The sequence below is a fragment of the Rhyacophila brunnea genome, unplaced genomic scaffold (assembly GCF_057557595.1).
Source record: "Rhyacophila brunnea isolate RB1 unplaced genomic scaffold, BYU_Rbru_1.0 scaffold_3, whole genome shotgun sequence".
NCBI lineage: Eukaryota > Metazoa > Arthropoda > Insecta > Trichoptera > Rhyacophilidae > Rhyacophila > Rhyacophila brunnea.
Genome location: NW_028232965.1, coordinates 6,180,755 through 6,310,006, shown reverse-complemented (window position 1 = coordinate 6,310,006; position 129,252 = coordinate 6,180,755). Strand labels below are relative to the sequence as shown.

General features: G+C 31.4%; 2 protein-coding genes across 2 annotated transcripts in view; one reads left to right on the top strand and one right to left on the bottom strand.

Annotated features, from left to right (window-relative positions):
• Positions 1 to 24,858: 24,858 nt before the first annotated feature.
• Positions 24,859 to 104,968, top strand: LOC147067790 (uncharacterized). The gene is made up of 5 exons (XM_085952580.1): positions 24,859 to 25,289; positions 29,818 to 29,877; positions 96,584 to 96,749; positions 101,702 to 101,823; positions 102,614 to 104,968. The coding sequence occupies exons 2-5, from the start codon at positions 29,845 to 29,847 to the stop codon at positions 103,580 to 103,582; spliced, it is 1,290 nt and encodes a 429-aa protein (XP_085808706.1). The 5' UTR covers positions 24,859 to 25,289; positions 29,818 to 29,844; the 3' UTR covers positions 103,583 to 104,968.
• A 13,668-nt stretch (positions 104,969 to 118,636) lies between these two features.
• Positions 118,637 to 129,252, bottom strand: part of dib (Cytochrome P450 302a1, mitochondrial) — a 16,981-nt gene continuing 6,365 nt past the window's right edge. The window contains exons 3-8 of the mRNA XM_085952210.1: positions 128,341 to 128,540; positions 126,524 to 126,725; positions 123,372 to 123,546; positions 121,690 to 121,938; positions 120,252 to 120,458; positions 118,637 to 119,264 (exon numbers count right to left, since the gene is read on the bottom strand). Coding sequence (XP_085808336.1) covers positions 119,148 to 119,264; positions 120,252 to 120,458; positions 121,690 to 121,938; positions 123,372 to 123,546; positions 126,524 to 126,725; positions 128,341 to 128,540 — 1,150 coding nt within the window. The 3' untranslated portion in view covers positions 118,637 to 119,147. The remainder of the gene's footprint in view (positions 119,265 to 120,251; positions 120,459 to 121,689; positions 121,939 to 123,371; positions 123,547 to 126,523; positions 126,726 to 128,340; positions 128,541 to 129,252) is intronic.

Here is a 129,252-nt window from a genome sequence, read left to right as displayed (position 1 = left end):
AACAAAATGCAAAGTACATCATTGAAATGTCTATGTCTTTAGGGAGCGCAGTTACTAGTCTTGCACCCCTCGCTAATTGTGCCTGATAGGCTTGACTCGAGGAAACAGTCCTGATCCAGAATAAGTTATGGCTGCGACCACGTAGGTAATTGACATAAATTGATATAAATTTAAATTCTTTAGGACGCCAAGATTAAAAACCATTCCTCGCGATAGCAGGCAAAAATGTTTCAAGAGCAGACGTGACCTACGAGATTAAAGAGAGTGAAAGGTGAGCATGCCTTGTAGAAAGGCAGTTGGAAAGTATTCGTTTGACGAATTATTAAAAGGACAATAGTTACATGTCAGGGGGGACATGCTCGTCGAAGGTCAAAATTGAGTTTTTATTGTATTTTCAAACCATGATCCTGGACACTCCTTAAACGTTATAGATAATTTATTTATATAATTTTGAAGCCTTATTATCTTTTATAGTTATTTTAAACATTTGATGACTGCATAAAGTGTTTTTGTTACATAAAATAGTATTCTTTTAAACCTCTCGCTCTAATGTTTTAGAATATAGTCATATTTCGGTACATAACTGTGCAGTGGTGTTAAGATTTTTTACATTTATTAATTTTTAAACGCATTTATAAAACCATTAGTATAATTTATTACGAGATAATTTTTGTAAAATATTCACGATAAAAAATTATATTGATAATCTCTGTGATCCCAAATTTGACAAGAATTAGGCATTTTATTATTCAAAAAATCGGCAAGATTAACACATATGAAGATGATTCTAAAAATACTTATTATAAGCTATGTCTTTGACCATTCAAGTGTGATAAACATCTTATGAATAATGATTGCTTTATAATAATTATTGACCTAAGAATAAGGTAGTGTTTTTTTGAAATACGCCATTTCTTTTGTCATTCCCTAGTGGTTAAGCTACAACATATGGCCGTAGCCATAAATTGACAAACTATAATTAAAGTAGGGAGTAAAATTATGTTAACGCGCGTGTTTGAACATGGGAACATGGGATCACAGAGATTATCAATATAATTTTTTATCGTGAATATTTTACAAAAATTATCTCGTAATAAATTATGCTAATAGTTTTATAAATGCGTTTAAAAATTAATAAACGTAAAAAATCTTAACACCACTGCACAGTTATGTACCGAAATATGACTATATTCTAAAACATTAGAGCAAGAGGTTTAAAAGAATACTATTTTATGTAACAAAAATACTTTATGCAGTCATCAAATGTTTAAAATAACTATAAAGGATAATAAGGCTTCAAAATTATATAAATAGATTATCTACAACGTTTAAGGAGTGTCCAGGATCATGGTTTGAAAATACAACAAAAACTCAATTTTGACCTTCGACGAGCATGTCCCCCCTTATAAAGACATCGAAGAAATTTCTTCTGGACGCACTCTAAAATAAGCTTGTAGGAAACTTCATACGGACTCCAGATAATAATATACCCATATTCAAGAATACTACGCACTAACGAGGCGTCTTAGAGTGTGCGTATGACATTTGGATTCTTGAATGGTTTGGATTGTCGCATGATGAATCCTAGAAGCTTACTTGCACGTAGAGCTGTAAGGTTTATACGCGAGTGAAAAGATAACGAAAAGTCAAAAACTATACCAAGATCTTTTGCCTCAGATTGGAAAGATAAATCATTCGTAGAGGAAGAACACATTCTTCTGGCATTGCGGCCACGACGCAATTACCATTTGACGCATTTGAAAGTAACGACACCAACACCTAAATGAGCCGCCTATATTGCTAAAAGAATCTGACACCATTATACTTTAAAATTGGAAAACATATATTAATACTACACATAATTATTGAATCGAAGATATCCAGGTACCAGGTAAATGGTAAAAAATGTTATACTCAACATAATATTTTATCATAATTTAAATAATAGAGGGAGTCGTGCTACTCATATCTCTATATCTGAACTAATAAAAATAGCTTAAAAATCAGAATTAAAACCAAATTCCTTCGTTATAACTTCCGGGGGAAAATAAATTCAAATTATTTTGTAATAATAATGTGTGCACTGAATTGAATAAATAAATATTAGGCAGGTACATAATATTAATTTTATACCTAATAATAAAATTATTACACAGTATTTTTATTGCATTCACAATTATTGGATAATTATCACAAGATAACAATAGTATATAATATAGCATAATATTTATTACCCCACGATGGCCGAGCGGTTATTATTTATTTATTTAGAAAAAGGGTATTATGACATTACAGCGATTGGCGAATGCGCCATAATACATAATAAATACAAATTATAATAATGACTTAATTACAAATAACAACCAATATAACAAGAAAGTAGAAAAGAAAGTATGCGCTTATGTAGATATGAAAGTAAATTGATAAATACAATAAAAATATAAATTTAACCTATTTAACATGTCCACAAACATGATATAGTAAGTTAATAAAAAATAAATAAACCTTTATAGTGCCATCAAATAAGTTAATCGCACGATACACACCATCATGAAACATCACATCCGTCCTGCGTCGGGGTATCATGAAGACCGTAGAGTAGAGGTGAGTTGGAAATACTGTCACCAGTTTGTGTACTCAAGTTTCGGATGAAACTACCCATACTAAGTATTTGTGGCCCAATAAACTTATTCCAAAAAACTTGTGATGATACCACCGTGAGTTGCTGTTGTGTGCACTCACCAGTTGGTAGACTTTCAACACTAATGACATTAAATGCGCACGAACGAAATAGCACTTGAATATAGGTATATTTTAATTTATTAGTCTATTGCGTTCGAATGTATGAATAATAATAGGTCATAAATTTTGTGTCGCAGCACAGTGGTGAAATGACGCACAGGCATAGACTTGTTATATACCGCTCAAAACATGTTAAAAATTTAAAAAAAAATCACTGTTATTCTTTTTTGTTAACAATAATATTGTAACCTAACAGAAAAACAACTCATAAAGTTAAAATTTTATAATAAATGGGACTTTTCGACAAGCGGAGCTCAGCGTATTTTTAGCGATTATATTGAAGCCGATACACAGTCTGAGTTCCCTGAGTTTATAATACTAATAATATGGAGTTGGTTTTAGTTTCAGTTGAGTATGAAACTTTTGTCGCATACGCACGCCAAACGATCTATACAGTATTTCAAATACTAGTAAGTATTTTGGAACAAGTTTATATACTAAGTATTTTTTTATACTGGTAGTAAGTATACTTAGTCTTCAAAATCGACCAGTTTTTCCATCTCTACCGTAGAGTTACGAGTGATATTGGTGGGAACATGAAAATTAAAATTTTCCAGTATATACACGGATTGTAAATGAACCCACGAAGAAGTAAAAAGAAATACTCTAAAAGAGCAATCACTCTTCGGGTAGACAGGGACAGGTTATCGTGTTGGCTTATAATGTCCTGGATCTCGGGTTCGAATCTAGGGTCTAAAAAATTCACATGTTGTTTTGCAATATATATATATAAATGTCGTAAGAAAACAAAAATATGTTAATACAATATCCACTTTGTAGAGGCCATCTGATATTCTTAGGATTGGACATGAAAAAAAATATAAGAAAATCCCCGAGGGCGTTAAGGGGGGGACATGCTCAGCGTAGGTCAAAATGGAGCTTTTGTTCTATTTTCAAAGCATGATCCTGGACATACCTTAAACGTTGTAGATAATATATTTATATAATTTTGAAGCCTTATTATCTTTTATATTTATTTTAAACATTTAATGACTGCATAAAGTATTTTTATTACATAAAATAGTATTCTTTTAAACCTCTCGCTCTAATGTTTTAGAATATAGTCATATCTCAGTACATAAATGTGCAGTGGTGTTAAGATTTTTTACATTTATTATTTTTTAAACGCATTTATAAAACCATGAGTATAATTTATATCGACATTATTATAGTGAAATATTTACGATAAAAAATTATATTGATAATCTCTGTGATCCCAAATTTGACAAGAATTAGGCATTTTATTATTCAAAAATGGGCAAGATTAACACATTTGAAGATAATTCTAAAGACAATAATTATAAGCTATGTTTTTGACCATTCAAGTGTGATAAACACCCTACGAATAATGATTGCTTTAAAATAATTATTGACCTAATAATAAGGTAGTGTTTTTTTTAAATACGCCATTTCTTTTGGCATTCCCCAGTGGTTAAGCTACAACATACGGCCGTAGCCATAAATTGACAAATTATAATTGAAATAGGGAGTAAAATGATGTTAACGCGCGTGTTTGAACATGTACCGTTTAAAAAAAAGGCGGTTAGGTACATTGTTGTACCTTAAATATGACGTTTTTTGACAATATCTTATCTTTAGAAGATACATACTATGGGCGTCCACATCCACAAAGAGGAGGTTTGTAATAACAGATTTTTATTTTTACGAGAAATGGATGTTTGCCACTTGCTCAACCCAGTAGGTTTATACTTTGACTCCAAACACACATTGATAATACAATATTTTCCAGACCCAGGATTCGAACCTGGGACCCAAAAAATTATAATCCGACGAGAAATACATAATATTAAGTTAGTGTAATAATACCTATAATTTTTTGATACAACACCATCTTTTTATTATGTAAAGAAATATATAACACTGCATATTATGATTATAATGTTATAGTGTTTGTATGTTATTATTTGTAAAATATAATATTATATTGTTCGTGATTAGAGTAGAAAATAAACCAATTTCATCAATGTAACTAGTCATGATAATATTTAAATCTGCAGATGAAACCCAGAAATTAAAATTTTGCAAAAATAATTTACTAATTTATTTGACTTATTAGGAATTTACTTACGACTTACTGATGACACCAGGTCAAGGTTTTAAAAATGTAAATCCTTGTTATTTTTGTCAAAAAAGGAACAATAAAAGTAAATTTATATTTTTAACGACATCTGTGTTATAGCCTTGTTTATTCTAAGAAATATTATTGCAAATAAAACAGCGCCATCTCTTAATAATTACATTTATTTGCACTGTGGACCGCACTTTGTATCAATATAGTAATAGTAAAAATATACCATTGACAGAATTAAATTGTTTATAAATAATGGAGGTGTCGCCCATACTACAATTAATTTAAAATTACTAAACATGAACATTTTAGTAATATAAACTAGGTTAGGTACTTATGTACGTAAATTATTACCCGATGTCTAACTGCGGACAAGTTTGGTTGCCGGAGACGTAATGTATACACTCGATGACAATATGTTACCGCGATCTATGTAGTAAAGTCATTTAATTAATGATGGGAAATATGAATAACAAAATACTTACTTATGAGCATTAATTGTATTTTATATCTTCTTGATCCATGTTCATCCACATGCCGCAAAACGACCTCTATACTAATTAGAAAAAACTACTATATAGGTTTCTCCCATCCCACCCACTCAATTATGACTTGGAGATATACTAACTATGTACTTATATATTTCCAATCTTTCACAGAATAGGCAATAACCCTACAAGAAGTTAAGTTAGTAAATGTAATTTTCGGTACCCGTACTTGTAAAGCTCACCATACGAATAAGCGACTTATCATTACACATTTTATTAACTATATTCTTAAATTAGATGATTGTACGAACATTTACCAATAACGATCATATTCTTCTGGTCGATGTTAACCGCAATCGACAACTCGTGTGCGTTCGCTATACGTATATGGATAGCACGTTGTGCCACCAGGACATCCTGTCACTTGCCAATTTTCTTTCGTTTTCCTGGAGTATGCTAGTATCCCGAAGCTGCGCCGAATATATCCTGCGGATAATCATTAATGGCCTTCCAAGATGCCGAAAGCCAGTTAACATACCTATACGCCATAAGGCTCTAAACATTTGAAATTATGCGATAGTAAACAGTATTTTTGATGTGAATCGATATACTATAATTTAATGAGGGAAATGCGTTGCTATAATTTATGCAAATATGTAGGTATCTTTTGAGCATTTAATGCCTATTATATTAAGCGAAACGCTGTATTATCCTGTTCAATTACAAACGTTGACTACCTAGCTGGTTTGAATTGAATACTAGCTCTATAATTAATCAGTATACAACATTCAATCAGATACACGATGTAAAATAAATTTTCAGCTTTCAAATAAGTACTTTAATGCATAAAGTATGTTTCCAAAATATTTTTGATCTACAATGAAGCATTTTATACCTTGTGTACTAGGTATTAAGTTTTGAATAAAAAGTATAATGAAAACAGAATATTGTAATCAGCCATGATTTCAGAAATAAATAATTTAATAGTAAGTTATACGAGTAGATTGTAGACAATAAATTGCACATTATTTTCAAACTTACTTACTCATACTTATCATTAGACGTATTTTGAAAGTCTGATCAATAATTTATAGGTATAATATAAAGATTATTAATAATATTTTTTTATAGGTATACATTCGTAAGTGGCGGTATTAATATTAGGACTGTGCTAAAAGCAAAGTTAGTAAACATATAAAAGTTGACAAATGCTTTTAAAGAAATTTGCACAATCTTTTTCGTATATTTATATAGTAAGATTGTGCCTGTTACATCATTAAAGCACATTAAATAATATTTACTGTTAAGTTCGTCGAACCGTGGACCTCAAATTCCTATAAAAGATGTCATAGGAACACCTCAGAAGACCTGATTCGCCAAATTTTCCCACTCCTGCTGTCCATATAAGGAAACGTTAACTGCATGATGACTCGGCATCATGTATAAATAAACTTCACCTCGAGAGCACTTATGTCTTTGATATAACTGTGAAAGGAGATCAAAATTTCTTTTGTTAATGCTGTTAAGTTATTTTAATACAGTCGTTTGAGAATATCACGAGTCAAAATAATTTATTGTTTCGATGTACATACCATTATTATTCTGACTACGATGTTAAGTAAATGTTTCAAAACAAAACAACTAAAATTCGACAATATCATATAATTTGAAATCAGACCAAGGATCCCAATCTTAATAAGAACTCACATTCATTGAAATCATTGTTTTATAATTTATATTTCAAAAAATGAAAATTCATGTTTGGGTTTCATGTAACTAAAAATTAATATATTATTGAAAATTGTTTTTTATGAATTATTTTTCCCATCATACGCATGGTATTTATCATGCAATTAATATGTTTTTTAATTACTAAAATACGTAGCTCATTAAAAATAAAAATAAATATTTCTGAAATTAAAATAATGGCAAATATTTTCACTTACGCTCACACTTACAGTCCCACGATGAACACGCAGCTTAAGCATCGGCCTATTGCGTCGTGGGTCTCAGGTTCTCCTGGATCTGACAAGAACACAATATATAGTTGTGTATGAGTCAAAGTATGGGCCTAATAGGTTGAGCGACTGACTGATATCCATTTATCGTAAAAACAAAATCTATTAATACAAACTCCACTCTGTGAAGGCCCATATGAGCTTATTAGGATCGGACATGGTCGAAAAAAAATTAAAAAAAAAATATAGACTGAAATTGAGCATTAAAATGTGTATCTTTAAAATACCATGTATGAAATACGATCATTTATCATAAAAAAGGTCTGTTAATTTAACTACCACATCGTGTAAGCTCATATGTTTTGCTCTGGAACGAACACGGTTAAAAAAATATTACTATTGGCCATATGGCGCGTACATTTTTTTCCATCGAAGTCTTCAAGTTAAAGAAAAATTGCATTCATATTATTATAACTAAATCTGCGCGTCACCCAAGGTGACATTTCATATCAGTTTGTGATACAAGTACCATAAGTTTGATTTGGTACATTTTAGTAAATGTCGTAGAATTACTACCTGACTTGTTAAAGTGGACATCTCGTTTTCTATAAATTTACTCTGACTACGAAATTAAGATCCAAAATTAAGATGGTCACTAATAATTTATAAAAAATAAATATTATAGTATCCATATTGGTTTACGTAGGCTTTAGGCTTTCAGAGGACTGGAGGTTTTCAAGATGTGCTCATATCGACATTCGATGTATACCTAATGAAGATTTACTGGGACTCTACTAAATGTGAAGGCAGAGAGCGGCCGAAGCACATGTAGAAAGAGAGTATATTCGATACGCAACCTTCATAATAGGTTCAATGTCTATACTGTTGCTGATAATATGATATGACTTCCCTGTGATAATGAGATATTGGTACCGCGATTCGATCGCAAAGCTTTGATGGGAGGACATCAAGAGAGGAAGACCTTTCCCATCACAAGCTTTTTGTGCCTACGTTTTGACTTGTCAAATTTCTCATTTATAATAATATTCTTTCATCGTTTTGGGTATTATCACTCGTAAAAATAACAAGGCGTAAATAATTATTACATAATAAAATTACTTTCTTTAATATTGTGACTAGTTTCTAATATTATCGAAGCATCGTAGAAAGTTTGTCCTTACATACCGTAAACTACACCATGTCTATATTAAAGCTGTTTCAAAAATCGCTACCACTTTATTGTAGTAGTCGTCGTGACACTGTGAAATAATGAAAGTAAACATATTTTTGTAAGCGACAATATAAATTATGATTTTCAGAATAAATCGTTCGGTGTGTTATTAGACATCAACGCTAGGACAAGCGAGAAACATATTCGTTCACTTGCTATTATAATACCTATTGTTTTTTTCGACGTGTGTAATCTATGAGCAGAAAAATTGATTTCTTAGGTTTTTTAATTTTCTAATATTTTAATAATCTCGTGTAAATACAATAAAATTTTGAGCAATAATATTTTTAACTATTTCTTATTATGCACAATATCATACTGTGTGACTACTTACACAGTAAAATAAGAAAATACAAACACTGAATTAATATAGTAAGGAAAAAGGTAATGTACGTAACAAATGGGTAGCTACTTCTTAAATGAGTATCTTTCAACTCATCAAATTAATTAATATGTTGTTATCATTAATTATCCCATAGTTTACTTAGTAAAATGTTGCTTGAAGAAGAAGTAACAGTTATGTTTTATTATCATCTCACAAATTAATGTGTAATTAATATGACAATATGTCACGCTTGTTAGCGGGTCGGTAGACATTGAGAACAATAAAGTTCTCACATAAATTGTATATTCATTCTTCGTAAAAACGTACTTGTCTTGAAGCGCAATTAAAAACCTATTTGTACCTTTTGCATACCTACAGATTATCAAATTGTTCATGTATTTATGAATGAACAAAGTATTGTGCTTAATTTGATTTTAAATTAACATGTGTTTTTTATGTCCAATGGTGAGTTTAGGAACTATGAGTCTAGAGGTACTGGCTGATTTTGAGGTCCCCTACAAAAAACCACAAAATCCAACAACTAAAACGTACCTAGTAAAGTACCTCTTCCCTAGCCAATTATTATTAAAGTTGACAGCGATGACATACAATAATATAAGCAATTTATGTTTTTGTATACAAGTAGGTACGTAGGTATATATTTGAGTGGTTATATTATAGGCCCTTTTGATTTTAGTTGCATGGATTTTGTTATCCTGTTGGTAATATTTTGTACTCAATTTATGAGATGTTTATTAATTTTATGGCTGGTTTGAACTGTTTTGGGGCCCTTTTTAAATCTTCCTACGAATAGATTGCGTTATTTGCGTCAAAAAAATTACAACACAGATTAATGATTACAATAGCTGCAAGTTATTTGACAGCGCGGATTATTTTTCAGTCTATTACCATAAGCATTTTGACACAATTCTACTCAGCCTATTAATTTCATATAACATTAAATGTATAGATAATGTCAATAATTATCTCTGAGACTTCAATCTGTTATGGATTTATGGTATTGTTTTATCAGTTGTACATTGACCATCATATGTAAATATACATATAACTGCCAGTGAAAGAATATACGGTTGCAATAATTATTGTACACAGTAAGACAGTTAAATAAACCAAACCATCGATATTTAGAATATTTAGATGAACAATCACAAGCATCGCGAAAATGCCAGTTTGGAGAAGTTATTTTTTTGTTATCTATATCAGAATATGAATCACGCGTACTAGCGCAGGCCAACCAAGGTCTTGGAAAGTTGCTTCTGAGACACTCTCAACGTTTTTTACCGTACGGCAGTAGTGAAGGGTGGAGGTAGGCTGTTTACTTATTTGTTTTCGTTGGACTAACACCCACGGTGGCCGCGCGGCATAAGCGTTGGACTATCACGCCGTGGGTCTCAGGTTCGAATCCTGGGTCTGGCAAGTACACATATTGTTTTTCAATTTGTATGTGAGTCAGGGTATGGACCTAATACGTTGAGCAAGTGGCTGACATCCATTGCTCGTAAAAAACAAAATCTGTTAATACAAACCTCTACTCTGTGGAGGCCGATATGATCCTATAAGGATCGGACATGGTCGGAAAAAAAAATACATATTACACATATTGTCGGTTCATTTTTTAAACTCATTAAATAATGTTCAAACCAAACTATAATAAATAAAAATATTAATATTTCTATAAATATCCAAAATTATATATGATTTAATGGCATAATTTTAGATATATTATTGACAGACGAGTATTTTTTACTATTATCTATTTTGGCTTGGTTTTTGCAAGGTTCAATTCAATTTTGAAAATTAACCAACACACAGCCATAAATCAAACCTTCCAAGAACGTCGATCCTGTGTTGCATACAAAGACCGCGCACATCTACCTAGCGACAGTCGCACGTAACCTTCAAAACGTATAGATATTTGGATGCAGCGATCGGCGAGCCGATATAGGAATGACCAATTCGCAGGTGTTTGTATGCGTCTTGGCGTCTTCGACTCGCAGCCCGAGAAGCATGCAACTTGTCGATTGCAACAGTAGATGTTTTTTCAAACTAAAATGTTGCATTTGACCAATTACGAGTTTTGATGTGAGAGCCAGCTAAGTATTTATGTTGGTAGGAATTTAATTGACGCAACGATGATTATCTAAAAGCTTTCTGATACATGCATCAATAGTTTATATTCCATCTTCGAATATGTAACTTTGTTTTTAAATAATGTTAATGTAGCTAGTAGTAATAGCTACCTGTAGTTACCTGTTTTAGAGTTTTTGTTCCGATTGACTTTATTAAAATAAATGTTAATAAAATAATAAAAAAAACATTCATTGTTTCATTGAAGAGTTAACTGTTTTTATATCTCTGAATTAAATTTATGTGATGTCTTTTGTCCCTGTTAAGCACGGCATTAAATGAAATAAAAACCATGGTCATTTTTTTCAATAAAATATAATTAAAAGACTTTTTTTACTAAAATTATTCAGGTGCATCCTTCAAACAACTTGTCATCAATAATATCTTTTGATTATGGCATGTCATTACAGCACGATAACAATTATTTGAGACTGACATTATTCATATAAGAGTTGTATGCACAATCGATAACAGAATTTGGCATAAATTACCGTGACGTTCATTCACGGATCATAATAAATAAACCTCGATAAGGAGAAAGGATGTTTAATAATATACGTTTTTACGGTGATTTAGTCATTATTCCAACCATTGCGACTTTAGACTGGCACTGGATACACATTAAAAAACAACAAGCATTTTTTGACCAGCCCTGTAATCTACGGTTTTGTAAATGTACACAGACAGCAGCTAATAACAGCCAGTAACAACAATCTTGTATACTCAATTACAATAAATGTATCTGATGTAGATGAAGACAACAAGCCAGTTGAAATTGAACAATAAACATTGGGCTTGTTGCATCAACAATAGTTTTGTATGTTTATTAAATTATTTCAACATAATTTTCATTTAAAAATTGTATTAAACAAAAATTACAAAAAAAATATTTAAGTTTTTTTGAATTTCCCATTTTTCCAACAATTTCCATATATTTTCTCCGGAAAAAAATGTTATATTAGATAACTTTCAAGAATTTTATTTATTTTACATTAAAGTGAAACTATATGTACTGAATATATAAAATTAACCATTAAAAACTAGTTTTAATGTAGTTTTATTGATAATTACAATATAACAGTACCTTCATTGATATATTCAATCAAAAAAATAATTGAAAACATTCACAATTAACAAAATACAAGCGTTCAAAACTTCAACAGCCCATAACTTTTTTGCTGCAGTTGTTCACTTAGAACCCTGTAGTTCTGGGGTCGCGAGCTGCTCTACTAACTAATCCAACGAGAGTGCTAACATAAGGTGTAACATAAGGGTAATAAGGCGTAAAAAAAAACATCTCCGTCGTTCGACAGTATTTAGGTAATCCACCACTCGCAAAGAATAGTACATAGGTACCTAAAGCTTAAATGTTCACGAAAAGACTATATTTTTTTCATCAAAACAGTGTTAAAGTAAGGCATATTGTAATTAATATGTACCTATAAAATAAACTTGAATTACAAAAACATTTTGGAAAAATTAAGAACATTATTCAAAATTGCTAATAATGATAATTCTTTAAGAAAAATTATCGTATAAAATAAATAATGATTGTAATATTTGGGTATATTGTGCTAATTCCAGTTTTGACCGATTTAAAAAAAAATAATAATATTACCGAGATACCTACTGTAGTGGTTTTCTAATTTTAATAGGTACCTACTATGCAAAACCTCTGTCATTTCAGGGTGTCAACATTAGTCACCTATTAGTCTAATGAAAATCGAGTATACAGGTGCATTTGCGAAAATCCTAAATCGTTTTGGGATTATATAAAATCATTAAGAAAGGATGGTGGAGTTGCCAATTCGGTGACTTGGAAGGGCGAAGAGGTGACTGGACATAGAATGGCAGAAGCATTTGCTGGTCATTTCAGGTCCGTCTACGCAAGTAGTATTCCGAATCTGGATGTCGCCTCAACGTCAAGAAAACGATCTTGCGGTGCCCAATCCGTTGACATCTTCCCGATTGATGAAGGTGACGTGTTTAGATTCATTAAAAAAAATTAAGAATATGCGCTCTTTGGGACCGGATAACGTCCCCACATTTTTTAAAGGGGTGTGTTGATTTTGTCAAAGGCCCACTTGGATATATATATATAATCTTACAATGGATACAGGTATCTTTCCGGAAATATGGAAGATGTCGAAGGTGACTCCAATTCATAAGAGTGGTCCAGAGTCGTCAGTAGAAAACTACAGGCCGGTAGCTGTTCTCTCTGCACCAGCAAAAGTTCTGGAGATGATCATGTACAGCATGATTTCTCCAAAAATTTCATTTCAGAGTCATTTATAATAAATGAACAGCATGGATTTAGAGCAGTCCGATCAACGGAAACCAACCTGATGGTATTCACTGATTATGTGTCGTCAGTACTAGATAGAGGCAGCCAGGTTGACTATTCTTACAATGATTTCTCGAAGGCATTTGACAGAGTCGATCACGATATTCTAATGGAAAAACTCCAACTTATTGGATTGTCGGATCTATTTTTGAAGCTATTCGGGAGTTATTTTAGGAACCGTCAATAATACGTTTCGTACGGCCTTTATCAGTCACAGACCTTTTACACATTTTCTGGTGTCCCCCAGGGCTCAAACTTAGGGCCATTGCTGTTCACGATTTTTATAAATGACATAGCATTGGTAATTAAAAAATGCTGTTTTTGTTGTTTGCTGATGACTTGAAACTCTTCATGGAAGTTATCACCTTGGACGATTGTTTTCAACTCCAACTTGATATAGATAATATATTAAATTGGGGCAGGCGTAACAAATGGACTTCAATATTGATAAATGCAATGTTTTATCGTTTACTAAAGCCTCACGAGTATTGTTTTTCCAGTACTCGATGCATGGCAGAGTTCTCTCGCGAATATCATCTGTAAGAGATCTTGGAATTACGTTTGACGGTAAACTGACGTTTAGTGGTCATATAGATACCATTTGTAAAAAGGCGCTAAAGATGTTGGGCTTTGTCTTGCGTACTTTCCGGGTCTTTTCGGATGTTACGGTACTAAAAATTCTCTATAACTCCTTAGTTGGAAGCAGACTTGAGAGTGGGTCTATCGTTTGGACCCCGCATCAGTTGAAGTACGGCCTTATGGTTGAGAGAGTCCAAAAGAAATTTTTAAGACTCCTTTACTTTCGGCTGTATGGATATTATCCGTGGCTCTATCAGTCTATCCGACTGATTTTCTCTTAGGGATGCTTACATACTGTAGCTTAAAATTTAGAAGGGATCTTTATTAAGCTACATATTTTTTCAGACTTATACGCGGCGTAAATGTGAACTCTGCCATTCTTGGTGGTGTTGGCTTGTGTGTCTCTGATAATTACCTTAGGAATCGAGGGCATCCGTTATTTGTTCTCCCTCGGTGCAGAACTAACCTACCATTAATAATGCCAATTGGGAGGGCAGTAACCATGTTTAATGAAATCGCTTCGGATATTGATATATTCCACTTACGTGAGGCTGAATTTAGGTGAACGTTGTTTTATAAGTTTTTTAAGATAGGGTCTATCAAAGTTCACTCTGTGTGCTTCCATCTACTTTTATTTTGTTATTTATTTTATTTATTTTCTTATTTTATTACTTATTCTCTGTATTTTTATTTTTAAAATTATTAACACTTAAACGCTTTGAATTTATAATTTGTTATGTTCATTATATGTAAAATAAATAAATTTGATTTGATTTTATTTGACTACTATATTGATTTATTTATTGAATTAAATTATAGAGAAAATGGGAAAATATGTAGGTAAAATCAAAAGTTCTCACTTATTAAATCTTCATACAACGTGATCGAATTACCAAAAAAACATTTTGCACATATTTTTTTTTATATAAACAAAACTAGTATATTATTATTTCAATATCGCTAAAGCGAACACATTGTTTATTGCAGTATTTCCCATAAAATATTATAAAATACCTCTTTAGATATGGCGTTGCGTATGTACAACGTCTTTTTTTTGTTCTGACCACATGCTTTTAAAAAATCTCTTCAATATTATGCTAATCAAACATTTTAATTTCAAATTCAGATATTAAGGTTTTTTGCATTAATGACGTCTATACATAATAAGAATAATTATTTTCCACATAATATCAGTTATAATATAGTTTCCTTTTAAATTTATCACGCATATCAATAGTCACGACTACTAGCTTCAGAAACATCGGTTTTGAGGATGGAATATTCATACGATTGCGTGTTCCGTTTTCATTCATTATTGTTAATTTAAAAAATAATATCTATATTGTATCTAATGCTTTATTATTATGTCATGCTGTCGTTTCAGTTATCAAACAATCCCAGGTATAATCGGTCAATAGGATACCAGAAAGGACACAGGTGGGCGAACTGGTCACCGACGCCCACTAACAACGACTTTAAAAATTATCAGTCTTCAACCCTTGCATAAAAAAAAATCCAAAAAAGGCAACGGCTGACTTTTCAGTTCACCGACTCACCAATTAGTTAATATTTGCCAATCAATTAAGCAGGGATGTAGTTCTTTACAGGTGACGCAATTTAAATATTTAACTAACTATTACTCAATCTATATTTTTTTAGGACGTAGCGTTTTGTCAGTCAGTTTTAGTTAACTTGAGGGGGCTAATCATACGTGAAAATTCAAACGGTCATTGCGTTATTATGATGTAAAAATAGATTGTTGAAAACCTTTACCTCGATTTTGTACTGACAAACAAAATTATGCCTACATCCGTTCCATATAAGTATTTGTAAGATTTAATCTGTATCTCAGTACCAATAATTTGTATGAAATCAGATATTAATAAAACTGAGTTAAATATTGATTTTGTACCAAGCTACACAGCAGAAAGTACATTAACTTCAAGAGCATGAAAAATCTTAAATTATGTTTTCCCAAAATATGTACTTACAATTTATTCACTGGTACTCAGGTATATATTAAATAGATAACGATCTTACTATTATTATTATACATCTTGTATAGACTTAAGTTAATTTTATGATTGGAGTTGGGGTTTTTGATAGATTTTTTGGGCTATGCAGAGGTACACCATTTAAATGAGTCATAATCTCTAATAATTATGATAATGTGTTTATTATTGAAATCCCTAATTTAAAATATTAGTGAAGCCAGAACGCGATCCCGGATATTTTTTCAAGACTTAGTGATCTAACAATATTTGTTATACATTTCGAATATAATAAAAATGTGAAAAGTGTAGTAATTTAATTTTAATTTTATATCGATAAATTAATACATATTCACGTTCCGTAAACCTTTGTAGATATAGTACGCAGGATGACGTTTGGTAAGACACAACTAACTCTTAAGTGGAAAAGTCAAAAATGTATAGCCTAATCATTGTCATCTTATCATAAAACTTTTGGTTACTATAGAATTGAAATTATTATTGTTTTATTCAATACTAAATACGTGCAAGATATATAACACACACATATATCATAGACGGAAACATAGCTTAAAAAGACACACATAAAAAGTGAAAGCTTGTTTCTCTACTTAAGAACATACGGGTTCTTTCCTTATGATAATGATAATAAAATGAATTTCCCGACTCGTTTTCTTCTGGGTATGGTATCAATGCAATCCTTGTCTACCCGAAGAGTGATTTTTCTTTTAAAGCATTTCTTTTTACTTCTTCGTGGGTTCATTTACAATCCATATATACTGGCAAATATTAATTTTCATGTTCCCACCAATATCACTCGTAGCTCCACGGTCTTCAAGATACCTCGTCGCAGGACAGATGTTATGTTTCATGATGCTGTGTATCCTGCAATTAGCTTATTTGATGGCACCATAAAGGTTGATTTGTTTTTTATTAACTATATAATGTTTTTGGACGTATTAAATAGGTTAAATTTATAATTGTATATATTATCATGTTTCTTTAATATTTACACATGCTGTCTTTTCTACTTTCTTGTTATATTAGTTGTTATTTGTAATTAAGATATTTTTATATATTTGTAATTATTATGTATTATGGCGCATTGGCCAATCGCTGTAATGCCATAATACTCGTTTTCTAAATAAATAAATCTGTTTGATATGAGTTTAAGTCCTACTTCATCCACCCTTTATTCTGGGATTTCTTTAATATGTATGTACGCTTCTGATGTTTTTAAAATCATGAACTACCGAATTATTGGAAAATGTGAATAAGGGGAGGTAAAATAGGTAATCATAAACTCTGGATAAAACCAGTTTACTTAAGGCGAAGTCTTCACTGAGCCCTTTTTTAAAGAGGCACCTAGCGGAAAAATACGAAGCTTGCAATTTGAGACATTTTTTTGATAATTTACAATTTCAACTGTATTAATGAATAAATATGTATCTGAAAACATTAAAAATAAAAATATTTTTAATTTTAAGTCAAAGACAAACTTACAATTGTAAAAAATGTAATAAAATGTGAATTTGTTCTATCGGTCCGCACCCTATTATTACATATATTTTATGGTCATATTTATTATTAAAATTTAGATTATTAAGTTTTCTAAGCATCACCTAAGCGATTTTTGACAAATTCATAGTTTTAATATTTTTTATATCTATTTTAAAAAACATCGATTTTTATAAAAAATATAAATGTGTATAACTTGAAATCCTTTTTCTTTATATCAAATTAATTATTTTTATAAATATAAATAAAATATTTATATTAATATAAATAAAAAGGATTTCAAGTGATACACATTTATATTTTTTATAAAAATCGATGTTTTTTAAAATAGATATAAAAAATATAAAAACTATGAATTTGTCAAAAATCGCTTAAGTGATGCTTAGAAAACTTAATTAACTAAATTTTAATAATAAATATGACTATAAAATATATGTAATAATAGGGTGCGGACCGATAGAATAAATTCACATTTTATTAATTTTTTTACAATTGTAAGTTTGTCTCTGACTTAAAATAAAAAATATTTTTTTTTTAATGTTTTGAGATACATATTTATTCATTAATACAGTTGAAATTGTAAATTATCAAAAAAATGTCTCAAATTGCAAGCTTCGTATTTTTCCGCTAGGTGCCTCTTTAAAAAAGGCTCAGTGAAGACTTCGCCTTAAGTTTGCGGATTCAAAATTTCATTTAATATTTATGTAGCTCATGACTAAATTTTTATAAAAGGTCAAATGAGTTAACTAATAAATAATGATAAAACTAAAACGAATCGACAGAACTAAATGGGGTACAGTTCGGTTATGAGGAATACAGCGGAAAATACATTTTGAAAATACCCGATATACTGGATTATTTGTTAGTTTGGGTTAGTTTAGGTTAGGTTAGGTTGGGTTAGGTTAGGTTAGGATTGTTTAGGTTAACCTAACAAATAATCTAGTATATCGGCTATTTCCAAAATGTGTTTGCCGCTGTATTCCTCATAACCAAACTGTACCCTAAATGGATTTTTGTAATAAAATATAAGGGGTTAGTAAATAAATAGTTTTTAAACTAGACTTCTGGATTATTTTGAAAGCATAATATTATAAATATATTATTATATTACTGTTTTTGTATTAATAAACTTGCATGCCTATTTTACTCCGTCATATATATAGAGTGGGCGAGGTACGCATTTAAAAGTTTAATAACTTACCATTGAACTTACAAATTTAGCTACCTACACCTTTAAATGTGTAAAAAATAACATCTCCAACTTTTTTATATTTATAAAATATTTAAATATCAATTAAAGTAACAACAGGCGGTCACACGAAGATTATAATATTAAGTACATATTATTTGGAATAATTCAATTGATAAGTGAAATTTAATTACATAACTTTTGTTTATTTATTTCGCTTTTTAATAGTAATTATGTTTGTAAATCTTTTTATTATTACCACAATAATAATTTCAAAAGATGAAATCAAAATAATTTTATAAAATAAATCTATTAGAACGTTGGAATCAGGACCAAGTCGATGTTCGTAATGTTTAAAAGATTTGTTTTGTTAATATTTTTAAATTATCGACGAGTACTACTTGAAAAAAGTCATTTTAAGCTTATGACGATCATGTATAAAATATATCCTTCGTCAATTATTGTATAATTAAGAAACATACTAAAACAATTAATATTGAAATGTTAGTTAGTTCAATGACAAGGAAACAATTAAATCTTTTTGAAGTCACTTAAATATTCTGAAATATACATTATGTATCCTTAAATATGTCAGTTTAATGTTTTTACTCCCACCTCCTATAGTTACTAAGAACATTTTGTAATACATATTTTTAATTATTCATAATGTTAATATTTTTTGTCGCTTTCCAATGAAAGGCATTTTCATTCAATTCTTCGAGTTTTATGATATCTAACGTTATTTCAAAAATGAGAAATTAGAAATAATGTTCTACATTTAGGTATCTATATCACCATTTATAATTCAGTCGGTCAATTTTTGGTGATGTTTTTGACTCAATCATATTATGACAAAATAACTCAGTGGGTATTTTTTTCGGGGATTGGACACAGGAAATAGAAAAAAAAATTATAAACACACATGGTCTGGATAGATAGATAGCTACTAATTGTATTATCATGTATATCACGCAACTACCATAATATAAACTTGGTCCTTGTACTTACTAATATATACCAAAATAGTTACGAATTATAAAAAAAAGAGTCCTGAAATTACTGATTTCATCCACGTTTAATATACGGTTTGGTATGATTGTCATAATCATTATAATGTGTTGATATTAGGATATTAATTTTATCTTCACTTTTTTGCCACTCGACAGAAAAACGACTAAAATAAATCAAATAATATAACGTTTCTATACTGATAAATTGCTAAACTTACACTGTATCCGCACTTCCAATAGCATATTATTTATGAATACAAACGACGTGAGTCAATAACAAAGTTCAATAAAACTGTGTGTTACGATTTAATCCCAAATAATGTGTACCTCTCCAAATTTTATAATATGATAATATCTTAACAGTAAAATATATTATAGGATTACTGGTTTAATTTTTTTTTAAATAAAGCTTTAAGTGTATTTAATGTTTTTATTATGTCGTTAAGTAATAATTCGTCAATCTTTCAAATGTATTGAAATATTTTTAAAACATTCTTGTAAATACTTTATGAAATAAGTATGTGTATCAAATAGTGCAATTTTTGAGTTTACGATCTCAAAATAAGTTTAATCAAGTGCATGAAACTGATTACTATAAAGTATTTTTTTATTTGTTATCAGTACCTATTAATACAAGTAATATAGAAATGTGATATTTTTATTGAATCTATCTAACAATGGCTATTTTAAATTTATTGGTCCGATTTTGAATGGATGACTAAATTTTTTTTTGCTGCATACCTAATCAATTTGAGCTTTAATGTGATTTACCTCAGAATTCCGTCTTAAAATCACACTTACGTACTTTGTATTCAATAAGCTGCATACAAACGTATAATAAATAGAATTTCAATGTATATGAGTCACCAAAACAATTCCTATTTCTGAAAAGAGTGTCCAAAAATTTATTAGACAAACCGGAAAAAACCGGGGTTTAAACTGTATGACTCGATGACTAATATTTCTTTCGTCTAGAGTTTTTTTATTTATTTATGTGTAATGTCCATTGTATTTTGTCAATAGTTCGTATTATTAGAAAAAGCATGGTTCATTTTATTATTAATGGTCATAATTTTTTATATGAATTATTTTAATTTTTTTTTCAATAATACTTAAATTTAATCATCATCATCAGCCTGAATCTATCCACTGCTGGATGAAGGCCTCTTCAAGTTGCTTCCACTTCTCTCGGTCCTGTGCATTGCGTTGCCACGTACTTCCGCAGAACTTTATCATTTCATCGATCCAGCGGCCTCTAGGTCTACCTTGTGGACGTTTTGTACTTCTTGGATACCACTGGATGACTAGATTTGTCCAACGATTGTCTCTTATTCGAGCTATGTGTCCAGCCCATCTCCATTTAAGGCTTTTAATAAACTCTATTACATCGCAAACCCTTGTCTGCTTCCTTATCCACTCATTCCTCTTTTTGTCCTTTCGCGTTATGCCCAGCATGCACCTCTCCATACCACGTTGTGCTACTCTAAGTTTCTGGATCTCTCTTTTACTTAGGGTCCATGTTTCACACGCATATGTCATCACGGGAAGCACACACTGGTTGAACACTTTGCGCTTTAGGCACAGTGGAAGGTCACTTTTGAAGACATTATTCAGGCGGCCAAAAGCACTCCAGCCTAGCTTTACTCTGCGAACAATTTCATCAAATATACATCCATCTATAGATACTTGTTGTCCCAGATAAATATAGCTTTTCACCTGTTCGAGCTGGGTGCCATTGATGAGGATCTCTTTTTGGCCTGCAAAGCAGTTGAACATGACTTTTGTCTTTGTTACATTTATTTTCAAACCTACTTTGTTGCTTACTTCAGCGAGTTCCTGCATTCTGCTTTGGAGGTCTTCTGAGTCTTGCGAGAAAATTACTATGTCATCGGCAAAGCGCAGATGACTCAGGTATTCTCCATTTATGGGGATCCCTTTGTCATTCCAGTCAAGTTGCCTGAATAAGTCTTCAAGGGTAGCTGTAAATAGTTTAGGTGAGATTGTATCACCTTGTCGGACTCCTTTGCTGATAGGAAATCTGCGCGATGGTTTATGGAGATTTACAGATGCTGTTGCGCTACTGTATATATTATTGAAAATATTTATATAGCGTCCAGGGATTCCTTGTTTTCTGAGTGCGTCGAGTATTGAACATTTCTTTATCGAATCAAACGCCTTCTCATAGTCTATAAAACCCATGCATAGTGGCAGTTTGTATTCCTGGTACCGCTCTATGATTTCTCTGACGACTTGGATATGGTCCATAGTGCTGTATCCTCCTCTAAATCTAGCTTGTTCTCTCGGTTGGTTCTCGTCTAGTACATTTTGCAGACGGTTTGAGAGAATTTTTGTAAACGTCTTGTAGAGAATAGGGAGTAGACTTATTGGGCGATAATTTGCTAGGTTTTCTCTGTCACCTTTTTTGTGAAGAATGACAATGCTGGCATTTTTCCATACGTCTGGGACATCCTCTTTGCATATGCAGGCTGTGAATAATTGTGCAAGTACTTCATTTGCATCCTTTCCTGCTTTTTTGAGGATATCTATCGTTAAACCGTCTTCCCCGGGGGCTTTCCCACTTTTCATGTAATTTAAAGCATGGGTTACTTCCCAGGATGTAATTTCGGGAGTATGGTCTTCCGAATTTCCATTTCTCTGAAGATCTAAGTCTATAGTCGTATTGTCAGTGTCATCACTGTAGAGATCGCTGTAGAACTCTTCAACTCGGCTTAACAAGTGTTCCCAATTTCTGACGATAGAACCATCTTTTGCTTTTAGTGCTGTGATTTGACGTTTTCCTATCGACAAGCATTGCTTGTTTTTGTTTAAACTTCTGCCTGCTTTCACAATTGCTTGTATGAGGTTTACATTGAATTTACGAAGGTCTTCTCTAATCTTCCTTCGGAGGGTTTTGCAAAGGGATGAAAACTCCATATCGTTTTGTGCCTGTCTATCGCTCTTGGTTTTCCTTCTCTGCTCCATAAGATTCAATGTTGCCTTCGAAAGCTTGGTGGAAGGTGTAAATTCTGAGCTTTTTACGCCTGTTTTTTCTGCACATTGTAGAATAATATTCGTTATATCCTCCGCGTTGGATAGGGAAACGGTTTCGTTCTCATCTAAGAAAGCCGATAGTGCATTTTTGAGTTCATTTTGGAATTCAGTATTGTTATGCAGGTATACGCGAGCATTTGACTTCTTTTGCAGTTTGGATCTTTCTGATTTGACGTTCAATCTTATCTTACATCTCACCATCCGGTGATCACTGCCGGTGTTAAACTGATTGATCACCTTACAGTTTAAAAATGTATATTTTCTGTCAGTGAGGATGTAATCGATTTCGCTGGTCCTTCCTGTCGGGCTTCTCCACGTCCATTTACGTGTAGGTTTATGTTGAAAAAAGGAATTCATGATGTGAAGATTGTTGGTTTCAGCAAACTCTACAAGCATGTCCCCTCTACCATCCCTTGAGCCGTGTCCGAAATGTCCGACCGCTACGTCATCTCTTTGGTATGATCCAATACGTGCATTGAAATCTCCCATTATGATGTTGAAGTGGCATTTACTTTTATTTTTCAAGGATGTTATTTCCTCGTAAAACTCTTCCACTTTTTCATCAGGATAGCTCTGTGTCGGAGCATATACTTGCAAAATCTGAACCCGGTACCTAGCATTGATTTTAAGAATCACGCTTGCGACCCTGTCAGAAATGCAGTTGAACTCGACTATGCGGTCCCTCCAGGCTTTGTTGACAACAAATCCAACACCGCTCGTGCGTCCTTCATCAGTTCCTTTGGAGTACAGCACATGTCCGCTTTGTAAAGTAATAATACTCTCACCTTTACGCCTTACTTCGCTGAGTCCGACAACATCCCAGTGGATATTCCGGAGCTCTTCTTGAAACTCTACAAGTTTGGCATCGCTGGACAATGTTCTTGCGTTATATGTAGCAATGGTCATCTGTTGGCAGCCTTTTCCGGGTCTCCGGGGATTATTAGCACCCTCTGCCTTCCTTCGCTGATCGCTGCCGTGATCAGTATCAGGTTGGCCTCCGGAGAATGAGGGCCGGGTTCTAGAAGTTTTTGTTTTCATATGAAGGTTTTGGACATAACACACCACGCTGTCCAGACGGGTTGGTGTGTGGTTTTTCTGTCTGGGTGATCCTTCCCGTAGCCAAAGGTCTCTCGTTTTAAGGCGCCAGAGTTTCGCCTTGCACCCTTCTCTATTAGCTACAGATATTATGTTGCGTTATACAGCACATTATCTGCATTGCCCGGGGGACGCCACGCGGAGGCTAGAGATAGGATTTGCTGACTTTCTTGGACAGTGGCGTCTCAACATTTTTTAGAAGTATACCTATTGGCATCAGTATACATCATTGAGGCCATAGTCAGCCTTTGCCCACCTTAAATTTAATACCTTACCAAAATAATATATTCTTACTTCTTACAGTATTTGCAATTTTTCTCTTTTCATTTTTTTTGCCTTCTACCGTAGAGGATAGGTATTACTTTGAGCAATATAAGTCATCAAAGCTTTAATAGTACAGTATCTGATTCCAAGACACCATTTTTTGTAATATGATGTACCTATTTCCACATCCACAAAGAGGGGATGCACGCGGTTAACAACGAGACCTGTATATTGGTTCAGAAATTTATCATTCTCTTCTATTCACTGTATATCTGGAGGGGATTTTTAAAATGTAGTCATTTAATAACACGATGTTTAGAAGTTGTGTTTTAGAGTACATACCGACACGGAATAATAATATGAAGTATTTTGAAAGCACATTCTTGTTTTATAGAACATCTAATATCATCATACAAATGCAATATAATTGCATCTTGTAACCAGCAGTTGTACAGTCAGGTTTCTTCCTCAACCGTCACATTCTTAACGATTGACACAAAAGGTTCACTTTCACTGTCTTCCGTGACAGTTTACTTGCAACGCAATTCTGCGTCACTCCGTTATCACTGGATTACGTATGAATTAGCGTATTTCTATGTTTAAATCAACCATTCTAATCGACGTCTCTGTAGAATTGTATCAAACCCTCTGCAGTTGGAGCATGCAATGAATCGAGATTGCCGTGGGAGTAATCTTTGTGAATCATTCGCTGTTACAGTTTTGGCGGGAATTTTATAACTCGGCTTTGGTATCAGATTGTCGCAAGTTTCATAATCAGTAAGCCGTCAGGCGTCGCAGACGCCGCGCGTATTTTTTAAACTCTCAGAGGAAAATTGCACACCGGATATACCAAACTAAACGCGCGAATTTTGACAGATAAAAGTATTTTCAAATATATGACGATTCGATTGTTTTGAGTTCTTTATTTGAATAGTATTTTAATTCTGTTTAGTTATGTGACGTTATTTAATATCCTTTGTGATATAAATGTAGTGTTTTAGGATTGAAGACGGCTAAATATATTTAACGAACTTTTCGAACGAACGATTTAATATTTTTTTCGTATAAATATATTGACTTGTGGCGATGGTATAACGATCGATAAAATTTCTTTTATTGATGCCTATGTATTTTATAACAATATAAAAGTAAAGAATCTTGAAAAAGTTGATCTGTTCAAGGAAGGTTGTACGCAGGTTTAAATAAGGTAAATAATTTTACTTGGATAAATATAATAAATGGAATATTCTATAACAATCCCCACCTACTAACAACATTTTGTTATATTATTATTATAAATAACTGCGATTAAAACACATAAAAAAAAATTAAAATATTTATAATAAAATAATAACCATAGAGTCAATAAATTACATAACCAGGTGCTGTAAAAACTTTAAAACTGCTAAATAATATAATTAGTTTTTTCATTTGATTGTGAAAAGCATATACATGGTTTTGTGATTTAAAATAATCTCAATAAATACAAAAAAGAAATAAAATAAATTATAAATTTAATTATATATAACAAAGTAAAATAAACAGATTGTAAACAATTTTAATTTCATTCCATTATATCTACGTGCATAATTTTAATTCGAATTTAATTAGGCATATAATTACTCCTATCTTAGTTTGACTTCATATCTATTACAAGTTACTCAAAGTATGATCCACAAAATACCTAAACTTCTATAAAATATTTCCAGAGATTTTATAATAGGTATTTTAATACAAACGACTAAATGAATTTTAAGTCTAATTAACTTAAATATTAATCTAAGGTCTGATTAATTTAATAATTAATTATTCGATTAAATATTTCTTTAATTAAATAAAACACAATTTTATGGTACTTATTCCACTTTATTAAATAAAATTCGTACCGGTTAGTCCTCTTCAAGGGGACATTATCATTTGATAATGTCCCCTTGAAGAGGACAAAACCGGTTCAAAATTTAATTAATAAAGTGAAATAAGTAAGTACTTAAAAATTGTGTTTTATTTAATTAAACAAATAATATAATGCAGTTCCTCCATGAATAAACAGTTAACACTATAAAAGACATTAATAATTGATGTTACCTAATCTAAATATTGTAGAGAAAAGGGTAGTTGTCTGGTTAAAATTATTTAACAAGTCGTAGGTATTATTATTAATCGATATACAAAAGTATGTATGTAAGCTCTACATACCTACAGAAGTTTTTAAAGGTAATAAGTCAATACCTACAAAATATATTATTCTAATTTCCTGGTACCTACTGCCCCTCATGTAAGTAAATATATGGTGTGGGACTTAATGTGTGCTAGTGAATTTAATTTTACGTAAAAATGGTATATTTTATCGTACACATTTATACAATTATCAACTAATTTGTAAACTAGTTAATATAATTTAGCTTTCTCACTACATGTACAAAACAACGATAGTAAATGCTACGAGCATTTGTTTTAAAGATCATGTACTTAAAAATTGAAGTATCCGACGTGACATATATAAACGTATGTATCAAAATGCCCTAAACGATTTTAATATATCTAAATTTATGACAGCTTCATAGCCAAAAAATTGAGAATGACTGGCCGTAAGCCCCGGGCAAATTTTTTGATATAAATATTATCCAATACTTATGTTATCTTGATTGATTTTAGTTAATGTCATAATTGTTCAATTATGGATGCAATAATAATATTGTGTAATAAGTATTAGGTTGGTATTAAATAATATATACCTACCTAAATATTATTTATTCAACTTAATGCACACACTCTCCTTATAAAATAATATAAACATATTTTTCCACTGGAAGTTATAATGAAAGCATTTTCTTTGAAAGCAGTTTTTTCTTTGATTTTGTATTTATTCTGTGGATTTTGTCAGTAATAAAGTAAAACAAGCATAGCAATTTTATTAACTTATATAATATATATTATATTATTAACCTATAACTATAATGAATAATACTTAATGTTTATGTATTAATATACCTCATTGAGCTAATTTTCGATCTTTAAAATGTTTTGTTATTTCTTTCAGTTTATAACAATGTGTTTGTAATAAAATGGTTTGTTGTAAAATGATTTTAATCTGGAAAAATTAAATTACCATAGAAAGGTACGATATTTTCTTTGATGACATAGTGAGAAAGCTTTCACCCATAATCAGTCAAGAGAGCTTAATTTAGTTTTTTTAATCCACCAGACCTATTTAAGAAAGTTACGAGCTTTTTATAGATTTCCTTACCAATTCCTTCCAGAACGTAAGGAAGCCTTCGGAGCCTTTATAATTATCCAGAAACCAAATTAACAGCATTTTAAGTCTTTCTTACCAAATACATTTTACAAATCTCTCACTTAGTTGTGATTTCGAACCAGCGGTCCGCGGAACCATGGGGCTCCGCGGGAATTCATAAAATCTTGACATGGTTTCCTGTAGCTTATTCTAAAACACTAAAACATTTTAAAGTTGTTGGTTAAATATTGTGCCATAGTTATTATTGAAGTAGTGAAAGTTTTAGATAGGAGGGACATTTTTGTAGCACTAATAAATGAAGGAATAATAAATACTTTTTTTTTGTACTTGATAGAAATACTGAATAAATATAGAATACTGAAATGTCATTTTGACATTTCATATTGATTTCCATAGTAAATCACATATATATTAATAATTTAGTTGCTAGGACCCCCTTAGCAACCAATAATAGTGTTTTACTTTTTTCCGAAATAACTTTCCATACAAAACGGAATTAACTGAAAATGAATTCAATTCTGCTTAAAAATGGCTAAAAGTATTAAAAAAATGCATTGTCATCGTGTTATAATATATATTAAAAATTTCAAATGTCTAGCTAGTCGGGAAGTTAGTTAAAATCGTCCAATACAAATCTTGGACAAACAAGAAAAAATTTGTACTCGACAAACAAGAATACGAGCTAATAAAAACGTGGTAAAATTAGGTGAGTATCTGTAAAGTTAACAGTATTGGATATCACAGCCTACTACGCACTGCTTCTTTTGTTTCTATCAAAGATTTTAAAATTTGCCGATTAACGTTACGGGTAATGCAAAGCATTGATGTCCCTTTTGCATTTTTTGTTTAGTACCTAATAGTACCTAGTACCTAGTAATGTAGAAGTACCTCTGGTCATATAAATATATCCGAAATGTAGACAATAAATGGTATAGGTACTTACTCTTTTAATATATTTTTTTCAACATAACATTGATAGTTGCTTCACTAATAATTATTAAAAATAGTAAAGTTTTCATGCACTACTTCGGAGCGGCAGATTTTAATAGGTCATAAAACTAAAGCACCTAATATATATTTCTAAATATAGTAAAAGGTGAGATTTGGAGTGTACTTTTCTTTCTGGACCAGTTCGTTTCACGAGATTTCACAAAATGCTTCAAGTGTTCTGCCATACAAAAATAGTTGAGAATCACTGCTCTATGGTGTATTTTTAATATCCGAAAAATTAGTATACGATTTTTAAAATAAAGGACAAAGTTGAGTTTTCAAAACAAAATATATCAATTGGACGCCACGCGTAAATAAATGTCTGTCCTCTTTATTGATAATTAATGGTCACAGACTAAACACCAGATTTTTTGAGCATATACTTAGGTAATATGAGAATTTTTAATTCATGTACAACAGTCATTATCGAGATATATGAAAAATTACAGGATATGTCAGAATGTTTGCGGTGTAAGTATAAGTATGTACACTTTGGTCATAGTATGATATTATGTGTCATTGTATTGTCAAAATATGACACTATTTAAAAACTATAAATTCAATACAAATTGCTAATATTCGTCATCCTACTGAAAGAAAAATCTTAACAATCGTTTAGCATAATATTTTTCCATGTTGCAATAATACATTTTCATTACCGTACAACAGACATGCACATAATTGGCGTATTAAAAACATTATGTGCCAAATAATTGCTTTGCATAAACCACGATGTCGCTAAAATGTATTAACAATGAATCATTAAAAGACTCTTCGACATTGAATGATATCTAAAATTACATCATGATTGGTTCCTCGTGAGATGATTGCACATTTACATTACGATTTACTGTGGGCCTACATGTGCCCACATATAACACCTACGGTCCTGCCAAGATTCTTTGAATTTCAATCGTTTCCTGGGCTTAATTTAACACTACAATTAATAAATCGATTCCTATATTTTATGCTTATAATGAAACTCCTTATTGTTACTAAATGCGAAGTCATTTTCAATAAAGATAAACTGAAGGATACTAATTTCATTTAATCCAAAGCAACATGGTCTCTTTCATGTATCGCAAAAAAGTACTTAGTAGTTTTTTTTTTCAAACAAACGTAACTTAATTAAACCGTGTTTGTATTTTATACAACTAATGATTTTCGAGTCGTAGATAACTAATAGAATATAATTTTATTATTTGGTTTCTAAATATTTTCAATTATTAATAGTAGCAACATTTACATTCCATTGTAATTTACTTAAGAGTACTTTGATAAGAGTTGTAATAATTATGCCAATTGTTTATTTTTCCATTGCAGGAAAAAATCAATTATAAAAATACACAATTCCTAGTTATTTTTGTCATGTTCATTCTAAGAAATTTTACATAAATTATTATTCATGTTAAACAATTTTTAGATTGGGTTAAAAGAATATCACATTTTACCCAAACAAAATTCACTTATTTTGATTATGTTTTTTTAGAATCATCAGCAGAGATCTTCATTAAAAATGCTGAGATTCCACTGTATTGGTGCATTATTGGTAAGTACAGTAATGTTATTTAACGATACGATATTGTTTTTGTATTTCATTTATCGCACTCCGGCAACACTCCGGCAACTTATTCCCATTTTTAAAAAACTACTTCCATTACCTAGTACAAAATATTGATTTTTACATTTTTTCATAAAATTCCAACCAATTTAGACTGTACCCAAAAAGAACTATGAAAACTTTTTGTATTATGATATTAATTGATTCTAAAATTATTTTAGCATGGTTGAATTAGTAATTTTAGAAAATAAATATCATATATTCTGACAACATTTTTTGATAATAAATAAAATGGCTGCTTTTTTGCATCACTTGTAATTTTATACAAATATTTATCTTAATAATGTATAAAAAAATTAAGGCTCGTAATCCCACAAACACACGCCGTTGTTTTATTTCAGTATGCGATGATAAATAAATCGCAGGGGCATAAATATACAAACCAAAATAACTTGCAGTGAATTTACTCATTAGTCTTAGTAACTTTTTAGCTACTTTCTTATTATTCTTTTCTTACTTAATTCATAAAAGAAAATTTAAGTGATGAAATAATTGTATTATTCATAAAAATCAGTTTTGACGATTTGCTTTACATATAAATTGCTACAGGCTCTCCAGACTTCAGATAATTATACTTACATATATTCTGAAGATGCTAAAAGGTGAAACCCAAGTATCTAAAAATCGATGACTCCGTAGTACAAATCTACAAATTTCCATCAATCAGTAGATAGTATAAATTAATAATCTTTGGTACCCATCAATTTAATATTTATCATATAATACAAATTAAGAGAAATTTACGACGATATTACGACTCTGCCATTCTTGGTAATATTGACTTGTGTGTCCCTGATAACTATCTTAGAAATCGGGAGCATCAGTTGTTTGTTCTCCCGAGGAGCAGAACTAACCTGCCATTGGTGATGCCAATTGGTAGAGCAATAACTCTGTTCAACCAAATTGCTTCGGATGTTGATATATTCCATCTACGTGAGAATGAGTATAGGTGGACGTTATTTTATAAATTCTTAAAATAGGGTCTGCTTAACTCATCCGGTGTACTTCCTTGTACCTATATACTTAATATTTTTTGTATTTACACATTTATACTATAGAATAACTTAATATTGCATAATTACAATATTACATAATACTTTTTTAATAATATTTATTTGTTTCTAAATGTCATGTTGTGAACGTCTTAAACTTATAATTTGTAATGTCCACAATATGTAAAATAAATTAAAATTGAAATTGATATAGTGGCATTTAAATACTATTTTAAGTTATTACCTAAATAGACATCCGTTACTTAATTTCTTTTCATTTTCGATTGTTATTGCTATAAAATATTTCATTGACCTTGAGTATTACAAAACTTTCGTTTCTAATGTAACACAACAGAAAGAAATTCTATTTTATTACGAAATCTGAAAGTTACTGAAGTAGATAGCTATTTTCAATTGAACAAAAAAAATCTACAATGATGACGCATCGCTTTGAAAACTTGAAAAGTATCAATATCGGCAACGTAATATGATAATTAGATGCAAGGAAGAAAGTTACATTTGATGATATCACGTCAGTGTTAAAAAATCGATATAAGGTCAAGTTGTGAAATTATTAAAGCACATCGAAGAATGTGGCATCGCTTTCGTTAGAGGCGTGACCGTTGAATTAACATTTTTAATCCTGCGTTGTTATTTTTAAATAAAAACGTCATCAAGTGGATCTCAAGTTTTCTAAGTCAATAACCGAAGCAAACTCACAACCGTGAACATTCACGATCAGTATGCGAATCCTCGATTTTAACCGACTAATTAATATTCACCTTGAGTTATAAATAAAATATTTTTTATAAATATTTATTAACCAAAATATGTATTTAAACCTACAAATAATGCAAATCGATTTATTTGTACGTATTTTCAATTTTGCATATCATATTCAGCTATTTCTATATATTCACTAATATAAACAACATATCGAGGGTTGAGAAACGACACCGCGTAAGTGACAAAATAACAACTTTACATGAGAGAGGAAAAAACTTGCCTGCACCCTATGTGTTTGATATTACAAATCCATTTTGTTGTCATCTATAGTGAATGTATGTGTGTAGTATGAAAATTACTTACATGCATCTGACAGGTAGCTGGCAGCAAACAAAATTATGCATTTACGAGTTACGATGGCTGCACGGCTTAAGCGTCGGCCTATTACGTCATGGGCCCTAGGTTCGAATCCTGGGTCTGGCACTTGTATACACAATGTTTTTCAATTTGTGTATGAGTCAGAGCAAGTGGCTGACATCCATTTCTCGTAAAAACAAAATCTCTTAATACTAACCTCTATAGGATCGTACAAGGAATGGGACGATTTGGCACCGCGAACTGGCCTCCGCCGATTGGCCTCCGGTAATTGGCCGCCGGTACAATCGGACGCCGGCCCAATTGGACGCCGACCCAATTCGACGCCGACCCAACTGGCCTCCGGGAGATTGGACGCCGTACAGTTGAATTAAATGCGCAAAGGAATAGACGTACGTTACGATTTGTTGGAGTAAATAAGCAAGTCAGTTTAATATGCTTCTATCTTCTCAGTAGGTGTACCTTATACATTTCGCGCTTGACACATTTTTAATATAGATTGAGAAAAATTATTATGCCTGATGATGTTTATTAAAAGAAAATTATTCTTCCCTCGCTAAAACTTAAAGATGCGCATAATCAATTAATTTATTGTCTATACATGGGTACTTATTTATATTTACAACAAATATTTAAAATAATGTTAGATGTTAGAATGAAAATTACATTATATTTCAGCGTTTTATCGACTTAATATTATAATAAAGCTTAAATATGTATATTATTATGCATAAATGCGTATTTTAAGATAGTATGAAATTACAAACAAAATATTAAGTAAGTTATCTGCTAAGTATAAATGTTTCAGTAGTTTGATTGATAAACTACTTAGGTACTGGATGCCGGATGAAATCCCGAAGGCCGAAATCCCGAATGCTGAAATCCCGAATGGCCGAAATCCCGAAAAATGAAAAAATACAAACATCAATAATTGCGCAATTTTTGCAAGAGAGACAAAAACCCATTTTTTGTGGAAATATAAAAAATGTAAAATACAAACATCAATAATTGCGCAATCGTGAGCGCAATTTTTGTAAGAGAGACAAATCCCATTTTTTCGGAAAATGGGTTTTTCTGATTGCGCAATTTTTTCAGGAGAGACCATTTTGTAGAACGAATGGATTTTGTGCATCTCACAAAAATTGCGCAATTCACGATTGCGCAATTATTGATGTTTGTATTTTACATTTTTTTTATATTTCCACAAAAAATGGGTTTTTGTGTCTCTTGCAAAAATTGCGCAATTATTGATGTTTGTATTTTTTCATTTTTCGGGATTTCGGCCATTCGGGATTTCAGCATTCGGGATTTCGGCCTTCGGGATTTCATCCGGCATCCAGTACCTAAGTAGTTTATCAATCAAACTACTGAAACATTTATACTTAGCAGATAACTTACTTAATATTTTGTTTGTAATTTCATACTATCTTAAAATACGCATTTATGCATAATAATATACATATTTAAGCTTTATTATAATATTAAGTCGATAAAACGCTGAAATATAATGTAATTTTCATTCTTACATCTAACATTATTTTAAATATTTGTTGTAAATATAAATAAGTACCCATGTATAGACAATAAATTAATTGATTATGCACATCTTTAAGTTTTAGCGAGGGAAGAATTATTTTCTTTTAATAAACATCATCAGGCATAATAATTTTTCTCAATCTATATTAAAAATGTGTCAAGCGCGAAATGTATAAGGTACACCTACTGAGAAGATAGAAGCATATTAAACTGACTTGCTTATTTACTCCAACAAATCGTAACGTACGTCTATTCCTTTGCGCATTTAATTCAACTGTACGGCGTCCAATCTCCCGGAGGCCAGTTGGGTCGGCGTCGAATTGGGTCGGCGTCCAATTGGGCCGGCGTCCGATTGTACCGGCGGCCAATTACCGGAGGCCAATCGGCGGAGGCCAGTTCGCGGTGCCAAATCGTCCTAGACCCGATCGTACATGGTCGATTAATAATAATAATAATTAGTTTTATAGTAGATACGAGATATCATTTTAAACGTTTTATAAGCTAAATATTTTTTAAAGAATGTTCAGCTTTCTTCGGTAGATGCCGATACTACCAATATATCCAATAGTGCAAAAAACGTATTTTAAACAAAATGTCATTTACGAGGTGTCGTTTCTTAAACCTCGATATTATTTTAACATTTATATCTCAGACTACAACTTTTCAAGTCTACATTATACTATTATTCATTAATCCATCGTCTATCTCACTCCAACATATTACAGTCTACGCCAATGCCAAAGATATTCCCCACAAACATTAATATATTTTTAAAACCTGACTAAATACATTTTTATTCAATAAATTTAATAAGGTTAAGTTATTAGTAGTTTAAATCATTTAAAATCCGTTAAATATTCCGTACAAGACTTATTTATTTTGTTATTGAGAAACGTTCCAGTTTTTAGTATAATGGGCAAAAGCTATTGCAAAAACAGTGTCACCTTGCATTTGATTCACTACGGCGTTTACCCAAGTGCCCAAAAACCTGCATTTATAATTATTAGCAATGCTTTATTTCAAACTATGTCATTGAGCCGAATATCATTATCCGCTAGTTTGTATTATAATTTGAAAGATTACAAAGAAATGACATAATTTAACTTAAATAATACACATTCTCTGGTAGGTAAGCGTAGTGTAAACACTGTTACGGATGTCTTCGTATAAAACACTAGGCTTATTGTTCCATATAATGGAAATTAACCATAGAATCCAAATGTATGCTTCACCACAAACACTATTGACAGAAACGTGACGTGTTTGCAAAATGTACTATAGCGAATGAAAACAATATTGCCACGTACTATTGTCATATTTAACACACAAGTAAAAGTAAAACTGCGTCAGGGCCCTAATCAGAAATCATTATAAGTAGATACATAATAAATCATTTTGATTACATCTACGGACTACTAAAATGTAACTTATAACAAATATACACCAAAAGTCAGGTAAATAATAATAGGTGCCGTAATTCCTGTATAGTAAACAGTTATTCAATCAGTATTATGTTGCATTGTTTTTGATATTACAAAGTTAGTTATTATTAATTATATAGTGGAACACCTCGCAGACGAAACCGATCCAGCGCATCTATTCTATACACAAGACTGCTATCTGAATGCTATATGAAAGACTGCTATCGAAATGCTGCAGTTTATAATATTTATATATTGAGGTAATAATACCTCAATATATAAATATTATAATTATAAAATTGCTACAAGAAGTAAGACATCTAAACTGTGACAACCGTCTATCACGCTCTAAAAGTTAATACAGGCAAGTGAGGGGCTGTCAAAATATGGCACTTTTGACAGTTTAGACGGTTTTATTGTAACAATTAACCGCCACAATAAATAAATATGAAAAACTACCGTCGATAGCCACATTGTGTATAGAATAGATCCACTGATGGTTATTATGTGTAATTGTGTACACGAACAGTATATTTCATTATAAAATGGCGAACGTCCGCGACTCCGTTCTCGTGATATGAATGGAAAAGTATAGTTGTTGTAGTATGAGAAATTATTTGTAAAATTGTCAATTAAATCAATGCTTTTAGACACATTATCACACTCGAACAAGCCCGCGCATTCGACAACGGTTGGATTTATATACGCCTCCTTCTATCCGCACTTTACCTCACTGCTTCATCGCTGCTATCAGTCCATTTTACTAGTTAAAGTTGCCAAAGTTTCATTAAATTTTATATTTAACTTTGAAACATATTAAGGTATCAAGATGAAATCATACTAATTATTATGTACCCTTAATATAGTTTATAAACTTGAAAACTGAAAAACTTGTATACTTACGTGCAGAATATCCAAAACGTAGATCATAAAGTCTATACCTACTTATTTAAAAATCACAGACACTTAATAGTATAAATTTAATTATTTTCTCTTAACATTATCATGAAGTATTAATGGTTTTTTCTCAGATTTTATACACATATTAACGCTTTCGCTTCTGAATAGCTAATGAGATTTTGATTGCCCCCTTTAAAATGCACGTTAATTACATCGATCGGCCGCCTGGTCATTACGCGCCGTGTGCGTCTTCCGCGTCCAAAGTATTAAATTTATGAATAATATTTTAGGTAAATTAACTATGTATAACCTACTTAATGCTTCAAATACACTCTATGACGATCGGTCATATATATGTCGAAAAACCTGTTTCTTATGTTGGTGTCCTGTGTCACAGGGTGTCACAGGGTGTAAATACGATGTCATAGCTGTCATACAATATGTATGTATAAATGTCGGAATGGCATAGATTTGATCATAGACACTAAAACGCTCTTAGCATATATGTGCCCGATCGTCATATAGTCTATTTGAACCATTACTAACTTCTACAAGTTAATTTAAAGCCTGTTGATATTCATAGACAATAAGATTGAAATACTTACTATAAAAAAAGAAACAGATCTTGAATATATTGTCATGTAGTGGTGTGGTGCAAATTCCATAAGAATGTGCGTGATAATTTAATTAAATATTAAAATACTGTAGACAATATTATGCATAATTGTATGCATAATACATGCAATCCACGTTAACCTTAATATTATATAATTTACAAAATATGCAGAAATACACAACTCTATCTTTCTGAATCATTTAAAAATGTGATGAAACACGATAATGAACTTTAAACCATTTTATTATTTGTCTACTGCTCTTTTACTATCCTTTTTCACACACTTTCATTTTTATCGCAGCTTAATAATCACAAGTGAACAGTTAAATACGCAAAAAAGATTCTTAGTTTTTTATACGATATTGTGTTTTGTTTTGCGTATTATAATTTCAAACATTTTTCTGTATACATTTACTTTTATACAAATTTATTACCAAACAACCCATGTATTTGTCATAATTTATTACTTAACGTAAAACTAAAATATATAACAGATGTTATATATAGGTAGTTTATTTAAAAATGACAAGCACAGAAAGTAAAATATTTTAATTTCTCCAAAATTACGAGTCAATTGCAATTCCAATGGAAAGTTTGCCGAATATATTTCACTATAATAATGTCATTTCACATATTAATAATATTAAAGGTACGGTGCATGTCGCACGGTGCGTGGTTTACGTATTAATAGAAGAATAATTAATGTTAGGTATATATCCGCGAATATCAAAAAACAAAATATGGGTATATGTATGGCTGTATTCTCAATTTAAAATGATAAATTTAACAATGATGTGCTTTTATGATATTAATATATTCTTCCAATAAGAAGAGATAGTAAGTACATAATAAAGACATAGTCTAAGGTTCAGAAGATATGTACCATATTTTTATTAAATAATCTACTTGTGACATTTAAAAGATAGAAAAAAACAATTTACGAACAGCCTGATTTAGTTTTTATTACGGTATAAAAATCACGCTTTTGAAATTGGTAGTTTACCTCTCGCATACATGAGATTACCAATATCAGTGTAGCTAAAAGGCGTATCCACTATCAATTTTATTTCAAGAGACCGGTCGGATGAAAAAAATGGGAAGGAATTCTGGAACGCTATTCTGAAGGTAAAATTTTCTTTTTAGCAAGGAGGGCTAAATAGATCTTGTCTGAAATTCAGCGGGGATTTTTTTTATAATGAATGATAACTAATCATATTATTAGGCTCTTCTGTGTCAAAAGCTTGCCAATCCTTTAAATATATTAAAAATAGTTCTGGCATTGCTATGAATTTTAATACAAAAAAAATCATATGAATCCCTTTAGGTATTGACTAAACTACTTGGATTCAATTAATAAACTGTTTGTTATTAAAATATTTTTTACAGGCCTAAAAACAAACGATCAGCTAGTTTTTTTTATTGAATGGATCATACTGATTTATTGTTTCATTACTACTTACAAGTAAATAGGCATTGTTTCAATTAAACACCACATTGTAATGGTGCGTTATCAAAAATTGTTATCATCGCATATTTAATAAAACCAGGAAACAGCTACCAATGGCCTTGTGTAAAGGTTGTGGGAATATTAATGTAGTAAGTTTGCAGTGTGATAATATCACTCGCTACCCTTCATATGCATTTATGTCATATTTTAAATTTCGACCACATTCGAAATCCAATTATTAACAGGCTGGCACTTCGTATTTAAAGGTTGATTGATTGGTCAAGTGTTAAACTGATTTTATGCTGTTAATATTTTCAATAATAAATTACACACTAGCTAATTATGAATACGTATTTTACAATTAAGCCGTTTGCCACTTTTTAATATTGTGATTATAAAAATTGAGCAACATCATCATCCCAATTATAAGATATATTATTTAATGAAAAGTGCAGTGCTTATGTAGTTTTACTAACGGTACATGATAGGAAGCATGGAACTAATACATTTTCTAAAATTATATTTCAAGTAATATTTTTTTATTTTTGTAAAATTCGATGTTTTTTTTAATTGAACATAAAACATAACTATGAACTATTCAAAAAAATTATTTAGTATATTATAAAGTATTAATTATTACTGTAAATTTTAAATTTAAATGATAAAAATACATAACCTTAAAATACCATGTACTAATAAAAATCAGATGTTCATTGAATGCATATTTTAAACGCTTTTTTGCATTCTTATTTTCTATTTGCATTTAAAAAATATTTATTTTTCTTTTTAAAGTTTTTAGGTTAGATGTAAATTATAAATACTTTTTAATGTAATTTATCATAAAATTTTAATACATGTTTCGTTACGTAGGAACACCCGTAATCTTTTAATGAAGATTAGAACTGCATAGATACTTGTATATAGAATTTTTTTTTTTAAATATTATTGATTAATTTTAATCAAACTAAAATATTTTTAGTAATTATTCGACTTTCAATAAATAAATTTTGACAGGTTTCATTCACCTTAGAGGGAAATTATCAACTGAATAATATTTATAAAACATTTATTATTTATTAATTACTTAATTATTTGTGTCGCCTTTTAAATTGCAGTTCCACCATGAAATTGACAGTTAACACAATAAAAGATTTTTTTTAATAGTAAATTCTACCTATTTTGATTGTAAAGCATTTTGAAGTATAGTATTGTAAATGTATAGACAACTTGCCAGCCAAAACTATATTTTGACAATATATAATGTCCATGAAACAATTACATCTCTATTAGTAGTGAGAGATGTTTTGAGTAAGTACGCTTATTTACGTGTATACTTAAATTCATAAGTACCAAAGTCACCTGTTTAAGTGAAATTTTCTAAATATATTTCCATATCGTATAATATTAATTACATAATAATATATTATAATTTATTAGTAGGCACCTATCGCTTATTAATTAGCGTACAAGCATATTGACTTTATAAGTACATGTCAATGGCATAACAACAAGAAATAATCTACAATGTGTTTCACATTTTATAGGATAAGATAAACACATCTTCCGGTTTTCTCGCGGTTCTGAAACCGCAAATTACTCATGTTAGTCGTTTGATACCGGGAATTCCATTTCCTATGTAGTAAAAATTAATTTCTAATAGTTAGTTGCTGGTTAGTTAATATAAACATACCAAATCATGCCTCACTGAATATTATGTATCTCAAAGTAAGTTAGTATGATTATTTTATAACTTCTATAATTTATCATCGTACACAATATATGTTTAGTTTTTTTAATTGGCTCTACAAATCGATGTGGATCTTGGCCACCTCACGAAGAAGTTTCGTAAAAGATGTTTGTTTTTTACGACACATGGATATCAACCACTTGTTCAACTTATTAAGACCATACTTTCATTCCAAACATACATTGAAAAAACAATATGCGATTTTCTAGATCCATGATTTAAGCCCGAGACCCACGAGAAGCCGATGCGATACCACTCGGTCATCGTGGGCTATACAATTTTTTGGTTAAAAAATATCAAATTAAAGATATTTATGTGTAATAATTAATAAACTATGTTTTATTTTAAATTGAATCACGTGATCAATACAATAATATAAACTGGCATCCATACGTAGATCTTTTTTGAATGTGTTAGACAGTAGTTATACAGTACTGAATGAATGAATGGCGATTTCCACCCCGGAAGTTTACAACATTGCTTTCCACCATTATCTCTCCCTTGATAACTAGTTAGAAACACCGCGAGTCTGAAGGTCATTGTCTACTTCGTTAAGCGTTTTGACGATTATCCATTGTTTCCATGTGTGCCACCCAATGGAGTCTTCCACACACTACATATTGTGTCTATTAATTTTTGCATCTTTCTTACAGTATGGGTCCATGTTCATATAAATATTTGTGCGCACCGTAGCACGGGAAAGTGCATAATGCAGAAAAACTACAAAAGAAACCACTAGACAAGGATGCAGAGAAAAGGATATGATGAAATACCAATTTGCTGGAAATTATGCGCAGCGATTTAGACAAATGCAATTATAAAGTAATACCCTATAATCACTAGATAGCTACAAAGTCGTCCTAAAACCTGCTGAATCGACAAATTAATCAATATTGGCGAATAATTAGGAGTCGATACAAGTATAAAGAGACAGAAAATGGCAGTTTAAATTGACAATAGCTTATAGTGATGATGATGGCTGTTGTACAATATAGATCCTTAATTTAATATTCGTCATTACTAATCTATTTTTGTAGTGGGTTCTTCTATGATCATCTTATTACTTAACAATATTACTCATCCGTTTAAGATTCAGAAATAAATGACAATGACGAAATAATTGTACAGGAAACATGACTTTGAAATGGGCGCCAGAATTGCCTTATAATTATGTAAATTTCAAATTATATGACTTATTGAAAAGAACATAATATTTTTTTAATATATATATATTACTTTAAAATAATGATTAATATTTTATTCCATTGAACTATTGAAAATTAGTGTACGTGCCCACTAGAATTTAATAAAATATTTATTTATGTATAAACAAAACATTGTGGATATAACAATAATCGGAATTCAGGACATTCACAATGGTTACATGTAAATTTTACGTAAAATATTTCACTGTGGCACTGTTCGCCATGAGATTTCTTATCGGAAAAAGATGATCGTATACCATACGATCTCCAATTTTATTAGATTCAATATGAACATTAATTTAATTTTCATAGCTGATTTTGCCAAAATTCATGAGTTCAAGAATGAAAACCTAACCTAATAAATAATCCAGTATATCGGTTATTTTTAAAATTTGTTTGCTGCTGGCTTCCTGTAAAGTGTAAACTGACAAGAACCGTGTTTTATTTAGAGATGAATTTTATATCAGTACTATACAACCCAAAGAGGTTAGACGGTCTTTAATATACGGCCATATATTTCCGATACAACATTTCACGGTGAAGTGTGATACGGTGAACTGCATACGTACAAGTTTCCGGAACCGGGTCACAGCATGAGATTTAAATTAAAAAATAGCTGATTCTAATCACACAAGTTAAATAAAAATACGTGTTACAGTGGCATAACAATGCATTTTCCTTGTTCTAACTTATTTTATTTATTATTAATTAGTTTTCAGTTAATTGAGTTTCAATATTGTATACAAATATATACGATATTTGTATATACAGTATTGAATTTTGGGCCTGCCAATAATTGATGTATGACAATCCCTACCTACCGATGAAAGATTAAAACTAGGCACATGTAATGGGAATGGGCTAAACATGATACTCAGCAGAAAAATTTAGTGGATAACTAGAGACATTTTGATGCAGGGTTTTAAATGTATGAGTGTCCTACAAAAATGAAATACGCATTATGCACGTGAAATAGTATGTGTAATACACCAATATCAAATGAGCGTCAATGCATAAACCGATAAAGTTATCGGTATTCGACGTATGACGTATTTTTGACACGTGTTTAAGTTTATCGCGGATTATTCCTAACTATAGATCGGTTATAATGCTACCTACTCCTTACCCGTTATGTATTTCAGTTCCAATTATTTCTGAGTTCCCTGATATTATAACCATTGGAATAAAACACACATAATATATTATAGTCGCACATGTCATACTTTTACCGTTAGTTATTTTTGTAAACGTTCGATTTTTTTTCAAACGCCTTCATGTCCGTTTAGTTACTAAAACTATTTCTAGAGGAATACATATTTCTGAGTCGTGTTTTCAGAAACGTTATATTTACATACAGATGGTCATTCACTCTTCTTGAGAAAATGTATCACGTAACTTACCGAGTCAACGCGATTTATTCGCTTCACAGTTGGTCCATAAAGACATTTAATTTACTAGCCAGGAGTATAAAACTATTATAACTTTACCATACAACTTTATTCTGTAGAACGTGAATATATTTAATAGATACAAATAAAATACTGAGATATTTAAGATTATGAAAAATAGGTCACGTTTTAACTTGTAATTACAACAGTATATTATGGAAAGTTCTACCACACTTGTTTAGTGCTTTGGTGCTTGGTATTATAGTGAGAGTAAATTGCGCAGATACCATTTATTTCAGTGCGCAAAACGTATGTGATCGTTTATCACGGCCAGTGTTTACATCGCTTCTATTGTATTGGTTTATCCTGCTCTGCCACCCTCTTTCTCTCTTACTTCTTACTCGCCGTATCTATAGAATATAATTTATTACATAGTAATAAATTATATAAATTAAAATAAAACATATATTATTATAGGTATGTAATATAACGTGTACAAAAAATGATTGGAATAAACTCTTGGTATTTAACGTTTAGTTGACAATTTAAAATTTTCAGTGAAATGTTGAAATCTAATTTGGAAATGCTTGATAAGGTAGACTAAACCGGCCATGATCAATTATGGATATGGATAAGATACTTCTTCTCATTTATAAAAAGGAATATTTCCGCGAATGAGGTTTACTATAATCATTAATATAATTTTAGAGGCAGCAATTATAAATAAAATAATAGAGTAAATCAGAACTAATCTCTCAAATTCTTCATACAAAGAAATTCGTCTTCTCATTAAGAAGCGTTTTTCATGTCTTTTTCTTGTTGGAGCATCAGTTTGTTTCTTATCACACGTAAAAACTTTTTAATGTTGAGTACTTCCAAAATAGTATTTTTTATTGTTGAATTAACGAGAACGTGATATGGATTTTTAAAAAATTTGGATAATTTAGGTTACTGACAAGTTAATTCATCTTATTTTATGAAATAATTCATTCGTTATGAGTTAACGAATTTAATATTATTATTATAACTTACCTATATATTTCAATATTTACTGAAATTTAAATATATGCAACACTTAGTATTTATGTTTTTATTGCCCACAATATAATAATATAATATTATGTTAGCTTTATTTTAACTAATTCTATTAATATTTACTATTTCAGTTATTATAATATTAGAACAAGTCTGGTAATGTATCAAATCTATCATATTGAAATTTTCACCTTCCATTAATTTATTCAGTTTTTTTTTTAAATAAGTAAGTAGGTATAATAATTATTTAAAAATAGTATTTTTTATAAAGCAAGTTGTTTAGCCAGTCGTAGTAAGTAGTTCAATATTTCATAGAAAAGAAAATCAATGACCTTAAATAAAATGAATTCGGCTTAAAATGATAAAGACCAATGATTAATTGGTCATTTCCAGAGACCAAATCTTGACCTTTCATTATACAATCACTTTCCCGTATGCAGCGGATTGAAATACACACAAAATTAAGTTATCTTGTATGATTTAGTACACGATAAAGTTTATTGATGAAATCTCATTCGGTTGCGTGGCTCTGTCAACCGGCTAAGTGGTTAGTTATTGAGTGAAAGTGCTCAGATCTGCGCGTGCGTCGTACCTCGTATCATGAGCATGGACGCAGCATACTTCTCCTGCCTGTAGCAATCCTCGACCGGTTCTGGCGAAAATCATCAGCGGCCGGTGGCCAAGAATTTAAGTGCAGCTGTGAGAAGATATTGACAATAAATGACCGAGTATCAAAACAACAAATCACATCTGATCGACTCTGCACGACTTAACGAGTTATAATGTTTTCAGTTAATGGCCTGGTGAAATTTAATACAATTCAGAAGCCTTAATCGACATTTACTATCAACTGGACTGTCATTAAAAATGATTGTGTAATTAGTGGTATGCTATGCAATCACTAATCAGTATGGTTTAATATTAGAAATTGTATTATATGTATTATGAACCAATACATTATTTTTAAAAAAATATTTTTTTTATTCTACGAATAATTCACAAGATTTAAGAATGGAACATTCTAATTATTGAATATACATAATTTTGAAAACACTTCTGAGAAAATATATTATAACCAATAGAAAAAAAACTTTTTGAAGTGAACCTGCATCTCTCGGGTATCGCGCCCATGCACATAGACCATTATGCTAAAGGCGTCATTACTTAATTGCGACAAATTTTAACTAATGGTTTTTAATACTCTCTGAAGCGCTTTCCAAATTGAGCTACTATTGGCGATCGACTTTTGTATTTTAAATAGTAGCCAATAGTAGCTCAATTTGGAAAGCGCTTCAGAAAGTATTAAAAGCTATTAGTTAAAATGTGTCGCAATTAAGTATGATGCCTGTAGCATAGTGGTCTATGTGCATGGGCACGATACCCGAGATATGCAGGTTCGATTCTTTTTTTTCAAAAATATTTCTTCTACTGGTATGATGATGAATGATATAATATATTTTCTCAGAAATGTTTTCAAAATTATGTATGTTCAATACATTATTCTTTTAATATCATTAATACTTAAGAAAACATCTAATAATATACCGGGTTCATTATTTTTGAATTGATGATTATATTAAATATGACCAATAAATAATATTCTTTTCATCGTTATCAAACATATATCGCACCATCGCAACTAAACTGCCACAATCCAAAAAACGTCAAACAGAGAAAATCAGTTTTGAAGTTTTTACCTTTCGCATTTTTGTACTGTGTTTTTGAAATATGTTTAGATATTGAATAAAGTTTTGACTTGAATTTGATGACTTAGAGATATGAAATTTTCGGTACATATACTATGAACGATAGACAGTGAAACGTAGTAATTAACTCAAAACACGTAATTTGGACTTGTAGCGGTTTAGTTGCGAGGGTGCGATATATTCATTCACTCGTATTTCGATAGGTGTTAGAAAGCAATAAAGAAATACACACAGAAACAAAACAACAGGAAATAACACAAAATCACATCATCAAGGAAGCACTGATAAAGGCTCATTTTATTTCAGCATATTAGCATAGTCTCATCTTAGTAGATGACAGAAAGTCCACCAAGGCACACATTTTTTATACTAATAGCACCTGTATACGTGCATGGATTTACTTGCACCAATAGTATGTATTTTAAACTATCGCGATAATAACTGTTTACACGTAAAAGTGCTGACTGTCTCGCCAATAAATATACATAGTATATATCACCATCATCATTAGCTTGAATCTATTCACTGCTGTATGAAGGCCTCTTCAGGCTGCTTCCACTTCTCTTGGTCCTGTGAATTCCTGAACTTTATCATTTCATCGATCCAGCGGCCTCTAGGTCTACCTTGAGGACGTTTTGTACTTCTTGGATACCACTGGATGACTAGATTTGTCCAACGATTATCTTTTCTTTGAGCTATGTGTCCAGCCCATCTCCATTTAAGGTTTTTAATAAACTCTATTACATCTCAAACCCTTGTCTGCAGCAGACAGTAGCAGAAGCAGACAAGTATGTATACGTGACCATATTTTGTATTTTATATTATAGTTGTTACACCCACGGTGGCAGCGCGGCTTAAGCATTGGACTATCAAGCCGTGGGTCTCAGGTTCGAATCCTGGGTGTGGCAAGTACACATTTTGTTTTTCAATTTGTGTGTGAGTCAGGGAGTCATGGACCTAATAGGTTGAGCAAGTGGCTGACATCCATTTCTCGTAAAAAAACAAAATCTGTTAATATAATCCTCCACTCTGTGGAGGCCCATACAATCCTATTAGGATCGGACATGGTCGGAAATTATAGTTGTTACACCATCGATGAAAGTAAATTAACAGTTTGTATTATTATTTAGTTGTACAATTTTATTACCCATCAGCCCTGATACGGAGACAAAAAAAAAACTGTTAATTTTCAAAAAAAGAAAACATCATCTGACATCAATGAGTAAAAAGTAGACCGATAATAATTATTACATTTTCTCTAATGAAGTGTGGGATTCACCGTTCCTTTACAATTATGAAGAATGTCTATTCGCTGAATACTATTTCATAATATTCAAAGATTATATTACACATACATTTTATGCAACATTAAATAACTGTGCATTTGAACCGTTTCCATAAATGCAAAGATTTTATTTTAATTATTATTATAACTGTGAATTTAACCCGGTTGATTGCAGTTTTATTGTTGTGAAGGTCGATACGATAGGCTCCAAATAATACGGTGATCAGTCTTGTGAAACTGAACTGTATACGTTTTGTCATTGTATTATCAATGTTTCTTGTGGCACTTGCCAAATAACTATTGACAAGGTCAATACATTGTGTACAACTACAATGAACTCGGTTACTCCATAGTATACTAGACAATCGGTTAAGTATTTATGTTTAAAATGAAAATTAAATCTTGTAGAGTGATTAACATGACTGTGGAAAGTGTAAGTAGGGGCCGTCAAAAATGTGTCGATATTTATATATTTATCGAGACGGTTTGACTGATACTTTAATACTTTTATTAGGAATGTAATATATATATATGGTTATTCTTTCAAATATATTATTTCTGATATAGTTCGTAACACTCATTCAGGGCAAACCTTAATAATTGCTATAGTAAATTTCTCCATTCCAAATCACCATTTTTGCTCTTAACTAAAGAATATTAACCTCCACGTAGTGTAGGTACCTACGTTACATTAGTATTTTTATAAGGAATGGCTGTATACCTATTGAGGTCACGCATTGGATAAAACACACAGTGAAAAAACAATATGCATTTTTTGTCAGCCGTGGAATCGATCTCGTGAGCCACAACTTTAGAGAAGCATGCTAATGCAATGCTATCAACCAAATCACGGTGGGCATTCTCTAGGTATAGAATAATAATATATACATTCGGTTTGGATACTATAATAAAACAAGATTTATTAAGTATGTACATAAACTTTTGATTTTTCTAGTTTTTTTAAGATATCGTTTGCTTTTACAGATTTACACATTAAACTATCGCGGTTTATTTTTCGTTATAATTTTGTGTAATCTTATCTTTTTGACCATATCAATATCCTCAGTTAGAGCATGTATAATATACATCCCACGGTGCCTCCAAGAATCTTTCTCGCTTGCAAGTCTTCTTGCATCTTGCATTCAAGTTATGGTAGCATCCCGTAGTTCCCCCGTATAATATACTCTGTGGGTAGTATTTAATGGCATTCAATATAATAATTAAAATATAATAAATGTTTTACGTAAGGTGAAAAGTATTGTGAATTAACTAAGCCATTAAATTAAAGTACGCATTTTATTTTATTAAAAAAAATGATGTTGAGAAAACACCCATTCCATCAATGATATTATTAAAAATGGTTCAAATGAATGAATAAGTACTTAGTATTGTATTTTAATTTGATATTCGTGATTATTTTACCCTTCGATTCTCGGTCAAATTATTTATATTATTTTACTAGAGCAGTATAACACTTTGGGCATTTTTACTTTTCCACTATGTACGAAAATCAATCATACAACTAAAGGTCAGTGGTGAAACATGTTGGCCCCTGATTAATAGCCACGATAGTATCTCAAATTTTACATATATTAAAAATTATAACTACCCAAGACATTGACTAAAATAAAAGTATTAAATTACCACTCAAAGGCATACCTTCCAGCTATAATACGATTGCTGAATATTTAATTAGAATTAGAGTATGTTCAGGGTGATTGAAGATGAAAACGAAGCGTTAATAAAATCATAGGAATCTATTTCCTGGAATATGAGGCATGTATAGATTTATTCATAATATTTTTTAATTAAAATAAAACACAATATTCCATATTATTCATTAAATATCTGATAAACTTTCGTATATTTAGCATGACATTCTCATGTAATGAAAATGTTCTGTTGATAATATCCTGCTAAGGAGATTTTGTTATTTGTAAAATAATGTTCAATACGTCCTATATATCGTATTTTATTTTATTTAATACAATACCCTTTCACCTAAAGTTAACACAATTAAATTGAAAATATTATAATTTGTAGTATACAAAATTTAATGTCAATTAAAGGTGAACATTTTATGGAATATCCAACGGTTAATTCGGTTAAATTTAAACATATCATATGATCATAAATAATTTTGAAAACACTTCTAAGTATAACCAATAGAAAAAAATCTTTTTTGAAAAAAGTAAGACACCCCGCAGGAATCGAACCTGCACCTCTCGAGTATCGCACCCACACACATAGTCCACTTTGCTAAAGAGTCATGCTTAATTACAACAAATTTTAATTATTTGCCTTTTTAGAAATATAATATATTTTTTCAGAAGTGTTTTCAAAATTATGTATGTTCAATAATTAGTATGTTACATTCTTAAATCTTGTTGAATTATTCATTGAATAAAAAAATAATTAATTTAAATTATCATAATATGATAGTATCTAAATACTCTATTGGTAACTAGTAAAAGCATAACATTGATATAATTACAATATTTATAAATCCTGATACCGATAAATAAAAAATAAGACATTAAAAAAACTATTGGATAACTAACTACAAATGAAAGTGTTGTCGTTAAAAAAAATATTATTGAAACTGGATCCGTTCTTTCTTTCAAATCGCATTCTCTTTCTACGTTGTATCAAATAGCGAACTTCTTATAAATTTGACCTACATTTTGTAAGGCTGTAGCCAACACAAAGGAGCGTTGTGCAATATTTTTTATGTTGCACTGACCAACGCCCGTTGAACTAAATATAAATTATACTTCTGAACGCTTCTGAGCTGTTTTCGAGTAGGCAGACAGTGATCGTTACGGGAAAATTGTATTGGCCTGCAATTAGCTTATAATATGTAAGTGACATTGAGTGGTAACCAACGAAAGTTATCAACATTAAATTACATGCTAATTGAAATTGTTGCAGTTTTTCATTTTAAGATATTTTGACAAAAACTTAGGCAGTATTGTTTAAAAGCATTGACGTACTTACCAATAATTGTGCAACGCAACTGTAAAACAAAAGAGCCATAGATTTACTCATATAAATTTAATTATTTAGTCAATAAATGAATGTGGTTAACTTCTGACTTTAGACTCTCTACGTCTGTTATAATAAGGGTGCATATCACTGCAACATTATTATCCTATTCTGCCAACAAGTCTGCACAGTTCACTTAAATAATATGACTATTATTTCATATTATGCTAACTCCCGTTCACGTATTTGACTTATTCTGTTAACGTATCCACTATCATTAGTAATTCAAGGTTACAAGTTGAATTTGAAATCGATATTCTAAAAATAATAAAATAAAATATAGATAGGTAGTAACATTATTAAAATGAAATTATTATTTTTTTCTGTTTAAAAACTATCTAATTATAATATTTAAAATGGTAAATTGATTATAAGACTACATAATTGGACAAGTATTTATAAAATATCAATAGCAAATGCTTATTTCGATTTTGAAAAACTACGAAAAAACTTAAAATTTTGAGGAATTTTCAAATCTCAAATTCGTATCTACTTGAATATAGTTTGTTTTTTAACTATCTGAAATAGTAGAGATTCAATATTTTATTCCAATCACATTTTTTTAAAACCATGTCCGATCCTAAGAAGATTATATTATGAGCCCTTAAAGTCGAGGTTGTATTAACAGATTTTTTGTTTTTCCACGAGAACCTATGAGTTCCATGCTCTGGGTCCAACACACATTGAAAAACAACTTGTAAACTTTGACAGACCCGGTATTCGAACCCGGGACCCACGACATTATAGGCCTGAAGCGGAACTGCTCGGTCATAGATAAAAAATACAACATTTAGACAACGTGTCGTTAAAAAGGGTACCTACAGGTATTTTACTTATACAATTTTATAGCCTAATATTTAAATTGATTATTGTTTAGATACTATTTGATTGATGTATGTACATATTATAATATCAATCTATTAAACCGAGTGCGCCGTTTGTCCAAGTATTTACAATTTAATAATGAAACTAGTTCAGGCGTAATATATGACGTGATATAAACCAAAATCCGGATCTAGGCTCATACGTAGGCGATATCTGGCACTAGATAATGTTACTTACTTGCAAGATTGTGCGGGAAAATTGCTGTGGGCAAGTACATGCTTACTTTAAAACCTTTCGTTATAAGTTATAACCACTTTGCACGCCGTGGGAAATGGAAACAAACAACATTTTTTCTATGGTATTATTACTAAGTCGTTAAACGATTTTTTTCTACTTGATAATAATAATTGCTCGTGCTTAATAATATTTAAGTAACACTAGCAGAAAATAATATCAAATAGGTACTAAATAAATATACAGTATTTATTTTAAAATACACACAGAGCATGTTGATAGATTAGTCAAGTCAGTGCATATTAAATCGAAACCAAAATGGACATCATGTGACATAATAATAATTATGTAGGCCGTATGGTTTATGCCCCCTTACTATTCATCATTACCGGAAGTGTAAACGTTTGGGGTGGGTCTTGGCTTTGTCTAACAACACTTCCACCCACCTGTTCCATTTTTAAAGTGGCTCCTTTTCAATACATATACGGCCAGTAGATCTATGTAATCATCGATTTTTTGACCTGTCTCTTCTCCAGCACCTTATTCAATTCTTAGGTATTTTTCTTTTTAATTAACTATTTTTTTATTCAACGAATAATTCACAAGATTTGAGAATGTAATATTCAAAGTATTGAACATACATAATTTTGAAAACACTTCTGAGAAAATGTATTATAACCAATAGAAAAAATCTTTTTGAATAGTTGAAATATAGTTAATTAAGAATTATTAGCAAGTTCAAGTAAGTTACAACACAAAATATCTTGGAGTAATCCGTGTCGTCGGATAGTAATCAAAGTAATACCTACTTTGATTTTAAAATATAAAAGTCGATAGCCAATGTAGCTCAATTTTGAAAATCGCTTCAGAGAGTATTATAAGAGCCATTAGTTAAAATTTATCGCAATTAAGTACGGCGCCTTTAGCATTGTGGTCAATATGCACGGAACCCGCACGAAACCCAAGAGATACAGGTTCGACACGAGGTACATTAAAAATTACTCATCTTAATTAATTGAACTGTGCTGTAATATTCGTACATATCGTATCCCTATATACGTATAATATAATATAATATAATATATACGTATAATATAGTATAATATAATATAATAATATAATATGATTCAGAATTGAAGACCTGGCAAAAAAAATATGAGATGCCTCCACTAAAGACAGTCACACATATGATATGCTTTTTTCAAATATCAAATGGCGAATGGAGATAACCGCTTTATCGGCTGACCATTGTACCAGTCAAATTTTGACTGGTCATGGTGGCTTCGCTGATAGGCTCTATTTGTTTGGTCTTGTTATCCGTTCAACATTTTCATGTGGCGGATAAATACATGATGCAAACCACATCCTCTGTGAATGTCTACGGAAAAGGAAGAGCTGCTCAAGTCGGTTCAAGCAGCTGTTGCGTCTATCGGACCGTCTAACCTGGTCGTCACAAAGGCTAATTTTGTTGTATTTCAAAAAATTATTGCGTCGTACTGTCAACGTAAAGATTTATTTACTTAGATTGGTCGGTAATTATGTATGAGGTTTGGTTAGTTACCATAGATCAGTTATGGTAAAACTAGAAATGCGAAATTTCCCCTCAAAATATACAAGATGTAATATTTTGGAAGGAAATTTGAAAAAGCTCACGACTATGATTTTGGATACTTTTTCCATTATTTTTTATAGCCTTTCCTACTTGCTTTAAACAAATTTCACCATGCCGATAATATCGTCTGGGAGGGTCCCCGTATGTCAAATGAAAAAAAAAGAACTTCTTGAGTCGGTCTGAACCTCAGTTAAAGTCAAGTCCACCCCGAGTTACTTAGTCACTTCCGTGCAAAATCGCAAAATATCGTAATACATAATTCATGTTTAGAAATTTAAAAAAAAACATAAAGGAAATGAGTCGTAAAAATACTATCAATTAGGTAATAAGTTAAAAGATGAGAAAGGGAAACTAAATTAAAAGTCAGTAACTCTCTATTAATTAAATTTTAAATATTAATTGTATTGATTTTGTACCAAACCTGATACTAAAATATTGTATAAAAGTATCGTTTAAGGAAGAAATAAATTATAATAAGAGTAGAAATCTTTGAGATATACATTATGAGGTATGTTTATTATATGCCGTTAGAATATGAAAACAAATTGTTTAATTAATTAATTCCTTTCATAATTAATTTGGTTATGTTTTCAATAATATATACATACATTACCATATTGTAGTAAGTACCTATGTTTTATATTTATTTTTATTGTTAGTTTACCTACCCATATCGCGGTGTAGTGATATCATAACATATTATTAAGCTGCACTATTTTCATAATATTAATACTATAATAATTAATCCTACCGACTCGGCTTAATTTATGTTATGTTTTCTTACCCACTGTAGAATAGTGAAAGATCTCCCGTTTCCAAAGCCGTAAATGTGGATTCATATACTTAGGGGCGGCTCTACCTTAAGGGTTCGTAGGAACCATCCCCACATCGTTATCATGTCAAAAATACACGTCCGATATTTTTATCATAGTCATAATATACCTACTTAAATTACATGATTAAATAAACTATGTAGGTAACTTATTTTATCTATCTAACCCCGTCGCAATTTTATAGAGCTATTTATTATTATTACACAATAAATAAAGCAATGATTGTAAATTATGTAATAAAATAATGGTGATTACGCGGAATTAAAATAATTGATTAAACTAAATTCACCCTATTTCACGGTGACACCTATGTACAAATTGATAAAACTATGGCGTTTATTTTTCGATAACCGAGGTGTGGTCACTCATTTCCAACCCGTCGCTGCGGTAAAAATTTCATTCCACAAAGGGTGTGAATGCATTAGTGTTAGTATACGCATACCGGGGAACAAATCAAATAACCCATAGGTGAGTAAAAACGCTCGCTGTATGTCGTTGTTCAAAACTGATAATGGTAAGTCTATAATAATAATAATTATTATTATTTTTAAGCACGCTTTTGAGATGTGATTAGGTAACGACTCAGATAATCATCAATCAATCAATCAAAAATACTCATTTCCTCATTAATAAAATCATATTATTATAAGTAGCTTGGTACATAACATATAATATGATGAAGTGGGTAGGAATATATATATTTATTAATGGCTAAACCCCACCACCTGGAAAGTCGTCGAGCCGCCACTGCATATAGGTACCGTTTAGGGCCGAAATCGCACATAGATAATCATTTATCATCAAAAAAGTCTCCTTAGTGTACTGATATGCTTTAAAATAGCTGAAAAATGGAATTGTACCTACTTCTTAAATTGAATCGAATTCAAAGGCAATACCCAGGATTTGTATATCTGCAAATATCTTCCATAATAATTGCAAATTAACGTCCCAAAATATGTAGTAGGGTTAGGAGTAGAAAAAAATGCAGATATTGTAGAGCGTTTTTTTTTATTATCATTTATTAAGGAAACAGTTACACATTGATTACAAAATTTTTAAATATAATAATGAAAAGTTATTGCAACCAGCAAAGTTTCCATGTATAAATTATAATATAGTTAAACCTAACAAGAAAGAGACTAAGAATAACATAAATATAAAGAAATTACATGAGAAAAGTGAGAAAAATGAGGAAGAATAATGAATAATTAAATTATACACAAAAAAGTAACATTTAAAAAATATATATATATATATACTAGCTGATCCGGCAAACGTTGTTCTGCCATATAAATTATATCTAGTCAATATTTTGGTTGTTAAATAAAAAAATAACGAATGTATCGTAAGTGTGTGGGGATGGAATCTATGACAGAAAGGGGAATGGAGCGCTGTAGACGATGACCGCCGATAAAAACAAAAAAAACACCAACCATTAATTTTCTCAATTCAAAATGAGTAATGATGTTCATAATGAATTTATTACCTGTGACAGGATCTCGTTGTTTAATGTTTATGCAATATCCGTCTTGTCCGTTCCAGAAAATTAGCGGATATTGGAGAGCGTCGTATGAACGGTGTATGTCTCCAGATTATTGTTTCTTCTTCGAATCACGATTTCTCGCGTCGATGTGCGGTCGCCAACCATGATTCCAGCAATGTCGTCAACAACAGTCGCATTGAATCGACGTACGTGCTCTCCAGCTGGTGTTTTATCAGGATTGATGACAATAGCATGATTGTCACTTTGCAATTCGTGCATGTGTGCTTTGAAGAATTTCAATAATTCATTGTGCTCATTCAACAGGGCGTCCAGTTCGCCGACGATGCGCCTGGAATTAGGCGAATTGAGACTATTGTAGCCGCAACGTGCATCCACATGATTGATGTCCTCACCGCCGCGCCCATGAAGTAGATTTGTAAAAATGTATGTGGTTCGTTTGGCATTGGCAGCAATGAGCCTACTTTGTGGTATACTTGGCCTTTGATTTTGAATGTAGAATGGAATTGTTGACCATTTGCCGTAGTATTGTGAACTATTTCTGTTGCTCCGGACGAAGTCATTTGGAAGCATGAATTGAATGTGCGAATGGACTTCAGGAACAGGTTTGAATCTGGAACCGTGCCGATGAGCAAGCCGTTCAATGGTTCTGGTGGTATCTCAATTTCTGGTAGTTGCACTTTTCCTGATGCGCAACACATCCCGGCTTCAAACTCATGTTTGAATTTGAGCGCATGACAATGGGGACATTCTTTGTCCATAGCACCAATAAGCACTTTCGGATGAGCGGAATATTCAATACCTGGCTCGTACTCGAATGCGAGACGAAGGCACGAAGCGGATGTAAATGTTCGATGTACTTGTTGGCGTTGTCGGTTATTTTCTCTGCGTGTGTTAACTACAAACCGGCGCGCTTGGCTCCATTCCAATTGTCGTTGTTGATTTCGTTCAGCTCGTGCCTCTTGTGATTGAGATGCACGCAATTGCGACATGCTTACACGCACGTTTTTGTTATCTTGTTGGATTTGTTTGTCTATTCTTTCTGCTCTACTATTTCTCATGTTTGTTGCTTTATTCGTTCGGCGGCCCAAATGGCCCCCCTTGCGTCTTGCTGGCATTGTGCACTGTAATACACGCACATAAAAATAGATAAATTAAAATAAATCGTACAAAATTTTGCACGCACTGCGTTGTGATATGCCGAATGAAATGTCAAAATGACGCGACGCTTCTCTTGAATTCTTCTCGGACGTAGCGCCATCTGCCATTCAACAACATAAATAATTTCGTTCTGTTTGAAATACGAACGACGGTTAAATTTGTTCATACAAAAATAATAAAATCGCGATTAAAAAATGGGAGGGTGGGGGTAGGAGGCTGAAAATTTGGGGTCATAGGTATTTTTTTATGCCAAATAATAAAAAAATACAAAAAAAAATTGTCAAAAAAATAAAAGAAAATTTTTCTGGATAGAGATACCCTAATCACCTAGCGGTATGAAATATACTTGTTGACCTATTCTCATACCTAAAAAATATACATAAAAAAATTCATAAAAATCGGTCAAGCCATTTCGGAGGAGTTCGACCACAAACATCGTGACACGAGATTTTTATATATATAGAGATATATATACCTAAGTATATATATATATATATATATATATATATCAATTTATACAAAATTTTGGAGATAGCGCGTTTAAATTAAACATGTTAAAAGGATCAATGTTGGAGAAATACATAATATTATAACTTAAACAAGAGCGCCGAATAAAAGAGTGTTGTGCATAATAAGAATCGCTACGACTGACATGGTACAAAGTTATCTTTTTACAATTCGTTCCTAGTAGCATAAATAAATTTGTATATCATATACAAAAATGCATATTAAAATTATTCAACCTTAGATTTCACCGTGTGAAAATTGTTAAACACTATATCCGGCTAAAACACTTTGATTTTCTTTCATAAATTCAAACGGTTTTTTAACAAGGCCTTACATAGTTGCCTTGAAAATGAAACATTGTTATAGTGAACTCTTGAACTAATACTACTTTCAAAAGGCGATCCTATTTTTTAATCTATTTGGATTAAACACAAGATATATTCCGTCCTCGAAATAAGTGTGTTAGCCGATTAAATGATTTACTTGTATATTTTATTAGATTATAAAACAACTACGCAACGAAACAAGGAACTGTTTTTGTAGAGGTCTTTGCGCTATTTATTAATCATCCAATTCTACAAGCAATAATAATATATTATTATAATTTTCGGAAAGATATCCTTGAAAATTCTAAATTTATTACCATAAAATTACACGCTTTCTAGGTGGTAACTCGCTATATCTAATACATAATAAAACAAAATGCAAGTTTGGTTGTACACAAAATAGTTCTATTTTTTTACGTTTCCAAGTTGAAAAAAATACACACAGATGTGTAATCGTTTTGTCATTTCATCACGACTTTACCTGGTATCAAATTCACTGCACGAATAATAAAAATCATTGCATTGCGAACTATTTATTATTAGTTATTAACTATTAAATTAGCTACAAAATATTTAATATTTTTATAGAATTATTTAAATTTATTATTAGTCGGTCTTTCTGACATAACGACTTTGGGTATATATATGTGTATAATAATATATTAGGATCAACAGCACTATTTTTCTATTAAAAAAAACTCATATTAACGGCCCATGTGCTCCGCGTAGGTCAAAATGGAGCTTATATGGCATTTTCAAAGCATGATCCTGGACATTCCTTAAACGTTGTAGATAATCTATTTATATAATTTTTAAGCCTTATTGTCCTTTTAACATTTGATAATGGCATAAAGTATTTTTATTACATAAAATAGTATTCTTTTAAACCTCTCGATATAATGTTTTAGAATATAGTAATATTTCAGTAAGAACATCCATGCGCAGTGGTGTTAAGATTTTTTTACGTTTATTAATTTTTAAACGCATTTATAAAATCATTAGTAAAATTTATTTTGACATTATTATAGTGAAATATTTACGATAAAAAATTATATTGATAATCTCTGTGACGACAAGAATTAGGCATTTTATTATTTAAAAAATGGGCAAGATTAACACATTTGAAGATATTTCTAAAGATACTGATTATAATCTATGTCTTTGACCATTCAAGTGTGATAAACATCCTACGAATAATGATTGTTTTATAATAATTATTGAACTAAGAATAAGGTTGTATTTTTTTGAAATACGCCATTTCTTTTGGCATTTCCCAGTGGTTAAGCTACAACATACGGCTGTAGCCATAAATTGACAAACTATAACTGAATTAGGGAGTAAGATAATGTTAACGCGCGTGTTTGAACATGTACCTAACCGAACAAAAATCTTTTTTTTTAACTTTTTGCTTTGCTTTGTTTGATTTGCGGTATGCAAAAGCTTTGAAAATACCATAAAAGCTCCATTTTGACCTACGTCCCCCCTTAAGAGGGAAAAATTATACCATATCAAGTTCACATACAAACTTCTGAGATATATTATATTAAATTACTTGAGATTTTCTCGGTTCGTTGTTATTCTATCTGGTTTTTTATCACCGTCTATATTCTTCTCCCTTTCTCCAACGTACATGAACCGTAGCTTCAATACACGGCGACAACCCAAAAACCAAAAACAGTTTTGAGATATAATTTTCAAATCGGGATACATATATTATATGTACTTACTTATATTATTTTTTAAGTATTACCTCGTCATTTTTCGATAATTTTATGTAAAACATGTATTTATATGTCATTTTTTGTCATATTTGTTATCATACAATATTATTATATAAACAGAATCTGTAAAATAGCTTAATGCAGAACTTCCCTGACGGAGTATCATGGCACTCAAATATGCGGCGAGCAATTAAGATGATTTTCATCTAAGTTTGAAGAAAATGGTCATCTTAAAAAATAGCCACGAATTATTATGAATTAGTTTTCCAAGAATCAAACCAGACATTAAAAATATATTGTATTTTTTGAATATACGGAAGTACTTCATTGAAAGAATTAATGTCTTATCATTTTTAATAACGCCCCAATAAAAAATCTGCTCAATTTAAATTGTAGGTTATATTATTATTTAAAATACCCTGTCTCCACCATAGGTACTTGTCGAAATGGGTTGTTCCTATAATTTTATATTACGAAACATTTTTGAAAAAAGTTTAGAAACACTGGTATAAGGGGCATCGTAATATTGTTTGTAAAGTAGCCTAAAGATTATTAAGAGTATTGTTGATCACGTAGCCATATTACTAACTTGCACCTTTGGGATGTTTAACGTAGGTACAAAATAAATACCGCAAATAGAGAAAATCCCCAGCTAAATACATATTCATACCATTATTAAAACCGCAACCAATTTTATTGCCATGTCGAACAATCGTTTTTGTTTAATCACTCATACAATGTTACTTCAATCTTAAATCAACTAAATTGTCAAGTCAAGTGTTTTATGCTGATTACTGGATTTGTAAAAATGTGACACTTTAAAAGAGAGTCAAGGATTCTCATTTATATTATGTTGTATCTAAGTATTTCGTTGTAATTTTTGCTTTATAGTAAAAACGTAGCGAGCTCCGCCCACTGATTACTATAAACTGCAACCTTGTGCTGCCCTCTTTTGTCACACAAATTGTTATTCTGTGTTTTTCTATACAACTATTGTGACATAATAATTTAAACATATTATTCGCTGTATCGATAATATTATAATATTTGATTAAGGAACATATTATGCGTAATTCCATGCATCCTTGGTGCTTTTTCGCTGAAAAAATTAATCAATATACCTACGTATAAAATTAATGTAAGTATTTATTTCAAAATTACTGAGTTTTATTTACTACGTGTAGCTTACGTGCGGCTTAAGGCTATACCTCAGCTGGGGCATGGTCTAAAACGATCGTGACTACGCGACGCGAAGATTGTGCAAACGACGCCTGCCGAACGAAATATAATTTGTCATATAAATCCAACATGCGTCCATTTAATGTTCTGTTTATTGTTCTATTAGTAACAATAATAATATATTCATTGACATGTTTTCTTTTTCAAGTAAATGGGTAACGTTTTTAGTCATCTTTACACGATTTAATAATTAATACCCCCGTCGCCATCACGAAATAAATTGACGTATTCACACCTCAACGTTCGCTCTCCGAATGCCAGCGAGTCCGAAATTTCGTCGTGCCTATAGTTAAAAATTATTTGCCGTTTCATTGAAGTATCGTCTTAAGCGTTGAACTATCAAGCCGTGGGTCCCAGGTTCGAATCCTGGGTCTGGCAAGTGCACATATTGTTTTTCAATTTGTGTGTGAGTCAGGGTATGGACCTAATGGGTTGAGGACCATTTCTCGTAAAAAACAAAATCTGTTAATACAAACCTCTACTCTGTGGAGGCCCATATGATCCTATTAGGATCGGACATGGTTGGAAAAAAATAATTTATAACAACTGTATTACGGGTCAATGTACATTTGCCATTGGTGAGTGTTGCAAAAAATGACACAATTTAAACTGATTAAAATTAAAATTTTATAAAATACGCTCAATCAATAGATTTTTTTTATTAATTAATAATATTATTGTATTTTTTTAAATCTACATACTTCATAATGTAATTATTACTTACAAAATGACGTCGAATATATTTATTTAGTTTGAACAAACGTATTTACGTTTTACAATTTTTCTCCACCATACCAACGAACGTTTTTGAGAAAATATGGAAAATCCAAATAACAGTACTGTATCTACATCATTGGATAATTAATTTATTATAATATAATTTATTTTGTTTCCATATTATTAGTTTTGGAGACCCCATAGTCCAATGTGCTTTACTTGCGCTAGAGGCATGCGCTTAGTTAGTATTGCCTCAAATATAGTTGATTGACCCATATTCAGTGACGCCTGTGTTTCCTCCAGCAGCGGATTTTTATGCAACATACCATGAAAATTCGTATTTTTAAGTAATTTCACCTGGTATTGGTTTTCTAAAACGAGTATTTTTTCGATCTTCTGCTCCACCATTTCCAAATTCATGTAGTCGTGTATTGCAGATACCTATTCGTAAAGTTCTTTAAAATATAATATATTTTCAATTCATTCATCAAAATCCTCACTTTTCAGCTTTAAAGTTACAGCACTTAATTATACCCGTTAACATATCAGCACTAGTCACGTCTACACTGGTGAAAAATTGAAAACAACTTGACACACAGGTGTAGACAGATAAATGTAGACTTAAAGGTAGCTAGACTACTCGATGTTGCAAATCAAAGTTGACTGATAAAATCAATCTTGAAGATAAAAGCGCATAGGTGTGGATATATCACATCAGGGATTCCCGGTTTGATTCCAGTGTATCACAATACGTATACATACTTCATAGCCTGCTGTAGTCATAAAAAACTAAATGAAAATTATAGTTAAGTGTAGAAAACACACGAAGGAAAAAGACACGGCAAAATAACTTTAAAGAATTATTAAACAAAAACACCAACTCTCTGTTCCGGATAGAAGATTCTACAATGGGTACTGCCAAAATGAAGAAGAAGTATTATATATGAAAATTACCAATATTGGAATCGTTTATAGTATGTTTATTCATTACTATGTCAAACTGTTACAATTATTATTATTAATTAAACTGGCATTTCTATAGTAGGACTTTATTATAATGTTTTGAAATAAAGTTTTTGTTAATTAATAATTTCAAACATATAACAACTTTATTTCGAAACCATGATCATTTTTACTTAAAATTCAGTTGGTACTTGATCATTATTTTGTGCAATTGGTTAATTATTAAGATTTTACTGTACTGCGAATATTTGAGTATTATCTATGTTGTAATGTTTTACCGTAATCATAATCATATGTTACGCCACTGCTTAGGACAGTCTAATAAAGAAGTACTTTGGTATTTAAAAGTCTCTACAATTAAATAGGCATTAAAATACTTCAAATCGCTAGGTGCTAATACTGAAATGTAGCAAATTAAGTACAGAATTGTATTACATGATTTTATGAAATAAATTTCTGATGATTGTTATAGTAAAAAATCTTGAATATTTCATCCAAAAATACAAGATTAGGTCTCTAAATTAATTATAATCTCTAGTTAATATTATATTTATATAGAACGATCAAACTAAATATGTATAAATATTCAAAATCACAATTACGTAAGTACTAAGAATGATTGATGGGAATTTATAACATTACAAAATTAAGTACTTTCAATTTTAACACTAATTAAAATAAAACACAATACCTATAATATTTATCGTGTTATTTAATAGATTAGGACTGGTTTCATCTATTTAATGTGACATTAGTTTTCGCCATTAAAGGCACAACGTTACGAGTATATTCGAGTTTCACTTTTTGACAACTGCAAGAATATGATCTTAAATAAAACTTCTATTGTACGACAGTTTGCTATCGTCAAAATAAGGCGAAACCCAAGTTGTGAATAATAACTTCCAAGGAAGTGTACAATTATTGTATCATTCTAAATTTAAACATTTCGCAGATAATATTTTTACTGTGAATTTTCAGGGCTCAGATACGCAATTTATTAAGTATTATTAGTTTAACCTTTGAACAAAAACACCGTCTCGAGTTCCGTTAGGATAACGGTTCATTTTTTTGTTTTCCTAAACACATCTTTAATATTTCCTGCAATCATATAAATGTTATTTTATTTATATAATATTAAAATAGATATTAAAGATATTATTTCCGGACACTTTCACAGTATCCGGATTAAATTTGGATGAACTTTTGTCTTTTAGATTTTTATCTACAATAGTATTATAGTTATTGCTAATTTTGCAATTTTATAACAAGCGGATATACATAGGTACATATAACGTGATTTTATACTTATCTACATAAGTTAACTTATTAATAATATATAAATAATAATATGGATGTAAGATTAAAAACATTTTATACTATTATTTTAATCATATGTTATTTTAAGATAAAGGACTTTTATTGCCTTATTTATATAATTTTCAATTACTTATATATTTATTTTCCATAGTCCATTGAGTTTAATTAATTTTCTCTGGTTTTAATCCACGGTAAAAGATCCTTAGATGACAACATAATAATATTTATGATATCATAATATTATTATAAATATTATTCGTAGGTACTGTTTTTATTCAATTCATTAACAAATTCCAAACTAAATATTTTGTTAAAACACCCCTCATATTATAATATATGAGATTTTGAAATATTGCATTTGATATTGCTATATTCTCATAAAACATAACTACATATTCCTCAGACACATACAAAAAAATGTAACATATTTATACCGAGTGGATCCATTGCATTTCGGGTTATTATAATTAGGCAACTAGTGCAATATTTATTACACCAAAATTTCCTTGCAACTATGCGTCAGAAGTTTTTCTCAAAATCTACTATTAATTCGTAATTGGAATGCGGTGGATGAATATTTTTTTTCTAATATTATATCTATGTTTCTGGATCTGGATCTGGAAAGACGTAAGAAGACTATCGAGCTATAAGGTTTCTTGGAGTCACTACATGGTGTCCATATGATAATATTACGTCACGACTGAATACGGATTACGAAGAAGAAGAAAATACTTATATAATATCGTAACATAAATGTCAAACATTAGCAATGGCTAAGTTTTGATATTAAATCTATTCTATATCAACAACCTTCAATGAGTCGTTATTTTTTCTCTGCCGCAAAGTTGATTAAATTTATTTACGGTGTTAAGAGCCATCAATTCCTTCACCTGGTCTCTGTAGCGTGACGATTAATATCCTTTTGGCGTTCAACTACAATCTACATTGATTAGTTAGGTATCCAAATACAATTTTGAGAGCATTTTGCTTTGTGGAATTTTAAAAATCATGACTAGACATTACCGACCTCATAATACATCGCTATCAAAATTTATCATTATTTCTCAGGTATAGTATTAGTAAGTTTTTATTTTAATTTTGACGCCAGCAAAATTTGGTATAATAATAAGAACTGTACCATTATTGATAGTGTTGATAATATGTGTATCCCTGATAACTATCTAAGATATATTATGTTATTTGATCTGTAAGTTATTTGTTATTTCATTATTATTTTTGGTAGGACAATCCTTGAAATGTCTTGGCCTCATCCAAAAACTTTCTAGATCCTGAACGACCCAGTGTCGCCATTTTTCAAATGTTTTGGTCCAACACTTCAAGCACTTCAAGATGTAAAATCAACCAGTTAATTTAGTCGTAATTAGATATTACGCACGTAGCACATTAACTGATGACTAAATCATTATTTTTGATTTTAATATAATTTACCATTTGTAGTTAATTCTAGAGGTGGGCAAGACTTTATTAGGATCGATCAGAACGACTCGCTCACTGAAAAATAATAATCGGTCTTAATCACAGAACATAAACGTTCTTTTCCTGAACACGTCAATCAATCATCATTCGCAGCGTGCAATTTTTCCAAGTTTCGGCCAAGTTTGCTCACAGAGTTTCAACGTGACAATCATCATTTCCTAGTTCACAACAGATTCGTATCGGCAATGCGGAGCGCATTGTTTATTATGAAATGGTCTGAGTCCGAATGCTTATCCGGTGGCTAATTATCTCAGCGCGCGACTCACGAAAGTAAATATAAACACACTCTTCCGGGCATTTATTTTGACTCTGTGATTGTTCATTGTTAATAAAGTCAGTTGCAAAATTAATATCACAAGAATAAATCAAATCAATTAATAACAGCGTACTTATTATTTTTATGCCTTCAAATTATACGGTAAACTTGAATAAATAATACGAAATTTAATTTCTCATTTTTTTTTAAATAAAAACTTCCAGGATGAATTATGTTATTACATATAGCTGTATACCAATCGAAAAAAAATATATGAAAAGCGCCAAAACCAGAGAAATTTTCAAAGAGTTGCAATACTTGACTTGAGTACTGCACAAATTATAGCCTTAAAACCCTTTTTTCAGTCATTCTCATATACTTAGACCCCGTATCTATAGAAGAATATTTTTAAGAAATATTCTTCTATATAGACTTATTATTATTATTCGGGTTTGAATTTTTATTAAACTTTCAAACTAACAAAACAATGCCAAAAATATGAATGCGGAGTTGTATGTACTTTTCTGTATTTCTCCCTGTGACAGTAAATTCTCTAATTATTATTATATGGACTTTTTACTCACATCTAAATTTAACTTAACTAGAAAAAAATAATCTTTTATAAGCACATAACGTTAGATATTGATAATAATGATCGCATTGTTTCTTTAATGACAAAAAAAATGATCCACAGATGATGTCACTATTTAAAATTCAGATAACGGACAAAATCGTTTCTTTTGCTTTTCAATGTTGCCATCAGTAGAAAATGAATTTTCCCTATCTCTGTTTAAGACCATACTGTCAAGATGAGAAAATAATAAAATTATTATAAGTACCTACTTTGTATTGGCTTTGACACTGTTACTTTCTTTTTTTTGTGTTTCTATATATAAATGCACAAGTTTATTTATGTTTTTGCATTACATTACAGAATATAAACGTTACATTCGAAAGGTCTTACGATTTATTACAATAAGTATATTTTTCTTCTCGGTGAAGGATACTTTCTTCAATACAAAAGATTTTGAAGCTTTAACTATTTTTTTATCTCCAGTTTTCGTATCAAGATATTACGATAAAAGTAATTACTAAAACGTTCACTTGAATTTTGTAAAGGCTGGTCTACATAAGTAGAGAACTATTATTAAATATATCTTAAAAGTGAAGGCCCGCCGCCCGGAGGCAAAATGAAATCATTCACCGTAATATGTGTACATGCCAATACCCTCGAGTCTTATCATTTATAATAACAAACTCGATAGTATTCGAATACCTACACCTTTCTCGTAACGTAACCGGACTTACGATTTCTTTCCTCAGTAGTCACTACATATTTAATTGAATTAAGTTGTACATAGTATTACATAGTATTTGTCACGCATGCAGAGGGGCGTTAGAAAGTTCCGGACCGCCCCCAATGTCAGATAAATATAACTATTATCAGGTACCCATTCGTGGAAAGTGAGTAACAAATTCATAATTCGCACCAGGCACCAGAAGTAGAAAACACACAAAATTACAACGTTTTTTTACAAGTTTAATTTTTAATAAAAGTTTATTTTTTTAAGTACTTGTGGCTCCAGGAGTATGATGGTTCTGATCGGAAAATTTAGTGATAGAATACAACACATGACATTTAATACAATTTATATTTTAAAGTATTTTAATTCATTGAAATTCATTCACATTGAAAAGAAAAATATTTTTTTTAAATTCATAGATCAACTTACATTAAATTTAAAAGATAGCATTATTAAAGGCTTTGTTATAATATATTTTTTACAATTATATTTATTAATAAAATGTAGGTTTATTACTTATATTGAATGTGATTTTTGAATACTAATAAAAAAGTTTTTTTCTGCAATATATTTATTTATCTATACGTAATAAATACCTGAGGTTAACCCGATTACTCTTGTCTCATTTATTTGTGTTAACAATGTATTGGAAGTTAAAAAATATATAGTTAACATTGTTCAACCCTTTAAATATATCGTTTTTAGTAAATAATAATTAAATGCTTATAGTATCTACCTACGTACATATTTGAAAACGTGATGTTTAAAAACACAATCCATATTTTTGTGGTTCAATAAAACCATTAGATACACATAATATTATGAAGTAGTAAATATTCACTAAAACAAACTAGATTCGCTATAAATATTACGATATCATCAATGAAACATCCACCCACAAAAGAAAATATTTAAATTTCTCGAATTTTTACGACTTCATTAAAATTACTATATTTAAAAATTTGGAACAGTTGAGATTTTTCTAGTGATTTTAGGAGTAAAAATAATTAAAAAAAGAACATTTTTCAAACCGGAATTAATGCTAAAACATTTCAAATATGGAAGGTTATTGCACTAATGTTCTGAATCGATTTTGCATGTTATTAAATTTAATATATTGCAAAGAATTGAATATTTACATAAATGAATATTTTTTGTAAATATTGTCATTTTGAATATTATTTTTTGTATTTTTTTTTTTGCTTTCGATCAAAAAGAAAACTAATTAATTTTTACCGACCTAGTTATTCAAAATCGGTTATAGTTACGTTACTTATTACCGCTGTTGTGTTAGTGTTCTATCAATTTTAAAATTTGCTACTGTGGTTTTATTTCTTTGAATATTTCTACATTATCGTCTTCACCCTACCGCGATACCTTTGAATGGACGAATACTTGTGAATCATAATCAATTAATTTTTAATTCTGTTTTGATGTCTTTGATCTCACCTTCACCCTGATTTCATTTGATACCTTAGATGTGCCGCGTAATAGGAAAACATATATGTTCAGCCACCGATAAATCGTCTCACGTTTAGTGGTCCATAAGGAAAACGGAGTACGAGAATATCATGACGTTGGTGGTTTGATCCCTTACCTACAGTGAGAACGGCAAGCGCTTAGAGTGATCGACTGTAGTATGGAGTCACAGGACCGGGTAGAATGGTGAAATCTTCTTGGTGTGATGAAGGTCCACCTCGGTCTGTAGCACAAAATAAATTATTTGAAGAGATGTCAATATTTAGAATCCTAATTAATTAATAAATTACTTTACACTAATTCAAATTATATGGTTAATCTAAATGGCTGTGCATATGAATCAATAGAATATGAAAGACAGAGGCCACACAATTGATCGTGGCGTCCGGGTGATATTGAAAACCGAGAACCGTTCGGCCACCAACTGTATAATTTCGGAATCATTATTAATAACGTATTAAACATTATAATGCGGGTAAGTGAAATAAATACTAATATGAATAATTATTTTATCATGCCCAGATTACCGAAGATTGCCGAAAATTGCCGAAAATTCTTGAATTGTGTAACTGCTTCACCTTTTTTATTATTTATACTTCTTCATTGCTGTGGATAGTAGCATTCACTAGGTATAGCAGCTCCAAAGCCTTTGTTAATAAACTATATCGTACAGTTAAATAAAACAAATCTATTTTTCTGATCTTTATATAAGGTGCAAACTAAATTTCATCTACTTTCTGTAATCTAGAGCCCTAGTAAAATAAAATGAACATTAATTAATATTATGCCATCGTTGTTTTTAAAAAATGTGAAAAAAGATTAGTTAGGTGTGTTTATAATACATAGTGCAGTAGATTTTATTTTATTATTAGTTCATCTGTTATAAATCAAAGCATTTTCATTAAAAAACATAACCTGACATAAATATCTTTGAAACATTTTGGATAAATCTTGCAAATAGAATATTAATATATATTCTCATCTATTTTCGGTATTATGAAATATGCGCATGAAAGATAGTACCTGGTCAATTAGTAGTTAGAATCCTCTTCTTACAAACGAAAGACAACGTGTTCAAATGCCACTTGATCCCACCTATGTTTTTTTCTAAAATGTTTTCTAATCCGTATGCTTCTGAAACTACTAATTGCTGTTTCCATTTATTAAGACAATTATGTATTCAATTTATTATTGTAAAATAATCTTCACCATATTTGGTCGATAGTAATATAATTAAGTAGTATCTACTATTTACAACTAATGAATTTGCTAAGTATCGAATCTCTCCTCTCGCTGTATGTTGAAATATAATTTGAAATAATACATTCATATAAGTCAATGCAACGCAGATTTTCAACGATAATTTTCTTCGAAAGTTATATAACTATTGCGAATTATACTTAAGTCTTCGTAATTTCACCTACGCCTTCTCCATATTATAACATCGTCGTCCAAGATGTATCCTCATTGACCAGCAAGTCCATGTCCTTAATGGATACGTAGCTATTACATATCATTACAAAATGCATTGCGTAAGGTTATTACATATGAAAATGAAGAATCACGGAACCCACGCGTTTTTGGCACAATTCACAAATAAGTAAGGCGTCCATTTAAGGCTTTCTCCGTCCGGAAGAGACGATGAGCTCGTGAGAAAAAATGCCACCAGCATGACGCTTATTATGATATTATTATTGGATCATCGTGCTGTTTCGGAAGTTTCTTCGATTGTTTATAATACGAATGTTTAAAATTAGTATTACGAAATGTTTTAATTGTTTGACTGTTTTATAATGTATAATACATGTCAAACAATTATTGTAAGTTTTGAGATAAGTACACCTAAAATCAAATAAAAATGATCTAAGTATGTATTAACTATTTTTTTATTCAACGAATAAGACACAAGATTTTTAATATGCTTAGAATACTTACACACTGCAGTCTGCAATTTAGAATAGATCTTTATTAAGTTACATATTTTTTTCGACTTATACGAGTTATAAATGAGAACTCTGTCATTCTGGGCAGTGTTGACCTGTGTGTCCCTGATAACTATCTTAGAAATAGAGAGCATCAGTTGTATATTCTCCCTAGGTGCAGAACCAACATAGATAATGCCAATTGGAAGGGCGATAACTATGTTCAACCAAATTGCTTCGGGTGTTGATATATTCCACTTGCGTGAGGTGAGTTAGGTGGACGAGATTTATATAAATTCTTAAAATAGGTTCTCCTTAGCAAACTCGTTGTACTTCTTTGAACTTTTATATACGTATAATTGTATTTTCACTGCTTTTGCATGTTTATATTATGTTCTCTTTTTAGATTTTCATTTTCATCGTTTTTATTACTTTTTGTCTTTATAATAATGTATCATGTCATGTTGTGAACATCTTAAACTTATAATTTGTAATGTCCACAATATGTTAACAATTGAAATTGAACATTACTATATATTATTGAATATATATAATTTGAAAACATCTCATGCATATACACAATTATAACGCAATTCGATGAGCATTTCATATAACAACTACTAGTTAAAATCGTCGTATTTAACTAAGATGCCCGTAGCTTAATTGGAAATGCATACTGGCGCGAATTCAGCAGATACAAGTTCAAGTCCCGTCGGTTGTCGTATCTATGTCTATGTCGTTGATGTATCTATAGTCTAAGGTTGTCGTATTTTTTTCTTCTACAAAATATTTTTTTCTACTGTGTTGTTTTTTTTTCTACTGTGCATGAGATGTTTTCAAATTATGAAAATTCAAAAATGATCCAGCTTAAATTATTCCGTAACGTATTCTTGAATAATAGGTTTTTCTTTATCATTCGCCATATTTTCTGGGGTATACTGGGTAATCTGGGTATCTCTGGGTATGTGGGGTAAACCGGAACCAGTGACCTCCCGTGTGGGTAGGCAGGTCATGTGTTGCATAGAGGCGGATCATTATGAAGGAAGGTGAATGAAGGAACGAATACAAATATTACAACTTTTGAGAGCAATGGCGGTTTTCCATGAAGCAATACAGTCGCTTCATTAGAAAGAATCGACATCTTAGTTTAAAAAATAATCGAAGCATGAAATATCGTGATAGTACATATTATTATACTTATTGTTGTATTATAATACATATTGTAATAGCGATCTATCGCACAGGAAAAATTTTCACAAGGGTGCCTCCAAATCTGTCAGTGCCACAGACCTCCACGTACTTAAAACCAGCACTGTTTGAGAGTAGTTTTTGTGAATAGGCTCTAATTTTTAATAGGCGTTGTGAATGTCAATTTAAAGATGTTTGGTTTATTTGTCCGTTTAAGATAGCCGAAGATAATTATTTAAAATAGGCAGGCAGGTAGTAGATAACTAACGAATTTTATTTTACTAATTTGAAACTAAAAATGTAATGGAACAGGATTCTAAGTCTGCATTAGGGCAGCATTTTGCCTATGGACGTCACTGATTAGAATCGCATACAAAATTACTCTAAATACATCCCAATACTGTCTTTTGTTTTTTTTCAAAATCCGCCACTGATACATTTTGTGCAATACTATTTTTAAAATAGTGGATTTTAAAATTTTATCTAAAATCTAGGAGGCATTTAAGAGATAAAATTAAACTTTCACGACTTTTTGTTGTAGTTTTTGGTAATAAGATTGTATCTGTATCTATTTAAACTCATCGTATCCTCATAAATCTCGACGTTTCAAACTCGAGTATCTAACCTAAGACATAAATTATATATTATTTAAGACTTATAGTGCCTGTACACGTGCATGGATTTACTGGCAGCAATAGTGTGCATTTTAAACTGTCGTGACAATAACTGTTTACACGTAAAAGTGCTAACTGTCTCTCCAATCCCATTCTTCAAGAGCAAGCGAGACGCAATTTTGTCATTTTATGGTACTATTTGACAGGAAATGAAAATCGGTTAACCTTAAAATGAATCTCTCCGCGTATAGTTCGTTTTTTCCGGCAGTTTTGCCACTATCGTTCTACTGCGCAGGCGCAGATCAAAAAACTCCCAACTGTCGCATGAAAATTCAGAAGCTTCCGAACTTTTTTGATTCATGCATGAAATCTTGCAATTGCTGGATAATACAATATGTGTACACTTACATTTTCTTGTTATGGCTGTGATAATACGTACTGTCAGCAATAAATCCATGCACGTGAAAACGGGGTATATATTATATTTTCTGATAATGTACCAGTAAATATATTGGTTACTTATATACATATTTTTTTTTAGAATTATTAATAACCATGTCCTTGCTTTTTCGTACAAGGTGGTTGTTAGTAATTTTGAACAATCACAAACACCCAGGCTTTGAGACAAACAGATCAATATTGTGTGTCCTGACCGGAAATCGAACCCAAGAACTCTCGGGTGGAAGGCAAGCGCCTTACGCACTGCACCACGAGAGCCGCCTCATATACATACTTTGTCAATAATTAATTTTTTTCTAAATATACTTTGATATACGTCACGCAATATAAAATACATTTAATAATGTATAATACAAGATTATGTATATCTAGGTAAAGTACTTACCTATTCCAAATTATAAAATCAATGATACTATATAATGGGTATACATTACTTGATTAAGAAACATTATAGGTTATTAAAGTCTTAATGGATAAAATTGTCGGCACGATTATGAAGAAATAGCTCATTTTGATCGAATTGAATTACAGAATAACACAAATAAAGTGTACAATAATGAATTTACCGCATAATTTGAGTATTACAAAATGCACCACAAATACAATAAATTTGTTGTAATTTATTTCATTCATGGAGTATTTAAGTGAATGATCAATTTAAAAGTACCTACTACGCATGAGCTATTTTGTCTGCATTGCCACAATCACTCAGTGACTGTAAATCAAGCCAGATTCAAAATAATAAATTTGCATATTGGGTGTATTTAAAAAATAAACTTGTACATATTTGCAACACATTTTAGATCATATTTTTACAAAATGACCTCACTTGTTGCATACTAGTCTAGTCACATAAAATTGCAGGCTCACATCACAACATTAGTTATGACTAAGAAATATTACGAAAACGAGAAAATCGTGCAGTTATTTTTCGACTTGATATGAAGCATTTCTTGTTTTGAGATAACAGATGCATATGAAGTAGGTGTCTCTTACTAACATAAAAATAGGTCACAATAATGAGTTTTCATTCAAACTTGTACTAAGTTATTAGCTGTGCTGTGATTAGTTTTAAAGCCAAATTCATATTATCGTGTATACAGTGATGAAGGATAACCCTTTGATTATTCTTTGTAATTATATTTTTACCATTCAGTTAATTGTAAAGTACTGTATATTACCATTGTGCACATAATATAGTATAATAATCAAAAATATGTGGCTTGGAAAACCAACATTAGAAGATGTGTTCCCAATTGTAGAGAATTCGAGTGTTACCGATGAAAAATCAGCACAATATTTCTGTTTCAATTTTGTAGTGAATCTTTTTTTAAACCAACGAAAGTATTTTAAGTATTATTTTTTATGTTTATTTCGGAAAAAAATCCTTGTATTCAAAATTCCTATTTATTCAAAGGTCGAATAAGAAGTAACTAAGTATGTACATTTTCTACCTACACAAGTTTTACATGGTCATTGCGTAATCGTAAAAATATATGCTTTACCTACATAAATTGTATTTCACTTAAAACGTAATTAAGGAACTAAATTTTAATATGTAATTCTGTTGCTAATTATTGTATTTCTACCGAAGACAAGCGATTAGGACAGACATAAGTATAATTTATCAGGAAATTGATTAGTTAAGTATCCATTTTCTTACATATGTCTAATTGTCATTTATTTTAACAAAAAGAAAAATGGGTAAATCATTGTTTTTTATATAATATTATGTAAACATTATTTTGAGGTATTACTTTTAAATAATGCAAATATTCATCTGTAAACTTTTTGTTATCTGCATTATAATACGGTTAACAGACATAACTCATGTTATCTTAGATAAATCAATATTACATATAAACTTTGGGCACATATAGAAAGATCAACGATCATCTTTTCTACAATTCATACCAATTTATGTTCATAACCAGTGACGTCCCGTAGAGGTAGGCAGATTGAGCTTCGCTTGGGGATGGCAGTTACTCGAAGGGCGGTAAATCGAGAAGAATCATTTGGTATATTATATAAAAAAAGCTAAATAACTAGCAGAGGCGGCATTTTATCTAGGGACGTCACTGATCATAACCATTGAGAAAGATAAAATAATAGAGTGGAAGTATGGCATCTTTATAGTAAAATGAAAAGAATTTTTTAAAATAGGCTCTGATTGTTTAATTAATATTAATTATATCAATCGTTCGTACATGTTTTGCTAATTTCATGAACATTGTAAAGTTTAGTAATAATAATGTATCAGTTCTTTATTTAAAATTTTCACCATAACGTAAATATTTTTCTTATGCAAACAGGATATGATACTACTTAGTAATTTTAATAAGAAAAATGTGTTATATCTGCTTACTACATTTCTATAATATAAGTTGATCCTCATCCTTTTACTTCAGATCATGAGTGTACAGCAATTTTCTCTACGTCTGGTATAGTATGTCACCATGTCATCAATATTCGATTTCGAACGGTGCAGTAACTTCAGTATAATTAATTTATTCATTTGGCCAATTCTTCCTACATGAGTGTTGCCAGACAGCAAGCATTTATAAATGGTCAGCATTTACACACAACGCCCGCGAGCCGTCTTCCCTATATGGCAGGTTGTATCGGACAGGAGTTCGTAAAAATAATACAACCTCTAGCGAACCGTTCATGTTATGTTAGCGTAAAACATTATATCACAAATGAGAGAAAAAAATATTTCCCCCATATTAAGAAGGTAAAATAAAAGGTCAACAAAATATTATTATGTCGATGGTCCATTGAAAGTTTCCTTATTTTTTGCCGTCTTGTCGTCATAACAACGTCATACTATTATCATACTCCATAATGTAATATTGGCTTATATTCGTGTTCGTTTCATAAGATTTTTCTTTTAACTCTTTCTTTCCCGGTTACTATTTAACAGTCCAGTTTGTCGAGTTTTATGATTCTCGACTAGAATATTATCAGATATAATTATTATTTAATCATACATACTTTAAAAATAGATCATAAAATAATATATACCCACTAGGAGAAAACTATTTGAAAAATTACGACGCTCAGCGGGATCCGATATCGCGCCCGTGTGCCTTATCAACTAAGCTATGTGCGTCTTATCTAATTGCGTCGAAATTAACTACTAGTTTTTAAAATAATTATTCTCTCTGAAGCAATTTCTAAATTGCGTTATCTATTTTTTTGGCTGTCGGCTTTTGTATCTTAAGTCAAAATATTAATACTACCTTAATTACTAACCGGTGTCAAGATCTCTCCAAATTTTAGTAATAACGTACTTGCACTTGATAATAATTTAATAAACTCTTTAATTTTATAATTATTAGTTATTATTCAATTATAGCATTACTAGTGCCGTGTTGGCACGATAGCCTCAAACTGGGGGGTACTATCTTGGCTTTATAATGTTTGATGCTTTCACGGTTGTTTTTTATTGAGGTAGATTTTTGGGTTTCCACCGTGTGTCCTTTTTCCTTTTTTCTTCGACGTTTCGGGCTCGTTGCAGAGGCCATTATCAAGAGATGATATTGGCTTGGCTTTGCTAACTCACTCAACTAATAGTTTTTTTGTGATATATTGTATTGTTATATTCATCTTGGAACCCAGGTCGTTCATACTAGCCATCGAACACCAAAATAGATTTGGTGATCTTGGCTTAATTTTACGTAGGTACAATACAGAATTTTATATTACTTATTTAAGAATATTCCGAGTACCAACTTTAAGTTCATACTGCATACATTCTAGTACATTCATCCAAAAAAGAAACAAAAAACAAAATAGGTACATAGGTAAATGAAACATAATATATTTTATTAATTTGGCTCTACAGTTTGGTGTGGATCTCGGCCGCCTCATTATAAGGTTTTGTAGCATTTTTGCTCAATCTATTAGATCTATGCTCTGGACCCAAAGACACCATTGAAAAAGAATATGTGAATTCTGCCAGAATCAGGATTTGAGACCCTTGACTTACCAAGCGGATACGAAAAATATACAATAACTCAATGTCTATCATTTTATTATCAGAAAATATGTGGAATACATAGTATGTATTATAATTTTATGTAATTATCAAAAATGTAATGTTGGCCAATTTAATATAAAAAACAAGGTTTATAGGGCATTGCAACTTAGTGTATAATAATTAGTCAATATTTTTATAGGTACAAATATTCATATTTTATACCAGAAGCCAAGCTGCATTAAATAACCTTAATCTATTAATGCGATAGCTTAAGCTATCTCGTTCAGTAATCGATACATAAACCTGTAAATTCATATTTGTATAATACAAAGATAAATTATTAATTACCTTCATATTTTAAACCAGTTTCAATAACTGAAATTAGTTCAATGATTTTTATTACAAATCGAGTGAAAGTAACATACATGGATCCCTTGCAAAATGGGCCTTGCTTTGACAATTCCGTCAACCTTCTCGCAGAATATAATACATTACGAAGATAGTTGTTTACAATTTCAGTTGTATTAGATTGTAATCAGAGCTAATAGAAAAAGTTGATATGCAATCAATTACAACCGCATTGCACCTGTACGTGACTAAATGATATGGACAGTTGGTATTTCGTAATACTCAAAAGAATATTAATTATTACACTAGAAAGATTAGATAGTTGTAAAAATACCATGTCACATTCACCTTGCACTTTTTCTATAGCTGTTATATATTATTAATCATTTGGTGCAATGAAAAAACTTATATTAGGTCATTTTATTTGAATAGGATATATTATGATGTAATACTTTTTTATACAAATATCACATGTAGTTGTTTATTTTCAAAATACCTTGACCAGTAGCATGAATTTAATGATTCGGCTGAAACATTATTGAATTAAAAAATATCTCGCAATGCATACAATCCAATTTCGGCTTAATTTGAGTATAATATAGAAGCTGTGGGCGACATATCATAATATCTACGCATTTTGCATTATACAGAGTAATAATTCTATTTTGCCAATGTCAAAATACTATTTTGTAAAATGCAAAAATAAAATATAGCTGTCCACCTTTGTATTTGATTTTATATAACGATAAAAATATTTTACGATTTGTGCCATATTTATAAACCAACACTTTTAATAAATCCATCAACAATGCATGATTCACGAAATGTGACTAAAGATATAATAAATAACTGCTCACACAATAAACTATCAATCAATATAAAAAACTGTAAATTAAAATGAAATATGATTTTTAGTTTATTACCTCAGTGCTAAAACTTTACCCAAGTATCTTTTTTGTTGCATTATATAAATTAAATACCAACAAATATTTCAAAAAATTATTTCCATTATATTTGAATACTTACCTAATAAACGAGTTATATGTCACAGTAGTTACAATTGTGTATTCTTTGGTTACTAGTAGTATAAACAAAATTATATCGTCATACCTTTGAAATTATAAAATCGGCAGTCTAAAATATATTAAATTATAAATATTATTACAATATAGCATTTAACTTTTTCGTCTATAAACTGGTTGCCGCAAATGAACTTTAAATGTTTTAGGTATGTTTTAAAGAAATGGTATAGACATTTTTATAGAATAGTGAACATCAATCGAATATATATTTTTGTAATCATAGGTTTTTAAATCAAATCACTGTTTAGAAGAGTTGGTTGTAAACCATTCGCTCAATGCCTATGTTATGGGTGATAATAGTGAGAGGTCGTTACAAATACATGTCGTCTGAATTCAGATATTTTCTTAAAAAGGTAACATATATATGTCACACAGCCGGTGTGCCAGGATTCCTGGACCCCTAATCTCTGTCATTTACACACCACATTATGGTATGAAAAGGGCCGTTTGTATATTATTCACATGATGATAGTTAAGTAGGCATAAAATATAAAACCTACTCATCCATTTTTACGCGTAGTCAGTCAGTGTAGGAGAAAAACAAAATAGCAGTGAATTTAAAATCTCATTCTGTTTGTTTGTATCAGAAAGCTATTAAATTGAATTTATTTCTCTAATTTTATTGTAATCAAAGAATTATAGTATTTTATAAAGCTTTTTGTGATTACTGAACGGTCTCCTTTCTGCAATTAATAGTCTAAGCAGTTCATATTACTCCCACGTTTAGATGCTGAGTTAAACTGTAGGCGCCACCAGTGGATAGTACAGCAATAATTACTTACAATACGAATGTTGTATTGTAATAAGGAAAATAATAATTAATCTGCAATAAAAACTGTACAATTTTATAATATTAGTTTTAATACTATCTACGAATCAACTATTTTAATATACAAGGATCTTTAGACCTTCAAACAAACCAATAAAGAAAAACTACATAAAGTTTTGTACGACTATTCAAAACGATTTCTAGACCATAGAGGTAATATTATAACAGAGTTGAATGAAAATCGATATCATGATATTGTTATACCAAATATGGTAAATATTTTATACACATGGAGCTTTCATATTATGAAAATGAATTTGGAAAAAAAGTTTTACTAAGGCTAACTACTATGCTATGCAGATACATCTAAACCAAAGTTCACCCCTAGGGGTGGCAGGTTATATGAAAGTATGGTGAAGCAGGCTGGTATGGTGAAAAAGTATGGTGAGGCAGACTGGTAATCAAGTTGCGGCAAAATTTGCGCGATAACATTATATTATATGGGTACGTTATGATGACCAAAGTAAATCCTCCGTAATAACCTGATTTTTTTTATCGCGTCGCCATTTCTCGTAAGTTGCCGGCTATTATTGGCCAGCTTCATTCAGTTGTATGAGAAAGCCGATCCCTTGCCCCTCTTTTTATTTAATACCTCTTTGGTTCACCCTTATGACCAAAGATTTATTTTCAAGGCCTACGCTGAGATGCATTTTTTTTATTTAGGACTTAGGTCAACCAACAGGATCAATCATAGAATAATATAATATGATTAGTATATGATATAAAAATGAGTGGTGGTCGTAATAACAGGCAGACACATACAGCTTAATTAAATCAAACGCCTTGCAATTATTATAATATTATCAAACGCTTAACCTTGTATTAGAATTATTAACCTAAAAAAGTTTTTTTTGTACAATTGACCATCATTTCATTTTATTTACAAGCAATTCATTCAATATACAGTATACTATACAATATTTATTTATCTATATTTATCAAATGTGTCGCTAAATTTCAAAACCCGCTATAACATTTATTCATTATTTTGATAAAATCAATAAAAACTATTTGAACTAAAAAGGTTTTTGAATATTACAGTATCGTTATGGCGTGAAATGATATACACAATGATTTTGTTTCATAAATGACAGTCAATCATAGCGGATTTTAAAAGAAGCGATAAAATTTTCGTGTAGATTTAAAAAACGAATCCATTATTAATTCATCTTAATTATTTCAAAAAAGTGTTATAGCGGGTTTTGAAATTTAGTGACACAAGTCAACAATAATAATATCATTCTAGTATCACTAACAAGTATTGAAATACGAAAAGCTCGTAATACTCTCTCTCTCCCTATATCTCTATTTTACAACGTTTTTATCAGGTCGTATTCTTATTTGTCCGGTGGTTGTTTATCCGGTACAAATCTTGCAATCGATGTTTAACTAATTTCCCGACTAGCTAGACATTTGAAACTTTTATAATATATCAGAACACAATGCCTATACATTTTTTTATACATTTAGCCATCTTAAGTAGAATTGAATTCATTTTCAGTTAATTCTGTTTTGTATGAAAAGTTGTTTCGGAAGAAATCCGTCAACTAATCCATTATTATTGGTTGCTAGGGGGTCTGGGGTCCTAGCAACTAAATTATTAATATATGCGTGCGTTACTGTGGAAATCAAAATGAAATGTCAAAATGGCATTTCAGTATTATTTCTATCAAGTACAATTTTTTTTGATCGTTTAAGCTAGTCAAGTCAAGTTTATATGATTCAACAGAAAATTTAAAAACGTTCTATATAAAAAGTTCTTTTTATCTTGTATTCCTTTGCTTAAAATCGAAATAATTATTAAGTAATCGCCAAAAACCAATATCAGAATATCTACAAATGCATTCCATAGATCACAATTCAACTCTTGGATTCAAATAGTATTGTAAAACTGCCACAAGTTAACATAATCGACAATGATAAAACAGTGTGGGTAGTGATAATTTACTGGCTATTGTCATCCACAAACAGACTTTTTTAAATAAATATTTATGAATATTAGGTTCAATTAAATATATGAAAAGCATAAATACCTACACGGATACTCTAATAAATATAACTATCTACAATATAATAAATTACTACTAAACCAGCATTGCGACATTTTATTATGTTGTGTATTATTAAGATTTTTGATTGATAATAAATTTGGAATAAATAATTAAATCATCAGCTAATTGTTGTGTTATTCCATAATAATTATTGTTTATTATGCATATTAATTCTTACATCTAGCTAGCGCTAGTTTAATCGAGTATTAGTTGACTTGGTCAAAGTTTCTTTGTATTGCTAAGTATGTTTATGTAGGTACCTTTTGTCACCAGCCTAATGCACCAGCAGGGTTTGTCACCCGATGAATTGTCGTAGTTTAAATTTAAATTGATCTAAAACAATGCCCTGATAATTTTATGAATGTATTATTATGCTTGTACAAAACTACTCAATAATACCGTAAGGTGTCCAGCCGTCTTTTGTAACTCAATTCGCCAAAATAAAAATATATCCACCATTTCTTTTTGTTGTACAGACAAAAAGTAACTATTAAATTAAAACCTACAAAATCTACAAAATAAAATAATTTATTAGTTAACTAATATTTACTACTCTTTTTACAGTATTTTTACCTATGCACATGGCCGAATTTATACTTGAAGAAGTCCTCGGCTAAAATTTATTGGATGCCCCAAAAATCCAAATTTAAAAAATATTTTTTTTTCATATTACATAATATTGCATCATGACAAAATATTATTCTATTCTTGTGTGTGCTTGACTATGCGATTGCATATTTGTTGTTGAAATTGATTTCAATAACAATGAAAGTACTTACCCACCTACATAATTTATTACTTTTGTTGAGTGTTGCATAGAAGCGGGTGCTTCCTCTACCTCAAGACTTTACTGGTTTTAAATGCATTTTTCGGCGCATTGGACTCCTATGGTAAATACAGCCCTACATGGATGCCATTTATATTCTGTGTTTGTGTCCTAAAAAAATGTGTATGGATGTAAATAATTATGAATACTCTTTATTAATATTGCCAATCACTCGAGCAACCGACACGCAGAAATATTAGAATTATAATTTATTGGTATGTAAATTGGATGACCAGTGTCCTTAGACACATAACCTTGCTTCATGACATTATGAATCAAGTCAAGTCTGGTGACATAAGTGAACCATGAAGCGCAGAAAAATAACTATGATAATAATTTTATTAACACTAATACAGATTTCGCACGCCCCGTTGCTCTGCATAATGATAATCTTGGATATTCCCACCATCTTGCATATTATTGTCATCAATTTTATTATTCCTTTGCGATTCAAAACAACCAATTAGATGTGTTAATCTAATGATTGTAAATTTATTGAAGTAAGTTCTTACTTAGCCGCGATCATTACTATTATTATAAACTAAATAGCAATAAAATTGCAAGAAAACAGGTACAGTAATTAATATTATTTTTACTTGGACATGCACTAATTTGTATCATCGTATGTAGGTATATTATTTTTATAGTTGTAGATTTTACTTACCTGTTACCACTTATTCATAAGTAGGTATATACCAGCATCAAATGAAATTAGTGTTCCTACGTCTAATCAACAGATACTAATGGTACATTGAAGTGTCCACCTGTGATTTCTAAATATTTATTTATAATATATTATTATATGCGTTTTCAGTATTTCCATAATACCTAAATAAAACATTTTTTTATTAGTATAATCTATTTGTTCCGTTATTACTCAAAAATCATTAAATTAATATGTCATATTAATAGTACCATTGATTTACCATATAATCTGATATGTTTTTACCAAATTTCCTCAAAATAAAATTTAATTGTAATCGATAAAAAAATCTCAAAAATAACGCACTTGCAACAATTCATCATCAATATGAAAACTGGCTAAACAGAGAGGTGCGCGACTAGGTCCAACCATTGTCTGTTTCATTGATTTGAAAAAAGTCAAATCGAATCACTCCATATCGTCATTCTGCATGTCTGTTTACCGTTTATTTACATATTTTATGTGGACGACGTCACGAGAATAGCTAGTATTTTTTATAGTTCGATGTATTAACTCAGATACTACATACCAGTTACTATTGTATCCATACATATTGTTGCCAGAAGGAAATAAATTTATTGTTTGTCTGGTAATATACTATAAATTATTTTTAAGGGTCAAGGTACTGTGTAAAGATAAAAAAATTAAGGATTTTCTCTATCCATTATGAAAAATATATTTGTAGGTACTCTTTGTTAAAGTGAATCAGTTGTGCAGTAGTAGAAGTAAAATGATCACATAGGCTTTCAAAAAACACATAAATATAATATAATTACTAATTAATTACCACATTTAAATATCATGCTAATTATATCGAATGGGCAACTAATGGTTACGCGCCTAGCGCGTCTTTAGCATTGAAAGACTTTTAACATTATATTATTATAAAACAATAATATTATTATTGTGTCCTCATCGGGAATCAAAGCGGAAATCCTTGGGTGAGATCCCTGTACCTTAGCTTAATTAATAATCAGTAGACTTTGTAAGAAAGACGTCTGCATTATAATGATACCTTGTTTTTTTTTTCATTTTAAAAATAACATTAAATTACCACATATTATAATAACGTCATAAGCATTAATATATACGTCACCATGTTAAAATTGACAATAAAGCCATATTTGGTACGTCCGTGGTTATAGCATTTTCATTTATTATTTTGTCAACGTGTGTCAAAATAGCGATGTATTTAGGTATCTCCAATTTTAATTTTTCAACAGTATATAAAATATATTTGTAAAATATTTCAATGGTGTTTGATAATTGACTCGTAATTTTGGATAGCACGTTTTCTATGGTTATCAAACTACATAATTATATTTGTAATTGTGATTGTTGTAGTACAAAGAGGTCATTATGAAGTCATCTAGATTTATATTCCATACTCTTTGAACAATACTAGCCGATATATTTATAAAAAAAAAATATTACACGTTTTCGTCGATTTCCTTTTTTTCGTATCAAACTAGATCTAATGATAGGTTATTGTTTCATTATGCTATCAGCGTCTTTTTGTGAAGTCCTCTGATATCCAAAACAAGACAATAAAGTTCAAGAGCTGTCAAAGTTGATTGTGTGAATAAAAAACCAGGATATTAATAAACTCAACAATAGACACCTACGTTACAGATTTGCGTAAAAAATGTATAATTAATCATTGGACTTGCTCTTGGACTGAAATGCAAATAGTCCGCCGTATTCAAAATGGATTGTGTTGGCGTAGATTGGACATATTCGCATATATTTTACGTAATTTTATTTATATATTTTTTTGCATGGAGTTAAAGACTTTGTGTATAGTATTAACAAGGAAGCTTTTATTAGCTGTCTTTTTTCACAAACAAAAAGTATTTCTTTGCAATGCTTTATTAGGTTTCTATCACAGAAGTGACATTTTATTAAGTAAGCAATAAATTGTAAGTCACAATTGAATGTTATATACTTAGTTAGGATAAATTATGGGTGAAGCATTTTGTTTCAGTGTGACAATAAAATTTAGATTTTTTTTTACAAATATTTTTAAGCTCTTTTGCATTTGTTTATTTTATTGCGACCCGGACTACGCCTTTCGAAAATGACTCATATGATATACAAAACTTAAATCTATTAGAATGTAAATTCAAATTCTATCAAGTACCTTCGGTCGATAGTATTAATATTAGAAAATAAATATGAGTACCTAATTACCTTTTGGTGAGTGTACACAGTGCCTGAAGACGCCGAAAGACGAAACCCGGGTCGCAAAAAACGACTCCGTTAGAAATTCGTTAGAATTAATTTTCTAATTTATAATTAGATACAATTTATAAGTCAATGAACTGAATTTAAATATTATCATCTATGCAACATTTTATTTGTAATAAAATTGTTTAGTTATGTCTTATAATTATTATCTAATGGTGAATTAATTTCCTATATTTATCAACAAGAAAATCAATTACTCAGCAAGTATTACTTGTAAAGTAAACGATTCGTTATATAATACTAAATATTTTAAGATTTATTCAGTTGTTACTACTTGGTAGTAAAATATAACTGATTTTATTTGAAGAAATTATTGTACAATCTATTTTGCATTGTAGTTTTATTGAAAAATATAACTTTGTGTAATTCACGACAGTTGTTAAAAGAAATATAAGCTGCAATGAAAAAAAGCACACTGCGTATCAAATATATGTATAAGTAAATAACAATAGTTTGGACTTATTACAAGATAACTTACTAGAATTTATGACCACAGACTGCATTTACTTATCGTCAGTTTTATAATAATTACACCAAGTCATAAAATCTTGATCACGATATCTTCAAACTGAGAACACTTTCCTGGCAACAGATCGTGACTTATTCAATCCCAATTTAATTCTTCTTACAGCCTCTTATAGCTATGAAGTCATTCATTAAAATTAAAACTAGACCAGAGTTTTAAAATATTTCTCTTCCATTATTTTTATTTGCATTAGGCTGCACGATGTATCAAGGTTCAATTCCGTCAAGATTAACAGTTTAGCAATAATTTTACTACGTAGGTATATCTATCGTGAGATCAATAAAATAATGTATTATTTTAATTTCCATTGAACTAAATAATAATCAAACCAAAATATACCGGACGCTATTATAAAAAAAATATTCGTAGGTGTCTTTAATCTGTCTTGAGGCATTCATAGAAAAGTAATTATAATAATATATTATGACAAGGCATGGTACTGTGAGAAACTTTAAAAATGCATACATAATTCAAATACGTTATATTTCTGCATCAAGTTAAATCCAATGAATCGGAATAAGTTGCCAGGTTGATAATATTATTTTTTTTCTATTTTAATATCATTGAATTTCATATACACATAATAATATAAGTACCTACTAGGCAAAATCTAGGACAGGGAGGGATGCGAACACATATCATTAGTACCTACAAGAACTTAAAATTTTGATCAATCCTGGCGCTATATTAAATGAATAAATTTAGTATTGCTATTACCTTGATTTAAATTACAAATATGGTAGCCATATTTCTACGAAATTTGAAATCATCCTAGTATAGGAAATAACCCATGAGAATGACAGTTGAGACGGTAGCTTAATTTGTTAAACCACTCACTTGGACAGTAACAATGTTTTTTAGAATCCAATCCGATTCGAGATTTTCCTCGAACGTTTCTAATATTTATTTTAATGAGACTATTCCAATTTATGTATATTCAATAAAGAATGGTACATTCTTAAATCTTGATTTTAGATATTTTTATTTATTTATACAACAAAAGATCATATGTGAATTATATAAAATGAATTATAAAACATAAATCAACACAAAAATGTCGGAGAAAGCATTTTTGCCAGATTAGAGCATGCTGTGGTTTTCTTATCAAAAATAGGAGAAGTAAGATCCACTTTGGCATAATTGAACGTAAATTTTTATGAAATTTAGTAGCCCAGGAGTCATTTTTAGGTTTTCTTTCATATGTTTAAGCTACATCTCAATAGAAGAATTGTTTCTTCAACACCTTTAATCGTGTTCGTTTTCGAGCAATTTAGTCCATACTATACTCAGTAGAATATTGTCAATAATTGATACAAAAATATCACTCAGATTTATACTTGAATAGATAGATAATTATTAATGACGAAAATAATATCATCAAGACATTCAAACTAAGCAAATACTAGTTCAAAAACCATTCAATTTACTGAGCATGATAAAAATATCATTTAGAACGCACATTTTATTTCACCTTACTATTAAATTTTTTATCTAAAATGACCCACTTTTATCTGTATTTATTTTATAGGACATGTAGTTTATTTTAGGACTTAACCGCAACACATCCTGACAAAAAGATACTATAATTACACTGTTTGTCATATTATTATATTTTTGATATTGACATACAAAGATATCAATTATAATCTAAAATCTTCTTAATTTCACCAAAATTAGAGCAAAATAAGTTATATAAATATTATATTGCTACCTTAGATATACAAAATAAACAATTCTATACAGAAGTAGTACCGAATAATTTGCATACAGAGTGTCTCTGTACAGAAGTACCTAAAACTAAATAGTTTGCCAGAAAATTTTAGTAAATTATTTTATTAAAATTTTGTTACTTAGTATTTTTTTTTTCTAAATATATGAACCCCCATATGGTCGAGTCAATGGCGTGCAAAAGTTACCGCATTCATTAAGTATTTCAGACTTGATCGTTACATATAACGGCGTATCGATGAGCTAAGACAAGCCATAAAATTTTCTAGTCTAAATTATAATAAGTAAACATACAACATCATAATTACAAGATAAAAAGAACTTTTTATATACAACGTTTTTAAATTTTCCGTTGAATCATATAAACTTGACTTGACTAGTTTAAACGATCAAAAAAAAATGTACTTGATAGAAATAATACTGAAATATCATTTTGACATGTCATATTTATTTCCATAGTAACGCACGTATATATTAATAATTTAGTTGCTAGGACCCCAGACTAGCAACCAATAATGGTGTCGAAATAACTTTTCATACAAAACAGAATTAACTGAAAATGAATTCAATTCTACTTAAAAGTATTAAAAAATGCATTGGCATCGTGTAGCCGGGAAGTTAGTTAAAAATCGATTGCAAGACTTAGAGGGTTTGATATAAATTTAATAAACACAATACTACAAGGTGTCAAGAATTGTTGCGTATGATATTATAATATTATTTGTAATCAATTTGATTGAAAAATATTGAAAATATTTCATGTTTGAACACCCCAGAACACTTTAAAAAATACTGCAGACCAATTGGTTGGTACTCAAACCTCACATCTTTCACTATCCAGGTGATTGATTAGTCTTGTACTTTGAGGTATTGGTCCTTCCATATTTATGTCGTCATAAGTATACTATTCGTCAAAACCAGCTAAAATAAACTTCACTCGGAAGAAGTTTTGTACATAGATACGAATATTTATTCACATAGTAATGTATATTATTTATATGGCCATACATAAATAACCACCGACTACTTCAAAGAGGATGCTGCCATAATTATTTATTTTACTATTTATATCACAAATTCGTAACTATTGATTGAATTTAATCACATAATGATTCTTAAAATTAAAAAAAAACTTCATTAACCCAATATTACACATCTCAATATTTTAGACTATTAGGCAATACGTCAAATCAATATGTAGTACTATTAAATATTAGATTCGAATATAAATAAAATTATTGTATGCAAATTGAAATATAAATATAACATATAAAGTAGCAATATCAAAAGATGAAACGCCGTATCAAACAAAACAAAAACACGACGTGACCTTAGAACGAATGTATTGGAATCTCGATTCTTTACAGCTAGCAATACTAACATCCGGTCATTCTCGTATATGGCAAGGTACTTTCAGTGGGGGCATAACAATTTTCAATTTCATTTTCCATTCAAGGTCGGGGAATTTCCTATTGAACATGCGAAGAAAGTTTTCCGTTCTTCAATATAGGTAGGTAGTTAGGCACTACATAAGTGTGTAGTTTTCTTTTTCTAATTTGGCTAGCTAATTCCCCAGCAATAACAATTGAATATTACAACACAGTATTATGTATTATTATATTATTCTACAAACACCATTGATTAAAACAATATACATAAGCCGTTTGTTTCGTTGCGCTAATGATAAAAGACTCTTCGTTCAAATCTCTATAGCTCTGATGTCTTTTGATCATAATACATTACAATGAATCAAATTAGTTATAATTCTGAATAAATATTAAATGTAATGTAATAATATTGATCGTCGTGAGATTTCTTGTTGAGATATGATTTGGACATCGTTCTTCGATTTGTAATGTGTTTTACTTATTTGCATAAGTACCAGGTAAATTAATTCACACTCCAAGTCATATAGGGCGTGGAGCAAATGATTTGTATGAATAATCCACCCAACCCAGATGTTTAAATGCTCCATCATCGATATGATTGACAGGAATACCTACTTAGATAATAATCATATTATATTATACCTATGTTATCATGCAAATAGTTTATTTTTGTCTACGTGTATTTTGTTAAGTACAATAGATTAAGTTGTAGCTGTCAAATATTAAATTGATAGAGGTAGGACGTGTATATTACTATAATATGTTGGCACTCGTATGTACGTGTTATCGTATTTTCTGCATAGGTACATCTATAATATTATACAATCGAATTTGTTATATATTAAATCTGTTTTTTTTTCACTAGTTCTACAACCCGATGCGGATTTTGACCACTTACTGTAGAGATTTATTAAGAGATTTTTTTATTGGAAATGAATTTCAGCTTCTTACTCAACCTATCAGGTCCATTTTCGGAATCTAAACATTCGTTGAAAAGCAACACGTGATTTTTCCAGACATGGGATCCAAAGTCACGACCCACAACTTTATAAACGAAATCTTATCAATCGTCCATCATGAACACTTTGATTTGACTAATTTAAAATAATATAATAATTAGATAGGTACTAAAAAAGTTAATCATCATATTGTGGACTGTCACATGGTGAAGTTTACAGACATTTGCAAAATTATTACAATATGTTCAACTCCTTGTCTTTGATTCCAGATTCTAGATCCATACATCAATCCATCAAATGAGATTAAAATCTGTGACCTAGCGATAAAGACCTCTGCACTTACTACATAATATTATTTTTAATGGATAGGTATATAACATATTATTGTTAAATCATTTTCTTCGTTATGAGCTTTATTATTAAGAAATACTTATACGTAATTATTCTTATCATTTATCAACACACACATATATATATAATATATATTGTTAATCAAACAATAATCTTGTATTATTTATTACCAATACCTACAACGATACAATACTAAGATTTTTATTTGGTGTGCCGTGAAACAAAATATCGACTCTAAATAAGATTCCTGGACAATCTAAGATTCCTGGAATTTTAAGCCCATTCAATGGAATTGTCGTTGGGTATTATTTGATTCAAGACTACCCTATATTATGTGCTAAACCAACATCTTATAAGAATTTCACAGTGTCAAAAACATAAAGTGTGGATTTCGGACTAAAATATATAGTTTATAGTATTCCAAAAGAATCGGATTTATCGACCGGGTTTCACTTTTCGACACACTCACGGTATATATTATATTTTCATAATAGCTACCTTTATTCTAATTACAAAGCTAGGTAGGTACCATATACTCTAATTATTACAAAGACGGTACCTATCTATCTGTCGGTGTAATTTTAAACACCCTCAAATCATATGCATTGGAGGAAATCCGCAACGAAACCACTTGGGTCAATAGGTCAGACTAGTGCATTCGCTTGAGAACTGAAAAATATGATGTATTCGTTACCTCTCTCCCTCACTGGGTAAAAGATTTTTTGTAGAAATTATTTCTATATAGTTATGTGGCTTTTTCAATTTATTTAATTTAATTACTATCCACTTAAATGTTTTATAATAATTGTAAAATCCTATGTTGCCTTAACATTACATACTTTTATGGAGTTATAAGTTTAAACCACTCTACATGTAGCATATTATGGAATCCATAGTATGGAGTAATTACAATAATTTTTCACACGGAGAATCCTTGTCGCTTACTCAAAAACAATAATAGTTGCATGCAATAACGATTAAAAGAGAAGTGAATGACTTGGTGATTTGTATAACACCAGTATATTAATTCATATTGCCTACTAAAATCAATGTAGATATTCATATGAAATCCTTTGTTTTATAATACGATTTGCATGAATTTATTCAGTCAAGAACACAGTTATTACGATTTTTTGCTAAAACTTCTATTGTCATGCTAAACAGCGTGTCTTGTGGAATGATGATTGTCTTACGCCTAAGCCAACCAATCAAATAAATGCATTATAATAATTTATTGTAATTCCCACATTATTAACAATCGTTCAAGTGTTATTGCCCTATTAACCTTAAAAGAAAATGATAGTACATACCTAGACGAGGAAATAAAAATATTTCGAGTTTTACAGATTTTATCAGATTGACTAGTATATTTTGAATGATACATCTGACAAAAATGTATGTTGAGATTTTAAAAAAACGTGGACCCAATGTTTAATGGTTTATTGAGTGGTCAACAATCACTTCTCGTTAAGAAATCAGTAAAGAAACCTCTTCAGGAAATAGCCAAGATCCTTATCAGATTGCAGGGTAAAAAATATGATTTTCTTTCTGTGGTAGGTACCTACTAACTGGTATTAGTATTTTTTAATATAAAGGATAGCCTAGTTTTATTTCATTGATGATTTTGAAAACGTATTTGCATTCCTTGAATCTGAATTATAATGAATAAAATAATTATTCATTCGTTTTTGCAATAAGTATTTACGCAGATTTCCTTTTTTAATACATTCATAATTTAATAAATAAACAAAACCACTATTGATAGTTCTTAAAATAGATTGAATATCATTTTGAATATGTTTTTTTTTTAAATATATTTTCTACAATACAAGTACCTTCCACCGAGAATATACTGATGGAATCAATAATTATTATTAATGTAAATAATAATATTAATATTATCGACCGAAGGTTCTAGATGGAATTTGTGTTGTATTGTTTGTTATATAAGGTCAGAGTTAATAGTGTTCTTTGTCAGTGTGTGTTTGCATTTGATGAGTGTACACAGTGACTGAAGATGCCGAAAGGCGAAACCCGGGTCGCAAAAAACGACTCAAATGGAATAGTACAAAACTTAAAACCATTAGAATGTAAATAATAATTGGAATGCAGATGCTTACATAGATTATTAATATTTCATTTTAAGCCATTCCACAAAAGCTGGGATGCCTTCATCAATCAGTGATGAAAAAAATACTAAAATATCAATAACTATTAAATTTATATTGATTTATACACTTATGAAGTAATTCGGCATCTGATAAAATTCAAAATCTATGTATACGAATGAAAAGTTGAAGATTTTTAATTTAGAAAATATTGACAAGAATGGGGAAAAGGGATCAGAAGAGCTTGCGGCAGACAGAGGGCAATGGAGACGTTTCGTGGAGGTGGCCAAGACCAGCATTGGGTTATGGTGCCGATGATGATGATTGCAATAAAATATACCCAAATCTTACAAATAATTACGTGTCGCTTGAATATTTTGAATTTGTTTTATTATCATAACAAAGAATGATAAAATTACAGTAATTTTACGGCTACCTCGTTGGTGAGAAAAAATTTGCATTTCCGGTTTATTCTTTACCCACAAACAATAAATTAGGTACGTACTGATATAAAATTATTCTTTTGCCCAGGCTTAATTTAAAAAAAATCATCTCACCTGTCACTTATACTTACCGTGAAGGCCGTCGTCGAATAGATGTACTCAGGAGTAGAGTGACCATAATTCCCGATTTGAGTGACATAATATTTGTCATTTATAACGCCTGTACACGTGCATGGATATACTGGCAGCAATACTACGTATTTTAAACTATCGTGACAATAACTGTTTACACGTAAAAGTGCTGACTGCCTCTCCAATCTCATTATTCAAAAGCGAGAAGCGATTTTATGGTACTATTTGACAGGTAGTGAAAATCGGTTAACCTCAAAATTAGTATACTTCGTTTTTGCCGGCAGGTTCGCCACTATCATTCTACTGCAAAGGCGCAGATCAAAAAAATACCTACTGTCGCATGAAAATTCGGAAGCTTCCAAACTGTTTTGATTCATACATGCAAGCTTGCAACTGCAGGATAATACATGTTTACCCATACATTTTCGTGTTATGGCCGCGATAATATTTACTGTCAACAGTAAGTCCATGCACGTGTAGACGGGGTATTAGTATATCGAGTTTATTTTGAAATCTTTTAAATAACAGAGATTAATATCTGAATAAAATAATAAGAGAACAGTAATGTCCTTCCATATTAAAAAAAAAAAGATGTCAGTGGCACATTAAAAACCGATTATAGTTAGAATAATACGCTGACTAGCAGCTATACCTCAATCCAGAACACAGACACAGTATCTAGCAGGTAGGTTACGTGATTCACTAGAACTCTTCTTCGTCCGTTGCTGTCATTTTCTATTGAAGGTTGGCTGCCAAGCTGCAATACATCTACCTAACTTAAACCAGCAATATTAAATCACCAACGCATTGAAGAGTCTAAACGATTGTGGAGATAGAATAAGTGTGACAGATTATTAATTATTATCATTTTCAGATTTTAATATCATAGTTTAAAAAATAGTTCTACGTAGGTACCTACATGTTTCGTTTTGGCCTCTACATAATATGGTCAGCCTACTTATAAGACAATAGATAAATTCTATGCAATGCAAGTGAGTCATTCAGCAATTGTTTGTATGGGTTAATTGAATAAAAATATGTGCACTTAATCTCTTACGCATAATATGCATCCCGCATTTCAATTGGCAAACGGTTGGTGTGTAAACATTTTTAAATGGTAATGTAAATTAGTAGAAGCGCATTCATAATCTTGGTATGGACGTTGAAGGCATATTTTTTTAATTCTAACTATTTATGCTGTGGTTATCCAGATTCCAGATACATACTATTTTAACCTACCCCAATGTATCAACAGATGTAATTACTGTAATAAGTAATTATTAATACTGTACCAACCTATTTCAGAGTGTCAGTCCAATAAGTTTCTCAAGACCAAGACATGTGTGCTTCCTGTGTACTTTTTTTCTATCGATCAATTTGTTCGATATTGGTCTTGATCAGCTTAAAATTTTCTACCGCGCGGCTTAAGCGTTGGCCTTTGGTGTCGTGGGTCCCAGGTTCGAATCCTGGGTCTGGCAAGTACACATATTGAGTATGTATGCTCGTTGAGTATTATATTCGTCGTATATTGAGTATGTATGTAGGCTCGTATGAGCCAGAGTATGGACCTACTAGGTTGAGCAAATGGCTGACATCCATTTTTCGGGAAAAAAACAAAAAATCTCTTAATACAAACCTTCACTATGTGGAGGCCCATATGATCCTATTGGGATCGGACATGGTCGGAAAAAAATATACATTAATTTTGCGGTAGTAGAAAAGAACCTTCCAGATTCTCCAAGTGGCTTTCCAGTCACATAAAAGAAGATAGATTGTGGCGAACAATGTTAGAGGTGGCCGAGGCCCATACCAAGCTGTGTCACCAATAATAATAATATAATAAACTATAACGAATATTTCAAAAGATTTGAGAATGTATCACTCATTGTATTGAATACCTATAGTTTGATCTGTTTAATCTAAAACTATTAGCTGCCAATTTTGAATATGTCACATAAATAAAACTAAATTTGGTACATAAAACACTATAATTTACTTATTTTTTTAAGTTTTATAGGAATGGAAAAACAATATTAAGTCAATAATTTACTATAATTTGACACTGTATATTATGCTCTAACTAAGAAAAGGAGAGGACGAAAATTAAATCAACGTGAAATTATTTCTAATTTGTATTATTAAACTGAGTTTTATTTTACTTATGCAGTAGGTACTTCATGATCTTAAATACATTTAATGACGACTTACGTACTTTTACTGAAAGGTAGAGCGATAAAATGCTAAGATGATTTCTAACGCTAATTTTCGACAAAAATTGACTATGTCGTTTCACCAAAAAACCACAGATAGTATTTGATTCTGATTAAAATATAATTAGGTAGGTATGTAAGTATGTAATAACAAATCGGGTCCGTGTGATATTTATATACAATATTTTGTCCCATATATTTGTTTCAGTGCCATTTTTCAAGTGTGTAGTAAGAACTGTTTAGCATAAGTGCCAATCAATTAAAACGTTAATGTATTGATTTTTTTTTGTTGTTGTTAAATTAGGGTATCTATTTATAAATTGATTTTTAGTGATTAAGATTTTACAGAGTGAATAATCGTGCGATATACGATGTACCTGTCAAATTTGAATAATCGTGATAGACAGAAAATGTATCGCGCCGTCGACATGACATCACTCATGCAGTATCATTTCACTCAGTGTCCTGGATCATGTGTTTGGCTTATCATTGTTTTATGTGTATATCTAATAGAAAACGCGAATCGTGAATTAGTATCTAAATGGTAACTTGACATCAGGGTTTGCCGTACCCGGGAGTCAAGCTGATCCAAAAAACTATCGCCTTACTACGGATGTCGATCACTGAATTATAACAAACAAAAAATAACGTTAATATTGATTGTAGTAACTCCTTAATTGTTTTGAAAAATTATATGTATTGTCAAATATATCATACCAGTAGATTTTCATTTTTATCTATTTAGCATTATATATATAATATATATATAATATGTGCCATAGACTGCAAACGGGCCATAGATAAAGCCAATATCGTGCTCAGAAAAAATTTCCTTTGTGATTGATGTGTTGTCACATATGATATTTTGAGATGTACAATTTATTATGAGTGTCGGCACATGGGATTAATTGTATTTCGGTTTATTTAAGAAGCAGAATAAAATAATCACATATATTGTGTCATATGGAGAGAAAAATCCGAATCGGATGGTGTAAATGTAAATAACTTATTTTGCCTAAAAACGTCACATACGATATATTGAGCAGGAAACGACTATATCTTCCTATCTAAAATTTAATTAAAATATACTATTTAGCTCCCAGTTTTTCTAGTTTTTCCAGTTAACAATTTTATTCTTATGTTATCAGATATATGAAACCGTAAAATATATGAAAAAACCTCATACTTTGCGGCTTGAATCTTGTTTTATATTTTTTAGCTAAATGAGCCATACATGGCACGTCTCCAGTTGTCCTTATCTTCTAAACTTCCCCTGCAATAATTTAGTTTTAGAAATAGTCATAGTGTTTTTCGTAAAATGAATAATAAAGACTTAGTAAGCTGTACAGCATTAATCGATTTAATTATTTTTATCCAACACAGAATATACCTACACATTTTTAGAATGCAAAGCATTCTCATTGAAATATGTAACTTGGAAAAACAACGGAACCATACTTCTTGGAAAAAATATTAGGCCGAGTGGGATTCGAATACTGTTTGCGAATATATTAGGAAACTTCAACAAAAATTCTGCTTGATTCTTTTCATTTGCTCTGAGCCCTTGACCGATAAGAAAAAGATATCTGCTCGAATCCCAGTCGGCCAGAGATCTTTAAAACGATGTTTTGCTAATAGGTGTCTCTAGGGTATTTCAGTTAATATATTGGAATGAAAGACTTTAAATAAAAAGTATGTGCATTATTTGACATTTGAATAAGTTAATATTCAGTAAGCACAAAAAAATAGGAATAGTATGAAGATCGTAAATATAAATCTGACAGTCCCCAGAATGGAAAATATCTCTGAAACTGCAATCCCTAATAACTATTAACAACAGATGTATTGATTTATTTGTTTATTGGCATTGCCATCGTATCGTATCTAGTTTGTCCTGCACGTGAAGGAAATTGATATCTCTCCTAACAACTGTTTGATTATTCTATCGACATCCGGTGGTCATATATGTATGTCAAGTGCAGCTATATTGTAGGTAGGCACATAATATATATGTACGAGTTGATAATGAATAATGATATCAAAGTTAATAATAGTAATAATATGTATTACCAGAAGGAAGGGCACCGGATATAGGTACCTACATCTGAAGAACAATATAATCGGCTATACCTATAGTAATATAATAGGTGTAATTCAATTATCGTAAAGTGCTCTTCTAAGTGCTTAAACGAATCTACATAAAGGTATTGACAATGGAAAACTGTCAAAGTCGGTAATTGTTACCAGGATTTATGGATAGAATTAAATAAAATAAATCTTCATCGAAAGTGGGATAATATTGTGAAACAAGTAAAAAAAATAACACAACTATTTTTATCAATAAGTCGGCAAAATTAAATTGTGATTTTGATATAATAAATATATAAGTATGTATATTAATTATAGCTATCCTTCCACTCTTTAGTGGTTTACAAAGTACTGTTAAAAAAAATATTAAGTACATTCTAAGTATGCAACCGTTTATCTTATTCTCTTTTATCATATTCGTAATAACAAGGACGATATCTTAAAGAAGTCATAAAAGCTTAATAATAATATGTAAGTATGTTTATTTTAATAATTCGGGATCGGAATAATATGCATAATTAATAATAGTTTTAATGGTTTTGAAATTATTATTTTGTTGTTAATTTTACAAAAAAACTTTGTTTCATAAATAATGAAGCACCTAAACCTAATAAAAACATATCACTAAGCGAGGCAAATTGGTAAGAATGGCTGGAGAAAATTATCTTGGAATGCGGTTTTTTTATCTTAATACAATTTTAATTAATGATACCTCAATTTAAAATACAAAAATCGATAGTCAACATTAACGCAATTTGGTACGAACTACTAGTTAAATTCATCATATTTAAGTAGGATGCCCGTAGCTTAACTGGAACAGCACATTAGGTATTAACTATATATCTAAGATGTTTTCAAATTATGTTTATAATATAAATTATGTAGATAATATAATTATAATGAAACTACCTACATAATTTTGAAAAATTTCTGAATAATATGAGATTTAAAAAAATATGTGTTTTCAATCAATAATAATTTATATTCGGTATGTAATGGATAAAAAATAACTTAATTCATAAAGGTAACATAATATGTCTTCGTTTTTACTGAATAGCCATCTTCTTGCAAAATTGTGGTACCATAAAGCTTAAATGCGTACGTAGTCCAGATCAAAATACATTGGTTTGACAACAGATGAACATTGTATTAAAAACTGTTCGAAAGATGTAGGTACACCTATCAAAGGTGTTTCCTAACATTTCTATCCAAACATTTACGTAGATTTTTTAACATTTATTTTAGTATGTTCAGATACTTTTATTTTCTGACACGAATGGAAAACACTATTCATATACGGATATTCTAAGAGATTTACTTGTAAAACAAATATCTATAATATAATATTAGATAATACCGAAGACTTTTTTTACGATACCAATCTATTGCCAACGAAAATATATGTTTTCTAAAACTAATATAGGTATCAATCGACCATATAACTCAGACAGCCAAAAGACAGAAGTCGTTAATTTTGTTAACCGATGTATGTTTTTTTCCTGTGTTTAATTTTTTTCGCTTCTTTCAATTTTAGGTGTGCTTGGTGGGTGTCGCGAGCTCAGCCCACTCCGGCTGGAACAGTTCTCCCGATACACAATACCACATTCAGACAGACGAGGGGCCAGAAAGATACTTCCGCTATCAGACGCAGAGCGGACAGTACCGTAAGGAAAAACGACTCGAAGATGGAACAGTTATTGGTAAATATGACTATTTTCTTTCCCTATGACTTTATTTTACCTCTACCACTCGTTTCACCTCTACATCAACTAGGACGATTCGGCGCCTGGATAAAAAAATAATTATATAATAAATACTGCATAGAGCTCTCTCGATAGCATTCTTTAAAATCTTATGATTTATGTCATGTTACAGTAATGAGAGGTGTTTCATATGGATTGTTATCCGCGACCAAGGATTCGTCTTTCAGCATCTTTAGGCTTAAAATATTTCAATGATATGTATACGACTGTCAGTCGAGCCAGTGCGAAAGCCGGCTCGGATATGACTTATATGAATGTTTCAATTTTGGAATCAGTTTCTTCATCTTAGATTATTCAATTTCATTACTATATTTCCAAATTAAATCACAATACATAAAAACATAGGGCGCCATGCAATCAAATGAAATTCGAAAATAAATAGACGTTCGTAAATTATAGGTACCTATTTACTTTTAAAATTTATATTTTTTCAATTATTATATTATTATTTAATACTTGATGAGAATTTAAATATGCACACGTAAATAATGATTAACTTAAATTATAAATACAGATTGTGTTGGTTAGTTTTTAAAATTCAACTAAATCCTGCGAAAACCAAGCCATAATATATAGTAATCAAAAAATGCTCGTCTATATAATATTATAAAATATCTAAAATTATGCAATGAAATCATACATAACTTTGAATATTTTATATATATAATAATACTTTGTATCTATTATAGTTTGATTTAGGGAGGGCTTAATGAATTTAAAAAAAAATGAACCAACAATATGTGTTTGAATGTAAAAGTGTGCGCAATTTTGTCGTATCTTCTAAAATATACCAAAACTATTATGGTTTCGTTTAGGCGGGGTTTAATCGATTTTTAAAAACTAACCAATACCATGAGTAAATTATAGTCTTCGTTCAATAAAAATAAAAAGTATGTCTGACAAAGTTTAATGTGTACTATTTACGGCGGATTTTAACAACCTACCCTTGCCACGTTGTGCTATTTTGTAATTTTTGGATTTCATTTACACGAAGGGTCCATATTTCACATGCATACATGAATACTGATAGCACATACTGTGAGCACAAAGGAGGTCACTTTTAATCATACTATTCAGGCACCATAAATACGCTCCATGCCAGTTTGTTTCTTCAAACAATCTTGTCATGTAAACCTCCGTCAATCGAAATTTGTTGTCCGAGTTAAACGTAGTTGTTTGAGTGCCATTGATGAGGAAAGCTTTTGGTAAGTAAAGTTTGTATAGACATATACTGTTATTAGCCATTCTTTCAATATATTGGGTCATTGCTGGTTACATGTAAATTGTATGTCAAACATTTCACCGTGACACAGTTCGCCGTGAGCTTTTTAACGGAAAGGGATGACCGTATACTATACGGTCTCCAATTTGATTAGATTCAATTTGAACATTAATTCAATTTTCATAGCTGATTTTGGCAAAATTCATGAATTCAAGAATGAAAACCAAACCTAACCTAACCTAACAAATAATCCAGTATATCGGCCAGTATACTGTAAAGTGTAAACCGACAAGACCTGTGTTTTATTTAGACATGAATTTTATGTCAGTACTATACGACCCAAAGAGGTTGGACTGTCTTTAAATATACGGCCATATAATATTATGTCCGATACAACATTTCACGGTGAAGTGTGATACGGCGAACTACATACGTACAAGTTTCCGGACACGGTCGTTGCTTAGGTTCTAACAAACATTGACAAAAACAACATGTAATTTGAACCCGTTACCATGAATCTATGTACTACTCGACAAAGAGCGTTGAAATAATAATTATTAATGTGTTATTCCTAAAACAAAATCATTTAATTATTTTCGTCATTGAGCTAAGAAGTGAGAAAAATGATAAGTTTTTTTTAAATATCCGTTGAGTATAAACCATAAGGTAATATGAGTGTTTAGTACATAGCTTTTTATGTATAAAGTGCAAGACGTCTAGGATGTAAAAATATATTAATTACTTCCGATGGATTTGGCCTAACAGACAAAAAACAGTTTAGCGGTAAAACCATAATCGGAAAACATTTCATTTATCTTATGAATCATGTCTGGGAAAACATTAGTCATTTTTTTATAACCACTTATCGCATTAGGATTATATACACATCAGTGATTTTAAATCTTTGTATTCGTGTACAACGTCATAATAGGTAGATACAGGGGGAAATTTATCTTGATTCTATAGAATAATGATTTTTTTATTTGTCTTTGTATTGTTTTATAAATCTTTAAGATAAATTTAAAATAATGATACTGCAGTATAGAATACCTATATTATGTGGAGATTGATATACCAAAAAAAAAATGATGTGAGGTGTTTTGCAACGTTGCAGAAGAAAAAAAAAGTAAATACGATTTTTATCAATTTCGTCAATACATACGTCCTACTATTTTCATCACGGAATAATAAAATTGTGGCCTAAATAACTTTTCAGATGCTAAAATTTTAAATTTAAAAAGTATACGTACACACATTATTATGTTTGATCCTCAGATGATCATATTATATGATTCCATATGGTGGAGGTTATATTAACAGTAGGGAATTCAATTCCGAGCCAAAATTCTGATCCCGGGATTTTGGGATTACAATTTGACAATCCCGGGATTGGCACTTTTTTCCATTGTTAATATAAAATTTTTATATTTACCAATAACATCGATAAAATCGGTCAAAAATAAATCTAGTATAATTTACACTATTTAAGACATTTATGGTTAAGAGGACGTTCTACAGAATTGGCCTTGAGAATTGAAAATATGATTTTTTAACATGTGGTCCATAATATCTGGTCTACCAGTTAATATAAAAAGGTCGTGTCAAAGTTGTTTGTGTTAATAAATTTGCTCTGTGACTGATCCGACTCATATTTCACATTCATTTCATCAGGGCTGTCGAAGACATAAATCATAATATATATTTATAATTTTAAATTTTTATTTATAATATATATTATTTAAGTTTTGTGCATCTAATGCCGGGTCCACACTGGCAACAAGTTAATTTGCTGGCAACCTCGTTAGATTTTACGATAATTATTGTAAAATTTCTTAAGCAATTATGGTAAGTATCGTAAAATTTAATGAGGTTGCCAGCAACTTGTTGCCAGTGTGGAAATGGCTTAATATCCACTGTGGTTCACGTAGTGGCATGGACCTGGGGTTAGCTAATTCAGGAAGTCAACACCCATGATAGAATTTTTTCCAGTTTTGGTTGCATTATATTCCAAAACTCTTCTGTAAAAATCGTTTCCGAGTTTATAAATGGAAATTTCTCGGTGTACATAGTAAACAAACCTACGAATAAAAAAAGACAAAAAGGAACATACTGATTCATCGCAGTAAAATCTGGTAATCAAATTCGCCATTTTGAAAAGCGACGATTTTGCGTAAACAAATATCACGTGGTCTGTACGTGTGCGGCAAACTTCGAATGTGTTTGTAATTTTGTGCAAAGTGCGAATGTAATGTTTTCAAATAATTGATATGGATTAATTATACCATCGTATTATTTTCTCGAAATCATAAACATACTATAATAGTATTTGAGTATCAACCTATGTTCAATTTGAATTGGGTTATAATAATAATATACCCGTATATATATCAATAGTATGTTTGCTACAAAATCCACCCAAGTTATCAGTACGTACTTGCACAGGTTTGATTAAAAACCATGATGAAATTAACATTTAAAAAATATGAATGCTTAATATTATTTTGACAGCCCTGTTTTCTGATCGGCTTCATCTCGCAGGTGTTCATAAAATAATAATAATTCTCCGCGCGGCAGAAATTATCAGTAATAATAATAATATTTCTTGAAATAAAATCTCCGATGATTAGTGATTTTTGCGAAAAGATCGATTTAAATTGACGTAGTTACGACGCCGAGGTCCTTTTTATACTAAATTATATTTGAACGGCGGGCTCTTCAGCGGGCCCTTAATATTGTATACGCTCAATCTTGGAAATACATAAGTTTAATGGAGTAAATAATATTGTGATATAAATAATAATATGAATTTAATATGAGATTGCTGTTTATGATAGTAAAGACTTAATGAATGGATTAGCGAGATTTAAAATAGTAAAGCAAATAATCATGGTGTACTTATGGCCTTTCCGCTTCATAAATCTAATTAGTCAGCCAAATATGAAACTGCCATAAAACGTATGAGATCATGATGGAATTACTTTGTTAAAAGTGCGAAGCATTGTTTTTTTCGAATCTTTCTCATTTTTATTAATTTATGTGAAAAATTAAATGAATCGGCAACTTACACATGGGTATAAATCAAACTTTATTCAAGTATTCATAAAATTCGTTTATTTCTAAAATAGTTATTTATTATTATAAGTATTTTTTCTGTTATATTTTCGTTTTTATTTTATTTTCCATAAAAATTGATAAAAAAAATCAATCCCGAAAGTTTTGGGATTATGTTTATCAATCCCGGGATTCATAGGTATCGAAAATAGCTTGGGATCCCGGGATTGCAATCCCTAGTTACGATCATCCATTGTGAGCTTCAAAACATATAACTCTGTCTAAAACAATCTTCCCCAAAACGTCTATTGGCCATTTCAGCTTAACAATCTCGATATCAAGATTTGACTCGATAATAAATTAGTAATAATTATGCTTTCTGCCTAAAGTACATTAAATTAAAAATAAAAATAGGCCTTATGTACATCTATTATGTACCTACTTGGTTTTTTTTAAATCAGCTGTAAATATTCAAATAATATTGTTTTCAGTAAACACCTAGTGAGTTTAAAACACAATATGACATAATAAGTAATTTGTCGTGGATCTATAGTACCTAACTTTATTATTAATATTAAATGCCCAAACTAAAATGTATCCCTTATACATGTTTCAGGATCTTATGGGTGGATTGATGCTGATGGCTACTTACGTCTTCGAGACTACATAGCTGATGACCAGGGATACAGGATTCTTAAATCCAAGACTGTTTTCGTTGGGCAAGAGCGTCCGATACAGGTTATTATTATTTGTCTTAATACACACTACATATTATTATATTATATTTTATTACATAAAAAAATCATAATATGTATACTTACCGGTCATAAATTAATTTTATATTAGCAGAGTATTTGTTCCATGCCCCCCACAAGGGGGGACTGACAGTACTCTAGCCTTAAGGCCCGGGCTTAGGAGGGGTCCGGTATGGCAGATCGACCAGTTAAGTGAGATAAACACACAACAAATTTGCTCTAATAGTAAAAAAAAAACGCTATTTCACGAATAGAAAATTATTTTATAATTATTTTTAGTATGGCTCCTTACTTATAAAAATGACTATTTATCCAATATGGTGAAGGGTCGCATGTAACTCGGCCATCACAAAAGAGGGTCGCGATCAATGGTACAATATATGTTGCCGAGCCCTGACAATTCAAGTGGGTTTATTTAAAAATACCAAAAATTACTAGAAATACACGGAATACCCTTTATTCTACACAGAACCCCGAAGTTCCGTGAAATACCATCTGGGAAACACTACATAACATTTCACTGCTTTAGATATAAGTTGGGGGGGGGTGCCAAACATCGTAGCCTGGCGGCCCGTTTCAGGATGTGGGGGCCATGATTTGTTCAATAGAGTATGATATAATAGTAATTTTATTTGCTATTAATTCTTTATGGATATACATAAATGATAGCTGTATGTTATGTAGTTTTTTTTTTCTAGTAACTTTTCCACATTTCATACAATACCATGACATGTTTATAGCATTGGATATAATATACTTAATTATGATTTCAGGATGCCCTCTCCGCATCAAAGCATGTTCCTGCTCAATCCGGAATCTTAGTCAACCCAGGAATCACTCAATCGAAGGTCACAGCTAAGGTTCCCTCACCGACGCGGGTATCACTGCCACCAGTCATCGCCGTCACACCAGCTCCGACCATCTACTCGTACCTCCCTCCATCCAGCACTCCTCAAGTGTTACTGTCTCATAACTCAATCGAGAGCAGCACGGAGAAACCGCGATTCGACTTCAGGCCGACAATCGCACCTATAGCGGTCACCTCCACCACTCAGCGCCCGATCTCATACACGACGCCTGTCTATTCGACATCCACCGAGTCGCCGTCATCATCCTACTTGCCGTCGTCATCTTACTTACCGTCGTACGAGTCCTCAACACCCACATTCTACGAAGTGTCATCGACCCCGGCCCCGATCGTCGCCATCACATCGAACAGTCTGGGAGAATACCGCAAAAAATACCAACCCACCTTTGGCGAGAGAACTCCTCAAGTTTACTATTCTTCACCTCCTGATTACAATAATCAAAACAGCGGATACTCGACAAATTCACTGAATATAGATCCATATGGTGCACAAAGTACACCGATAGATCGCGCTGATCAATATAAATATAAATATAATGATAGATACCAGAGTCCTAAAGTATCGAACGAGTACAGAGGAAATCCAGCTGTCTTGACTGGAAATCAACTGGGTAACGGCTACGATCCGCAATACCCTCTGTATGACGGTGTGGCAGTTACGAATAATGGTTTCAGATATTATTTACCCAGACAATATCATGAAGAAGAAAACTCCGGAAGCGACACGAGAGCCGGAAGTTTCGGTTATGTCGATCCGTTCGGTATCCGAAGAGTTATTTACTATAACACTTCGCCAGGTTCAGGATTCGTTCACAGGAAAAACAACAGATACGTAGGCTTAAATGCTACGCCGTACGACCCCAGGCCCCTGTAAAAAGCCTTACTTATCTTATTACATTATTATTGTAGGTTTGAATTTATTACAACACAATGTTTGTATTGTTTTGTAACGATCGCCTACTTAAATGTTATGATATTATAAAATGCGGAATGTCGTTTGCGAGGCTCACGGCCCCCTTGACATTGGCAACACCGACGCGTTTATATCATAAAATAAAAATATTCAATAATTGCACACATTACCGCGGTAAAAACAATTCATTAACTATTTTTTCGCGATCATGCTTGCGATTGTAATAATAATTTATTCAAGATTTTTAAGTTGTGACTGATTTTGAGAATAACTCTTAACTTTAAAACGTTAGCTTAAAATAATTATTTCTGTTCGTTTCCTCATGATTTTTGTGAAAATAATTCAATATTTTAATATTATGTAAGTTCTTCTTTAATCTATTATTTTATCTCACGCGATAGTAGCTGTAGAAAAACACAAAAATATTTCTAATGAACACGATATATTTTTTACTCAATAATTTAAATAGTTTTTAGAAAATCCATCCATCATCATCGGGTAGTCACTTCTGTTAAATAAAAGCATGTCCAGCGAACACAAAATTAATTTTGTGTTCCCTGGGCATGACTATAAATATTTTCTGTACTATTACTACAATATTCGCTGCGTAACTACAGCTTCTATTCGGAAGCTGTCCCTATACAAGACCTCATTCAGTTCTACATAAAGCAATCAATATTTCCAGCATTTTTTATATTCTAGTATTCATACTACACTACCTACTCAATATAAAAAATGACTATTTTAGTAAAAATAGTATTATTTTTAATTTCGTCAAGTCTAGATGACAATTTAATGTAACAGCACTGAAGAAAAATCAAAACATCAACAGTAACCGACACGCCATTTATTATAAATTTTCATCTCATCGCCGTCTTGTTGTACTTAATATGTATTCAGTATGCACTAACTCAGCAGTTTTAGTTATGTCAACAATAAGTAGAATCACTATTACCGCTATAAGACATAGCATTATGTCCTTTTACAGTGTGCGAGTGTCCTACTTTTTACGCAAATAGTTTGTTATTCACTCAACCCATTGGGTCTATGACCTGTATCCAGATACTCAGTGTTGATTGAAAAAACAACATGTTTGGTCAAACCCCCCGCAATATATTGACCACATCTGTATGCCAGTTGACAATGTAGTATAATAGCTGTAGCAGTTTCTTATGTATTTTTTCAAAAGAGAATCTGGTACTTCAGTCACAAAGTTCTTCCTGGGATGTACCCAATCGGTATTGCCATCTTTTTGCACCAAATGATAGTACGAACTTCAAGAAATTATTGTATTTCAACAAAAACTATCGTAGTCTTTAGTAGAAAATATACAACTTTTTGTTTATCAAAAAAATATCAGAATAAATCTTAAACTTTTGCGAGAGCTTTTTTTAAACCTCTTTCAGCTAAAATTTTCTAATTTAATGCCATATTGGAAAAATCTAAACACTTATATTATCGTCTATTTTTAAATTATATTATTTCACATAAAATTATTGTACACACGAATTTAGATGCGAACGTCAGGCTACCACTCCTATGCGGGTGCTCACTTAACGAGGATGATCTACCAAAAATGACGCGGAAAATATTAATGTTATTTATTATACATTATTGTGATGTCGTCAATTCAAATTTTACAAGACATACGTCAGTACCTATCAGATCACATCGCATCAAAATCAAACATAAAATGCGTCTCGGAAAATTAATAATATTATTTATCTACACTGAGTGGGCAGCATAAGTGGACCGGCCCAAGAAATAGACTCGCGGACTATTTAAATCGTTACTCGGATTATTATTAATCGCCTCTGGAGACTGCTCCTTATAAGGTCCGCGGAGGCTTGTGTGGGCGACGTTGACAGCAGCTGACTATGACGCGGCCCAACACCATATTGAGTCACTCGCTAACTAATCCCAAAACTACGAAAACATCTCAAAGGATTAGTATGTAGGTACTGTGCACCATCTTAAAGTATGGCCCTTGCAAGAAAGAGGTTTCTTAAATGGATTGTTATGCAATGATCAGTTAGTTGTAAAGTAGGCGCTCACAGTCTTCCGATTACATGTGACTTCTGAATAAAGCTGTTTGTTTACATCTGTAATAAATCCAGCGCTCGAAATGAAAGCTCAGCTCCGAAAATCCTCGTTCCGTCTCGTAGAAAAAAATGAAAACAACATTTCAGTTCGTGAATTTATAATTAGGAGAATAATAACATTAATTTATGTGATTATTATTATTATTAATGCGTATGGATGGTCAATATCCTTGATATGTCTTACTCCAAAAAACCTGTCCACAACTTCGTCACTCTCAATCCAGTTTCCAGGCATACCCATCGTCTTCTTCATACCTCTTATTTGTTGTCCCTTTACTGTCTTCCGATTGGTTTTACTGTGTCTTATTTGCAGGCATTAAATGTTTCATTGAAAGTCTTTACGGCGATAGATGATGATGATGTTATGTATTTTATATTGTATACATTTTCCACAGTTTTAAAAATTCTAACTTTTAATTTCCTCTTTCAAGTAGCAACACTACCCGATCTATTTGTGATATGATAATTATTGTACTTTTTATTAATAATTTATAAGCATTTTATCATCAATTTTGTGTATAAGATATGATTTATTATAGCACATACATATTTAAAACTTTCCAATCTTCAGTAGATTATCTCTTTTTATTATACATTACTTTAAATTTAATAGTTTTAAGATATTAAAATGCATAAAGCACATATTTATTATTCACGCGGTGCCATGTTTATGAATTAAATGGGTACAAAATAATTATTTAATTAAAATAAATGCTTTATTATTTTGTATAGATTCAGATTCCCTCATTTTTAACTACATCAGTAGTTTATAAAATTTTAATGATATTTCAAGTTTATAGTTTAAAAAATACAGAATTTAATATTCTGTCAAAATTTTAAATAAATATCATAAGATAATAATATGTATGACTGCCAAATAGCATATATACTCATTTTTAAAAGCATGGACAACTTATTTTTTTTAATCTATTCTATAAAAAAAACACTGTTTTATTTTATAGAGAGAATTGCAGTTATTTTGTAATACCTGGGTTTGATGGCGAAAAGATAAATGTACACGATACCTAACTAGTTGATATTATAATATTCACTTTGTGTCATAGTTTTACTATTATTTGATACTAATTAATCGATTATTGCGGAAATATCCTATGCATATTATTTTGTATTTAAAGCTCAACTATTTAGATTTTGTGAATAATTGTTCATTGCCATGACAGTTTTATCGATACATTCGCAATGAATTCTTGTTACGACATCTATATTAGGCATTGAAAATGTGTAGGTGTAAAGGAGCCCACGACTTCTTGATTGTACAATAATAATTATTGTAAAGGAGTTTGATACAATAAATATGACAATGTATACAGATAAATGTGTTTTTAATTATTTACATTTTCCCCGAACACTGTAATACAGGGGAGAAAGACGTACATTTATATCAATCCATTTTTTGAGGTATTTAGTTATATAATATAACAATTTCAGCATAAAATTTGTATAGATCGAGCTTATATTTATTGGACATTTAAATAACCAGTTGAGTATAGAAATACAGGTTTTTAAATTGTTCAATTGTGCACCAAGATTTGGTTGATTTGGACAATTAAGGTGCATATTAATATGTGACTATTCATGGACGTAGTAAGAAGCACATTTGAATAATAAATAATACATTTTTTTATTATTTTTATTTTAGTCAACCTACATCACAAAAGAATACGTACAATAAAATATATAAAATAAAAGAATAAACTTCATTTATTCAACGAATAATTCACACGATTTAAGAATGTAACATTATTTTATTGAACATACATAGTTTGAAAACAGTGCAAGTACGTTATAACTAAAATTTGGAGAGATCTTGACACTGTTTAGTAATTAAGTTAATAATACTTTGGTTTAAAATAGAAAACCTGACTGCCAAAAAAAATAAAGTAATTAAGAAAGCGCTCTAGAGAGTATTGTAAAGACTACAACTAGCTAATCTCGTCGCAATTCGATATGACGTACATAGCTTAGTTGTTATGGCACATGGGCGCGAATCCCAGGGGTCTGGTATTTTTTTAAAGTTTTTTTCGAGTGGTTATATTATATTTCTCTGAAGTATATTCAAATTATGTATGTTTAATAAGATAAAAAAAAATAAGTGGTTGTCCCAATAACAGGCGGACACACTATTATATCCAAATATGAAAAATACATTTCAGAGAGCTTTTAAAAATTATTTAAAGAAAAAAACACTTATAAAAGAGTGAAAAATATAATATACTGAAAAACACATAAAAGTATAAGTAGGTATATAAAGAAAAGATAAGAAATATAAGACAAAATACAATAAAAATACAGTCGTCTAGTTACAATCAGTGGTAATTTTGGAGCAACTTAATTTAAAAGAGGAAAGAAAACAACACAGTTCCGCTAGATCATTATAAAGATTCATTGTCATATATAGAGTAAAGCCATCGGACAATAGTACCCTAGATTGGTTTTATATTATATTATGTTTGAATGTATAGAAGTGAAAAGATGTGGGGTGAACTCTTGACTTAATGTAGGTACTATGTTAACTTAATTTTTGACAGTAATTGTGGGCAATCTGAACGGTTATTAATTAATTTAAATAATAAAATAAGATTAGATATGGTACGCCGGATTTCTGAAGATTGGATTTTAAAATGTTCCATTACAACATACCAATTAAATAAGTTTTTAAAAACGATATGGTTTGATGAAAAATTATAATAATTTTAAATAGCCAAAAATTAAAGTAATTTAAATCATGTTAAATTAAATCATAAAAATATTAAAATAGATTATCCTCAAATGGACCCACTAAATGCGCGCCGCTTGATTCCTGCAGGGCCAAAATATTTAGATACGAGTAATATTGTCCAAATCTGCCTCACTTTAATTAGGTGGTTCGAACCTGCCTCATATTGTATACTTTAAAAAATCAAATCCATGAGAATTAACCATAATAATAACATGTCAGTTTCATTCAAAATAATCCTAAATAAATATAATTAATATCATCGATGATTACTTCTCACGATATGGGTATTTTCCAAATTTTATTTAGAGAAAACACACTTTTTTATTTCTTTTAATAAAAAATAAAACCACCGAATAGAACATACTCGGTATTCACTGTAGTAATTTACTTCTGTCATACATAAATTATTTTATCATCATTTTTCTATCAATAGTCAAAATCTATCTTTCCCCTACCTTACTATTATTAGATATATTATATTGTTGCTTTCCCATTGTTTTCAACCATACGGGAAGTATTCATTCACGTGAACATTCGTAATGAACAATCATCCAAAAATAATTAATTAAATATTTGTAATCTAAGAGAAATTGGTGTTCATTGAATTTATGCATTATTTTATCATTGTTGCGCTATTATTTTTATTGAACTCTGATTATACCAAAATCCGTGCTATTTTTTTTACCATGTTCGATCGGAAGAATATTATATGAGATTCTACAAAGTGGAGGTTGTATCAATAGATTTTTAAACGGGAAATGGATGTTAGCCACTTGCTTAGGTACATATTAATTCCATACTATATACTTGGCATTTTAAAATACTAGTTTTAGTAAAGGTAAATTTTTGTTTACTTACATAATACACATTACGCAATAAGTATTGAACTTATTTAATTTGTAATGCAACCAAAAAGACCTTTTGCATAACTCGTTTAGTCTTAATAATAAATATTAATGTAATGTTGGTCATAAAAAAAGTACTGATATAAAAATAATGTAAGTAGACTAAATGATACTCATTTAAAAATTAATAAGCCGAAATCAATATGTTTTTTTAATATTAAATCTTCTTTTCAAAGACGAGTGCAAGTCAGCTTTATTGAATATGATTAAATCACCAATAAAGATTTATTTACAAAATGGGATAGCTTAGAAGAGCTTTACACGGCCTAATAACAAGTCCATAAGTACCTACTATTTAGTGCTGGTCAATTTCAAATAATCCATGGCTAATCAATAATCTGTAAGTATGTCTAAAAGGGTGTCTGATTTACTGGAATTTGCAAATGGTGGAAAAGTAAAAACATACCTACTTAAATAAAATAATAGATAATTTCATCAGCTTTGAGGTTCTGGTGATCGTATATTTTAACCATTATAATAAAATTTATGTGAGCACTAGGTACATTAAATTAATAAATATTCAATTTCAATATATTTATTTTTTTAACACATTGTGGACATTACAAATTATAAGTTGAAGACGTTCACAACATGACATGATACATTATTATAAAGAAGAAAGAAAAAGAAAAGTAATAAAAAGGGATAAAAATGAAAATATAAAAAGAGAATATAATATAAATAGTGTTGGGTTTCGGGAATTTCCCGACGGGAATTCCCGAGAAATTTTCGAGATTTTCCATCCCGAATCTCGAGAATTGAAATTTTTAACATTTTGGGAAATCCCAGATCTCGAGAATCTTTTCTCTGGATTCGGGATTTCTTTATTATCAAATATTAATTGAAAAAACGATTTTCTATATGAAAAAAGTGGACAGAAAACACAAAACGTTCAAAGACTGATCGGGGCATTTAACACAATTAAGCCAATGTCGACTCAAAATGAGTGCAATTTTTGCAATATCAAGAAATTTTGTGTCTCAAAAGCGTACACGATTGTCAGACGCAGCGATTGAAAGTCTGTGTTTTTTGAAATTCCATTTTAAAAGTAATCTCTTTAATTATTTTTGTTTTCCTACTTCTATTTTGTTTGTCTTCTTACATAAATAAAAAAAATCATATTTTTTGGAATTTGTCTGTTTTTACACTGATTTTAGGATTTTTATAGGTTTTTTTAAATTTCCCGATATCTCGACAATTCTCGGGAATTCTTTTCTGGAAATCCCGAATCTCGAGATTGAGATTTTCTCGGGAAATACCCAACTCTAAATATAAACATACGAAAGCAGTGAAAATACAATTATAGATCTATAGAAGTTCGAAGAGAATTGTAGAGTTCTCATTTATTTTATACCTCGTATACGTCGAAAAAAATACGTAGCTTAATAAAGATCTCTTCTAAATTGCAGACAGCAGAATGTAAGCATAAAAGGGTCTCTGAAACATCGATCAACATAATATACCAAATGAAATCAGAATATTAATAATATCCATATTTGTATCACAATTCTATCAATACGCTTGTTCCCTAAGACTAACAATATTGGAATTAATTTAATTTAATTTGTACTTTTAAGGGAAAGTATGATACAAATTTAAAATAAAATAATATAACATATTATAACATAAAATACTCTACATAAAACCAATTTACAAGAAAAGTATTACTTCAATTGGCAGCGCGGGTGAGTGAATGGCGCACTATATCCTCCGCTACTATATCCTATAATGTGTCTAAAGAAAGATAAGGTTAACTATTTTTTCTATCTTCGAAAAACTTCAATAGTGCGTGTTTCCAAAAAATATAATGATACTTGGAATAGGACATTATTATGCTTATATCTTCATTGATATTTAATTCATATCGACATCACTTATCTAATGATCACTTACCAATGCGGAACCAATTTGACGTTTTCGCCAACAACTTTCTTTGATGATTTAGCTGAATACGTTCCTGGTGGCATGTCATCTCTAATTTGTAATTATCTGTATTATTATAATATCAAAAACTGTATCTAATAAATAATTACCGTTGTTACGTATCTGGTAGATGACAGAACATGCCCCGTGGCTACTCGTATTATACCACAAGTCTACAACCCATTGCAAAATGACAATCTAGTTTTCTTTCATCGGATCGTCAACATAGCAGGTTTTTGATTTCCTCAATGGCAATATTTAATTACCTACAACTAATACAATAATTAGGAGTCTTGACTCATTGACAAATACTTACTATTTAGAGTATTTTTTGTCTTGTATTTTGATATAATATTATGTAATAGCTGGTATAATAACTACCATCGCAGTATGTACCTAATGTTATATTGTTTTTCTTTTTAATTAAATTATTTTTTTATTTAAAACTGAATATACCTATAGAAGATTTAAGAATATACCACTGTTTTTATTTATATCATTCTGATAAGCCCCAACATATTATACATTTTGGAAAAATCCTAGAAAAAATCTTGAATCGAATGGGTTTTGAAGTTCGAACTCACGCCTTTCACTATGCGCTTGAGTGCTATTTACTAATTAAGATACCTGTCCTAATTTTGTCAAGAAGAGGCTACTATTTTTGTAAATTAAGTTAAATAAATGAGATTGCATACCAACTTGGTTTATTATAGATGGCATCAGGACTAACACAAATTTTAGTTTTGACCTTGCTAACAATTTTGAATTAAATTATTTTGACGAAATTTGAAACTACTCGGATTGCGTAGTCTTTATAAATTATTCGCAAGAAGGACGGTTGGATCTGTATCTTAGTTGATTAAGAGTACTTTCTGGAAAGGGAAAAAGTACGTTTGAATTCCACTCAATCAACGATTTCTCGAAAGAAGAGACGGCAGTGATTATACAATGTTGAGCAGTACGGTCTGTATGAAAATTCCAGCGCAGACTAGGACATCTGCGCCGTATGAATGACCGTGAACTGGCAGAGTAACGCCGATAAGGGGTTAGAAGGTTGAAGGAGCCGCCAACTATATGGCGCTATTTGGACGCTAGGACAACTGGACGCCGTAAAAGATTAGTGAATTGCATGAAAAAATACACTACATTACGATCTTAAACAGCAATCACTCAACATGACTCGAATGTAGAGTATTTCTATGTAAATTAATGATTAGTGTTTAGTTATTTACAAATTTTATTTTTATGCGATTCATGATACCCACCCGGGTAGATGATGCGCTTTCATTTAGGTACGAATTGTATACTCTGCAGTCATATTGCGCAATAATATTTACAAACAGAGCAATATTACGCATTTTTCAAAATATAAAATGTTAACAAACCCTTACTGAGAGAGTGAGGAAGAGCTCCATCTAGAATCGAAACAAATCAATGCCACGGATATTCCACTGAAACAAGTCTTGCGTGCGACTGAATACCGAGTAGGACGGAGCCAAGCCGCAAAGATTTTGTTTTATTTGTTTAAATTTCACCATCCTTCATGACGAATATTCTCAGAACTTACCGGACATCTCCTTAATTGCGTCTATGAGAATGAATCAGTTATAACCAATGTTTGCATAAACAGAGAAACCATAAAAATATGAATCATAAAAATAAATGGGTACACAAAAATATTATAATATAGATACAATGACAACAAGTAGAGAATAATACAACGCAGCTAGAAAATTCTAAATTTTCATCTGATTTCTTTCAGTTATAAATAATAAATAACTGTGTTTTACGTTATCATTTTCCTTCTACAGACCTTTGCGGTGTGAAGATATCTTCGGTCTTTCTTGTGAGTATTATTCGGATTGGATTGGATTCATTCATATTGATTAAAAACAGAGCATGTTAAGGCGAGAATAGAACCCGCGATCTATGGAATACAAGCGTTCCACATTCTATTCAACCGTGGTCGTAAAAAATTGTCTACGTTCTTATTAAACTTCGTATTGACTATATAACCCATCATAGTCGTGTTTCTATACAATGATTAACGTGTATTCTTTCACTTTAACTTAATTCAATATTTTATGAAAAGATATCCAGTAAAAAATATGAAACTAATTAAGTACCAACTCATATTTTCACTTGTATTTTGATGTTTTAGCGACAGTCTTAATAATATTATGATACTTACTAATACTTTAAAAACCAGAGGGTTGGAGCGGATCCTTTTTTGAGTTGCTCCGCTCCAGCTCCGATCCGGGGTCTAATACTTGCTCCAGCTCTGTTCCAGGGTCTGCTCCGCTCCGGGTAAAAAGTTTTAACAGAGATTATAAATATGTAAGTACTTACACAAATGTTAAAATTTAAAAAATTAAGTAGTTTTGAAATAAGGTTTATTATTCGTCATTTTGGTTACCTATTAATTATATTAAACAAAATAGCTGACAGCAAATCATCTTTAATTATCTGCCTCTTCTGTCAAAAAAACTGAGGTTTTTTATCATTCGGCCGTATTTCAAATAATTCTAGTGTTGCAAAGTGTGAAATATAATATTTTCATTGGATTTTAGGACGAAAAAATAATAATAAAAAAACATCCGGAGCAGTGGAGCACTACATATTGTCGGTGCTCCGGGTAAAACCCCATTGCTCCACTGCTCCGTGCTCCGCTCCAACCCTCTGTTAAAAATTCATCAGAAATGCCTACACCAAGGCGATACTCAATCAATGATAACTTTAAATATAAATAGTAAATATCTTTTTTTGTTTAGTCCTATTTATCATACAAGTAGATTTTATGAACGAGGCCTATATATCGCAGTTATATAGTTTTATTGCATGCTTTTAATTAATTAATACGATCTTCTACCCAAATCAGTAACCATATGAATTCTTTTAGAAGAAAAAGAATAAAAAAAACAGGTACCTACTAACTGATACAGAGACGTCCCTAAGCAAAGTGCCGCCATTAAGTACCTAAAAAATTAATAAAAATAACATTAGTTATTGACATTGAGAAAAAAATATAATATGGCCATTTTGATCACAGAATCCCAGATCTCTAAATCAACAGCTGCTTCTTCGAGTGTGTCGATAGTTTTGTGTACCTTGGTTCCCTGGAAAGTCATTGATACAAAACAAAAACTGAGAGTCGTAGCAGTAAATCGTTGCTACTTTCATCTTCAAAATCAACTGAAGTCGAGTATCCTCCCCATTATAAAAAAAAAAACAAGACTTTGATGCGATCAATATTGACCTAAGAGTCTGCCTTACATCAACGTCGATGAGTTTGCCCTCGATGTATTCGAGAGAAATAATATACTTGAAGGAGACAAAAGATAACTGGAGCTTTGATGGGGAAATGGAGGAAGGAACCTACCCCGGGTCGTTAAGCTACTGGTGATGACCGGATGATAAGAAAATATCTAGTTTAACAGTTCATATTATAAACCAGATAAGTTCACATTCCCGCTCCAATACGTAGCATAATGGACCTTTACAAGTAGCATAACTAATTTTACCGAGATTCATGCAAAGATTACGATGAAGAAGAGACAGAAAACCACACCATCGATCCAAATATTTTTGATGATTATTGAATATACTTACAAAAATTTTGGACATTACATACTGATTTCAGGCGCATCTGCGTGCGATAAGAAAATATAAGTCGTACATACCTTCAAAATTACTTTGTGATATCATAGGCATGGCCCCCACATCTTGAAGCGGGCCACCCTACCCATCGCTAGGGTTTAAAGCAGCGGGACGCTCTACAAAATCGTTCACTCAGATAAAGTTTAAGGATATTCGATGTATGTTTAGCGATTTTTTTTGTAGTGTTGAATAAATCCACTTGAATTATGGAGTTGTCGAATTCGACACACGATAATCAAAAATTGCATCACACAACTAGATATTTTAAAATGTTAATACGCTTCAAGTAAAATAGCGCCTTTTTCCCATTAGGGCAAATTTGTGATGTGTGTTTATCTCACTTATCAGTTCAACCCGCCACGCCAGAGCCCGGGCCCCCAGGCTAGAGCCCAGTAGGGGCCATGATCGTAGTTACATTTTTACCTTATATTGTATTATTATGAGACCTGGACCAGGTCTCAAAATATATAGAGCTACTCAACTATTCGCGAACATATAAATCTCCTAAAGAACATTCCCATATATCGCATACTCTACCGCTTTCCTCCAGGCTGACTGATCCTTTGTGCCCCTTATCCTGTCATCGACGCTGGCCATTTGCATCACTCTTCACAATATCCTTCCAGAGTATTCGTGGTCTACCGATTAATCTAATTCCTCATGAGTTCCCAAAAAGGACCTCACCCCAGCTTCACACACGGATCCGTAAGTAAATATTATTTTTTATGGTTTATTAATCACACATACTTTACTTATTTTTTTACATAATAATGTGTATACCTACGAACTTCGCTTATTCAAGTGAATGCAACTTAACAATTTTGATGAACCGGTAATTTTGCAATATGACAAAATAGTATGTGCATCAATTGAACATTATTAAAGCAAGGTTACTCGTTATTCGTGCCTAAGGGTTAACACAAATTCATATAAAATGAGTAGAAAAAATATTTTCATCAGAACACATTTGTTCACCAACTAGAACAATAATCAATATGGTAAGTTATATTATTCTACATTGCTAATAAATTTACCAGTAGTTCAATATTTTATGTACCTACAGTAAATTCATACCTACCATTATTACAAACCTATATAGAGGTATGTAAATTTTTTCGGAACACTCTGGAAACAATCGCTTTTCTTACAAACTTGATTTTAGTTCCTCAATTAATATTTAAGGATTGGACATTGTTTTGTTATATGTACAATATACTTATGCGAAATTACTAGCTTTACTAGCTTACTAGATTACTAGCTAGATCGCATATTTAATACCATGTTTAACAAAAATATGGAAACTGCCACTTTTGTTTCTAAGTCATAATATTGTCTACTTACTTTAAAAAAAATCGTAAATCTAATGTTGTCAAGTTATAATAGACAAAACATATATGAAACAATTATAAACGCCAACAATCAGATATTGGTCCATGATAATTGATATAATAATTATATCAGATTCAACTAAAATATCTCTTTAAACACCACCCAATTACGATAAATACCAAATCATTTATCGATTACTTGTGTTTGTACCTATACCCTAATAATTGTGATTGTCTTGATTTTCCATTGCTCACCTGCTTTCTTGGGGTAAATCTACGAATCTACTCAAGTATCAAGAAAGTCTATCTTCTTCTTGTTGTGCCATCCCCTAGCGGAGGTCGGCCGCCATCGAGGCGATCTTAGCTTTGTCGTCTGCTACCCGGAACAGTTCAGTGGAGCTGCATTCGTACCAATCACGGAGGTTCTTAAGCCACGAAATGCGGCGCCGTCCTCTGCTACGCTTTGGAAATAAGGAATTTTGAGGATGTGTCTATACAGCCACATCTCGGAAGCTTCAAGTCTCCATAATAAGTCTATAATCATAACATCTCTTGGTTTAGCGTCCATAATAAGAAAGTCTATAATCTTCATAAATTGTCTTAATAATCATTTATCTCCATTGCTTTTCAGAAAATACTGTTCGTGTTCGCCCTCTTGGCGGGCCTAGCGCACGCCACACAAAAAGGAAATGAGCAGCCTCCTCCTAGGCCGCCACCGCCGCCACCAAAGATCGCCTTCCACCGTACCAGAAGAGACGCTGATTTATTGGAACTCCCCAGATCCGATGCCCCTTATCCGGAAGGATCCTTGCCGTACCCACCGGCAGAGCCCCTAAAACCGTACGCTCCAGCGGAAGAATACGGACCACCCCCACCTCCACCACCGCCACCACCCCCAGTAGTGTTGAAGCCGTATCCTCCAGCTGAAGTATATGGACCACCACCTCCTCCTCCTCCCCCACCACCACCACCACCAGCAGTGTTCAAGCCTTACCCCCCTGCGGAAGTTTATGGACCACCACCCCCTCCTCCTCCCCCACCTCCACCACCACCTGCAGTATTCAAACCATACCCGCCAGCTGAAGTGTATGGCCCACCTCCACCACCACCACCCCCAGCAGTGTTCAAGCCTTACCCTCCTGCGGAAGTATATGGACCTCCTCCTCCTCCACCACCACCACCACCACCACCACCCGCAGTATTTAAGCCATATCCACCAGCTGAAGTGTATGGCCCACCTCCACCACCACCACCACCTCCACCACCCCCAGCTGTGTTCAAGCCTTATCCTCCAGCTGTAGTGTATGGACCACCCCCTCCTCCTCCACCACCTCCACCACCACCACCGCCACCAGCAGTCGTTTATGGACCTCCCCCACCCCCTCCACCACCACCACCACCACCCAAAGTGTTCAAGCCATATCCACCGGCTGTAGTGTACGGTCCACCTCCACCACCACCGCCGCCTCCACCACCCCCACCACCACCTCCTGCAGTATTCAAGCCATATCCTCCAGCCGAAGTTTACGGTCCACCACCCCCTCCTCCCCCACCCCCAACAGTCTTCAAACCATATCCACCAGCCGAAGTTTATGGACCACCACCCCCTCCCCCCCCTCCTCCACCCCCAGCAGTCTTCAAACCATATCCACCAGCCATAGTGTATGGACCTCCCCCACCTCCACCTCCACCACCACCGCCACCACCGCCGCCACCAGCAGTATTCAAACCCTACCCACCCGCTGAAGTCTATGGACCTCCGCCACCAACTCCACCACCCCCACCACCTCCAGCAGTTTTCAAACCTTACCCTCCTGCTGAGGTTTATGGCCCACCTCCACCACCTCCACCCCCACCCCCACCACCTCCAGCACCCCTTGCCCCTTACCCTCCCGCTGATGTATACGGACCACCACCACCAAAGCCTTTCGAGACCTATGGACCCCCTCACTAAGATAATAAATAGGTCACAAAAATATAATAATTTGTGAGTAATTAATGTTCACGCATTTAATGCGCAACCTGTGAATATTCACAAAAAATGTAAATTAGTAGAATATTTTATATTTGTAAAAATAGAATAAACTACCAACACAAAAAATACTATTTTATGTTTATTTTTGATGTTACCTCCATAGAAAATCTAAAAAAAACAGAAACAGTTACCGACAAAATTGCCTAATAGCAGTGGTAAGACATAATAAATTTTGCTTAAGTCTCATTCGCTGCTTACTAGATAATGACTTTTTAATTACCACCTTTAAAATGCACGTTAATTACATCGATCGGCCGCCTGGTCATTACGCGCCAGGTGTGTCTTCAGCGTCCAAAGTATTAATTACTATTTAAAAACTTCCAATAATCCACCAGATTATTTATTCAGTTCTAGTTTTTTTATTTTAGGTTTCTTTCATATACCACTAAAAAAATATTACATGTTATTGAATATAATCTTATTATGCTACATCAGTACATAATATTAACTTATGATTAATATGACAATGTGTGCAATAATTAGTTCATACAATTTGTCCCCATTTCTTAAAAAATAATAACACATTTTACAAACTACACTTTATGAGCTTATTGTATGTCTGTTGTCAGTATATACATATTTTGGTCCCATAAGTTCATCGTTTAGATTTTAGAATGACTACAATTTATATCTATCAGATCATCTATAATATGGATTATTAAATTATTTTGGAATGATTTAAATTAATATGGCCTGACCATAGGTTTATTAAATTACTATCGAGTGTATATTATAATAATAATGAACTAATTTCATGTGAAACATCGACACATCAGAGTTAGTTCGATGAACACTTTTTGTTGTTACAATTTTTATATAATGACATTCTATTGACCTCATAAATTGTTTCTGGCTTCGAAAGATAGTTTTACAGGCTTATCAGGTTTATTTATTACAATGGAGATTATACCTAAGTCTTCGCTTTTCCAAGAAATTTGAAAATTACGCACCAGCTGAAAAAAAATTGAAATATGAATAAAGTAATGCAAATCAATCAATATGTTTTACACATGTACATAATTAAAACAAACTTAATCATACACAACAAAAATATTGAATACTTTGTGCTTGGCCAGAGTGAACGTGCGGATAGAAGGGAGGAATGCTACGAATCCGTGGACCACAAAAAGAAGAAAGGTATGTCTAAGGCCGGGAATATACGGGCAACTTCGTGTTGCTACTGCTGGCAGCAAACGAGCAGTCGACTACAGCAACTCGTGCTGCCGTGATCTGCAGCAAATGAGCTGCCGACCAAGGCAACTTATGCTGCCGTGCTTGGCAGCAAATGTGTCAGCGGGAGCTGGAGTTTACGAACGAATCTCGACTCATATCCAAAATGAATGTTGAAGGCGAAGCTGTGATGTTTATGAAAGTGTTGTTGCTTGTGCTTTTAGTACGTAAAAGAAGACATAAAAAAACTCTCAGATTTTGGATACATCCTATCATGTCTCAAAGGGCTGGGCATGGTGAATTTCATACTCTATTTATGCAACTATGTTACATTTTAGATTCCAAATGCGCTCATAGTTTTTTTTATGTCACTTATAAAAGCGTCCGTATCAAAATTATTGTCGTCCATATTTGGCAAAAACTCGGACTGGAATGACGGTGCGCATGACTAGGCGCCAGGCGGTGAGAGAGGTGGGAGGGGGTGAGTTGCTATACCGGGCAGGTAGAGCTGCCGAGTGTATTTTTGACGCGGTGACAATTTAACTACCGCAACTCGGCGGTTCCGGGCAGCGCGTCGACTGCAGCTGCCGAGGTCGGCAGCAGTGAGTTGCTGTGTGTGCGTCCGTTATGAGTTTTGTATGAAAAATTGGGGATCTCCGAGTTGCCACTGCCGGCAGCAGCAACACGAAGTTGCCCGTATATTCCCGGCCTAAGAGCTTCTGGCTGGAGTTGGGGCCAATAACTTGTTGATTAAAACAAAAACAACCAACCTTCATAATTGTAATTTGCATGTTTTGTTCAGCTAATCGTCTCGCAATACACATTCTCGATCCATGTCCAAATGGAATGCAAACAAAAGGATGATTTTGTTTATAAAACTCGCTTCCTCTTACCCATCGCTCTGGTAAAAATTTCTGTGGTTCGTCAAAATATTTTGGTAAATTGCATGCTACAAGGTTTTGTGTCACAGCAACTACCTAAAACATTGGTAAGAATTTTTTTTTATTATTTCAAAATCAATCAGTAGAATGTTATTTTTACAATAATAACTTACTAAATGTCATGTTGTCATTGTGAAATCAAACTTACAATAATATGTAAGGGTTTATTTTAAAGACTTTGGACCGTCTTATCATTATTTAAATTATTTAGCAAGCGCATGAAGCATAGTTAAGTTGGTAAACTCCAAAAATATTAAGATCGCTCAGTTGCCATTCGGATTTTCTAACTCCAGCAATTGCGGTGATTTTTTATTTTCATTATCATTATCAATTACTCGAGTGCAGTTATAAACAGTTTTATACAAATTTCACAGGATTTTTCAACTAAATAATAATGCCAAAGTGTTTATTGTCTGCTTATCTACTCTTCGTGACGGATTGTCTTTTTTTTATACCTTGAAAACTGGAAAATAAATTTTCTGCAAATGAAACCGTAATATGAAGTCACTTGTCGTTAACTTAATCAGTGGACCTGTGGTCCTTTTTTCGCTTCAATTTCAAACATGTAGGTTTTATCTGTATGGGAGAAGGATTTTCCAACATCTTTGGTGTATTTAGAGTTATCACATTAAAAATACCTTGATAGGTGAGGTTGACCACGAGTCGTTTCGTTATAGCTGTAAACCAGGAGTTTATCACTGGAATAAAAACGCGTATTATCTTGGAATATGGAATGCACTTGGGGTAATCACTCAGTGGGATTGTGATTAATTAAACAATGCAGAGCCAGTTTGATTTTTGTTTGAAATTCGCATCTCGTGCTTCAGTGAAAATAATGAGGCGATAAAGGTCAAATAGCGGCAAACGCAACCGCTTTTGTATTTTTCTACCTGATAAGATATCAGTTATTCGTTGACCATAATATTAGCAAGCATCCGATTCAAAATATAAGTTCTCCCGGGTTGTTTTTGAAGCTAGAGAACATGTTGTAATCTCAAACCCCTTTCAATATGTTATAATCAATTCCATAATCGTATATAACTATCATATAAAAGTGCTTTGTTAAAATATTAAGTCTGTATAAAAAACTAAATACCTCCAGAGGACCTAACCGTAAATGAAATACGTATTATCAATTAATTACCTACCACTCTATTTCCTCGAAACGAAATCATAACGCATAGTTTCTGCCGTAAAGCACCATAAGTGATAAGGTTACAGTATAAAGTATATTATTTCTATAAGTATAATAATTAGCATCACTTACACCTTTCGGAATGTGATATCCAGACAAAACAATATCCTGGGTTAGTGAACGCCCAATTCCTATAGCGACAGGATTCAGTCTTAGGCTTTCCTTCAAACATGCTTTCAAATATGGCGCCCTGTTCAGAATATCAACAGTGACAGTATCTTCTGGGTTTGGTAAAAGTTCAACGGCTTCTTTGTAAAGTACTTCTTGAGCACGTGGATTTCTCGCCAGATGATATAAAGCAAAACTGGTGGTAAATGAAGTCTGAAAATTCATTTCAATATGCTACATATTAGAATAATTTTATTATAGTTAAAAAAAAAAATAGGATAAAAAATTGATATAGGTACATAACATATTATATTCTTTTTGGTACTACAACAGGCCATGAGGCCCAATGACAGTAGTGTAGTAATAGAAATGAAACGATCACAAACACCCAAGCTTTCAGAAAATCACAAATATTTTGTGACCTCATTGGGAATCGAACCTGGCGCCCCCGGATGGAAGGCCAGCGTCTCACACACTGGACTACGAGAACCACATTAAGTTCCACCCTGAGCAACTAAGCTAACCGAGTTAGTATAGTGACCGTCTTTGAAGCTGTGGGTGGCAGGTATCACGCGACTGGGAAAAAACTGCATCTTGTTTTTTTAAAATGGACTGAGCGAATGGTTAACAACCATTTCTCATAAAATAAATATGTTGAAAACCTCTACTCTGTCGAGGCCCATGGTGAATAGCAATTATCTTTGTTTTTATTTTACACATTAAGCGATTGTATTAAGACTAATTGCCACAATATCATTAATATAACATGACAACGTGCTACAAGGCTATGACTTGTTGGTGGATAGAGTAGAAGAGGACCTCAAAACTCTCGGTGTATCCAACTGGCAAACATGGGAAAAGAGATGGTGGAAAGCAATGTTGGAGACAACTAAGGCTGACACTGGATTGTAATATCATAAATAATATTACTATACAATATACAATATAAATAGCGTCGTGGGCTCCAGGTTCGAATCCTGGGTCTGGCAAGTACACATATTGTTTTTCAATTTGTGTATGAGTCAGAGTATGTACCTAATAGGTTGAGCAAGTGGCTGACATCCATTTATCGTAAAAACAAAATCTGTTAATACAAACCTCCATGCTGTGGAGGCCCCCATATGATCATATTAGGATTGGACATGGTCGAAAAAAAAATATATAAATATTGTACAATCAAACTTTTACTGGTAGTTTTATACACCAGTAGCGAAGACTCCATACTAGGCGATTATTTAAAGCCTACCTTCATAAGAGAAATATTTTTTAATTTCATATTGACATTTATATATTATATAAATGTCAATATATTAAATATATTAAATATTATATAAAAATAATTTATTCAATATGCCAACGACATCTATCGCATAATTATGTAGGAATGTACCAATCTTTTCATCAATTTTTATAAGCACCATCTATGGCATCTATCGAAAGTTCAAAAAAATACGCCACATCCTCTCTTCAACATTGTTTTGTATGGATTATTTTCTGGTGAATCCGAGCATTTTTTTGTATTCAGTTTATGTCAATTTGTATTAGTTTATGAAACCGCTGTATTTGTTTTCAGAGCACACAATATAATAAACCCTTGTTATGTAGAAAGTATAGAACTGCATAATTATAAACAGAAAGGGAATTACCGTATCTATTCCAGCCAGCAGCAGATCAACAGACATTCCGACAATATCTTTCAGATCAATATCTGAATTAGAGAGATAGGATTCAAGTAGAGATGGCTCCCTATCTTTATCATCTTCTTTGTGTACATTATCATTGTAAAAAGCCATTTTTTGTGACACAAAATCCACCGCCACTCTGAAACAGCAAAACAAATATGTTATTGCTGAAATATTTTATTCAGGATATTAAGCGGAACATAATATGTTGGATAAGTGGATTAACAGACTTTTTATTAAGAAAAACAACATGTGATTTTTGCCAGACATGGGATGAAACCAGCACCCCGGTTTCAGCAACAAGCAGTGTACCTATTACGCCATCATTGGACACAGTTATTTAGAATTAGTCAGTTATTATAAAAATAGCTATGACACCATAATAAAACATCTATTTTACTTTTAGAATAAATCTTTTAAACATAAATTTTGAAAAAATTCACTTTTATTATGAATTAATAAGTATTTGAAATTTACCGTTTTTACCGTTTATAGACACAAACATAGACCCCTCCAAACCAACCCGCCCCGCACCACACTCAGCCTTAATCGTGCAAACCACAAGGCTCTACGTTCGGATGTGAAACATCAGCTTTTTTTTGCGCCTGGGAATGTCTCAGGAGCGGATTCCCAAGACTGAGGTCGCCATATACTCAAGTGTGTTTTGACTGATTTTACAGACAAGTACCCATGGGAGAGACGACATGCCAGGACAGTGACGTCACGAGGCCAAAATGAATGACGAAGTGTGACATTTTGGTATTATACGCCCCATGTTAAGTGAAATTTGTTGCTTGGGTAACCAACTGTTTTCAAACTAAAATGTCGCATTTGCGCTGTATGCTGAGGAATAATAAATAACATATGAATACAAACAAAATCACATCGACATATTCGACGTGTTGCAGTCGAGACGAGTTTAGATGTGCGACTTGGCTTATAATCATATGAAACTGATGATCAAAAGGAAATCAAAATAATCGAATTCCAGATAACCAATGTTCTACTGTATTTGCAAACTTGTAGCATAGATAAGTTTTATTATATCTATAAATAGTCAACCAATAGTAGACCTGTCACTGAGTGGTAGTGCAACCTCCAATAAAGTATATTATGTTAGATTAGTTTACAACGCAATATTTCATTTACTTTTCTGTCTTTATACCTCGGGTCTGAAGAAAATTACAAAAAATCCTACATTATAATATTATGTTCAACTTGAATATATTATAACAATACTTTCCATAAAGATTAATTATCTGTATGCAAATTCAAATAATGAAAAATAAATTCTACATTCCATGTAGTGATAATACTACTTTTTTATCACTCAAAGAGAAGAACATTGAAATCGTAATGTATATATCAAGTACCATGTAATTAAACTTACGGTACTAACGCGAATTGAAACTGTCCGCCTTCAGCAGATGACTCCTCTGGAGCACTAGACGACCTAACCCTCGACCTTCAGTCTATTAATCAACTGGACTTGTAAATTGGCGAACAGCGCTCCTGTTAGCTATCATTATAAATATTATAAATCCTACGGTCTACATCGCAGGATCTGTCGGCGAAACAAAGTTAAAAATAATAATAAGATATAGAATTACGCCAAGAAGCTCAGTGACTGCCGGTAGACCGTGTATGTAGATCGTAGGTAATAGTATGCGTAAGAGATAGTGGTCCGTAACCCGTAAGAGGGAGGGCGACAGCTAATTGGAGGCTGCAAGCGGACGATGTTTCTGTGAATTTTGGCAGGCCTGTAAGCAAGCCCCTGATTCTGAAAATATTCGATAGTGCCCCTCGAGACCTTAGAAAGCCACGACCAACGATGTTTATGGCCAGAGTTAGAAATTACGAAGAAATAATTATTGTAACCGTGTATGTTTAAGTAAAAGAAAAATGAGGCTATATGACAACGAGTCGCAGTCAAACCCTCGGTAAAATCACAAAAATATATAATACGTGCATCAAAATAAATAGTGAGTTTAATTCCTGGACCAATTCAGTACTCTTCTTGGGACGTTAAGTTTGTGGCCATGAGGTGATCGCATTTTATATAGTGTCAGTACCTACATATTATTTAAAAAATTGTAGAGAGTAGGTAGAGAGTGCTATGTGGTTTTATCATTTTGTTGGACAAAACAAAAACATATTCATTCGATAGCATGAATAAAATATAAGTAAATAAAGTAAATTATGTGCATTTATATTATCACATAGACTAAAAATGAATATCAATTTATTTAGTTTCAGCAAAATGATTTGAAATTCAAATTATTACAAAAAGTAACATTCTTTTCGGGTGATATCGTTCTTTAAAGTTTTTATTGCAAGATAAAATTATTATTAGACATTTTCGTATTTAAAGTATTCCACAAAAAGCTACCTACTACCTATTCATAGAACCAAACACAACATAGCACCAGCTCTTCACAATGTTTTATTTGATTATTAATTAGCAGTAAGTAATGTATCATTATTAGACGTGAGCTGGTTAAGCTTTCATAAGCTTTCTTTGGACAAATGTCCATGATTATCCTGTATCAACACTGGCTTTCAAGCATTACTCTTTTCGAATATTCCATGTTGCCAATGTGGTATGTACACGCAAAGGTTTGCAATATCGGGATTATAAAATAATTTACAGTTTTTACATGTTGTTGTCGAAAATAACACATTTTGAACAAAGAGTTTGAACTATTACTATAGGGACTCATAAACGCAATTGCAACCAAAATACAACACTGACCACATTATAATGTTTTTCTTCTTTATTCTTCTTGCCGTTACAAATCTGTATGTCATGGCATACATTCCCATCTAGGCTTATCCAAAACCGTTTGGATGATTAAACATATTTAGTAGTTTAAAAAGTTTGAAGAACAATAAAAAATTAATAAACACAATTATTATGCATGATCGTATACAACAGTTGTAAATTTCTGTATTCTGGATAAATGTAGAGCAAACTTTTTTGCAAATTGATTTTGTCAGCCTTCTGAGATTTCACCTAGGTCTTGCCGAACTAATCTAGCCTTGGCGCTGGATATAAATACACTAAATTGACGGAAAAATATCTTGACATTAATAATGTTAAATTATCATTAACTTACTGTTCGAGATATTGCTGTGCATTGCAAAGTTTTCTATACGCGGGTGTTATATATTTTAATGATTCAGGAATATAATCTGTCTCCATTGTGCAACTGTTGGAAGTGATAGTGGCGTGTATTAGCTTCGATGACAGCGAATCTGGCAACAACTCCTCCGGAGTGAAACTACTCAATCGGACGTCAAATGCTATTATACACAATACTGTAAAAATAAATGAAAAAGCACATTAGTCTCATAAAATACACATAAAAGAAAAAACCATTAATTAACCTCTCATCAGAAAATCTACTCCTCTTGTAAAATTCGAAATAAAAATACTAGATATAAATATAGGAGTATACATAATATGACTTTTATCGTACCCAGTTATACATAATACAGTACTCCGCCACCCCAAAAACCAGACAAGTGTCCAATTAGTGAAAACGGCGGATTATAGTGCATACATACAAAACATTGTAAAAATTAAGACAGGCATTTCGTAAAAATATTTTTCATTGGGAAATTTGTACTAGCAACATACGGGTTTTTATGATCAAAATCAATTGTGTATTAAATTATAAGTACATAATATTAATTATAAACCAAGTTTATTAACTACATACATATTAAACAGTAAATCACTTAACACAGCCGCTTGTTTAGTGTTGTTTGTTTTCTCTGAATACTGTTGGAAGATTGTGTCATCTCGTAATTTATGCAACATGATGAATGTGTTGACGGTTGCATTATATTCCTCTGCCCATTTAATGGTAACGCGTCAGTCCCAGCCAGTGCATCTTCTGATTTGACTGTATGAGCTGCGGTCGGTTGACAATTATTATTGCCTTTATCCTCAGAATTCAAGCCTCTTGATATATTTATGAGCTCGTCTTCAGTCGGAAGTAGCGCATACTCCTCATAAATTTCTGCTATCCATTCTTCTAAAACATTTCGCGTTAGCTGTGAGTTTTCAGTCACCCTCTGAATCAATTCTTCTAATGGAACTAAGTCTTCCGGATCCGTTTTCATTATCTTGTTTCATAGAGGGTCACAGCTTTTTTCACGATTAAGTCATTGCTCGTCCCGGTAGGTTGTTCCATGCTTCGTCGTCGACGGCGGACAACTGATATAGGCAAGCAGCGGGCTACTAAATTTTACATACAAATACCGGCGAATTATAGAGTTTGATTTTGTGATTTTAACTAGTAAAAATAACGGCGGATTATAGTAGTTGTAGTATAATCGAGCGGCGGATTACTGAGAGTACTGTACATAGGAAATTGCATTTACATTACATAAAGCAAAAAAGATATTTTTATGAAGAAAAATGTATTTTTGTTAATAACAGAGTTTGTTGATTGCACCAATGTAATATTCACTTTGGAGTCGTCCATATATGATGTCACTCCCTAAGGATGGGATCTGATATGATGTGACGATTTGTGATGATGGGGGTTAGAGGGGGATGTAGAAAATGAGAGGTCACAAATCATTAAAATAGCAGAATTTAAAGTGGGATGAAAATTTTCAACGAAATTGTGTTGTAACGAATGGAGAGGGTGTTCAAAAATGTGATGTTGTTTATAATTACCTGTCATTTTTATTGTTACAGCAGGTTCCACTCCCTTGCTCTCTATCTAGCGAACATGATAAATTAATATCGTAGATTTAAAATGTTGCCCAGTCCGTTTGAATCGTATGTTGTTGAAATATCAGTTAACCATATTTTTAATGATAAGAGAAATAGAAGAACTAATATAGTAATTTTTCTCCATTTTCCTATTCTTGTTCTTATTAAAAAAAAAGTACATAGAAATCATATTAAGTTGCTTACACTGTAAATTCAACCTCGACAGCTCTAACAAAAAGTCACCATCTGGTTTTCCTTTGTCTGTTCCGCTGGATCTATGTCTGACCCTTTGCACGAATTCATTCACCACAGAATCTGTGATTCCGATATAAGCTTGAGCATTCTTCGGACTTGATAACGGTTTTTGAAATAAGCTGCGTATTTGCCACCATTCTTCTCCATTTCTGTGGGACAAAAATTGACATTAAACCACCATCATTTTTAGTGATACTTTCATTTAATTAGGTCAACCAACAGGATCACACACAGAAAAATACAATATGATTAGCAGAGATACAAAATAATAGAATAAGTGATGGTCCCAATAACAGACAGAAATAGAAAGCAGAATAAAGAGAAAAACAGATAGTAGAAGACAAGCAATATCTTTTTTTTTTTCTTTTTGACCATGTCCGATCCTAATAGGATCATATGGGCCTCCACAGAGTAGAGGTTTGTGTATTGACAGATTTTTTTGTTTTTTACGAGAAATGGATGTTAGCCACTTGCTCAACCTAGTAGGTCCATACTCTGACTCATACACAAATTGAAAAACAATATGTGTACTTGCCAGACCCAGGATTCGAACCTGGGACCCTCGACTCTATAGGCCGGCATTTAAGCCACTCGGCCATCGTGAGTGTAAGGACAGGCAATATAAAAAAAAAAAATTGGAGCAACTAAATTTAAAAGAGGCAAGAGAACAAAACAGTTCCACTCGATCATTATGAAGATTCATAGTTTTACAAAACCGAGCCAACTCACAATATTACTCTAGATTGGTTTTAAATGTTTGAACTTTTCAGTTTTCAGATGTGAGGGTGAATATTGACGGTAATTGTTATATTATTAATAATTAATTTAAAGAAAAATAATTATAAGATAAAAAGAACTTTT

Bases quoted from the DNA above. Each gene is read 5' to 3' on its own strand.
- LOC147067790 (XM_085952580.1), top strand. From the start codon at position 29,845: ATGCTGAGATTCCACTGTATTGGTGCATTATTG. The intron at 29,878-96,583 runs GTAAGTACAGTA...TTTCAATTTTAG, and splicing joins ACTGTATTGGTGCATTATTG to GTGTGCTTGGTGGGTGTCGC. The intron at 96,750-101,701 runs GTAAATATGACT...TACATGTTTCAG, and splicing joins CGAAGATGGAACAGTTATTG to GATCTTATGGGTGGATTGAT.